This window comes from Triticum urartu, chromosome 4A (assembly GCF_056163025.1).
Source record: "Triticum urartu cultivar PI428250 chromosome 4A, HENAU_Tu73, whole genome shotgun sequence".
Classification (NCBI taxonomy): domain Eukaryota; kingdom Viridiplantae; phylum Streptophyta; class Magnoliopsida; order Poales; family Poaceae; genus Triticum; species Triticum urartu.
The window spans coordinates 2335734-2476773 of NC_141876.1; the positions used below are offsets into that span (position 1 = coordinate 2335734).

Here is a 141040-nt window from a genome sequence, read left to right on the forward strand (position 1 = left end):
TGGTGGGGAGGAGGCCCGGGCGCGTCCTTCACGTCGGACCCGGCCCACCTGATCCCACATATAGTCGTCCTCGTCCGCTCCTTGGATCAAACCCTAGCCACTCCACTTTGTCCCCTCCACTACACTCCGCTCTGCCCAGCGATCTCTGGCATGGCAGGCAGCGAATTCGAGTCCTACACCTTCAGATTCATCGGCCCCGAGCTCATCCAATGTGGTCCCGAGGAGGACATGACGGTCCGGCTTACGCTCCGCCATTTCCGTGAGGAGGCCGCCCGACGATAGCGCTCAGACTCCTTTCACGGGGATCCATTGCGTCCATCCAAATGACGCATGGATCCGCCGCAAGGTGTGGCATCACGGCCTCATCCGGGCGCGTCCGCGAAAAGTGACCAGGCCTCAAATAATTCATTCCAGATGCCGCGGACGTTTGAGGGTTCAAATTTACCAAGTTCGGCTGTAGATGCTCATAAGATGTACAGTTCTATGTTTGAGTGATGTCAGTTTTAAGTTGATAACTAAGGTTATTAATAATAGGGTTATTACTTCAGCTGATAAAACTATAACCCCTGTACAAACAACATTTACCAAAGGAAGATATATACTTTAGTAGTTATCTTACATAAAGCTTGAAATGATATTCATGGGAACAAAAATGATGTTTAAAATAGATTTTGAAAAATCCCATGACAATTGTGTTCAAACTTCCTTTTTATGTTCTAGGGAGATGAAGGTTTTCCTAGTTTCTTCTAAAAGAAGGGCTATTGCCCATTTTATAAATAAATCCAAACGTGACAGAGGGACCCCATGATGACAATGGGTAGGGTATGTGTGGGTACAACCTTCTTATTGTTTGCTATTGCCTGACTTTATTTTATCAAAAAAGGCTCGCGCTCCGCTTTATAGATAAAACAACTACCATGCAACTCGACATCACACCACACACACACACACACACACACACACAAGGCAAGATACAACGATGATAGAATCTAAAGCTAAGGATGCTATGATGCCCCACCGTTGACAAGGAAACAAGCACACTCTACTCCTATGAGACGTGCTATGAGCAGCGATGACACATGCTGCGACCAGTGGGATAACATGCTGCAAGCGGGCGATAACGGGATGCTTTGACTTGCTAGGATGACATGATGCAAATGGTTGGACGATGTGTTGCGACCTTTGGGACGACATGTTGCAGGCGGCTATGGCGGACGCTACAACCAAAGGGAAGATGTGCTTCGAGGGCATGTTGACGGATATTGCAAGCGGCGACGGATATTGCAAGCGGTGGGACGACATGTTGCGAGTCCGAGCGCTCGGTCTTGTAGAAATCTCCGCACAAAAGATCCATCGGCTACGGAGTCGACTCGGACTTAACTACCTTTGGGCGCACTAATTGTAATGAGGATCACAAACCCTAGAATCCTCGATCACTTTACTTGAGAAATGTCCTCTTCCATTAATTCAATGGTCACTCCACATGGATGCAATTTTTTCCATGACTTATCTGATTCGCCGTAGCTCCATCGAAGGCTTTCCACATGGATGCAATTTTCCGTGGATCGGGTGGGGGGGCTTCAATCTGAATGATGCAGTGATCTGATTCAGCTATCTAGCTTCAACTGCCATCATTCTCAATTCAGGTGAGCATGTATAAGGTAAGGTGTGTAACCATGTTGAAGATCTGCAAATTAAGTGATCATTCCTGAATCAAGGTACTTCCGTTAGTTCAGGTTCAGCCAATGGGCATCTACTAGCTAGTATTCGACAGCACCAGCAGCAGATCATGATCTTACTCTCCATGCTCAAGATGAAGCTCCTGCAGAATCGCCATCTCTCCACCGCCGTGGTGGTCTACCATCCCGTCGTCCGCCTCGGCATCGGCGGCGGTGGCAACGTGCAGGTAGGTTATGTAGACGGCGAGACAGTAGCCGAAAAGAGCAGCCAATGCCATGAGCAGCAGCAGCTGGAAGACCGCCGCGCAGACGGCGCCTGCCACGGTGCGGGTCGCCGGAGAAACCAACGTGCCCCCACACGATGAGGAAAAACGTCGCCGTCTCCATCCCCGCCGGGAACAGCACGCCATGCAGGAGCACTAGGCCCACGGTCACCACCCAGAGCATGGACCTGGTCGAAAAATCAAATGTGGGAGATTATGACTTGCTGTGTCATCTTACACAACATGATCATCGAGAGCGAGCAAGAAGACCCAGTGTTTGACACTAAACCATACTACAGGCAGGGTCCTCTAGCCTAAGTTGATCACCAGCTACCGGCAACCTGGACTGCCTATCTCAGTATGCGTCAGGAGATCCGAGACCCGCAGGTGCATCATCAACTACAGCAAGATCTGATAGAGCACCTATGGAGGCTCAAGGGCGACGCTGGGCGCAACTTGTGATGAAATATGAGTTTTTAATTGTTGAACTATATAATTTGTATTGAACTATTTGTTGTTGTACTATTTTGTTGAAGTATTTAATATTTCTGTGATGAAATATGTGATAAAACATTATTATGTTGATAATTGAACGCCGAACAATGGTGAACCACGCCGAATATGGGCCTATTGTCGCCCATATGGGCCCTTTATTCGTCGAAATGAGGCTGAAAAGTGGGCCAATATCGGCACTTGGGGCGAGCTGGGGGCGACGACTGGGTGCAAAACCGCCCCCAGCGCCGATTGTATCGCCGGCTCGCCCTCAAGGGGCAATTTTTATGCGTCCTGGGGGGGCGAACGGCTGGAGATGCTCTAATAGACGGTCATGAGCTCCTGGACGCCGACCGTGTCCATCACCAACACCCTCATCAGCCCCATGCAGAGCACCGTGAAGAAGATCATCGCGAGGGCCCGCACGCGTTCTTGGTCCTCCAAGTCCAAGGAGGAGGGGCGAGGAGGGACGGCCGGCGCGGCCCCAGTGCGGAGGCGGTGCAGGGCCAGCGCGTAACCGAGGTGCGCGGCCGCGTAGACTGTGGCCAGGTGGAGGGCAATGACGGCAGCCCGCGGGCTGACGTAGGCTACAGTCACGGCGGCGGCGAGGAGGCCGTAGGAGAGGCAGACCAGGTCGACATAGAACGGCCTACTGCGCAAGATGCAGAGGAGCAGGAGGAAGATGTATGCGCAGACGGTGACGGACATGATCCACAACTGGGACATGGGGTGTACGCGGAGATTTCTGCAAGAATGAGCACTCGGCTAACGGCCTCGCGACATGTCGTCCCACCACTGACAGGGTCTGTCATTGCCGCTTGCAGCATGTCATCCCACCGGTCACAACATCTGCCCTCACCACTCGAAGCACATCTCCCCACCAGTTGTAATTGTATTGCCTGTCGTTGCTGCTGACAACATGTCGTCCCAGAGGTCACAACACATCATCCCACCATTTGCAACATGTCATCCTAGCAAGTCAAAGCGCCCGTTATCACCGCGTGCAACATGTTGTCCCACTCACCGTAGCATGTGTCATCCCTGCTCACAACACGTCTCACATGAGTGGAGTCTGGTTGTTTCCTTGTCAAAAGTGGGGCATCATGGCAGCCTCTTGACCCCCGACCATATGGCAGAAACAACCGAGGCCGTGAAGCTTTACTTGGAAGGGGAGGAGCCGACACGGTGGGACACCAGGGTGAGTTCCAGGATGCCGTGGCAAATAAGCAGTCGAGCACGAGTTGCCTTTGTCCGGTTATCTCTCCATGTGTAGACGAAAGCCGGGCGGTAGAGGAGAGCTGGCGAGTCGGTATTTCTACATAGTGGGATGGGTAGGCTGCTGTTTTTAGCAGGAGGAGAACTCATGGCATTGGCTGCTCTTTTTGGGTACATGTGTAGGATATTATTTGCGTATTAAGTATGTGATTATCATTGGCGTTAATATTTGGAATGATATTAACTGCACACTAAACATGTTGAGCACTCACCATTGGAGCAGCCTTAGTCGTTGGATTGACCTGATTTGACGGCCGGGATTTATTGGATCTGCCCCTTTGGGTCTTTTTATATTGATATAGAAGATATAGATAATCTCATGTCACGTCTGGTTCTCACCATTCTAAAAACATAGAAATGGAAAAAAAAAAGTTGAGCATTCAAATGCCACGGCATTTTGAATCCTATGGAGGAACCAAAAACACAGAAATATATGGGACAACAAAACTTTCCTACAGTATTAGGCACTTATGACTGTTGCCATGAAAATAAAGAAAACTTTCAATCAAGGACCATATATAACATGGAAACCTTCGGGAATTTCCAGTCGCATATTGCGGTTGTCACAGAAAAAAAGGAAACTTCCTTTTGGTCCTTGACGGCAAATTTCCTTCGAAATTGCAAGCAAAGTAAAACATAGAAAATCTCCATATGATTTTTCCAGTTTTGCAAAGAAAACAAGTTGACATATCCGCCTATGAAATTGATCGGCTCAGAGAAAAAAAGGTGGGATTGCAATGGCACCTTCCCCCGGGAGGGCAAACTTAAGCAATAAACAAATAAATACTCGTGTTGGCTTTGCAAATACTGGCTGACAAGGAGGAATAGGTGGGTGTGGAATCACTAAACGAGGCCTAGCATAACGAACTTCATGTTCCTCGTCATCAACTCTATGTTGTTCTTCACCTTGCTCTCGTGAGTCAGGGATTGCTGCCGCAGGTGTTCCTTTCATACTCCAAGAGAGAGTACCATGACCTTGCGAGTGTATGACCGGATAAGACGGTCTAGGTTTTCACGGAAAGCGCTATCAAGAAGTTTAGAAACACTCCTTCTGCAGAATTATTGAACAATGTATATATCAGCACTAATTTAGACTACATACATATACTGAATCTGAAGCGGAACACATCTCTAGTTACTACTATTGTATTTATTAGTACAGTAAAATATTATGGAGGTACATAACACTTAAGATTGCAAGATTTCACTTCAGATAAAGAAAAATGACACACTTCATTCAGAATATATCTTTAGGTAACCATGTCACCATGAAACAGGACAAAAATAAGTGTGTGAGTGTGAGTTTAGTCAGTAAACACTGCTAAACATCACTGATTGTTTTGTTAATGGAACCTTATCATTAATTCAGGCATCATATAAGCATCGTTACCCCAACCATCATGCATACGTTGATTGAGACCAATATCAGCAAAATGTGGTGCAAATGAGCAAATTGTAACAATATTAGCATCAGTAGCACTAAATACTAAGAATCATGGGCTCTATAAGATGGACCTCCTCCAACCAAAGCAATAAGATGTTCTGACAATGGCCCATTAGTCCAATGGCACAGGGAGGCTGAGCAGCAGCAGCTCGAAGCAGGAGCAGCTAGCGGGAGCAGTAGGGAAGCGGGATGGCGGGTGGTTGCAGGCACGGCGAGCACGTTCCAGGGGCGAGGCAGGGCATGGCCCAGGCGGGCGCGCACGCGGGGGTTCCGCAGGGGCACGGCCGGATGCCCAGGGCTCACGGGAGCGCGGCCAGGAGCCTGGAGAGCGAAGCTCCGGCCGCGGCGGCTAAGCTCGGGGGTGGGCACCTACGGTGACCGAATAGACAGGGAAGAAGGGGGAATCGAAGGCGCAGCTCACTGTGGTTCTTTCGGCGAGCTCGAGGTGGTCGGGGATGAACCGGAGATGCGCGAATCGACGACGGGGTCGACGACCGTGGCGGAGAAGACCGCGCGATGGCGAGGCAGCAGGCCGTCCGAGCTCCAACCGAAAGGGAAGGGCGATGGAGACGATGATGGCGGAGCTCCTTGACGTCTTGGCGCGACGAATGGAGACCGGTGGCCGCGGGATCGATGACGATGACGACGACCGCGAGTTCGGCCTCGTCCAGGTCGTCGGATATGAGCGAGGGAGAGGGGATTTGGGGACTAGGGTTACCAGGGAGAGAGAGGGGAGCTCGGGGCATCAAGTAGGCGCCGGGGTAAGCCGCAGGATGTCCAACACGCATCCACAGCCGCGGCTATGGTGGTCGGATGCGTGCCACGACCTCCTGTTGTGAACAGGGAGGAGGATGGCTCTTGGTGGGCTGGGCCTTGTGTGCTATGGCCACTTATGGCCCAGTGGCACAATAGGCTTTATTCATTTTCTATTCTTTTATTGTTTTACATTCCCGCTACTGTTTTCTATTTATTCTAGCTACCAAATAAGCTTTGTTACTTGTAAAACTTTGCACTTAAATAAAGCACAACAATATTAGATGGCACAAAAAGTTTGGGGCCAAAAGGAGTTGTCTAGACATTTTTAAAAATTGGAAAGGCCAATTTTAGATGCTACTGGACCACTAAATAAATTTCCGGGGGCACCTGGGAATACAAAAGAGGTTGGTTCCAACATGACAAATAACTAGTGATTATTTTCCACACTTTGAACATTTTAGATTTTGTGTTTGAAAACTTTTATTTTTGACTTTAATTTAAATTTGAAATTTGGACCGGATTCGAAACAACGCGAGTTTAACAACAGTAATCATGATGACGTAGCACCATTAGCAGGGAATTACTGTGGCTTAATTATCCGGGCGTCACAGTATCCCCCCAAGTCAGCCACCGCGTCCCAGCAAGGCCTGCGTCGGGGATCATACTTGAGAACAAATATTTCATCCTCCTCTATACGGCGATGACCGCCTCCCGCCAGATGCAAAGTGACCGTACAACTAGCAATCCGAAACAGGTTCTTGGCACTCGTCAAATCCGAAACAGCGATGTACACTGGGGTGAAACTGCTCGCCGAAGACAAGAGCAGTGGTTGCACGCTAGCCGGCGCGTTCATGTCCGATCCGACATTGTGCATTTGAATGATGCGCCTGTTACGCGTTACAAGATCCTCTGCTAATGTCTGGTCCTTGATGATGACGGGTTCGCGGCGGCGGCGTTCCGGTAGGTGGAGCACATAAACATTCCCAAACCGAGTGATGCAGTAAACCATACCATTTTGATGGTAGACGACATTGATGAGCTGGTCTCCGGTGGCAAGACGGACGCGGTCAAGGATGGCCCACCTCCTGGCCCCCGCGGTGACGTAGGCGAGCCTGTCGATGTCGCAGATGGTGGCGGCGGTGAAGTCGTCCCTAGTGGGGTCAGGCACGAAGACGATCTTGGAGAGCAAGCGGGTGTTGTAGATGAGCGGCGGTAGCAGAATCTCGGCGGCGGTGACTGGGTGGAAGAGGGTGAGCAGGCTTTGGCCGTCGTAGAGGCAGACGGAAAGGGCAAGCCACCCGCCTCCGCAACCGAGGCAGCTCCTAATCGGGTAGGTGGACGTGAACTCGAAGGAGCCGCGCATCGGGTGCAAGGCGTTGGGGCAGGACGGGCCTGAGGGGATTGCCTTGAGGCCGAAGGAGCGGTGCGCAGGGAGCGAGACGATGGCGGCGGGCCGATGTCTGGTGGCGCCGTCGCGGTGGAGGACGAGCAGCGATGGCGGCGGGCCGATGTCTGGTGGCGCCGTCGCGGTGGAGGACGAGCAGCGATGGCGTAGGTGGCGCGAGCGCGCGACGCCATGCCGTGCAGGTGCCCCGCACGCTGGTGTAGGACCTGAGGTCGTCGAGGCCATCGGCGACGCGAGAAAGGAGCTCCGGCGGCAGATCTATCCAGCCTTGGAACGACGACATGGCTGGCTGCGGAGGGGAGGATTCCTGCCTCTTTTTCTGTGAGGAATGGAGGGATTGTGTGTGGGCCTAGGGTTTCACGATGGGCTTGGCCTGACTTCCTTCTTTATAGCTGATCGATACTTTTCCAAAATCACCTCATGGATTAACTTAATAAAATCAAATCAAAAATTTCACAACACAATCAAAACTTATCCCTCCGGATACGGAAATCAAATCAAATCTTACCATATTCGCTCCTTTTTTAAAAAATCTTACCAAAACCAAGACTAAATTAAAACTTTCCTCCGTCGTTGCGTAGCAAAAGAGAAAGGGAAGAGACTGCCCGCCGGCCGGCCGCCCGCCCCCTCCATCCTTCCTTGCTTGCATCTATCTTCCGTTCCGCCGGCCGCCGCCTCCGCCTCTGCGTGATTTGACTAGAAGAGAAGAAAAGATGCTGCCTTGGATCTTCAGCCGCAAGGGCGCCTCGGGCTTCTCCTGGGCATCCACCGCCGACCAGGTCACCGCCGGCGTCTCCGCAGCCGGCCTCACCGCAATAGTCACCGGTACCTACCTACCCCTCCTTTGCCCCTCCCTCCCTCGTTCCATCTGATTCGAGTCGCTGAATCGGTTCCCTGCCATGCCGCTGGCAGGTGCGTCGAGCGGGATCGGCGCGGAGACGGCGCGGGTGCTGGCGGCGCGCGGGGCCCACGTCGTCATGGCCGTCAGGAACCTCGCCGCCGCAGAGGACGTGCGGCAGGCCGTCCTCGCCGAGACCCCCGCGGCGAGCATGGAGGTGATGGAGCTGGACCTCTCCTCCCTGGCCTCCGTCCGCAAGTTCGCCGACGACTTCGCCGCCAGGGGACTCCCGCTCAACATCCTCATGTAAGGCAGCCCCACTTCTCGATAGTTCAGGTTCAGGTTCAGGTTCAGTTGTCAAGACCATTCAGGTTCAGGTTCAGTTAGACAGGGGCTGACGGCCATTAAATTCAGAGAGCAACATCTGCATCATGACTTCATGAGTAGGTTTCTGTCAGTTTGGCTGCAACTTGATAGTTTCAGCAGGTTTCTGTCAACACCGAGCCGATTTAATTTCTGGGTCTCTTTTGTACCGGCTCCACTTGAACCATAACATGTTAGTCCGAGTAAATGCTGCGACTAGTACATCAGTGTAGGGTGGAAGAAAGATATTCTGGTGATGCCTTCAGTCCTGAATTCAGGAACAATCTTCCAGATTTCCAAATTTTAAGGAGGCTATGGGCATGGGAAATTTCATTTCATGCAACGGTAATCGGTTTGTAGCACTTCACTCTAGACTAGAGTTGGTATGACATTGCTAGTGACCTGGATACAAGATCATAGTATTGGTCAAGTATCTGCTTACGATGCTTCTTGCACCACAACAATTGACCCTGAATACTTACTGGTTGTACCTTTCTTCAATAATCATCTCGTGTATTGGGACCTAGTGTCTTTCATGCTTGCTCAAGCGTACTCTAATAGCTCATCGTGTTCCCTGATTACATGCATGATGCTTTCTCTGGCTGGCAGCAACAACGCAGGGGTAATGGCGACCCCTTTCTCCCTCTCAAAGGATGGCATCGAGATGCAGTTTGCAACTAACCATGTCGGTATGAATCGATTACCAACTCAACTCCCATCTACTACTTGACTAGCTGATGAACCCAGTTAACATACCCTGATATGATAAAAAAAACACTTCATTTCAGAAATAGTGTTGTCAATTTTATTCCAGTGGCATTCCCCTGGCAGCGAGGTTGACTTTTTATGCCTTAATATAAGTTTGAATGGCCCCTTGATGTATCGACATTGCTGTAGTACTGCTGCTCCTGAACTCTGAACCTATATAATTAAAAAGAAAATTGCTGCCAATTCTAGAGCAGTGCAAAACCTGCAAATTGTATCAGCAGACAGTTACAAGCTTGTAATTTCTATTTCTCCTAACCCTACTAGTTCGTTTCTACGTCACCTAACTGTCATGATCCTCCTTTTCTAAAAAAAAACTAACTGTCATGTCATAATATTCAGGGCATTTTCTGTTGACACATCTTCTGCTGGAGACCATGAAGAAGACCTCTCGTGAATCAAACGTGGAAGGAAGAATTGTTAATGTTTCGTCAGAGGGGCACAGGTTTGCATACAAGGAAGGCATCCGTTTCGCCAAGCTAAATGACGAGGAAGAGTATGTAATTTCCGTGCCGTCATTCTTATGTTTTCCCCTACCATTTACTTTATGTCAAGGCAAACGAGAATCACTTGCTGTTTCAACCTTGCGTTGTGCAGGTATAGCACCATTGCAGCATACGGGCAGTCAAAGCTTGCCAACATTCTACACGCTAATGAACTTGCCAGGAGATTTAAGGTATGTCTCGTTCCTTTTAGATTGTGTGCTTGTGGCACTGCGCCATGTCTTGGGTTCGTATTATTTCGAGCTTGTTAGGTCCAGCATGAGTACTTATGCTAGCAAACATCGTCAGTTGGATTTTTTTTTCTCAGAGTCTGCGGTTAGAAATCACACCACTTTCTGGAATAAAAGAAAGCTGAGCGGTTGTTCCACACGATCTTAATGACACATTTCATTTGTTTCTCTGGGTCTGAAATTGTGGGAGAACAATCTGCTTATCTGCATCCAAACCCATTGTCTGAAAGCTGAATTGTTTGCTCTTATTTTCAGTTCTTTATCAATATGATATATAGATTTGTGTTGAGCCCAAGCACGTCAAATCATGATTCAGTATTTTGTTGATAACAGGAAGAGGGTGTTAACATCACTGCGAACTCTCTGCATCCTGGATCTATCATCACGAACCTTCTTCGCCACCACAGCATCATAGATGGTAAACAAAGAAAGAAATATACTCTACTCAGCAGAAATGGAGTGCTTCTTTTGAAACCCTAACTAACGACTGATTTCATGGGGGGGTTTTCCTTCCCGTATCTGCAGTCATGAGCCGGACGCTTGGTAGACTGGTGCTGAAGAACGTCCAGCAGGTGCGCTTCTTTTGCAGCAGTACGCTCAATCTTGACAGCAGGGCCTTGTGTCCATTTTAGATTATATAACAACAGGGGCTCCATGGCTGGTGTTGAGAAACTATCAAACGATAGGTGTAGCATTCCGCGTTATAATAACGTGGCCATGTGATGGGATGTCGTCACATTGCGTCGATGACGAATTGAGCTTGATCTGGGAAATGGCATAGGACGGCAGGATCTGCAGTTGTGGAGTATTACTAGTCTTTTTGTCCTAGGTTTGGCGATGTACTCCTTACTAGGGACCTCACCGGCACTGCACTGCACTTGGTCTGCTGCCTCGGGCAGGCCCCTAATATATACTTGAAGATGTACAGTACTAGTTTATTCAGAATGTACAAGTTGATTAGAGAAGTAGAAGAGATCCAGATCTCACTGGGTCATCATCATTTGTTAACACGCGGCTATAGATGTTGAAACTCTGTGGCCAGAAATCAATCAATCATCATCATTATTTCTGTCATTATCCTAGCTCCAAGTCTACTAGCTAGCTCTGACAGTACAAAACACTAGTCTCTTGCTCTTGGGCGATTTGATTTGATTTGGGATTTGGATTTGCAATAGGGGGCTGCGACGCAGTGCTACGTGGCGCTGCACCCGGGCGCGAAGGGGGTGTCGGGGAAGTACTGGAGCGACAGCAACCTGTACGAGCCGAGCGACAAGGCCAAGGACGTGGAGCTGGGGAAGAAGCTGTGGGACTGCACCCTCGACCTCGTCGTGGCCTGAAGAATGCCTGACCTGGTTTGGTTTGGTTTGGTTGATTGGGAGAGATGAGATGAAAGATATGGGAGGAACAGGGAGTGTCGTCGATACGGTATAATGGACAGTAATGTAATACTGTATATACAACAAACAGCTGAGTCTGCGTGTCTGGTAAAAGTAAAACAGACAAATAGGGAGAGAATTTGATCCATGTGTCTGAATTCCGTCATGTGCAGATGCAACAAGAGAATTTTTGTTGGTGCAGTATGAATATGCTCTCCCCTCCCCTCTCCAATGAGAGGGACAGGGAGCGTCCTCCATACGGTATCTGGGCTGTGAGATACTGCCTCCTTGCTTCTATTCTTTTTCTTGACAAGGATGGCTCCCTCCGTTCCAAAATAAGAGTGTTCTTATGACACTCTTATTTTGGGACGGAGGTTGTACTATTTAGAACATTTTCAACTAGCTCCTCACTCTCCCACATTTATCCCGGCGCACAGTCCAGACCATGCCTGGGCCGAAAAACTGTGCCCGACCAGACCCCACATAACGAGGTCAAATGTCCACGCGGTCCGGCACCCCTCAAACCCAGCCATATGTGGAGCGATTATGAGGTGGTCCACGCTGGACTGGCCTATGCCAGCCCCACACCACCTCAAACCAAACCCTAGGCCTCACTCTCGACTGCTCTGCTCCACTCCCTTTCCATATTGTCCTCTCCCTTCTCCTCCGCTCCACCATGGCCGGCTCAGGCAGCAGATTGGGAGTCCAAAACCGACCCAATTGATTGTGATGTGGTTGCTGCGGAGTCTTCGATCTGTGTTGTCCGACAAGGGGCTCGCCCTCCATCGCTCGCGGTTGGACAAGGGCGGCTCTTCGAGCTTCACGTCATGCCCGGCGGGTGTCCAGGGTGAATGCAACCGCGGGCCGAGGCGCTCCGAGCCATCACCGAGTGGACCAACGTCGCTCATGCAACTTCGGTGTGTCGTCTTCGGCATGTACTCCCATGCACCGTTGGTTGCTCTTGTCGCGTCCTCTGAGCGTGCGGCGGCTCCCGGAGTCCGAGGCATGGCGACTCGGCTCACCGGGCAGAAGGGCCGGCGCGGTGGTGCCCCATTTGTTTGCCTGCCATCTGACGATGACGATGACCCACCGCATGGGTTCCACAACCAGCTCTAGAACGTCCGTGGCGGAGCGCCTATACCGCGAGCCGTCTTGCCCAGGCTCCTTGAGCCGCCCGCACCACTTGCTCGGATGCAACGGATTAATTCCCGCCGGGACAACTTGGATGGCTGAGCTCGGGCGGATTCCCTCATGGGACCGGCAAAGAGACATGCGGACGGCAAACTCCTCCTCGTCCCCCGCACGAGATGAGGTCCTAGACGGCGGATCCAGAGTTGTTGGACTCGAATCCATTGCCCGCCATGTTGGAGATGGCCGGAGATCATCGAAGATGAGATATGGTTAGATCAGAGCGGATTGAAATTGGAGTAGATTGACAAGTGGCTAGGGTTTTGTCCGGATGCCTAAAGGGAGGGGATATTTGCGGGGTCGGGGTGAGCCAGCTTGGGTTGGATCCGACGCGTCCTGACGTGCCTGGGCCTCCCTATATTCGCCCCAGACATGAACTGATAGTCTGAACGTATAGGGACGGTACGAGGGATGCAGTTGGGTCAGTCGGACGGACGTGTAGGGGGTGAAGGGAAGCTTTTGTCCGGTGGTTGTGCCCGAGCGAGCCGAGACAGACGCTAGTTGCCAGAAGATCCACAGTGGGCCCACTGGTCTGCGTCTTGTTGTTCATGAATACGAGGAGGGAGCGGAGCGGAGCCCCGTGATGCAGAAGGGGACACGACACGCCAGCTCCAGCTCCAGCTTTGGAGGCGGAGCAGATCGGACGGACGCGAGAGCACGCCGACGTGGAGGAAGCCTCGCCGTCCGTGGCGGTGGCGGTGGCGGAGGGAGATTTTACCAGCCAGATGCCCATGTGTTTTCGCTGGCGCTTTTGATTGAGGAGAGGTGAGAGAGAGTCCACTTATCCGCACGTCCACCTCTCGTCCCCTCCCCTCACTCGCTCGCTCCATGGCTTCCTCCCTTTCCTTCTTCACCGGAGACAGATGCTGCCCCTGAGCTGAGCTGCGATTCCTCCCTCCTCTGCTTCCTTCCGGCAGCTTCCCTGACCTGAGCTTGCTGCTACCTGGAGTGGAGTGGAGTGGAGTGGACGCAGGCAGGCCATGGCGATGGGGGCGGTGCTCTCCTCCAGCAGAGCAGCCTTCCTCGCCTCCTCCTCCTCCTCCTCCTCTTCTTCACCAGCAGCAGGTGCGTACTCGACAGATTCTTCATTCCCATCCTTCCTTCACTCTCTTGGTTTGGTTAGGGGGGAATGAGACGAATCCACCAGCTGGTGTAGTAGATTAGTAAGTACTTCCTCCGTTCCTAAATATTTGTCTTTCTAGACATTTCAAATAACTACTACATACAGATATATGTAGACATATTTTAAAGTGTAGATTCACTCATTTTACTTTGTATGTAGTCACTTATTGAAATGCCTAGAAAGACAAGTATTTAGGAACGGAGGGAGTATTACACAAGAACCAACACACTAGATACGGAATTGACAGTTTCCCAGATTAAAAGCGTGCATGCATTCGGTTTGTACCAAACAGAGTATAGGAATCTCTTTCTTTTCTTTCCTAGGACTAGGAATACTACTCATTTCCTTCCTATGTTATGTCTTGGGAGGAAATTGCACGCCCACTCACTTTTCGAGTGCCATCCTCTCACATTCCTATACTAGTTGTAATTCCTCCGTTTTAATTAGTTTCCTCCAAACTGAATGAGCCCTACAGCATTCCATCGCTCAACACTCCACAACCATAAATACTACTCCCTCCGTAAACTAATATAAAAGCTGGCGTTTAGATCACTATCACAGAGGGAGTACATGATAAATCAATGCACCGAATCTAGAAATGCACCTATCACAGAGGGAATACAGAGAGTGTAGTGACACTGAGTTAGTTGTGTCTTGTTTTCCCTTGAGATGCCTTCTGCACTTCTGTTGCAGGCCTAACCTTTATGCTCAACTGACTGCTGCTCTTACATACATACATACATACATACATACATACAGGAAAGCAGCAGCAAGATCACACCATGATGATGATCAAGTATTCCTCTACGTCGTCGCCACACACCAGGTGGCCGGTGTGCTCCCAGCTGGTTGCCGGAGACAGAAATGGAGGAACCGGCCGGCATGTCTCCAGGAGCACCGGGAACCAATTCTCTGCCCACATTCAGATTCAGCAGCCTCAGCTCAACTCTACTCCCATGAGGCTCTGCAACAATAATGCAGGCCTGGTGAAGAGGAGGGTCCTGTCAAGGGTCGAGTGCTTCCTATCCTCGGACCCGGTCACCAGCGGATGGCACAAACCCAAGAACCTCACCGGCCTCGACACCGCCGGGGTGCTGCAGCCCGAGTACAGAGCGCCCGTCAGAAAGCAGCGCGGAGACTGCAGGGCCGAGCAGTACGAGATGACCGGGGCGCCGCTGGGCGACGTCCCCGCAGAGGCCGCCGTCCTGGTCGGAGATGCTGCTAGCCCAGAGGCTGCTTCTTCTCCCGCCTGGTGGCAGCAGTTCCCCAAGCGCATGACCATCGTCGTCCTCTGCTTCTTCTCATTCCTGCTCTGCAACATGGACCGTGTGAGTTCATTAGTGCTTTGTGTAACTGAACCTTTTTTCTGTTGTGACTGTTATTTCAGTACTGAGAATTAATTGACTGAACCCTGCCAGGTCAATATGAGTATCGCCATCCTCCCGATGTCAGCGGAGTTCGGCTGGAGCCCGGCGACCGTTGGCCTCATCCAGTCTTCTTTCTTTTGGGGCTACCTTCTCACTCAGGTACATTGCTATATTCGTACCTAGAGCATTTTTCTCTGCATTTGTTTCTTATTGTTCAGTGTTCACCTTCGCTTGCAGTCGCAGATTCTTGATTTTAGTTTCAGTTTCAATTGAATGTACATGGGCACCGTCCTTGATTTCGTGAACTTGTGTTGCAGATTCTTGGAGGCATTTGGGCTGACCGTTTTGGCGGCAAGGTGGTCCTTGGGTTCGGGGTTGTATGGTGGTCTATTGCAACAATTCTTACACCATTTGCTGCCAAGCTTGGCCTTCCGTTCCTACTCGTCGTGCGTGCTTTCATGGGAATAGGCGAGGTAGATGTCTTCTACTGCCCCCTCTAAATTACTTTATGCTATTCATCAGATGTATAGACAACATATGCCTTAAAATGTTATGGATCATCAAGTATTTGGATATATATATCAGCTTCTTAGAATTATTAGTAGCACAGACACCGTTAATAAATCAATCTCTTGTTGCAAAAAATGCCTTTTTGGCTTATTTTTCTTATATCTATTTTTCCAACAGGGTGTTGCCATGCCGGCCATGAACAACATCCTTTCCAAATGGATCCCGGTTTCAGAGAGGAGCAGATCTCTTGCATTGGTATACAGTGGAATGTACCTTGGTTCAGTTACCGGCCTGGCCTTCTCACCTTTCCTGATAAGCAAATTCGGCTGGCCTTCTGTTTTCTATGGATTTGGGTCCCTGGGAAGCATCTGGTTTACACTGTGGCAACTCAAAGTAAGACATACCAATTTTTTGCACTCCTTTCTCACCTTCTGCCATGCGGTGCTATTTCTCAGTGCACTTGCATATGTCATAAGTACTTGCTGTGCACAGAATTTAATTTAACATGAACAGCTCTCGAAATGAGAATGCTAAACTTTTACTTGGTGACGTTTTTTCGGCTTTTAGATTCTCATCCTTGCTATTCAGCTCATTGCTGGTCTCTGTTCTAATTAGGCGCGCAGCTCTCCGAGTGAAGATCCAGAAGTAACCGAAGATGAAAAGAGGCACATACTAGGTGGTAGTACCTTAAAGGAGCCTGTTACCTCCATACCATGGAAGTTAATCCTATCAAAGCCTGCAGTATGGGCCCTCATAGTATCACATTTCTGCCATAACTGGGGAACATTCATTCTCCTTACATGGATGCCCACATACTACAATCAGGTAATTTATTAGTGCAAAATGTTGGGCATTCATCATTGCTCGTCCGGTTTTATACAGGTTCATGTCATGCATGCTGTACCCACCGAACGGTTTTATACAGGTTCTGAAGTTCAATCTCACCGAGTCCGGGCTTCTGTGTGTCCTGCCGTGGCTGACAATGGCCGTGTTTGCAAATGTTGGTGGCTGGATAGCTGACACACTTGTTGCGAGAGGGGTTTCGATAACAAATGTTCGCAAGGTAAGTTCATTTTCAGTACCTTGTTAATTATTTCCTGTGTTTTTTTTTGTGTGTCTGGGCAAAAGTTCGTTCTGCGCATAGTTGCCAATCTTGACATGCTTTGCAACCTGTCTCCGTGCAGATCATGCAATCTATCGGTTTTCTTGGACCAGCCTTGTTCTTGACACTGCTGAGCAAAGTCCGCACACCAGCCATGGCCGTGCTGTGTATGGCATGCAGTCAGGTTTGCACTTCTGAAACACAAATAAATCTTGTGCTATGATTGGTTTCTGATATTTCTGTTCATTTTTTGGTAGGGGAGTGATGCTTTTTCACAGTCTGGGCTGTACTCGAACCACCAGGATATAGGACCGCGTTACGCGGTAATGTCCTCGTCTGAATTGTCACTGTTCTTGTGTTCACTAGTTCTTCAGATAAGACATTGGCTACTGGTTGCTTGATTTGGCTTGCGATCCGATGAATGTGTCTGACTAGACAGTGTCCTGCAAAATTGCAGGGGGTGCTTCTTGGGCTGTCGAACACCGCCGGCGTGCTTGCAGGAGTTTTTGGTACTGCTGCCACTGGCTACATCCTTCAGAAAGGTGAAACCCTGTTTTCACACAGAATATGCAACTCTTTCATATGCTAACTTCCTACTGTATTTATCGCTCGCAGGCTCTTGGGACAGCGTGTTTCAGGTGGCTGTTCTGCTGTACATAGTAGGGACAGTGGTGTGGAACGTCTTTTCGACCGGAGAGAGGATCCTCGAATAAGCCATGGGACGGACGCTCCTATGCGCCGCTATACGAAAATAAGCTGATTTTTGCTGATGTCTGTCTTTTTGGTGTACACAAGAAGTAAACCAGAGCGAGAGATACCCTATGAAAAAACTCGCGTTTTTTAGCAAGAGATACAGTAGCTGCATTTGATGTTTCGGCCTGCGGAAAGAGTGAAGATCACACTGAGGCGCTGCACTTGATGTTTACACTGGGTTAAATTTTTGCTGTGAAAGTCAAGATGCTAGGCTTGGAACCAAAGAATTCTCTGAATCTGAAAGCGGCTGGTGCACGAAGGGAATTAATGCCACACCTTGCACCAAATCCTAGCTTAGCACCTTGCATCTGTTTGTTCCTGGAGGAAGTCCCAAGACTCCAAGCTACTTTCCCCCTGTTTCAGCTTTTGCACCAACTAAAGAATTCCACATGGTTGTTCTATTTTCCTGATGAAACCGATGTTTTAACCATGTTTGCAGCAGCTGCCAAATTCATGTGGTAGTATTACACAAGCATTTTTGGGAGAACAATGTTCTTTTTTATGTTGCGATATTTGCTGTTATTATTACTGTTTCGCGTGTCATGTATGACTACTATATCACATGACAATGACTTTATTTTTGCAATGTGTAAAACAAATATATTGGCGCATCTAGACGCTGACTTGGCGAATTATCGTATGGTAATCCTTTACTTAAAACTGTTTTATTTTTCTCCTTAGAGGTTTGTCTCAGAGTAGTGTCTGGTGCCGATTCCGGAAATGTTGATAATTCTGCCTGCCTATGCCGCCACCATCTGCGAAAATAATTGAACATGCAAAGTTCTGAAAATAATAGGTCAAATCCTTGGTGTACTTTCCTTGAACATGCCGTATATTGTCGTTTTACTTTCCCTTTTCATATTTTTCCACCGTGACAAGACTTCTTGCGGTGAATATCGACAGCGCGAATGTGATTTGCAATGAAAATGGTATGATAATCTTCTGCCGTGCCGTTATACTACATTGAATGATGAATGTTTGTTTCTTTGCACATGGATGCTTTGAACTCTGTTGCTCCGTTATTGGAGGGAGTGGGGTCCGGCCTAGCTAGAGGTTTATGAACATGTTGTATTTTCTTCTTCTGTGATATATGTATTTCTTCCTTGCAATCTTATTTATGAAGATGTCAACACTGGACAAGTGGAGACACAACACAAAGTGTTTTAAATATTTAAGTTTCCCTCAAGATTTCAATTTTTCTTGAATGGTTATTCCATATACTACGAAGAAAAGAAAAGGTGAAGGGGGGAAGAAAAGATAAACCCTGCTTGCATCCAACCTCTCCAACCAATCATATGATAAAACTACTCGCTTTTTCGTTAGAGGTCAGCCTCAAACTAGCGACTGCTTGCCTACACCACCACCATCTCTGGCTGAAAATAGTTGATTAAGCAAAGTTGTTATTAAAGTATGCCAAATCCTTGGTGTACACGAGGAGAAATAGTATTGCAACTGCTGCATATAGTCCTTTCACTATATACACTTTTCCCTTTTCATGCGAGAACGACATAGATGCAATTTGCAACGGAAGTGGTTTAGAATTGGTATAATATTAGTAGTGTAGGAGAAATCTTTTATACCGTTATACATCGAATGACCAGACGTTCTTTTGCACGTGGTGCTTTGAACTCAGCTGGGATCCGGTTGTGAGATCTATGAAACACGTCATTTTTTTTTTCATCCAGGATAGTGGGACCCAACGTGAGTACATTTTTTTCAATAGTTTTATTCTAAGGAGCCATTTTGTAGGGAGTAATAAACTCATGTTGAATCATATACTAATGGTTGGGGCGTCACCCTGTGACGTCACTTGAGAGGAAGCTGCACGTACATTTTTATTTAAAAATATACATAGTCTTCACCTCCATTTAAAAAAACATCCAAAAAATCCTCACCTCCATCTAAAAATAAACAAAAAAAAATATCACCATAGCCTTATCAGCGAGCGCCGCTTTGCATAGCCCTCCATTTAAAAAAATACATGGGGTCCTCACCTCCATCTACAAAAAAATTTCAAAAAAAATCCTCACCTCCATAAAAATATTCCAAAAGCTTTCTCACCGCGGCCAACCACTTGCGCCACGTGGCATAGCTGGTTGGCCGCTCTTCTTCTGACGCTTAATGGGTTTAATTTCCAGCAACTGCTTGGCTAAGTATGAACTAATCGCGTGTTGGTTTCTATTCAAAAAAAAAGAGAGTAATTGGTTTCTCCCTTGCAATCTTGGCTATGAAGATGCCAATGTGAACAACCGGAGGAAATGATAATGCATTTTCAGAAGATATAAAGGAAAACAATACTCCCTCCAATCCACAAAGTTGTATTAAACCTCCGACAAGTAATATGGATCGAAGAGAGTAATTCACTTTGCAACATTTAAGTTTCCCTCCATAATTCTATCTTTTGAATAATAATTCCATATACAAAGAGAAAAAGAGGGAAAAGGAAGACTGTGTGTTAAAACTATTGTCTTTTTTCTTGCCATTCTCAAACTAATGACCGGTGGCCCACATCACCACCATCTATGTATAAAAGTAGTTGAATGAGCAACTGTTGTATATGGTCCTTTCACTATACTTTTCCTTTTTGGTCAGAATAGTTCTTGCTCACCGATGACGTAAATGCAATTTGAAACAACAACAACAACAATAACAACAACAACAACAACAACGGAGAAAACTTATATGTTGTTATACACCAGATAATCATCATTTGATTGCACATGAATGCTTTGAACTCTGTTGTTCCGTTACGCGAGACGGTGGGATGAGGCCATGAGGTCTACAAACACATCATCTTTTCATCTTCTGGTGTGCCGGGACCCGGCCATGGGTAGAAATTTTTGTAGTTTTTGCTATAGTTTTTTTTTAATAAATGTAGTTTCTGTTATAGTGGGAGGCATTTTGTAGCCGCGGGACCTACCAGGTAGCTAATCGTGTAATCGGTCCCTTCCTCGCAATCTTGTCTCAGAATATGTCAATGCGGATAACGAGAGAAAACAGTAATGGATTTTGTTTTTGCGGACATAAATGGAAACCAATAATGGATTTTGCAATATTTTAGATTTCCCACCACATTGTCATTTTTTTGAGCATCAGTACAGACACAAGCGCTCGTATACACGCGCATACACTCATCCCTATGAATCATTGCCATTTCTTTTGAATGAATCATTATTGCATATACGAAAGGGAAGGAAAGGAAATGAAAAGGAGAGGGAAGAAAAATCGTGTCTTTAGCTAATCTCTCCGGCCAACCAAATTCGTCTCCACCTTGACTTGCTTCGACTCCACCTCCGTTGGTTGCCTCCGTCCCCTCCGACCAAACCCCAATGCCTCGCCGCGGCCGCCGATGGCCGACGCCCCGCCGCCCGCGCCCGTGACCGCGCCGCGCCGACGCCCCCGCAGAGAGCCGTCGGAGCCCCGGAGCGAGAGCGACTGGGAGGAGGGATCCAGCAGCAGGGAGGGCTCCCCGGGCGCCGACAGCGCCGACGGAGACGCCGTGCGCCGCGCCGCGCGCCGCTGGAGCGACGACCGGGCCGCGCGGATCTCGGGCACCGCCGCCGACGCCGGCTGGTGGCTCGGCGAGATCGAGCGCGACCGCGTGCGCCTCGTCCGGGACTGGGTCCAGGTCCAGATGGAGGCCGCGCGCGACCGCGACCGCGACCAGGGCGGCGCCGACGGCGGCGACCCGCCGCACCCGCCCCCGTCGCCCGCCGCCGGCCCCCGGATCCGCGGCCGCCAGGCCAGGCTCGAGCTCGTCATGCGCCTCGCCGCCGACCGCCACGCCGAGCTCCAGCGCCTCTCCCTCCGCCGCGCCGTCTCCGCCTTCCCCCACCGCAACCGAATCCACGTGCGTGCGTCGTCCTCCACCTACAAGCCGCCGGCCACTGTTCCATTAGCTGTAGCACGATTGCTCATTTCTTACTAGAGATTTTTCTAACCACAGGCGCTGCTCCGGGGAAGGTTTCTGCGGAACGGCGGCCTGCCGGAGGAGGAGAGGAGGCAGCCGTCGGTGGCCGCCAGGGAGCTCGGGCAGCTCCGGCAGCGCCACCCCGTCTCCGGCCTCAGGTCAGCAAGCTCGCATCTTTATCCTTGCTGCTGCTGCTGCTGCCCATGCTTAGTGGATAATAGCAATAGCATTCCATTTATTTTCCTGGAAAGGATTTATGCAAGCGAAATTATTGATTTTGGGACTACTAATTGATGGGTCATTGTCGGGACATTCTGCTTCTGTTGCTTTGGTTGGAGGAGGTCCATCTTATATGTATGGAGTGCCCATGCATGCATGATTCTTAGTGGTTAGTTGTACTGATGCTGATATCGCTACAGTTTGATCATTTTGTTTGCGCCCCATTTTGCTGATATTTGTCCTAATCAAACGTATGCATGATGTTTGGAGCAATGATGGTTATACGATGCCCACGGATTTAATCATAAGATTCCAATAACGGATCAATCGATGATGTTAAGCTTAAGCAAGCATTTACTCACTAAACTCACAAAATGTATTTTTGTCCTGGTTCATGTTGAAATGTGTGATTTATTCTTTATCTGAAGTGAAATGCTGTAATCTCATATGCGAGTTCGGGACCAATTTAGCTGTTGCACTTATAATGTACTTGCATGAACGTTTTACTGTGAACTAAATAATAACTAGAGGAGGATTTCCGTTTCAGATTGGAGAATCTTGTACGAGGTCAAGCAGCTAGCCGGTCGGATTCATCTTCAGCTCAGACTGTCGAGCTCTCAACCATTGACCATTCTGAATCAAGCCGTGCTGCTTCTGAAGATACTCAGGACATGCATCGACAGGCAAACGATAATGTTGATCTTCAGCGAATTGGAGAGACAGCAACAGGGTCAGATTATGGAAGCAATGCTCCTAGTATTGCTGAAGGATTGTCCGAGCCTCATAGTCAGGAGGAGGGTTGGCAGGAAGATTTGGAGGTGGTGGATAGAAGAAGAGACTGGGATCAGTTTTCCCATGCTATTACTACGACTGGAGAGGGATCTGGCAGAAACTGGATTGAAAGTGCGGACAGCAGTTCATCATCGTCTGATGAGAGGACAACAGAGGCTGGAGATCGTCAAGGTGCCTCGTATCTTCTGGAAACAAGTGATGAGTCAACAATTAGTGATAATAATCTTCCTGAAGCACATGAAGAGCAGCTTGACAGTAACCATCTCCCCGAAGCGCTTGAAGGCAATAATCATCTCCAAGAAGCGCGTGGAGAGTGGAACAGGGAGGGTAATGATCCCGCACAAGTGCGTGATGAGTGGCCCAGTGACGATCATTTTCCAGAAATGAATGAAGTGTGGCACGACGACGATGAGTCCAATGGGAGTGCGCATAACTGGCATGACGATCATTCAGAGCAACCCGTTGACCAGGAGTCTACGCTCATCAGAAGAGTTAATACATTTACCCCTGGCGATGACGATAATGTCTACAGCACAGAACTAAGGGAGCTTCTAAGCAGGTTTTTCTTTCTTTCTTTCTTGCACTAAGACTAAGAGAAGCTCAGCACCAAACGTGACTTATTATTAACGCTGATATATACATTGTTCAATAATTCTGCAGAAGGAGCGTTTCTAATCTTCTTGATAGCGCTTTCCGTGAAAACCTAGACCGCCTTATCCGGTCATACGTTGAACGGCAAGGTCGTGGTCCTCTCTCTTTGAATCTGCAAGGAACACCTGCGGTAGCAGCAGCAACCCCTGACCAGCAGGAGCAAGATCAAGAAGAGCAGCGGCATGGAGATGACGACGAGGAACAGCAACTTCTTCGTGATGCTGCAAATGTTAGGCCTCGCTTAGTGATCCCACCTCCACCTATGCCTCCTCGTCAACCACTTTGGCATTCGGAGCTGCATCATAACAACTGGATGAGACAGAACATCAACCGCTCCGATATCGTGAGCTATTCTCTTTGACATTCTTATTACTGCACACACTTTTATTCACTTTTTAATTTGTTTTGCTGCATTAAAAAATGTGGTAAAAGGGGGAAGTTTCTGTTAGATATTCCTAACCCAAGACCCTTTATGTCCGATAGCATGTTAGATATTCCTATCAACCAACTATCCCAAAAGACCGATCTGTTAGAAGAGGAGACATAATATATCTAACAGTTCCCTCCCTTAACGGTATGTCGTTTAGGTAGAAGTGAGGCACCTGCGGAGGCTGTGCCTCACAGGCGTGTGCTCTTGCCAGCCGAGCCCTGCTCGGTTCTCGTTTGCATTAATTTGGACTATTTTATTTGTTGGCATTTCAAAAACGTGGTTAAAAGGGGGAAGTTCCCTCCCTTGACTGCACATTTTGTTTAGGTAGAAATGAGGTACCTGCAGAGGCTGCGCCTTGGACGCGGGTGGGCGAGCTTACAGGCATGCGCTCTAGCCAGTCGAGCACCGCTTGGTCTTGTTTGCTTTAATTTGGACTATTTTGTTATAGATAATCGGATTTGCAATAACTTCCCTTCTTTGTAAGATTGATGGGAGGACATTTTAAGTTTTTTTAGGGAAGTTTTGCAGGCTATATATCAAAAGCTAAAGGCATATAATGTTTCTTCTGGTTTGCTTCTGCAGGAATGGGAGGCTATTAATGATTTGAGGGCTGATATGGCTAGACTTCAGCAAGGTATGGGTCATATGCAAAGGATGTTGGAAGCTTGCATGGATATGCAGCTTGAGTTACAACGTTCTGTGAGGCAGGAAGTTTCCGCGGCCTTGAATCGCTTCATCGGGGAGCAAGGTTAGTAACTCCTGTTTTCGACATAAACTCTTATGGTGGATCCTGGGCTAATTTAGAAAGGAAGACATAGCTTGGCATGCTCGGTCTCACCTTCAAAAAATGCTGGTAGTTATCCATTAACAGCACCTTTTATTGCTAAATTTAGTCTTGGTGTAGAGCTTTGCCTTTTATCTTTTTTCTTGTGCTTATACGATTGTACCCTGAATGCCGATGTACATGGTGTCTCAGGGGAACCCAAGGAGACCATCGACGATGGATCGAAATGGATGAATGTGAGGAAAGGCACTTGCTGTGTATGCTGTGATACTCCGATCGACTCTCTTCTGTACAGGTTGGTTTTTTATCCATTATTATTAGGGTGCAAGCTGTTGAAACATATGATTGCCTATTATTATCCAGTAGTGTTCTGAGCATGATTTTTCGTGGGTGGCGCAGATGTGGGCACATGTGCACATGCTCGAAATGCGCGAACGAGTTGGTTCGAAGTGGAGGGAAGTGTCCGCTGTGCCGCGCACCCATTATTGAGGTGATCCGAGCTTACTTCATCATGTAACTAGATGGTACGTAGAATATACAAGGAGGAGAGGAAGAAGGCGATGGAAGCTTTCTCTTGCAGCAAAGGATAATATAACCTGGACTATGATATGATGATGATGATGATTGTTCGATTTTTTTGGACACATTGGTTGGTTGGTGTGTGGGTGTGTGTATAATCCTTGGCCTCACCAATGTGTTGGTTTCCCCCCTCCTCTGATGTAGTGTAAGTATATGTGTTTCTTGGGTGGTCTTCACTGATTTATTCATGGGTTTTTTTCTTCTTCTTACAAACAAAGTTGACCTGGTGAGATTGCTCAGCCCTCTCTAAAACAATGATGTCTCACATAACATCGTCCTAATAATCGTGCTGAAATGAAATGAAATTCGTATTTGGATGGAGAAGAGCATCGTCCTATAAAAGTGCGTTGTCAGGATGAATAATTCTTGGTTGTCTGACATTTTTCATACAACCAATTTGCATAAGAGGGCCCGAGGATCCGTTTACCTGTTTGTTTATTAAATTGGAAACCATTTGGATCTATTTACACAGGAGGATCTATTTACTTGTTTGTTTATAAAATTGGAAACCATTTGGATTTTTTTTTCTACTTTGCAAGTGATTTAGAAGGGAAATTTCTGCTGAGGACCAACATAACATTTTCCTTTTTCTGTCACAACTGACAACCACAATATGCACCTAATCTTCCGGATGGCGTTATATATGGTCCTTAATTGAAATTTTCCTTTGTGTGTTTGTGGCAACTGTAATATGCGCCTATTATTCAAGGAAAGTCTTGGTGTAATGTACACATTTCCACGATTTGAGTTCTCTGTATGATTCAAAATGTCGTGGCGTCTGAATGCTCCATTTCTATTTCTGTGTTTTTCAAATCGTGTGAGCCAAAGATGCAGTTGGATTCTAAATTAAGAGGAGGCTGTTTTGAGATGATTTAAAATGATTTGCAGTTGTGTAGTAGTACAAGAGCAAGTTCAAGCGGCAGGCGTCCTCTCCCACTCTTCAAATTTTAAACCCAATCCCATTGCAATCGCTATCCGATACCGGTTTGCAAAAAAGACGAACTCGCCAGATCTCCTCCGCCGCTCGGCTTTTATCTAGACCTCAAGAGAATCTTTGGAAAAACTACGCCCCTCTGGATGCCTCCTCTTCGTGGCCGCCCGAAACTCACCCCCGACTCTCTTACATAGGCAAAGATGAATGACCCCTGCTTTTTCCTGGCCAGAGTCTATAGAACGCCGTATGCAAAATTAGTCTTTTCACGCATATATAGACGAGACAAAATATGGCCGTTGCAAAATATGGCAGCAGTTTGAAAATAGCAACTACAGTTTCAAGTTTGGCAGCAGTAGTACAAGAATTTGAGAAGTCAAATTTGAAGAGTTTGTTGGGCTCCTCACGGCTATAATAACTCCTCTTCGACCTCTGCCAAGCGGGCCCCACCCCTCGGTGACCGACGGGCGGTAAAAAAAGAAAAGAAAAGAAAAAGGAAGGCCCCAGCTTTCACTTCCAGGCAGCACACGAGTGGAGTGGCGAGCCATGGCGACTCCTGCCGCCGCTCCGCCGCCATTCTCCGACGCGACCTCCTACTCCGACTCCGGCTCCGATGGGTTCGTATTCCTGCACCCTCCTTCCTCCGGCGGGTCCTCGGACGAGGACGATTCCTCCCCCTTCTACGCCCCTAGATTGATTAGATTACAGATTAGAAAAGATAGATCTCTGATGCGTCTGCGGCTGCAGGTCCGGCGACAGCGAGGAGGAGGCATCTCCGATGGTGTGGGATTCACAAGGTACCTACTTTTTCCCTCCCCCCCTGCCACTATCTTCTGCACCATTCAGTTTCACTTCATGTATGGGCCTAAAATTCAGTTTCACTTCATGGAGTATCATTCATTCTTTAGAGGAAATTCAGTTTAACTTCATGGAGTATCATTTTTTTAGAGGAAATCATGGAGTATCATTCATCTTTTAGATAAGATTTCTCTGCATTTTACTTCATAACAGCACATTCTTTGTCCCCCCCCACCCATTCTCATGTGAGATTGATTCTCTCCCTGTATCTGACTTTTGACTTTGGGCATGGAGCTTCAAAGGTCTTGCGATATTCCTATGGTTTTGCTCCCGCGTCGTCGTCGTTGCCAACGTTTCTGTCTGTCCCTGCGCAGATTTACGCGCCCAGGCGGAGCGTAACGACGAGCAGCTGCTGGCCGCGATGTCGGTCGATCCTGGCCGTCTTCCAGCTCTCAACGATCTGCTCCTCGAGGTGTATGCCGTGCTGCGCCCCAAGCCCGCCGACTACCAGCAGCGGAACGCCTTGGTTGATGTCTTCAACAAGATGGCAACCAGAATCTTTGGTAAGAGATGATATAGCTTACCTTTCTTACTGATAATGTAGTCACTGAATAGCATGATGAACTTGGCTCGCTGAAAAGGAAAATATATACCATGAGGAACTTGGATCCGAGATTTTTTCAAATACTCTCTTTACTCATTGCTATATCACCAAGTCACTGTTAGAAAGGTGTATCAGCACAGCTTGTATGATGCTGTCTACAATAGGCAATGTCCCAGGCTTGCATTTTATATATTCTAGGACGAGAACATCACATGCCAACACGGATATTGCGGAATATATTTCACTGTATACTTTTTAACAAGTGATGTTCTGATTATTGTGTGAGCATTTGTCTCAATTTGACCTCCCCTCTTAACAAACTGTTGCAGGTAACGACAACGGGTTTCCAGTCGTGGAAGCATTTGGGTCATTCACAATGGATTTATTTACTCCTAAAAGTGACCTGGATCTCTCTGTCAACTTCAGTGCAGACATCGAGGATCAGTGCCCTCGCAAGAAAAAGATGAAAGTTGTCAGGAAATTCGCCAAAGTTCTATACTCCCTTCAAAGTAACTACTTCCTTGAGCTGAACATTTTCACATTAGTCTCCTGTGCGTCCATTCATCGGTTATAAACTTTCAAGCTCTTCACTCTGCATTCTTATGTGGTTTTATCTTCATCAACATAAGTATCACCCGCTCTTATTGAGAAACAAACTTGATACTGAAAACTCTGTAGAACGCTTATATCGCAACAGTAATTACAGTTTGGGGCTTGACAACATTGCTTGTTTTTGGTCCTACCATGTTACCATAGTTTGTTCAGAGTTTTGTCGAGTACAGATGAAGGAAACAACCTTATATTCTCAATTTCAGGGGACGGAATTTACTGTGGGGTTTTACCTGTTGTAAGTGCTAAGGTGCCTATTGTGAATGTTATTGATCGGGGAACTGGCATCGAGTGTGATATTACGGTTGAAAACAAAGATGGCATGACAAGATCGATGATCGTCAAATTGATTTCTTCACTTGATGAAAGGTTTCAGATACTAAGTTACTTGGTAATGTATCTTCATTTGATCATTTTCCTAGCTGTAACATACCAATGGCTGCGGGTTATTCTGAAGCTATGTGACAACAGTAACTCTTGGTTTTTCTGTTTATGCTGCAGGTCAAGACCTGGGCTAAGATACATGATGTGAATAGCCCGACAGCGCAGACAATGAGCTCGATGTCAATCATTTCCTTGGTTGCTTTCCATCTGCAGGTACCAAGAATGTATTCATTTTATTTAGGCTCTATTATTACATCACAAGTAATTATACCCCCAGTCTCTCGTTTGTTTTGACTAGTGACTAGTGACAAGTCACTGCATATCTAGTACTCCCTCTGTAAACAAATATAAGAGTGTTTAGATCACTATTTTAGTGATCTAAACGCTCTTATATTTCTTTACGGAGGGAGTACCTAACATCTTAGCTCAGCAGTCTTGGCATTTAATACTACTTTGATTTGTTTATCTGATTAGAAGTTGAATATTCTTACTGCTTTTACAATGGGCAGCGCAGACCCGCCATCCTCCAATATTGCCCGCGTTCTCTGCCTTGTTAAAAGGTTTGTGTTCTTACCTTTTCTTCTGCTGCTGTATCTTTTTTACCCAGAAAGGATGATGAGATAACTATCTTGTTTTGGCCCCTTGCAGATGGTTCAGATTTCGCAAGTGTTGAGAAGAACATCTCGCTCTTTAAGGGGTTTGGGAGCGCAAATAAAGAATCGGTAGCTGAACTTTTTGTAACACTAATGAGTAAGGTGAGTAATTTTTATGTTCATTTTCTATTCTATTCATTTTTGCTGTGTAAGTTATGTTCATCATACTTAAAGAATAGCTGACCTTGACCTTGTGCCCTGCAGCTACTATCAGTGGAGAGTTTATGGGAGCACGGGCTCTGCGCTAGCAATTTCGAAGCATCGTGGATCTCCAAGACCTGGAAGAAAGGAGTTGGTAATCTAAGTGTAGGTGTTCTGCACATTGACTAGTACTACTAATAATAGGTAACAGAATGCCAGCCAGACTCATTGTGCCCATTATTATTATTATTTCTCTGGTCCTTCTCATCATATAGGTTGAAGACTTCTTGGACCGGTCGCAGAACTTTGCGAGGGCTGTAGGGAAGGCGCAGATGCAGAAGATCTGCACATGCCTTGTAATTTGCACTTCGAACCTGACAGATTTCATGAAGGGCCACATCGACGCGTCGAAGCTCAAGACCCGCCTGTTTGGGCGCCTGAACCCCGACGATCTGGTCAGCAGGCCTCGTCCGAGACGCGGCAAGAGGGACCTTAGCCCGGAGGGCAGACGCGGGATCCAACAAGAGAGGACAAAGCGTGCTGCACGCCACGAGGAACCGGCACACCAAGTTAATGCTACGCCCGGCACTGCTCGTGTTGCCACGGTTCTGCCTCCCTTTCGACATTGTCGATTCCCGGGCATCCAGTCTGGTGGCGCGCAGTATGTGCATAAGCCATGGTGGCCCTTTAGGATCGTCCCTTCAGGATTCGGCTATGGGATATCCGTTCGGTTGCCCCCGAGAGCCCCCCATCCTGGGCCGGGAATATTGGGGCGAGCCCCGGGTGATCTGATACGACCGAATAGTGGAATTCAGCTGCCGAAGCAAGGCTCGCTTCTCCCGACGCCATTGCGGGAAAGGTCTGCCAGCACGCGTCGTCCGGGCAGCGGTGAAGACGAGCAGCTCCATACAGCACCGTGAGCGGAGGGACGGTGGAGTTCTTCATATTAGCTTGCTGGTCTAGGAATGCAGTTTTAGCTTGCATATGCTTTTAGAGCTGTGCTGACTGCCAAGACTGTATTGATGTATCCTTGGGCCTCATTGTAAATGCCTTTCGGTTGAAGAAAAACTGAAGAAGCTCCTCAACTAATCGTATTATTAGCTACTAGTACAACACTTGTTTTTTATGGTTTTTTCTTGAGGGGTAGCTACAACAAACGCTCTTTTTATTGCACAGCCAGAGAAGAGTTGCAACTTTGACATATAATAACTATCATCACCTGCCGTTTCAGTTTTGCAACTTTGACATACAAAAGTTTACAACTTTAACATATAAGGGTTGCAACTTTGAAATACAAAAGATTGCAACTTTGGCAAATAACTATCATCAAGCACACGCGCAACAATTTGCTTCCAAAATTGAAGATCGCAAATGACATGGCGGGAAAAAAAAAGAGAGACGATGGCAAAATAGGCACCCAAGAGTTTGAATCTGTAAGCTAGAATTCTGAAATCGAATGCTTCTCCCACTGCCCACAAAGCCACTGCTATCTAATCCACATACATAATCCCTCACCAAAAAGGGCATATTCAAATTGATTGCGAGCAGAACAAACCACTGAAATTGGATTCATGCAATTGCTTCGTGCTTAGTCTTCCTTATTACATGGCGATTTTGATTTCGTCACATGCGCGCAAAGACCAGACCTCCTGGGACTGGGAGGGACTTGCGCTTACAAATTTGCTTGCCCGGGGAGGGCTACTTTGCGTTTCCTACGGTAACAAATATTGATCCGCTGCTGCTCGCGAAGACCCCTCTTTTGTTCAAGCTTGGTTTGCGACTCACATGTCGCTGAAGCCTCCTTCTGCTCTTCCTCCTCGTTGCACAACTGCTCCTGCTCAGCACACAACATCCCGCCATTTTGATTTCGAAGCATCTGACCAAGAGCACAAAGACTCATGGCAGCATCATTTTCCTCTGTAGAAAATGGTGGTGCATCCTCTTTGGCAGCAACATCATTTTCATCAGCACAAGAATCACCCCCATAACCACTTTGGTCCAGCGGCGCCCTCTTCTCTTCATTCTCGTATCCATCTTGGTCCATCTCATCATCAGAATCCAGAGCCGACGCCTCATCATCCGCCATAGAGGCCAACGACAGCTGACCGAGGCATTTTGGTGCTACTGTGGCATCCCGAAAATTTCTCCATCTCGACAACGCCCACATGGATCGCGGTGTAGAAAATGGGTGGCTAGATAAGAGGTGTGCTCCTCCTCCTCCCCATGGCTTTGGCTCCGGATGGAAACCTCAGATCCGCTGGATCGGGCGATGGAGGCGTCCTCGCGTCTTTCTCCTCCTTGGGGGCATCGTCTCGGAGCCGGCTATGACCGGGAGACCGGTGGATGGTGGCATCTTTGCCGTGTGGTTTGCTGAGGCAGGGCGCTGCTTGTTTCTGTTTTGGCAACGATGATGACGTCGAGAGGAGCTCGGGTCGCTGCATGGACTTCGGTAGTCGGTCCTTTCCGGCGTGTCCGAGGTGCTCTTCCGTAGGTTGCTTGGTTACTTTGAAGTCGGAGCTGTGGTGGAGTGGATCCAGGTGGTGACGATGGCAGACACTCGGTGGTCGTTTGCGGAGGGCATGATCGACGCAAGTCCTGCATATTTCCCTTGCGAAGAAAGGACCGACAAAGTCATTTCGTCTCTGGTAGCAGTGGCGTGCCATCAGTTCGTCCTGGGATAGAAGACGATCAACTTCCAAGGAGAATACAGTTTTTTATGGGTGGTTTGTGATGCTGGACTTTGGTAATTGATCTAGTCTCTTTTTTTATTGAAGAAGAAAACTGCTAAACCTCTTGGTGAGAATTCGCCTTGGCTACTGTTAATTCATGCTTACCTAATAGCGCTTGCTCACATACATATTACAACCGCAGTATAATTGGATAATACTGGGGTCATGAGGTGAAGTAGGTACCACATGCCCTGCTCAAGGGATGAGATCAAAACGTCTAAGTTACTGATCATAACTTTCTTGGTAAGGTGTAGTTAGGCCAGACAAGCGACAAGTTTTCTAAATTAACTTTGTACGCTTAACTGATGTACATAATCTTTGAAGAACCCCATCGCGAGGGCAGGTGATTCCTGCAGTTGATTTAAAAGAAAAAAAGATGGTCCAGTCTATAAGGAAAATGCAGAACATAAAACCACACATTCCCGGATAATTAGGAAGGAAAACCGAGTGAAAACCCAAAAAAAACACTAGTATTTTGGCTCGCGACATCACATCAAGGAACGCCTTCTAAGCCAGACATAAGAGTGCCATGGTCCAAAGCTACAAGGCATGGCTCAAATGCAACTGAACTGGCCACTAGCCGCTCACAAATCTAAGCCATATCAAGCCTCGTCACCGCCTCTAAATTGAAGCACCATCGGCTAACATTATCGTGTTCGAAACATCCTGTAGGGTTCAACTTCGACTTCCCCCAATAGGATTTGGACGGCGGACAGATTGGAGAAGTGCGGATGGCCAAATTGTGGCCTTTGTACACTTTGCAAGCGGGAGCAAGAGTCTGTTGATCACCTTTTCTACAAATGCGGCTTCTCTATCCGCCTATAGGGATTAGTCAAGGACTGGCTGCAACTGCTGAGCATCGATACATCCTCATGGCACCTCTCGGACAACATCGAAGAGTGGTGGGTCGGCCTCTCCGACACATCTACCCCCAACAGGAAGGCGATGGCCTCGCTCACCATGCTCGTCGCCTGGACCATTTGGAATGAGAGGAATGCGCGAGTGTTCCGTCACAAGAGTGCCCCACCAACGGTCCTACTCGCCAACATCAAGAAGGAGGCCATGCTTTGGGTAATTGCGGGTGCTAGAAAGTTGGGATACTTGATGAGCGAGAGTAGTTGGTCACATTCACTTGTGTTGTTGCGGCGCTGTCTGTGTTGTAATACAACCATAAACTCTATTCCTCTTATTAAATGAATGAGGTAAATCTTTTGCCTCTCTTCAAAAAAAAAAACTTCGACTTCCCAGCCATGCCTGCCAAGGTGCTCAACGCCTCTATCACTTGCAGCGCGCGAGACTATTTTTCCTGTACTTGTCGAGGTAGGTTTTCATCTTTTACTCAACAACCTCCACTTTGCTCATCTCTGACAAGTCGCCAAAAAACCTCCCAACAACATATGCTCCATGTGCTTGGCCATCGGGACGTGTTGCATGCCCTGTTCTTCTTTTCTACACTCGTGCTACGTCGCTGAGAGTGAGAGGCACCATGCATCCTTCTCCCGGTGCAAAGGCGTTGGGATCCCAGGCAGAGGGCATGGGAGACCACACTACAAACCCCGTGGTGAAATTCCTTCACAGGTAACAGTGGTGCATCAACCTGTGTCACCTCAGCAAAGGCTTGCCGAAGATCCCTATCATGGTCGAGCTGCGTACGTCGTGCATACAACTAGGTACGTACTCGTGGCCTTGACTTGGACTTGGAACTGCGTGCATGCATGCTGCTACCAGTGTACTACTACTACTTAATCGATTGGTCAATTCCTCTAGAATATTGACCTAACCACGTGATGAAATGTTGACTTGACATGCATCCCTAAATGTCTTTTAGCGCCGGATGTAAGAGCATCTCCAGCCACGCCCACAGGGAGACCTCACCAGACGATTTTTTTGCATCGACACCGAAAAAAGGGCCCAGTCGCGTCCCAGGAGTCCGATTTTCGCCGGCCTGGGCCGAAATCAGCACCGGCGGATCCAGGCCGAACCCGGCGCGCTGAGGGGCGCCCGGGGGCGCCGGGGCGAGTGGTTTTGGCGCGAAAAAGCCGCGGGCCAGCCGCGTCAGCGACACCGCGCCTCGTCCTCCCCCAACGCCTCGGTTTCCCTCGCGGGGAATCAATGGCAAGGCTGCCGCCGGTCAGCCTTGCCATTGATTCCTCACGGGCGGCGCGTCACGGGACGGCGCGCCGACGCCTCCCCTCCCTCGCATGCGTACACACGGGCGCGACGCGGCTATATAAGCTGGTGGCCTCGCTCGCCTGTGGCCACACTAGCCCCACCCTCGCCGTCGAGTTTTACCTCTCCCGAGCGCCGCCGCCGAGCCCTCCCTCTCCCTCTCCCTCTCCCGTGAGCCGCCGCCCAGCCCCTCCCTCTTCCTCCCCCTCTCCCGATGGCCGAGCGTTTCCCCAGAGACAAGGCGGCGGCCAACGGCTTCGGCCGCCGCACTCTCCGCGAACGGGAGTCGTGGCTCCTGTTCCAGGCGAACATCCCGGCGCCGCCGGACATGCGCGCCGGGCCGACGGGCTGGAAGCTCAGCAACGGGGGAGTGCCCATTTCCCCGTTGCCCGACGCCGTGGCTAAACCCTACTACTTCGCCGATGAGGTCGAGGTCGTGCGCGCCTCCCTCACCGACGCCCAACTCTCCCTCCCCCAGTATGCCGCCGACAACCACGCGGCTTGGGCAGCGTACTCCCAACGCCGTCAGCAGCAGCGGCTGGCGTCCACCAACGGCGCGACGGTGGTCGGCGGCCTGAAGAACAGTGAGGGGCGCCACATGTGGTGGGGCGTCCCCGGCCGCACACTCGAGGGCGTGCTGACGCACCTCGAGGGCGGTAACAACCCGCCGTTAGCGTACCCCCCGGCGAGGGCGGACGCCGCGGCACACCGCCGACGCGACGTGCCATGGGCGCCAAGGAGGTTCGGCTCCTCCTCCTCTTCCTCCTCGCGCTCTTCCTCGCACTCCTCCGGCACTCCGGTGCTGCTCGGCGTCAAGGCCGAGCCTGCGGTGGAGACGCCGCTCGGCCGGCGCACTCGCAGGGCCGGCATTGTCATCAACGAGGGCGGCCGGCGCGCCTCCTCGTCGGCTCCTCCTCCATGCTTCGTCAAGCCAAAGACGGAGCCGGGGCTCGCGCCGATGAAGGCGGAGCCGGGTCTCCCTGCCGTGAAGACGGAGCACGGCGAGGTCGAGCTCGACGACGACGCGGCCCTTGAATGGGCACGCCAGGACTCCCTGAAGATGGCGAGGGAGCGCTAGTGTGTCGCCCTGCGGCGCTTCGTGGAGCGCCGCCGGGCCGCGACGAAGGAGGAGTCGTCGTCATCGACGACAGCGACGTGCCACCGCCGCCACCAGTCCGTCATGGCGACGCCGGGTCCAGCAGGGGCGCCCGCGTCAAGGAGGAGAAGGCCGACGATGACAACGGCGGTGACGACGACGGCGACTACTCGGCGTTCAGCCAGTTTCTTTTTTAGATTAGTTTATATATTTTCTATGTAATGAAAATCCATAAACTTTGTCGAAATATATGCCCAAGTTGAACGAAATTTGTCGTGTTTAGTCGAAATTTGCTATATACTTTTATTTTTTGAACGCGCCTGGGGGCGGCCCTGGGGCGGGCGGCTGGGGACCAACTCGCCCCCAGGCTGATTTTTTGCGCCGGCTCACCCCCAAGCGGCGATTTTAGGCGCCCCCTGGGGGGCAAACGGCTGGAGATGCTATAATACTTAAACTTTTTAACTAATAAAACGCCCTTTATCAGAAAATAAATATTTTTAGGGGTTAAAATTGAACCAAAAATTGCATCCATATATTGCATCGCGCCTAACTCTGATGTACTTAGGCATGCATGCGTGCAGCATGCGTACGTACGTTGTTTAGGTCCATGGCAGGTATGGTCTACGTGGATCTATCGATCTGAACGCATGTATTGATGGTCATAAGTAGCTGCCTCCTGCTCATGCATGCTACTCGCGACTTTGACTCTCTATATAGGAAGTGCATGTTCATTGGTCCATACATTCCTTCCTTCCTCTAGAATGTTGACTTGACCACAAGAAAGAATCGGAAGAAATGTTGACTTGACATCCATCCATGCATGCAACTGCAAGCATGGATGGACTAGCAGAAATGACCAGCTCGACCATGCATGCGCGCATGCGTTTCCACTAACTAACTGTTGCTCGAACATTCCTCGCCGACCAGTGGTATGCATGGTACCTCCTTCCTGTATTCTCGAATGCACAAGAGCATGTATACTAGCTGGTGTATTTCGTTCCTATAATTCAGACCAGAAAAGTATATATGCATGCGCATTTGACCTTTGAAAACTCTCCTCTCTCCAAAAGAAGATTCATTGTTTACAAGACAAGGGCTATGCAATATCATACCATGACAAGTTAGTAACTGACTTAATACTCAACTACCAAAACATTTCATATTTAGGAACGGAGGGAGTAGATGACATGTTGTTTAGCACACGGAATTGCCCACTAGAGATCGTCAAGCACACTGTGTGTATCACATATATAGTATGTGTGATAAGCAACTTCACATTTGAAATTGAGCTACGATTCTTTAGGTCGTTACACAAAAAAACACAATCCAAAAGAACAAAAGCACACCGTGTGTCTCATTAAAGTCAGGTGATGAACTTAGGGCATCTCCAGCCGTTCGGCCCTCCAGGACGCCTAAATAGAGTGGCCTGGGGGCGTGCCGGCGCTAGTTCGGTCCCTGGGGGCGACCTAGCGCCCAGTCACGCCCCCACGCGCCGGCCCCAGGATGCAGGAAATTTAAACTTGGTCGTTCCCGCTCACAAAAGACGCCGGAAATCCGGCGATCGGACGTAGTTCGCATGCGCAATGATTCACTCGGCGGGGTCGGCTCCAGGCATTGGCGGAGTCGGCGTGCGCGGGCTCGGCGGTGTCGGAGCTGCTTCGGTGCTGGGCTGTGTCGGCGCGGCTTCGGCACTGCTGGGCGGCGACGTAGAGGCGTCGTTTGGGATTGGCGTCCGGGTGGTCGTGGGCGTCGTGGGCGTCGTCGGCGTCGTCGGCGTTGCCGTCGGCAGCTCGTTCAGGATGAGGCCGCGCTGCACCAGGTACCACGCCTTGAGCTTCTCGTCGTTGCTCTGGAGCATGTCCGCCCCGCTCATCAGAAAAGCCATGTCGGTGTTCCTCTTCTTCGCAGCGACGTTCGTCCGGAGCAGGTCGAGTTTGATGGCGTTGTTCTTCATTAGCGACGACCACCGCGCCTCGGTCTTCTCTTCGCGCAGGACGGCCCGGGCCTGCGCGTCGGCGAGGCAATGCTCGATGGACTCCTGCACTCGCGCGGTTGCCGCGTCGGCGTTTTTCCCCTTCTTCGCCAACTTGTGGCCGTCCGGCCGCCCCTCTGACGCGCCCGGAGTCGGCGCGTCCGGCTTGTATGTCTCCTTGGCCTTGTCGAGGGCATGCCGGACTTCCGCCCACTTCTCGCACTTGTCAATGCGCTTGTAGACGTGGAGGTGCTTGAAGTCGGCGTCTTGGTTGTCGCCCCGATACATGGCGAACATACGCAGCAGCTGATCCTCAACGCTGGCGCCGCTCTCCGGGCGAGCCGCGACCTCCTCGACGATTCCATGCCATTTGTTGCACGCCAACTGGACACGGCCCCAATGGTTCGCCATCGCTTTGGAGCCGCGCTGCATGTAGACGCCTTTGAAGTAGGGGTCGACGAGCTTCCGTTCGTCGAACTCGGCCTTGATGCGGTCCCAGTACGTCTCCAAGCTCTGGTTCGCGCCGGTGGTCGGGTCGAGGCAGACGACTTTCCATGCTTCGGCGAGGCATTCCTCCTCCTTGGACGTCCACTTGATGCGCGGTTCGCCTGACCTGGCCGCCCGCTTCTTCTTCTTCTGGCGCCCCTTCGTCGGAACAGGAGCCGGCTCCTCCTCCTCCTCCTCGGGTTCCTGCGCGTCCTTGCCGTAGACGTAGCCAAGCTCGGCCTCCATGTCGCCTCTGAGATCCACTACCTCGTCCTGGGTGGCGAACCCGGGAGAGGCGGCGGCCGCGGTCGATCCTGTCGCGATGATGTCGTCCATGTCGGCTCCCGTGTCGTCGGCGTCGCCGAGGTGCGAGAAGGGCAGAGGTCCACGGTAGAGATGGGGTGTCGGCGTGGACGCGTAGGAGGCGGGCGGCGAGTAGTTGTATGGAGGGTACTGCACGCCGACGAAGGCGGGCGAGGGCGTGCGCGTAGCGGGGTGACCATGAGGGAAGGTCACGTTCGAGTTGAACCCACCGTGCGCGTCGCCGCCGGGCGACGATGAACCCCATGGAGATCCGGCGCCTTGCTGTCCCCAGGGCATGTACTGGGCGTGGCTGACGACGGGTGGATTCATCCCCGCATGGTCGACCGATGAGGAAGACGCCGCCAAGCGCGCCGCGTTGTCGCGGGCCCTCTTGGCGATGGCCCTGTTCTGCCTGTCGGCGGTGACTGCTTCGCGCCGCTGAACTTCCACCCTCCACTCGGCGTTCGACATGCCCGGCGGCTTCGATGGCGGCGCCCTCGGCTTCCTCTGCTTCGGCTGGACCACGGCGCCAGTCGCGTTTGCCGCCGCGCGCGGCATGGTGTACTTCTTCGGCGGCATGGCGGCGACTGGAAGGCGAGCGGGAGGGGGTTTGGCGGGAGAAAGGGGGAGAATGGCGGGAGGAAGGCGAGCGAGCGGGAGAGATGCGAGGGAAAAGCGTCAACAAACGGCGGGAAAAGGCCCTCGGGTCGCCTCCAGGGCGGGCCAACGCGCCTTTTTCGCTTGCGCCGGCTCCCCAAGCGCCCCCCAGGGCGCCGGGTTCGGCCTGGGTCCGCCGGCACCAGTTTTGGCCCGAGTCGGCGAAAAACGGCCTTCTGGGGACGCGACTGGGGCCTTTTTCTGGCGCCGGCGCGACAAAATTGCCTGGGGAGGCCCTGTTGGGGGCGCGGCTGGAGATGCCCTTAGCAAGAGACGATCTATATTTCGGGTCAACAGCGAGAGGCCTATGATGTGATGACCTCATCAACCTCAAACCTACGGTAGTGCGAGTGAGTGCATGACAGTGTGAGTCTACGTCATTAGCTCTACCCGGCATTCGAAAACTATGGCTAACAGATGCCTTGCGCACACAAAGTAATAATTCAATGCCCATTCAGAGCACTCGACCGAGCGTCATTGAAAATAGCAATATCTTTAGGCATCCTGCTTGCAGATTAAGCTAGGGTTTCGGATACCGTCCGTTGCATGAGAGCCTTTCAACCACTCTGCTTAGTTAACTTGTTCACCTTAGTCAAACCTAATCAGTATAATTTAGTTAATTACCACTAGATAGGGTTTCAGATGCCATTCATTGCATTTGCATACGCTCAATCGAAGCCTTGTTAATTAACTAGCAGTCTAGTTACGTTAGTTTTTCAGCCTCTCCGCAATAAATAAATAAATAAATACCTTTTTAGTTTAGTCAAATCTAAGCTAGAAAGGCTCGACGGAGAGAGCCTTTCATGTTTGTGTCCGGACGTATATGTTTACATGAGCAAAAACAGAAAAGAAAGAAGAAGAATGAGATTATAGTTTTGCCGGCCGGGGCCTTTTGCATGCCCTTTCTTTCTTGTCATGCGTGCCAGCTGAATTCAGTTGGCATCTCTATTTCCTTTTCAATATGTGCATGCATATTGGATCAATGCCCTAGCTAGAGCTAGATCATAGCTAAGCATAAGCAACGTATATCATGTGATCACATGTTAGCGGCTATCAATGATTCAGAGCACGTTATAGGTCGCCGATCTCTTTGTCATGTCATGCAGGATTTTGTGGACATGGATGAGAGCGATGTCTCGCCCATGCCGACTCAGAAAAAGATCGAGACCAGCATTTAAGTGGAATTGTGTGTGTGGAAAATTGAAGTACTATAGTGGCATACTAGTTTTGTTTTTCATACACGTTTTTACTTAATTTTTTAAGAGGGGTCATGAATAAGTGATAGGCAAATTTCATTTCAAAAAGGAAGTTACAAAACATTGACACCCTTGTTTCCTAAATAGACGATGTTTTGGACACCGACATGATCTCCATTCTCCAATATGCTTATTTGGCTTTTCATATATAGTTGCATGCCTTGAAGCCTTGAAGGACGACGCCTGGATCTCTAAAATCAACACCTCGACCAAATTCTCTATTGCACACATCCGGGAGTTTGTTGAGCTCTGGGCTACCATTCATGATTTCCAGCTCCAAGATGGCATTGATGATGACATCTCCTGGAAACACACTGCTAGCAGCCTCTACTCGGCGGCCTCCGCATACAAGGCCCAATTCCTTGGCCTGACTCACTCCCCTATGTTGGATATGGTTTGGAAGGTTTGGGCGCCGCCTAAAGTCAGTTTTTTTTGCTTGTTTGGCCATGCAGAACAGGGTTTGGACCGTGGACCGGCTGTCCAAGCGGGATTGGCCAAACTGTGTCCCTTGCCCTCTTTGCAAGCAGGTCCAGGAGTCCGTCGACCACCTTCTCTTCAACTGTAGGTTCACGGTCAGAGTTTGGGGCATGCTCAAGGCATGGTTGCAGCTTGATCACCTTGACACCTGTTCCCGGCACCTCTTTCGGTCCACTAGGGAATGGTGGATTGGGCTCTCAGACAATTCGGTGCCAAATAGGAAGGCCATGGCCTCCCTTGTCATGCTAGCCTCCTGGACCATCTGGAATGAGCGAAATGCTCGCGTCTTCCATCAAAAACGCGCCGCCAATGGTTCTCCTAGATAATCTCAAGAAGGATGTGGCACTTTGGGTGGCGGTAGGAGCAAAAAAATTGGGGTCAATGATGCCGCGAGAATAGTTGTTTTTGTTCCCTAGGGATGTTGCAATTCATTCAAACTCTTTCTCCTTTTGCCTCTGTTTCAAAAAAACAAAGTTGCATGCCAGCAAGAAGATTATGATATTTCGCATCATGAAAACACTTTCCAGGGTGAACGCAATGGTGCAATTTTCAGTATTTTAAAAAAAATTAATAACAATTACCGCACATTCTGTACGACCTCATCTATCTTATCTATTTACGATTGGAGAGGGAAAAATATATTAACCGGCGAATCACATAATGCTTGGAAATGTCGACACAAACGTGTGGCACATATAAATATACCTCCCTAGGATAGGAAGATATACATAACAAAGTGACGGAACAAAGAAAAGCAGCTAGGTAGCTGTAAAAAAGAAAAGAAAAATGCCAAGAAAGATCTTGCATGGATCCTGTCGATGGAAGAAGCAAAGTGATGAGGGCGTACGTGTGTGGCGGTGCGCGGGCACACGCAGCAGCCGGAATCTGGAAAATAATCCGACGGTCGACCGGGACCAATCTCCTTTCCTTTCCTTTGCTAGGGCATCAATCATTGCCGCATCTGATGCATTTTTTTCCCGCGCATGCAGCAGCAGCAGATGCATTGCATTGCATGCGTAGAGCTATTGCTATATGCTACCTTTGGAGAACACAACTCGTGCTAGGCACTACGTCTACGTATGTCTGAATAAAAATCTCATCTCAGCTCCCCGGATGTGTGGCTGATTTAGTTAGTTAGCCAACACACTCCCCGGCGCTTGTATTCTCTGATTACCAGCTGGCAGGCCCAGACCTCCTGGACTGCTTCTGGTGTTGTACTGCTCTTCTTCTTCTAATAAAGATCGGCTTTTGGCCCTTCGGAAAAATCTCAGCTCAGCTCAACTCAACTCAAGATTTGTGGTGGAGGTGAGATCATGGGTGGGTATATATATATATATCGCACCATCACTATCTATATATCACATGCTAGACTAGTCTCAGTGGTCGTTTCCTATTCGTGATTCGTCGTATGTGTAAGCTTGACATGTCACTTTGATATTCATCACTGTGTATATATATAATACCTCTTAGCTCTCTTGGGTGCATATGCACATGATATATATATATAGGGAAAAATAGTAATTACAAAACAAAAGTTCAAACCTTTTGGGAACAAACTTGATGTTATTTTGTACCCATATAAAAACGTTTTGACCAAAAAAAAACTCTCGTTGACTTCAGCGCAAAAATAAAAAACTTCCAAGGACAAAAGGCGTAAATAGTACTCTCTCCGTCCCACAATATAAGAGCATTTTTAGCACTACACTAGTGTAAAAAACGCTCTTATATTATGGGACGGAGGGAGTAACTTGTATATTGTGTTGTTGTGGTGGTTTTCGTCCACAATACCCTGACAGGTATTCCTTGGCAAAACTTATTATAAGAGTATACGACTTGATAAGGGCATGTACAATGGTTGATAAGATAGTCTTATCTTAAGTTTTGCATGTAATTTAGAGATAACAAAAAAGAGAGTCTACAATGGGTCATCTCTTAGTCTTATCTTCAATAACTAGCAATTCCTAAAAACGTGATGAGACATATTGTGCTAAGAGATCATCTCTTGTCTTCTCTTAAATAAGAGAAGACAAGCCTTTTCTTATGAGTTCTCTCTCCTCCAACTCATCATTGATCCTACGTGGCACTACTAAGATAGCACCATTGTACATGCCCTAATGCATATGCACCGGAGAGCCAAACGCCCGCCTCCAGCCTCAGTGGTCGTTTCTTATTCGCCGAATGTAAGCATGACATGTCGTGTTGCCTAGATATACTATTATGTGTGTGTAGCATATGCTAGGATGCAATATCATACTATTTAGCATAAAAAATCTTTTATTCCCACTTGTTAACTACACACCACAGATCGTACGGTGGGGGTTAAGAGCTGATGCCACCTTCAATCACCGAGTTTATAAAAAAGAAAAAAGGTACCAAATTCATATGTATGTGTAAGTTATGGGGGCACATTGTTTTGTCCTTTAAAAACCGACCATTATATATATATATATATATATATATATATATATATATATATATATATAAATCATACATGTAGATAGTGGGGTTGGGTATGTACATACATGTGAAATTCGGTTGCAAAGTATAACCGTTCACGACAAGGGAATAAAAAGCAATGTAGTCAATTCATATGTATGAATGTATGTGTGGATGTACTTGTGCTAAATTAATCGATGACGCAAATCTTTTGCCTCTCCTTTCGGAAAAACTCTTGAAGAATTATTTCGGAAAACTGTGGGCGTGATTTGGAAAACAAGCGGCAGAGAAAGCGGTCAGAGATGAGATACGGTGGTTTTTGTACAGGAAGGAAAATAGACCCTTTTTTGCAAGAAAGTGATGGGATGAGCCTCCATCTCCATGTGTTTTCTTTCAACTGTAGCAAATTCCTATCAACATTCAACAGTCAGGTCAGGTCATGTACTAGTGTAGTGTCGTGTAGGTAGGAGGAGGTGCACGTGGCAGCTCCTGGGGCGTCTGGTCCTCCGGCGTGGACAGACAGATCAGCTACACGTGTCGTCCCTCCGATGTGGGTGGGTCAACGCAGCCAGCAATGGAAAGCAGAGCGCCTTCTCTGCTTCTTCTTCCTCCTCCGGCCTATAAATAGATACCCTCCTCTGCTCTCCCTCCAACTCATCCGCAGGCTCTACTCTTCCCCACACACCCCACCTTCTGCGTGCTTATCAATGGCCGAGAGCACCAGCAGCCATGCTCACCATCCTCAGCAGCAGCCCACCGTCGCCACCTGCAAGGCATCGGAGGAGCCGAACAAGGGCGTGCGGCACCTGTGCGAGCGCGGGGTGACGGCCCTCCCGCCGCGCTACGTGCTCCCGCCCTCCGACCGCCCGGCCCCGGCTGCACCGCGCGGCATCCCGGTCATCGACATGGCGCGCCTCCGCTCCACGGCCCCCTCCGAGCGCGCCGCGGAGCTGGCGCGGCTCGACGCGGCGTGCCGCGACCTGGGCTTCTTCCAGGCGGTGAACCACGGCGCGGGCGACAAGGCAAAGGCGATGCTGGACGTGGCGGCGCGCTTCTTCGCGCTGCCGTTCGAGGAGCGGGCGCGGCACATGTCCCCCGACATCCGGGCGCCGGTGCGGTACGGCACCAGCTTCAACCAGCTCAACGACGGCGTGCTCTGCTGGCGCGACTTCCTCAAGCTGCTCTGCAACCCGGCCAGGCTCGACGACGTCGTGCCATCGTGGCCCAACAACCCATCCGACCTCAGGTACGTACGATGGCAATGCCACTTACTTCTACTAAGCTCTGACTAATCACCAACTTAATCAACACATTACTTGATGATGTGATGTGTATCAACATACATATGATTTGTCGCTCTATGTGTGGTGTCTTGGAGTATTTAGCAATTTGGTATTCCCTCTCACTAAGCTAGCTGATAATGATAATATTACTATCTAAGGTAGCTGGTAATAGGGTCGCGCTCATGAACTTCTCTATTATAACATCACTGCAGCATATTTTTACATCATATAAATTTTATCTTACGTTACAAGTCAAACGAGAACATAAGAAAACCTTCCTTCGAAAATTCCAAACGGAAGAAGTATATATTAGCTGCAAAAGAGTATTTTATATTACATAAAATTACAAACGTAAAAACATACTTCCTTCATCCCGTAATATAAGACGTTATTACATCCAATATACACATATATTGAATGTAATAACGTCTTATATTATGGAACGGAGGGAGTAGTATACATCTAAATTTCTCATAGTGAATCCATGTGAACAATACAACATACATAAAAAAATGCAATTTTTGTGGTCTTATGAATTACATTTTGAATTTTTCGTGTTGAATTTCTCATAGTGAATCAATATGAATATAACTATTTGTATGCCAAAAGCAATTTTTAATGAAATGTTGGTAAGAATACCCCGGGTTAAAAGTAGCTTATTACGACCCTCGGTGATGAATAGCATTACTAGCTGTAGCTGGTAATATTATTCTGTTGTCATTCTCAATTTTTTATATTCTGCTGGTATAGCAATTTGTGCGGTTGTGGAACTCACTTGCTTTAGTTATTATATTTTGTAGTAGTAATTAATTGTGTGGTTGTGGAAGTCACTTGCTTTGGTATAGTAGCAATAGTATTCTTCTTGTATAGGAGTAGTATTTTTGCACATAGGAGGGGATATAAAAGAGATTCTCCTGATAACAACAAAAGCTAACCAAGGCAGTAAACTAGAGCAGTGGAAGCATCACACTGCTTTTATTCATCTTTTAGGATTTATTTTTTAAAAAGGCCAATCTCAATCTTGAGCAATCTCACAATGGCAGTGAAAGTATACATGTGCTGTCTGCTGATGCAACCAAATCCAAATCCAAATCCAAACACAGAGGGTATCTAGTCTAGCAAGAAATAATTGAGAGAGAAACAAGCAAGAGAGAGTGAGAGAGAGCGCAGCCTTTTGCATCGTAGGTGTCAGTCTCGGTCAGCAGGAGCCACGCCACAAAACAAACTACTTTCCGGCTGGACGGCCGGCGGCAGCATAGGAATGGGATAGATAGATAGATAAAAACGAATCAAATCCCCAGGAAGATCCGCCACTACATATATTCACTTTGTCGCCTGCCAATCATGGATGGATGTTACTGTTATTTTCTCTCCATTCACTTTCTACCGGCACCCTCGGCGCTGACCTGTGGGCCCCTCTGTTGTTGCAGGGAGGTGATGTCGGCGTACGCCCGCGCGAACCAGGGTTTGTTCCGGGAGCTGATGGAGGCGGCGCTCGAGGCGATGGGGATCACCGGCGAGGGCGTGCTGGAGGAGCTCGGCTGCGGGACGCAGATGATGATGGTCAACTGCTTCCCGGCGTGCCCGGAGCCGGAGCTCACGCTAGGGATGCCGCCGCACTCCGACTACGGCTTCCTCACCCTCCTCCTCCAGGACCAGGTCAATGGCCTAGAGGTCTGTCAGGGCGATGACGATTGGCTCCTCGTCGACCCCCTCCCCGGAGCCCTCATCATAAATGTCGGCGATCACCTCGAGGTTCGTACATACACACATCTCTCGAGGCATACAAAATTTAAAGACTATACTATATATCCGTATATATGTGTGTGTCTAGAGAGCTGGTTGTAATTTGTTTTTATTAGCTAAACACATCTTCCCGTCGTGGAGATCTTGATGCAACCTGCAAAAATGTTTAGCCCCGAGACCTCTGCATATTTGGAATGCACATGACTAGTAGCTCTAGCAAAATAGAGTAGAGTTGCCGGAATTGCAAAACTGTTTAGCCCCGACCTCTGTATATTTGAAATGCACACGACTAGTAGCTCTAGCAAAATAGAGTAGAGTTGCCGGAATGGCGTCTGTTTTTGCCGATTATAAATAAAGATACTTAGTTGAGCAATCAAATCAAGGCAAATCAGACCGGCCTATGTTTGTGCTAATTAACAAATGTGTAGCCTAGATTGCTTGCTAGATAGCCCGACGATTCATGATGGGCAGACAAATATATGGTACAGTAGTATGGAAGAAACTAGCTCGAAAAGTCAATCAGTTTGCCGACGCGTCTTGTTGACAAAAGTTTCAGTTCCAAGAAGCTAGCTACGCTAGCTAAGCATGCATGCATAGACTATAGTCTTTGATCACACTCTAGTAGTTCAACTCACATGGAAAGATAAGATAATTTAAGATTAGCAATATATGTATAGCAAGTCTTTTGACTTTGCTCCATCATATCACTTCATAATTAAATGTGTGAACTCCACAATATACGTATGCATATATGCTCAACTTTTGCTCTCTGTAAGCAAACCAACATGACGATGCTTCTTCTTTTGCGCATTAAGCAAAGGTGCATCTCCTCCTAATTAATTTTTTAATTAAGATGAAAATATTCTTACACGATCTAGCCTAGCCTATCCACCAGAGAATGTATTCTTATTCGACACAATGAATCCAGCATATTTTTATATTTGCACCATGTCACTCACATCTTACGGCTCACACCACTCGTCACTCCACAAGCATATACTTTGGGGCCTTTTAGCTTGTATGATTCTTCATAAAAATAGAAGGCTTGGGATGCCATGTGCTCTTAAATCCTACGGAATCAGAAAACTACATGAATTAATAGCAGACAGTGTGTGGTACCCTGGCAAAACAATGAGAGTGAATCAAAACCCTCTAAAGTTTTTCCTAAACAAAAATAAAACGTCTAAAAGTTTATAAGAAATACCTTTGAAGTAAACAACCCCCATGAACTTCCTTACCTGACGGTATGTTCCATAAATATATGTGTGTGCAGATATTCAGCAACGGGCGGTACAAGAGCGTGTTGCACCGGGTGCGAGTGAACTCAACGCAATTGCGGATCTCGGTTGCGTCGCTGCACAGCCTTCCACCAGAACGGGTAATCGGCCCTGCACCGGAGCTTCTCGCCGATGGCACCCCACGGCGGTACATGGACACCGACCTGACCACCTTCCTTGACTACCTCGCCTCCGCCGAGGGGAAGCACAAGACCTTCCTCCAGTCCAGGAGGATCACTACGTAATCATCTCGTTGACCGAACCAACTAATTGATGTTGTTCAAACAGACCATCGAGGAGGATCATAAAGGATTGCGATTGCCGAAAAGTGCCCTTAATTAATTAGCTAGGTTCATTCTTGATTTTTAGTTATTTAATTATTATGAAGAGCGTCCATCAATTGATGAACGTTCTTATATAGTATGTATGTATGGTACTCCCTACGGAGTTAGCTAGTGTTGTGACGCATTGAAGATGTATGTATTGTTTTTGGTATCTATATATCTTTTTGTTAGAAAGCAGTACCTATGTATGTGCCAATATAATGAGTCTATTCCACTTTGGTCATGAGTTTGTTGCGGCAAATTAACTAGGAAGGTTGAACATAGTTGGTTTTTCTAAGAAACATGCTGTTGCGCCAAGACCGAAGGGTTTTAAACTAGCACGGATAAAAATGTGTTCAATGGTCTACGATTTGGGTTTCACTTTTTGACGTGTGTCGTTGACTCGTGTGTGGCAGATTCAATCTTGTGCGATTTCTTGGCTCTAGGAATGGAGAAATAAATTTCGACATGTGAAATGTGTAGATAGAGACGGCTCTTCTAATGATCTTGGTACATAGTATCGTTTGGTTCTCTCGCTCGAAAGCCATTGTGCCATCCGGTTGTTTTTTCACAGTGTTTCACGATCAATAATAAAAATAATACATGGTCGTGTGCGAAAAAAGATAGCTTCTAGCATCGGACTCCAACTGGGCCGACCTTTTTAACTAAACAGGCCACTATTGGGCTTGTGTAGCCGTTTCATTGGCGCATATCGTTCATTGTATGGGCGATACCTAACACAACATAGAGCTGACACATGGTTCCGTTGGCAAATAAGAATTTGTCAGAACCCTTTCACAACAAGTCTAGCTTTATAGATAGTAAGACCTGGAGCCATAGTATGATATATGTAGCTTGGTCATGCGTGTGTGGTCAAATAATGCTCGAATGGATGTGTGAGTATCATATATCACTAGTGGCCGGGCGCGCCTCTACCTCTTCTGCATGCCTGTGCATACCAACCTAGCTATCGTAGGTGAGAACGTGTTTGTAGAGTATTAATCAGGCGCAACAGTTAAAAAAAAGAATGCTTGGAGGAGCACTGTAGCAAGAGATATTTTAGCCATAAAGCATAGGTCTATATTAACAGACAAGTCTTATAAGCCGGATAAGTGATTTGAAATATACATCCGGCAACTGAAATCAAAGCCGAACATCTAGCAAAAGGCGGGCAATCTCTACAAGGGCGACACAGTTCATTGCATTAGCAGAAGCAGGCATAATACAGAGTGTTAACTAAACACGATAATGGTTGCTATATATAGGCGGTAGGTACTGCCATCGGTATTGCGCCTAGAGACGATGGACGGTGAGCGAGAGGCGGCGCCCTACCTTGCGCTTGAAATGGAAGGTGCAAACGTCACCTTTCTGGATGTTGGCATGGTGGTGAAACCATGAGCAGTTCATCATGACGGTGTCCCTCTTGTCGGTTCCACGGCAAGGAAAGGAGGTTGCATCCGATGTGAGTCTTTGGGGAAGAAAGAAGGAGCGCGACTTGAGTGGATTTTCTCTTCTTCTCTCTCTTCTGAACAAAGATATTTGGTCTTTCCTAGCAACTGCAGAGTACCTCGGGCTCCCTCCCGCCCACATGGACAGCGCCATCGAACGCCCATAGTTTCCCTCGTGAAGAGTGTAGAATTATGAATGACTAGTTGTTACACTAGGTGAAGAGTGGGGGCCGTAGCCCCCTCCCCCTTCCTGACGACTCATTATATTTTTTTCAAGATTTGTGTATCTCGGAATTCATTATGTGTCCAACAAGATATTACCTGATTTTACTGAGGCAAATCGATGTTGTCCATCTACATCGAGCAGCTTGGTGGCCTTAAAAGAGTAATAGGGGGATATCACTCACGGTTCTCGTTCCAGTTCCAGTCCTGCCATACGGAGAGATATCTACCTACATATTATTATATACAACTTGCATAATATACATCGTTGATCCTAGACGAAGGATAGAGAGTCGTTTTTCGGAAGCACAACTGCGTTTTTTTTCCTTTTCGGGAAACAAAAATATGCTTCCAGCAGAAGCAAATGTTTGTGTTTCTCACCGAAAAACACCTTTTCCCAAATAATATTACTCCTTCTGATCTAAAATAAGTGTCACAATTTTGAAATATGTTTAGTTCGATCCTAGTTCAAACCCACGACACTTATTATCAAAATATTTCATCATTTTTCTAATACATGGTCAACATTTTTTCTATAGAAATTTAGCATTTTTCAAATGCTTGATCAACATTTTTCAAATACGGTTTCAATTGTTTTTCAAATGCTTGGTTAACATTTTTATATGCATGATAAAAAAATCATAAGTTTGAAATACATGGTCAATATTTTTTCTACATACATTAACATTTTTAAAATACTTGATCAACATTTTTCAAATGCTTAACTAATATTTTTATATACATGATAAATAAGATCATCATATTTTTAATCCATGGTCAAAAATAATTCTATACACATTAAAAAAATTCAAATGCTTGATTAATATTTTTAAAATACTTGTTCGTAAAAAATTCAAACACTTGATTAACATTTTTTAAATACATGATCAAACAATTTATACACAGTTTTTTTATACATTTTTAGTATCCGTGATAAACATTTACCATTTTTCAAATGATTCATCAACACTTTTCTCAAATGTTTTAAAATTGTGTTTTTGTAACATATATATTTAGAATATTTTAATGTACAGACAAAAATTTAAAAATAAAGGAATAAACGAAACAGAAAACCTAAAAGAAAACAGAAAAAGGAGGCTGTGGCCTCACTCTGCTGGGCCGGCCCATCTCGCTCCCATTCCGAAAGGGTTTATCCCCTGTCGCTGAATGCAAGACATAGGGCGCCCGCGCGCGCGCACACACACACATTAAATATTGTCTGTGAAATTTCAAAAATGTTGGTATCATTAAATATTGGCTGTGACATTTCAAAAATGTTTGACCTGTTTAAAAAATGTTAATGACATGTAAAAAAATGTTTATGTAATGTAAACAATATTATTGGTATTGAAAAATGTTTATCCCTTTTAGAAGTTATGAATTGTATACTGGGTGAAGACGGAAGCTGAGATTACGCAGATTAATTCCTTGTGTTTTCCGTCCCTTATCAGGGTGCGCACAAGTGTCAAGATAGCCAAGAACACCAGCCTTTCTCTTCACAGTTTGATCCTTAGACAAATAATCCGGACATGAACTTCATGTAGATGTGTATGCGTACAAGTTAATCCTTGCTGCCATCCTTGCAAGCTGCTTTGCAGACTCGACGGAGAGGCAATACTCACGTACGCGAATTAAATCTGACTTGTTCCATGAATTAGCAATCAATCTATATCTATATATATACCTACTAATCTATATCTATATCTATACCTATCTATTAATAAAGTAAGGTGCGTTTCGTCAATTTTTCATCCGTTCACCGCCGAAAACATTTTTTTCTATCCGAGGTGGTATTAAATTCATATGCGTTTGTCTGCTAGAAAAAAGGTTTTTCCAGAGGAATTTCGTACGTGGGCCGCGCGCGGTGGCCCAGCGAAGCTAGCCCACTTATTTTTCTGCCCACACAGCTGCGAAAATTATATTTTCCGCACAGGGCGACCAATAGTCGGAGCGTCGCACAGGACAACCTATAATGGGCTGGCCCGTTTTTCCTTGTTTCTGTGTTATATATATATATTTTTATTCTCCTTCCCCTATTGCTTTTTTACTTCCAAGTTTCTTTTTCTTATAATTTATTTCATAAATTCAATATTCTGAAAAAACGTTTAGAATTTCAGAAAAAATCAAATTATAGAAAATGTTTAGAATTCCAAAATTTGTTTCTATTTTCAAAAATATTCCGGACTTGAATTGTTTTTCCATTTTTTTGTATTTTATTGTTTTTTCAAAAAATTCAATATTTCTAAAAAGAAAACGGAATCAAAATAATGTTAAAAGATACACATTTTCGAAAAATGTTATGAATTTTCAATGCTTGTTCACATTCTAAAAAATTGTTCACAAATTCAAATAATGTTCATATTTTCACAAGAATATTGGTGTTTTCAGAAATTGTTTGTGATTTTTAAAAGATATTGCTATGTCAAATTTTGTTCACGATTTTCTTAAAGTGTAGATAGTTTTCAGAAAACTATTCAAGATTTAAAAAATGCATCATATTTCCTACAATATTCAGAAACTTCATACCTTAAAATATTGTCGATTGAAAAGAAAAGTAGATTAAATAACTCATGGGCCTTCTCTAGCGTACGATGATGACGTAATAAAACTCTTTACTGCACCGGGTCAATGAATGAAACAATAGTGGATTTATTATTTCACACCCGGCAAAACGGAGAAGCTAAATGTTCATTTTTGTGTGTGCATAGGGTTTTGCTTGCACATATAATTCTCACTGACTTTAAATGCATACTAATTTCTCTCCCGTCGCAACGCACGGACATATGTGCTAGTCATAACTTATATCAATTGCCATCCGTGGTTTCCTTGGCCTTTCCGGTTTGTTTCCTCTGTAGAAGTAAAGAAAATGATTTGTCTTTTCCAAACCATAAAAAATGTGTTGGGACCAACCACTTCTGCGGTGAAAAATTGAAGAAGATCCACGGGCAAGATCGACTAGTATCCCAATTCCTCATGCAAGTAATACTACCCTCTCCTTTCTGGTTTATAGGGCTTATCTCAAAATTTTAGTTTTTCCATTTTATAAGGCTCAATTTGGTTGTTCCCCATCACATGTTCAGACTTCAAGGTGCATAAATCATTGCATGCAAGTATTAAGAGAAAACTGACCAATGCATGCACTTTATGCATGCATTTATTGCAATTAATGCATTCGTAAACATAATTTTTTGAGAAAAACAAGAGCATTAATTGGGTGCTTTTGCAAACTACAAAAAATATTCCACCACTCATCATCTATCTTGGTTGGTGAGATTTTTGAATTGAGCCTTATAAACCGGAAAGGAGGGAGTAGTAGGAGGAGCTAGCTGACTCGATTTGGCAATTGGCGTGAACATCCAAGTAGCACTGTGTGTACAAAGAACAACAATAAACAAGCTTCCTGCTTATTCCGCAGCGGCGAGATATTTCCTGTACTCTTTCCTCAATCTAAGCGATAGATCGCATGAACATGCTTTTTTCTTTCCTCAATCCACGTGCAATACAAATAAAAGAAACATGGGGAGAGTTGGCCTTAGCATGCACGAAATATGAGCCTGATCAAAATTGGCCTTCCCGTAGCAATAGCAATTGGTCTGATGGCCTCGTGAACATGACTTCCCCGGGACTGGGACCTTGGATGCTTTCTCAGATGAATTTTACACGGCCACTCCGTTCCATTGGATTTCCTTGCATGTCGGACGTCCACCGACGCGCAAGCCTCAAGGGAAGGACGTCCACCGATGGCTATGCTGGAATAATTAGGCAGAAACTAAAAATCTCTAGTGATCTGAAGTGTCACAACAAGAAAACATATTGAAGGAAAGTATCACCATATATATATATATATATATATATATATATATATATATATATATTTGTGGGTTTTCAACCTAGTGTTAATATGATTGTTCATCCCTTGACTAAGCCTCCTAGTCAGGAGGTATTTGGCAAGCATGTTAAGGCTATGGGTTTACGAATATTTGAATGATCGTTTGGGACAAGTGGAAGATGTTGGAATTATGTGTCCTGCAACTATATTCAAATTACTAGAAATTACTAATATTCGGAATACCTCATTATGGAATTTTTATATACATGTACTTATGCATGGAATTATTACTTGCTGGAACGTACTTAAGTTTTACATACTTAAGGAAGCTGGTCGACTATCAATGGAATACAATATACTATTCATATTGGAAAGACTACCTGGGTACACTGATGATTGGAAGGAGCTAAATCGTATAATTAGATTACAACCCTAATATTGATCTACGTAATTAAAAGAATTTACACTCTATTATGACGCGTTGCTCACAAGCGCGTGCTCCGGGGACAAAATGGGTAGAATCCGTTAAACAGACAAATATGATTGTGGTTGGTAATTTAATCTGGACTCTATCCCCGAAACTAGCTAGTGGAAAAGACTAGGAATCTTATATCTGTATAAGAGGTGAACTCTTTGAAAAGACAATATAAAAAGGTCCCTACCCCCTAGCCTTAGATATGCGAATTGTGAGCGGCACCACGAATAAGCGCAGAGGAATAGGGATAGACCGAAAACCCTAAATTCTAACAGCCATGTGCATAACTGATCCGATCCATCAGGCCAAAAACTGAAGTTGCCACCTCCCTCCCTTAAATCCATAGCAGAAAGTAAGTAAATTTGCAAGTTCATATGCGAAAAGAGGCCATTTTCTTGCCATCCCTTTTTAGATGCCAAATCCAAAAAAAAAAAAGCAAAACTTGTCATGCTATTTATGCTAAAAAGTAGCCGATCATGATGGACGCATGGCAAAATTTGTAAAAACTTGCCACCTGAAAAAAAACGACCTAGTAAAAAGAGTACAAACACACTGCTCAGTAGAATGATCACGCGGAACCTGCGTGCAACCTGAAGCTACCTCATTGGCTTCCCTACGAGGCTACGAGCATAACTCAACACAAAGCGGGCAAAAGCTTCTCACAATTAAGCCTGCAGGGAGAGGCCCGACTTACCCAGATGTTGGTGCCGAATTTGTAGTCTTTTTAGCAGAAATAAAAAAAAATTACATTCATACCTGTAGATCACCTATCGTGTAGGAGTATTTTCTTTCTTGCTAGGGATATCTGCGCTGCGTGAGTGCTTTGCTTCTGGAATTGGTTCGTGGGCCGGCGGGAATCCTAGGGCGGGGAACCGACCGGTAGGATCGAAACAGGTCACGTGCATGCATGCATGGTTCGACCGATCGACCACCGTTGGACGTATACGTACGTCCGTCCGGATCGATGCTTCCACCCGTCCCCAGGACTCAGTCATGCCATGCACTCGCACCACTCCAAACAACATGCATGCAACGTACACAAAGGGTACGTCGAAGCATCCAAGGTCAATCATGAACGCATGCATGCACGGTCAGCTCAGCTCTCAAACGGCTCGCTAGCTACATGCATGCATATGGGTATGGGTATCCGATGAAACGCTTCTTTGGTATGCATTCCTGCACGGTGCACCGACACCTGCGTTCGTAGCTAGCTTAAATTCAGCTGGAGTACGTAGCTAGTTTGCTTGCACTAGTTGTAGGTAGCACTCCACCGAGCTAGCTAGCAAAGCCATGGCGGCGTTACCACCGCCACTCCTCACGATCCCTGTCGACAAGCCCGCAGCCCCGGCCACGCAGCACAAGACCGACGACGGCTACCACACGCCCACCTCGCCGCCGTCTCAAGCCAAGATGATCTGCCCGCCGGCGCCGAGGAAGATGAAGCCACGCAAGAGGAGGAGGAGGAGGCAGCTGCTTGAGATGCCGCCGGAGGCCATCTCCTTCTCCGAGGAGGAGCTGGACGCGGTGTTCAGGGAGAGGACCACACCAGCGGCAGCAGTAGATCCTGCTCCTCCTCCTCCTCCTTCTTTCTCTTATTCTGGCAGTGCTGAAAGCGAAACGTCGACCACCAACGGCGGCAGCTGCAGCAAGAAGAGGAAGCGATAGATCAACTACGTACCGGTATATTATATATTGTAGCTAATGGAGTATATTTCTACCCCAGCTCCACTGATCTCTAGATAAAATACAGACCTTGAGTACCACCGTCCCGTCACAGGAGTTCAGGCCAGCTAGTGTTTTGTCTTGCTCTTAAATGAGTCAATTTGTACGAGTACAAAATTACATATATATCCCACACTAATTTGTACTCCCTGTGTCCCAAAATACAACTTTGTACTAAATCACCGACACTTATTTTGAGACCTAGGGAGTTCTACATATCATTGGGTTCTCCGGAAAGGCATTGGTTTTGCCACACACATTGTTTGTTTACATGTTTAGACGTTTAAGGTGGCTGTTGTGATGGTGCCAGAGGCATGTGACGGGCGTTGCTGTCAAGCTCAGAGATGTTCTGCTATCTTTTCAGTTTTGTCATGTCGGTTCTTACGTGACTTATATTTTGTTTTTTATGATATGAATGAGACGCGTATTACCATGCAAAAAAAATTCAAGACGGTCTGAAAAGAACAAGACATGTGATATATAAGGCCTCTTCCAATGCAAAGTTGTTTAGATGAGGTGCTAAATGCATTGAATAGCTTAGCAACTCAACTCCCTAATGCATAGGTGCTTAACTTGTTGTTGTTAAGCTCACTTTATTTAATAAGTTAGCACCTAAAGTCTTTCATGCATTGGTCAAGTTGTTTCATTTAAGTGGTTTGCCTAAATTCACGTGCTTCCCATTGATTCTTCATGGGATCACCAAAGTGCTCTCTCTCCTCCTTAATTGTTGTGCCATGTCATTTTTTCACCACACACGACCTATGATCGAAAGAGAAAATTTGTTCACCTCGACGAGGCGAAGAAAACTGATGTTGAACATTTTTTCATCTGAGATAATCTTTAGGGTCGAATCACTAGTGCCAAAATAGTGATAACTCGCACCATGTATCAGGCATGGGTGTATATGGGTGTGTGGTGTTGGGTGCCATATCTTTGTCATGGTCGGGCCGCATTGTGTTGGCTATAACTTTTTCATACGGCCTCAGATTGACATGATTCAAAAAGAAAATTCGTTTGCCTTGACGAGATGAATAATTTTCATGTAGAGCACCTTTTCATGTGAGGTCGTTATGGTTGCATAATTGGATGAACAGTACACCGACTTTCAGCACTCAGAGCACAATTCTGGCCCCCGAGACGAGCTCGGATGGAGATGACCCAAATATCAACATTGTTCATTTCGACGAAACGAAAACTTTTCATGTTGGGTACTTTAATTTTGAGGCGATCTCAATTGTGGTTTTTGCCATGCCAAAATCTGGTGTCAACACTCAGCAAAGTACAATTTGTTGGTACTGTCTTAGCAACATAGTGAGTAACTACAATACATATGAAAGAATAGTTTATCGGACCCAAGCAAGGGTTTGTGTTGAACATGCATAAGGCATGGAACATTGGTCCGTCGTCAGTACATCTTTACGATATAGTGAGCACCACCCAAAGAAAATGTGGCAGTGATGTTTTTCATGTGTGAGCAAGATATCGAGCAAAGTGTTATTTCTTGGTGTGGCCAACCCTAGTGGTCGAGCAAGGAGGACGAAGCCATAATACATTTGGATTCAATGGTGCAACAATAGTTCAAGCTTGATTAGCATCGATATAGAGGAGAAAATATCCAGAGAAGTTTGAGAGGAATATAAGATTTATGTATTTGTGTTTGAGATGGCAGGTGAATATTTTGATGTCTTGAGAAGAACATAAGACGAGTTAAGAAGTAGCAACAAGAACAGTATATTGTATAGGTTACGTTTTGTTTTGGTTCAGTTTCCATGCTTTGATGATGTCTCATGTTTAGTGAAATAATTTCCTCCGTAAACTCCTTCTGGTTTGAACAATCCAGTAGTTGATTAGGTAGGAGAGTTTTGTCTAATATACTTGTTCTGTAACACTGTTTATTTGACCACTGGCCTGAGTCAAACATTCTTCATTTGTCATCGCACGCACACTCTAGAGCATATTCCATTGAATCTAGCCTCATGGAAAATACATTTGTTTATGTTACGACGTTGGCATGCACTAATCCTATAGAAAATTCCTCCATTTTTTCCATGGTGCAACTAAAGAACTCGTTTTTTGATTCTTGTAGGATTCATTATGATACGTCATCTCAATCCTATGTTTTCTTCTTTACCGTCCCAGGACCAAATAGACCAGCTATTGAACCACATGATCAAACAATAAAGGCCTTTTCTATGAAAACCAAATAAAAGAGCAATGGCAATTACTTGAGGGCCCTAATAGATATTTTATGCACTCTATGCTTCCTATTTATTTACGGTCAAGATAAAAAAATCACAATTAACATATGTATATAGAGGCATATATATCAAGATTTTTTTAGACACATACGCTCTAGAGCTCTCTATTAATATGGCTCACTATTAATATATTTAAAGATGCCAAAACAATTGCAAATGTATAAAAACGCAATTAACATATGTATATATATAATGGTACGTACTAATTCACTAAGAAAGATTTAGTGCAACCAATATTTTCTTACCAAGCTTATAAATACAATTTTATGAAACAAAAACATATTTTTTTGCTGAAAAAACACAATTTTAATTTAGGGAAGTATACTTCTTTTAATGTTTCGAAGATAGTAACCACGGACGCCTAATAGGGAAGTAAAACAGATGTCGAAATTGTGACCTATGTCATTGTCTTTAAAATTCTAATAGCACGATCATATGGTAAATTGTGCTGAATATAATATAATTTTTAAGAATAAAAATTTTATGTTCATAAATAAATCAAAATAATTAAAAAAGCTTAGTATAAATAGCCAACAAAAACTAGAGAGTTCTCTCACAAAGAAAAGATAATAGAGAGATATCATATAGCGAAAGATAAAGAACTGTTTGATTAATAAGTAACATAAATTATGAGGTACCAAAAGATATGTCAATGATTATCACTGAGTGTAATTTCATTCATGATACATTTTATGCCAGGCTTGATGTGGTCCGGCAAGTCCAGTCCTTAACTAAGCCTCGCTTTGGACCAGTCGGACCTAACTATCCAGTGGGTCCTTTTTTGAGGATCGGTCTGACAGCACCCCAGCTCGGTGAGGACCAAGAGGACCAAAATGATCGCTGTTGTTTTGGATTTTAAGCATAAGTGGAAGATAGTTAAAGAACGAGAGGAACAAACAACTTGATTGATTTCTTGGGAGCAGAACATGCATGTTAGCCGAAAGGTCATGTATGAACCCTGGTTGAGCTGTTTGCTCGATCCTTTTCATACAACCTGGTTATTTTTAAAGGGCAGCTGCTATATGAAGCAGTGGAAGGACATCTCCAATGCTAGGCGCCAGTGGTTGATGCTAGGATTTATTTCATGATACCAGTTACGTTAGTTATTCCGAGCGCCCGGTGACGCATCGATGTCAATAGATGCATCGAGCGCTTGCTCGTTTCCTGGGCACACGAGTAAAGAAATGGGGAGCCGGGACTACTTATTTAGAGCCCATGATTAGTGCCGAGCATTGGAGGAAAATGCGCTTAGTTATCTTTATAATTTCTGATGTTTTTTTACTATAAGCAGCTGCATAAGAGTCTAGCATTGTAAATGCTTGATTTTTTTTGTAAATACGAGAGCATCGGCATTTCTACAGCGGATGGACGAGAAGTTGCATGGGTGGGCAAGAAGTTTATCCAGAGGGGCTTTTTCAATCCAATGCAATTGGAGAGATGTCTTCTGCTAAGCGGCTGAGCAGGGAGGGGCACTTGTTATCAGATGTGGAGATATGGCTACAACGGACACTCAAGAAGAAAACCTTGGCCTAGCCTCTTTGCACAAGACGATCTTGCGCCAAAACTCTCGTCTGCTATGGCTACGGGATGACGATGCGAGCACTTCCTTCTTCCACTTGCATGCTCCTCGAAACAGGCTCCTGCCCCGCTTTATAAATAAAGCAAAAAACACCAAGAATACATGGTGGAATGATACAATGTGGTGAGGAGGTCCTCTGAGACAGCAGATCCTAGATAACATGCCAACATAACCCCACGCGACTAAGCTGCCGACACACTAGCACAAGACTAACAGATTATTACGCCATGACACGGCCTAGGTCCCCTAGCTAGCCTCCATGACAGCGCCCTCAAGACGGGAACGCGAGCACCGCCGCTGCCGAGCCCGAGGTGGATAAAGCTTTTCACCTGGAAACTGTGACACGAAGAGAAGAACACGGCGACGTCTTCCACTTGCATGCTAGCGACGATGGAATCACGTGCTCAAGCTGCACGACGGCACGGTAAAGGCCTCCTCTCAAGAGGCCATGGATGAGTTGGCGGTCTCCTATTTTGCGGGCATGTTGGGGGTTCCGGTCCAAAGCACACACTCCATTAACATTGACCACATCGAATTTTCGGCAATCTATCCCATGCCATTGGAGTTCCCTTTCTCTGACAAGGGTATTTGGGAGGTGGTTCATGGGTTGCTGCCCGATAAGGCACCGGGGATTGACTGCTTCTCGGCTAGGTTCTATCAGGTTTGGTGGTCCACGATTAAAGTGGTGGTAATGCATGTTGTGCGCGCCTTCAACAATGCAGACGGCATGGGTTTTGAATGCCTGAATGAGGCTTTCAACACTCGCGTCCCCAAGTGCGACGGAGCTACGTACGGATATCCAGGATTATCACCCTATGAGTTTGATCCACAGCTTTGCCAAAATTCTTGCCAAGGCGAGGGCCTCATACATAGCTTTCCCCTTTTTCGCTGCCAAATTTGATTGCGCGCGCCTAATTGAAGTGCCTTCGTTGGGGGACGATCGATCATGGACAACTTCATGCTTGTGCAAGCATCTACCAGATCATTGCACTACCGCCGGGTAAAAGCGGCGACGCTCAAGGTGGACACGGCAAAGATCGACTTTCTGACTTAGTCTCTTGGCCATTCCTCCTTGAAGTTCTTCAAAGGCACTATCAGATCATTGCACTGCTCGCTCTACGTCCTCATCAACGAGACGACGGTGCCAATGAGGCTTTCCGGCACGGGCACGGACTACGGCTTCCCACATGCCCTTCATCCTTGTCATGGGTGTTGTGTCAGTTTTGTTCTGAACGGCGTCCCAGTGCCGCTTTTATATTTCTTTACAGAGGGATTATATTAGGACAAGATTCCATCACAAGATAACAAAAATTTCATTTCTTTCTTGGTGCAGCAGCAGCATACCCTTCCATTCCCTCCCATCCCACCACACTTCAATTCAGAGACCTCAATTCCTTCCTCTCTACAGGAGTAGTATTTTGCTACAACTACCGTCGACTAGTCTCTCAAAGTCTCTTGTGTACATTACATTACAATTACACGAGTAGAGCAGAGTATATCAGGCTACGACGAGGTCGAGGGTGTAGTCCCACAGCTTCTTCCCCAGCTCTGCGTCCTTGGCCTTGTCGCTCGGCTCGTACAGGTTGCTGTCGCTCCAGTACTTCCCCGACACCCCCTTCGCGTCCGGGTGCAGCGCCACGTAGCACTGCGTCGCAGCCCCCTGTCGTTCCAATTCCCAAATCCAAACCAAATCAAAATCACCCCAAGAGATCCTAGTTACTAGTATATCAAACAAAAAGGTCCAGCCAAGCCAGATTTCTTCTGCACACTGACTTTCAACAGACTCCCGTTAACAAATGATGATCTCTACATCTTACATTATGGGACAGAGGGAGTACATCGCTAAACATAGGAGGAGAAGACCGACAAAATCATACTCCTATATCAAACTACTGTAAAATGGACCCCTGTGAAGACGACTGAACATAGTGCAAAAGTGTACCTGTTTAGCGTTCTTCAGCACCAGTTTACCAAGCGTCCGATGGAGAACTGCACACGACAAAAACAAGTCATCATGATATCGCTCACTCCAGTTTCAAAAGCCCCGCTGGACTCGACCATAGAGATATGATTTCAACCAACAAAGCAAATGTATCATTTTATTAGTTTAATATAGCAGATTGCGGTTATTTGCATCGGTTTGATTGCTGTCTGCCATTTCTGACACGCTGTTACATTTACTGCGTTTCCATTTTTGGTGCTGCAGCCCACAGGTGCCATGAGTTATGTAAAGCAAGAAGAAACGTGAAACAAGGAGATTTCTTGGATGAAAACAGGAGCACTGCATGATATTACCATCTATGATGCTGTGGTGGCGAAGAAGGTTCGTGATGATAGATCCAGGATGCAGAGAGTTTGCAGTGATGTTAACACCCTCTTCCTGTTATCGACAAAATGTTTCTTGCATCATGAATCATAATTTGACGCTCAATCAAAGCTACATATCATACTGATACAACTCTGAAAACAGACAAAACCCGTTATTAAGAGCAGACAGTTCAGCTTTCAGACAATGGGTTTGGATGCATATTGTTTGCCGACAATTTCAGACCCAGATAAACAATGAAAGAAATGAAATCATGCAACGAAGATCGCGTTGTGTGGAACAACAGCTCAGGTCTCTTTTGTTTCAGCAAATGCTGTGATTTTAGAGTATAGCTGCAAATTGATGATTCTTGCTAGCACAAGTACTACTATTGGAACAAACATGCATGAACACAGATCTAACAAACACGAAATAATACAAAGCAAGGCAGGATGCAACGTCAGAACCACAAAATCTAACAAATGGACAAACCTTAAACCTCCTGGCAAGTTCATTGGCGTGTAAGATGTTGGCAAGCTTTGACTGCCCATATGCTGCGATGGTGCTATACCTGCACGACGCAAGGTTGAAACAGCAAGTGACTCTCGTTTGTCTTGAAATAACGTAAATGGTACGGGGAAACATAATGACTGCACGGAAATTACATACTCTTCCTCATCATTCAGTTTGGCAAAACGGATGCCTTCCTTGTATGCAAACCTGTGCCCCTCTGACGAAACATTAACAATTCTTCCTTCCACGTTTGATTCACGAGAGGTCTTCTTCATGGTCTCCAGCAGAAGATGTGTCAAAAGAAAATGCCCTGAATATTATGACACGAGAGTTAGGTGAAACAGAAATGAACTAGAAGGGTCAGGTGAAGTAGAAACTGCAAGCTCGCAACTGTCTGCAAACTTGTTTAAATGAAGTGTTTCTGTATCAGGGTATGTTAACTGGGTTCATCAGCTAGTCAAGTCGATGGGATGGGAGTTTGTTTGTAATCATACCGACATGGTTGGTTGCAAACTGCATCTCGATGCCATCCTTTGAGAGGGTGAAAGGAGTCGCCATTACCCCTGCGTTGTTGCTGCCAGCAAGAGAAAGCATCATGTATGTAATCAGGGAACGCCGTGAGCTATCAATTATACAAGTAGTACATGTGAACAAATGTGCAATGATGAAAAGTACTAGACTTAAATACACGAGTCGTTTGCTTATCCAGGATTAAGCGTCGCGGTGCAGGAAGTGGCATAGCTATATATGTAAGTACGTCGCCAGCCTGACTAACTCATGTTGGGACCCCTCCTGCTAGTTCCATTTCATGTTACAGGACCGCCATAATTCCTTACAGATCAATCAACCCATCCATGAAATGAAACTGACCGTTCCTATAACATGGTTCAAACTAGGGGTCCTGGAACCTGGATTAAATCAGTACAGTCGCACCATTGTCGCAGTAGTTGTAGTAGCAGGCAGATATCTGAGGTTGAATATAGGTGAAATCGCATTAAATCTAGCAGCACAACCTCTAACTGATAGTATGACCAAGCTAGCTCGTCTGTACTGTATGATTGAAGGTACTCCCTCCGTTCCGAATTTACTTGTCGCAGGTATGGATGTATCTAGATGTATTTTAGTTCTAGATACATCCATTTCTGCGACGAGTAATTTGGAACGGAGGGAGTAGTAAGTAGTAGTGTCTGGTGGTGAAATTCTAAACCAATTACCCCTCCATGAAATTCCCCAGCCTTTAGCCTCCTTAGAATCTGGAAATCTGCAAGGCTGTCCATGAGTTGAGGATAATGACCACAATGCCTTTTTTTTCTCCCACCCTGTGAAACTTTGATACACTGATCTATCCATGAGTTGCAGCATTTATATTCCAACTAACAGCATGTTACAGTCCAAGTTGGAGTACCCCAGGAATTAATCAAACCTGCTCAATGTTGCTGTTGTGCTACCTACTCAAGTACCTGAACCTGAACCCCTGTCTGAACCTTAACTATCAAGTTAAGTGCTTTTCGCATGATTGGAAGTAGAGTAGAATCGAGGCTTACATGAGGATGTTGAGGGGGAGGCCCCTGGCGGCGAAGTCGACGGCGAACTTGCGGACGGATGCCAGGGAGGAGAGGTCCAGCTCCATCAGGTCAAGGCTGGCGGCGGGGGTCTCCGCCAGGACGGCCTGCCGCACGGCCTCTGCGGCGGAGAGGTTGCGGACGGCCATGACGACGTGCGCCCCGCGCGCCGCCAGCACCCGAGCCGTCTCCGCGCCGATCCCGCTCGACGCACCTGCCAGCGGCATGGCAGGGAACCGATTCAGCGACTCGAATCAGATGGAACGAGGGAGGGAGGGGCAAAGGAGGGGTAGGTAGGTACCGGTGACTATTGCGGTGAGGCCGGCTGCGGAGACGCCGGCGGTGACCTGGTCGGCGGTGGATGCCCAGGAGAAGCCCGAGGCGCCCTTGCGGCTGAAGATCCAAGGCAGCATCTTTTCTTCTTCTTCTTCTTCTTCTTCTTCTTGTCCGACGAACGGAATGGAATGGAATGGGTGAATCAAATCAAGCAGAGACGGCGGGCGGCCGGCCGGCGGAGAAGAAGAAGAATAAGAAGAGCAAGGAAGGAAGGAAGGAGTCCACCCCTGCAGTCTTCTTCTTCTATGCAACGACGGACACAATGCCCTGGTCAGGCATTTTTTTCCATACAAATTTTCCATCCTATTTCTACCCCATGAAAAAGACTGCTCATTCATTTCTCCCTATATAAAAGTGAACTAGACACATCTAGTAGTATATTATTCACCTAATGAATCAAGTGTGCATGCCAACGGGCACATACATGCCAACGGGCACGATTGAGAGTGATATTGCCCTGAAAGTTGTAAAATATTACCCATCGATGCCACTTAAAAACGTTACACACAGGGGAATCGCCGACCTGGGCCGGCCCATTCAGTAGGGACCTCCTATACTGGATTTGCTATAAAAAAGGAAGTCAGGCCAAGCCTACCGTGAAACCCTAGGCCCACACACAATCCCTCCATTCCTCACAGAAAAAGAGGCAAGAATCCCCCCTCCGCCGCCAGCCATGCCGTCGTTCCAAGGCTGGATAGATCTGCCGCCGGAGCTCCTCTGTCGCGTCGCCGATGGCCTCGACGACCTCAGGTTCTACACCAGCGTGCGTGGCACCTGCACGGCGTGGCGTGGCGTGCTCGCGCCGCCCGCGCCATCGCTGCTCGTCCTCCTCCGCGACGACGCCACCAGACGTCGGCACGCCGCCATCGTCTCGCTCCCCGCGCACCACTCCTTCGGCCTCAAGGCAATCCCCTCAAGCTCGTCCTGCCCCAACGCCTCGCCCCCGATGCGCGGCTCCTTCGAGTTCACGGCCACCTACCCGATTAGGAGCTGCCTCGGTTGCGGAGGTGGGTGGCTTGCCCTCTCCGTCTACCTCTACGACGGCCAAAGCCTGCTCACCCTCTTCCACCCAGTCACCGCCGCCGAGATCCTCCTACCGCCGCTCATCTACGACACCCGCTTGCTCTCCAAGATCGTCTTCGCGCCTGACCCTGCTAGGGACGACTTCGTCGCGGCCACCATCTGCGACATCGATAGGCTCGCCTACGTCACCGCGGGGGCCAGGAGGTGGGCCGTCCCTGACCGCGTCCGTCTTGCCACCGGAGACCAGCTCGTCGATGTCGCCTACCATCAAAATGGTCAAAATGGTATGGTTTACTGCCTCACTCGATTGGGAATGTTTATGTGCTCCGCCTACCGGAACGCCACCGCCGCGAACCCGTCACCATCGAGGACCGGACATCAGCAGAGGATCTTGTAACGCATAACAGGCGCATCATTCAAATGCACAATGTCGGATCGGATCTGAACGCGCCGGCTAGCGTGCAACCACTACTCTTTTCTTCGGTGAGCAGTTTCAACCCACTGTACGTAGCTGTTTCGGATTTCACGAGTGCCAAGAACCTGGTGTTCTGCAATGGCAACCTGTACCAGATCTGGAGGAATGCTAGTTGTACCGTCACTTTGCATCCGGCGGGAGGCAGTCATCGCCGTATAGAGGAGGATGAAATATTTGTTCTCAAGTATAATCCCCGACGCAGGCCTTGCTGGGACGCGGTGGCTGACTTGGGGGGATACTCGGTGTTTGTTGGGAGGAGCAATGCGGTGTCAATGCATGCCGAAGGTGTTCCAGGGCTCAAGGGTAACTGTGTCTACTGGATAGGTGGGAGAGGTAGGGATCAAGGCATGGTCTTTGACATGGGGACCGGGAAATCTACACCTTGCCTTTCCTCTACGGCCGGTGTCGTTCCGGGGCCTCTACAGTGCACATTCTGCTGGTACTTTCCGAGGGAGGTAGTGAATAACTGCAATACAAATGAATTAGGTGTTTATGGGACCCGAGCAAGGGTTCGGGCTCAACGTTCACAAGACATGTCACAATGATGTGTCGCCAAGATAGCTTGGTGACATAGTGAGCACCACCGGCCTGGAAGTGATGTTTATCATGCATGACAAGAAATCTTGCAGAGTGTAATAGCTTGTTGTGTCCAAGCCTGGTAATAAGTGAGGAGGACAAAGACAACCCACTTTTCAACCCAATAGAACTGATGGAAGGATTACATTTGCAGCCAATGGTACAAACAATTTTTGAAGCTTCATTAGCAGCCAATGAAAGGGAAAAGGATGGTGAGAAGTTTGAGAAGAACAAAAGATTTGTGTGTATTTGTGTCTGAGATGATCAATGTCTTGAGAAGAATACATAATAATGGTATGTTGTGTTGGTTTAGTTCCCATGCTTAGATTATGTCTCATGTTCAGTGAAATAATTTGTTCTATAAATTCCTTGTTGTTCCAATAATTCAATAGCTAGTTAGGTAGTAGAGTTTGGTATAATCTTCCAGCTCGATCAGCGCCAAACCTTGGCACAAGTCTTGGGCGCTGCTGAAGTAGAAAAAAGCATAAATGAGTTCTTCCACATAATATTTCCAGGAAACAATGGTTTATCATGGTGATCCTGAGTACTACCTCTGTGTTAAACCACTCCTATTTTTTATGGCACGAGTTTATACTATAGAAAGCTTCTTATAGATGTTATGGTTATTATGGAAACCAAGACTTATTCAACATTGTTGCAGGGAAGCATAGGTAGCTGACAATATCTTTTGTGTGGTGAGTCGTTTCACTAAAGGAAAGCCAGGTCCTTAATTATATCACCCCTTGAGCCCATATTCGACAATATGCAGCACTATTCTTGGAAATAAAATATAATTCATAGTTTACATTGGAATAATTGTGTCCGAAAAGTGTGCCCCTTGTTCAACAGTCTTCTATGCAACAACACAACGCAGTATGCAGGTGGGGCCCACCCACCAGCCCAGCCCTAGTCATGCATTTTTTTCCATACAAATTTCCATCCTATTTCTACCCCATGAAAAATACTGCTCATTCATTTCTCCCTATATAAAAGTGAACTAGACACATCTAGTATATTATTCACCTAATGAATCAAGTGTGCATGCCAACGGGCACATACATGTCGGTCGGGAAACACGTTGTCATCGCCCGTGGTGGTGGTGGAGATGACTTGGTGATGCGCCGAAAAGGAAGTAGCCGGCCCGTTGCAGCCCGTCTGTTGTGGGCGTCCGTGTCTAAGTCACAAGATCCTCAAGAACCTTACCACCCCCTTCTTCAGTGCAGGTTCTTAATGTACGCTCTTACATACATACGCGATGTTAATGAGGCGGGGTTGGTAGGCAAAGTGGGGCTTGCGGCAATCGGTGAGGATCACAAGTGAGACGAAGTCATGCGGGCCTTGTACAAGGCTTTCGAGAAGGAGTTTTGGTCACAACGAGACATAGGTACCATCATAAACCGGTTTTCTCTTTGTTTGCCATTGATATCAGGCGATACTACAAAGAGGAGTCCTGATGAGTTCATAAGGGATGGACCTAGCAGTTCTCACCTCTTTTGGTTGGGCTTGAGAAAGCTTCTAAGGCATGTCGTGTCATCTGGAGCGATTTCCAATTACTATGTCCTTCATGGAGGGGTAGTGCCTTGCCAGGCGGGTATCCCCCTCTGAGTAGAACTATTGTTCGTCACCAACCCAAGAGTAACATCCCCTGGTTTTGTGGAATTCCTTATACTTTAGGTGTAGTCCACATATCCCTCGAGTCCCTTCCATATTAGTTGGGTAGAACGTTCCATTTATAATTCACTTTTTGAGAAAATGATATGCATCTATTATAAAGATTCATCAGAAAATACAAAAACACCTCAATAAAAAAATACATATGGGTCCCTGTACCACCAACCACTACCGCCGCCAGAATGATCTGTCGATGAGCCGCTATCGCTTCTCCCTAGTGGAGTTGGTATGACCTTATCGATGACAACTAGGAAGTCTGGGCTGAAAAAAGACACGGCGCGCCTGTTTGGGCAGGTCCATGCCCGGACGGACAGTTTTTAAATTTTGCTTCTTATTTTTCGTTTTTTCCGTCTTTATATTTTTCTACTTCAAATAATTTGGGAATTCAAAATAGTTTCAATTTTTTTAAAAAATGACAATTTTGAAAGCAAATGTTTGTGGATTGAGAAAATGTTTGCATTTTTTAAAAAATGTTCGCATATTCAAAAATTGTTCGCAATTCTAAAAACAAATGTTCGGGAAAATAATGTTCATGATTTTTAGAAAAATGTTTGTATATTTACTTTTTATAATGAAATTGAACAAAATTTTACCAATTCAAAAACTGCTCATGACTTACAGAATAGTTTACTAATTCACAAATTGTTCGTTGTTCAAAAAACAATCATACATTTCAAAAAAAATTCGTTAAATAAAAAAAATGTTCTGAATTAAAAAAATTGTTCCACCAATTTCCAAAAAAATGTTTGTCAATTTGAGAAATTTCGCCTATTCAAGAAAAATGTTTGCAAATCATATAAAATGTTCATGAATTCAAAAAATGTTTATGATTTAAGGAAATGTTCAAAAAACTATTAAATTGTTCATAATTTCAGGCATGTTCACGAGTTTATATTCATGATTTCGCAAAAATGAGACTGATAGTGTATCTCAGTGATGCTGCAAAATATGGGCAGGACCATTGGAGATTTTGATTTTTTTCTCAAGTTGGAACCTACAGGCTGTTTTTCTAGTCTATACCTAATAATAACAAAGCTATTGCTTCTGGCGGTACATCGTGGATATTTCCCTCAAAGTTGCAAAATATTACCCACCAATGCCACTTAAAAACGTTACACACAGGGGAATCGCCCGCCTGGGCTGGCCCATGCAGTAGGGACCTCCTATACTGCGCTCTGTGAGCTGCGAGAAGACACAGGGCGCCCATTCGGGCCAGCCATTGTCCGGGTGGCCTGTTTTCTAAATTTCGTTTTTATTTTTTATTTTTCTCTTCCGTTTTCCTTTTTTCTACTTTAAATAATTTAGTACTCCAAAAAATTCTGAAAATTTAAAAAAATGAGAATTTTGAAATAAAATGTTCAATACATCATAAAATTGTTTGTGTATTCAAAATATGTCCGTGATGTTGTAAAAAATGTTTGCTTATTCAAAAAATGTTTGAATTTGGAAAATAATAAAAAAAATGATTTTCTTAAAAGTTCGTGCATAAATTTTTTGATAAAATTGGACAAAATTTGGTCAATTCAATAAATTTTCATGAATGGAAAAATTTCTAGAATTAAAAAATTGCTTGTTAGTTAAAAAATAGTTTACTCATTCATAAAATGTTCGCTGATTCAAAAAATGATCATGCATTTAAAAAAATGCTTGTCAAATAAAAAATGTTCGTTAATTTCCAAAATTGTTCCACCAATTTTCAAAAAAATGTTCGTTGATTCAAGGAAGCTGTTTAAAAAATGTTCACAATTTACTAAAATTGGAAATAGTATAATATGTTGAAGAATTCAATTTTTTTCTTGATTTTGGAAAATTAAAAAAATTTGTAAAAGTGTTCACGATTTCAAATATGTGCACGAGTTTAAAAAAATGTTTGTGATTTCACGATATTGTGAGTGATATTGTATCTCGGGGGTGCAACAAAATGTGGTCATAGCCATTGAAGATTATGATTTTTTTCTTCTTCCGTTGCAAAGCACAGGCCCTTTTGCTAGTAATAATAATTATAAGAAAGAGGTTATTGCTTCTGTCCGTTCGTCCAAAAAAATACCCCTAAAGTTGCTATAAATTACCCACTATGCCACCCATAAGTGAATAAAACAATTCAAATTTTCTTTTCAAAGTCGTCGCCACGCTGTTTTATAGATGTGATACCAATATAAATCACAGACGCACAAGCACCATAGTGGCTAACGCCTAGCTTTTCTAGCCAGGAGACCGGTGTTTGATCCCTAGGTTCCACACTTTCCCCTCCATTTTTCATGCATGTCCTCACATATGCGTTCATGCACCGGCCCATGTGAAGGGCTTGACTCCCTTGTTCTTTTTAATTTAGTTTTTTTGTCTTTTCTTCCTTCTATAAACTAATTCGGGATTTCAAATTTTCAAAGTTGCGAGTTTCCAAAAAATGTTTGAGAAATCATAAAATCTATGTGAATTCAAAAAATGTTCAGGAAATCATAAAAGTTTTGTATATTCAAAAAATGTTGTAGTTTTGTAAAACTGTTCGCAAATTATAAAAAAAAATCATGATTTGGAAAAAAATGGTCAAGAAATAAAATCATGTTCATCATTTTGGAAAAATGATCATGTATTCAAAACATAGTTGGGAATCTGAAAAAAAAATGTCCATGAAATTTTAGAAAATGTTCACAAAAAATAAAAAAACACAAAATTTAATTTTTGTTCCTTATTTTTTTATCATCGTTTCAAAAAAATTTGTCAAGAATTTTTTTTTCATGGATGTCAAAAAATGTTCGTGATTTTTTTGAGTAAATCCAATTTTTTTAAAAAAATTGGTTGTCGATTCGATAAAATGTTCACCAATTCAAAAGTCTTTCGGGGTCTTTATATGTCTAGGCACTAGGAGTAGTTCGTGGTCGATGAGATTTGTTTTAATGTTTTAAATATTTCCTTACGCAACATAATGACAAGTGTGGCGTGTAGTGGCAAGCTCATAGCCTTGGGATTTACCACGTCGAATGCATTTTGATCACGTGGACATCGCGGCCATCATTACCGAGGGTAGGAAGAAAAATAAGTGGCAACATGATAAGCCACCATGTTAAAATAGAGGACACTCGATCATATGTCAGGATATCGAGTCATACTTATTTTGCTAGCGCATAATTTTTTTTGTCTCCCATTGCAAAACACGGACGTACCATGTATGAAAAAGAAAAGAAAATAGACATGTCGGAAAGATTATGAGCACACACGTTGGTCGAAAAGTTGGTGCTAAGGGCCTATTTGGTTTCAAATAAGTCACCAACTTATAAGTCGAAAAGTGAAAAAAATGACTTATTTTGCCAAACAGACCCAACTTAGTGGTACGCCGAAAAGGAAGTAGTCAACCGGTCCCAGCCATTCTGTTGTGGGGGACGACCTCAAGAACCTTATTGGCCCTTGCACGGTGCAGGCTTTGGGAGGCACTAAGACGGGGTTTGTACTTTGGGAGGCATTTGTCTTGTGCGAGTGCGGGTGTAAGGCTTTCAAGGAGCACTGGTGGCCATGATGAGATTAGCCATACACATCATCATAAAATGATTCATTCCATGTGTTTAGCACTGCACTGATATTGGGCAATACTACAAGAGGATTGCCGTAGCTTTTGTTAGGCTCTAGGATAGCCTGTGTTGTCCTTCTTCATGACAGGGTGGTGCCTTGCTATACACGAATACATCTCCGAGTAGAACTATTGTTCCCCACCAATCTAAGGGTAACATCCCCATGTTTTCTTTTTTTTTCAGAACGAACGCTCAAGCAGAGCCCGGCTTTGAATTAACAAAGCCATCAACTGGCCAGGAATTACAGTTGCCCATACAACGAGAAAGAAAAAACAAAGAAACATCCCCTTGTTTTCTGGGTTTCCTGATACCAATGTATGCCTTCCACAGTGATTGGATAGACCGTTTGAAATGACCTGTAGTTCAGAAGAGAGCGGGGATTGTTTTTCGATTATGCGTTGCATTCCTGCATACAAAATTGGAGCGAACTTAAAACTTTTAACTAAACTTAAATGAATTTGATCAAATTACAAATCTGGGCATGACCTTTGTTCAATACTAGAGTTGTGATTCACAGTTTAAGAATGGGCTGAGCATTGTGAAGCTTACAGAGATCAGCTTCCCTGGTAGGGTATTGGAGATTGTCGATCCCGAGCTGCTACAGGAGTTGGAGCCTTGCCAAGAAACTCCAGTGGCCATGAAGGAAAATGGTATGCACACTTTGCTATCTATGCTAAACGTTGGCCTTTGCTGCACCAAGCAAACTCCGGGTGAACGAATCAACATGCAGGAGGTTGCTGCCAAGTTACGTCGAATCAGGGATGATTATCTCAGAAGCTGTTCTGTTGCTTCAGTAGTACGTATTAGCTCCTTTGATTAAAAGGAATTTTATAGGATTTTTGGAGGATTGAAATCCTTAGGATTTTTTCCTATGATGGTCCTTTGATTCATAGGATTGAATCCCATAGGAATTTTTCCTGTGGAATCTTTCGTACTACATTTCATAGGAAATCTAACATCCACTCCAACCTCTTTTTACAATTCCTTTGTTTTTCCTATGCCATCAAACACTCATTGCTAATCCTATAGGATTCAAGTCGGCATGCCACTTCAATCCTATATTTTTCCTATTCCTATGTTTTCAAAATCCAACGAATCAAAGAGGCCCTAATATAGATTAGTACTTTTGGAGAAAGTCAAGCGGTGAACGCTATGTTTTCGTCTTACATTGAAAAAGAAAACACTTCGACAGAACGTGGCATACCTTAAATGTCCTGGCAAGTTCATTCGCATGTAAAATGTTTGCAAGCTTCGGCTGCCCATATGCTGCAATGGTGTTATACCTGCACGACGCAAGTTTGAAACAGCAAGTGACTCTCATTTGTCTTGAAATTATGTAAAAAAAATCAGAAAGGAGGATAACCCCCGGCCTCTCCATCAAGCGATGCATACAGCCATCGTCTAGTAAATAGCAGGGGAAAACATAATTACTGCACGAAAATAACATACTCTTCCTCATCATTTAGCTTAGCGAAACAAATGCCTTGTATGCAAACCAGTGCCCCTCTGACGAAACATTAGCAATTCTTCCTTCGATGTCTGTCAAAAGAAAATGCCCTGAATATTATGACATGAAGAGTTAGGTGAAGCAGAAATGATCTAGGAGGGTTAATTAGGTGAAGTAGAAATCTCAAGTTTGCAACTTGTTGAAATGAAGTGTTTCTCTATAAGGGTATGTTAACTGGCTCCATCAGCTGGTCAAGTAGCACATGGAAGTTGGTAATCATACCGGCATGTTCAGTTGCAAACTGCATCTCGATGCCATCCTTTGTGAGGGAGAAAGGAGTGGCCATTACCCCTGCATTGTTGCTGCGAGGAAAAACAATAGTTAATCAGGGGACACGATGTAGCTATTATTGTTCTTGAAACAGAAATACACTAGTTCAGATTACTAAAGAAAGGTACAATACACGATGTAACATACTCTTGTATCCAGGATCAAGTGATGTCTGCGCAAATACTTGACTAATACTATGATCTTGCATCCGGAACACCAGCACTGTCATACCGACTCTAGAGGGAACTGTTCCAAACCCTTCCATGAAATTTCCCATGCCTATAGCCTCCTCAAAATTGGGAAATCTGGACGATTGTCCCTCAATTCAGGACTGAAGGTATCGCCACAATATATTTTCTCTACCCTGTGGAGCCTTCCTACACATAGTCCAACCAACATGTTATATATGGTCCAAGTTGAGGTACAAAAGAAACCCTGAAATTAAATTGGTTCGATGTTGAGTTGTTGACAGAAACCTGCAGAAACTGTCAAGTTGCAGCCAAACTGATGTGCCATCTCGCTGAACCTGAACCTGAACCAAAGTGCATACCTGAACCTGAATTTGTGCTGGCGGCGGGGGTCTCGGCGAGGACGGCCTGGCGCACGGCCTCTGCGGCAGCGAGGTTCCTCTAATGAATGGATTTGGGCAGGGAATCCGATGAGATATGGACATACCAGGCAGGGAATGGGAATTATTTGCGAAAATGTTCCTCTAATCTCAGCACAAATTCACCTGCATGAACAGTAAATTCTGAAAAACTATTAACCAAACTCAAAAAAATATGTTTTTTTAAGAACATCAACAAGTTTTAGAGCCTCACAAGGGGATTGGAGAGGTTTGGAGGGGAGTTCAAATCCCAAGGAACCGAACAAGCTTAGGAAGAGGAAGTATCTCACAGCCCAGATACCGCACCAACAAAAATCTCTTCTTGCATCTGCATCCGACGAAATTCAGACAAATGAATCAATCAAATTCTCTCCCTCTCTGTCTGTTTTACCACAGATAGTATGATGACTAGTCTCGCACACTCAGACTCAGCTGTTTGTTGTACATTGCATTACACCACTGGCTTGAGTTTTTTTTTTTTTTTTTTTTTGAGAAACGGCAATGGCTTGAGTTCCTCCCATCCTTCATCTCATCTCCTCAGCATCTATCGACCATCAGGCGACGAGGTCGAGGGTGTAGTCCCACAGCTTCTTGCCCAGCTCCGCGTCCTTGGCCTTTTCGCTCGGCTCGTACATGTTGCTGTCGCTCCAGTACCTCCCCGACACCCCCTTCGCGTCCGGGTGCAGTGCCACGTAGCACTGCGTCGCAGCCCCCTGTCATTCCAACACGATGGACTCTGTAATTACTGTAACATGATGGACACACCACCCTGTGAAGAAGAACGAACATAGTGCCAACATGTACCTGTTTAGCGTTCTTCAGCACCAGTTTACCAAGCGTCCGATGTACAACTGCATCCGACAAAAAATATTATGATGATATCAGTGAAGCTACAATTTCGAAAGCAGAACTTGGCATTTTATTAGTTTCACAGCTAAAGCCTAAAGGTTATTTGCATTGTTTTGACTGATGCCTGCCGTTTCTGTCTCTCACCCTTGCCATCTAGTGTGTGTGTTTCCTTTTCTTTTACGGTGCCATGAGTTATTCAAACCTCAATCAAAGCAAGACGAAGAGTGAATCAAGATGACTTCTTGTATGAAAGGAGGAGCACTGCATGATATCTCCATGCTGCCAATATATGTTTACCATCTAAGATGCTGTGGTGGCGAAGAAGGTTCGTGATGATAACTCCAGGATGGAGAGAATTCGCAGTCATGTTCACACCCTCTTCCTGTTCGACAAAATATTGAATCATGATTTGAGATACTTGGGCTGAAACAAAGCTATATATCATACTGATAAAGAACTGAAAACAGACAAATCCAGTTATTAAGAACAAACAGTTCAGCTTTTAGACAATGGGTTTGGATGCCGATTGTTCCCCGACAATTTCAGACCCAGATAAACAGTGAATGAAATGAAATCCTGTCATGAAGATCGTGTGGAACAACCGGTAAACGTTCTCTTAGTTCGGCAAATGGTGTGATTTTAGAGTCCAACTGCAGACTCTTAGAAAAAATGCAACTGACAGTGCTTGGTAGCATAAGTACTCATGTTGGAACAAACACCGACATAGAACCGGCTGGACCTAAAAAACTCAAAATAAAATAAACCCAAGGCATGGCCATAATGCCATAATGACATACCTTAAATCTCCTGGCAAGTTCATTGGCGTGTAAGATGTTGGCAAGCTTTGACTGCCCATATGCTGCAATGGTGCTATACCTGCACAACAGCAAGGTTCAAACAGCAAGTGACTCTCGTTTGTCTTGAAATTAAGTAAATGGTAGCGGAAAACATAAGAATGACTGCGCGGGAATTACATACTCTTCCTCATCATTTAGCTTGGCGAAACGGATGCCTTCCTTGTATGCAAACCTGTGCGCCTCTGACGAAACATTGACAATTCTTCCTTCCACGCTTGATTCACGAGAGGTCTTTTTCATGGTCTCCAGCAAAAGATTTGTCAGAAGAAAATGCCCTGAATAATATGAGATGAAGAGTTAGGTGAAGCGGAAATGAGCTAGAAGGGTTAGAAGAAGTAGATTTTAAAAGCTTGCAACTGTCCGCTGAGATAATTAAATGCTATAGGATTGGCAGCAATTTTGTTTTAATCATAGGTTCAGAGTTCAGGAGCAGCAGTAGTACAGCAATGATACATCAAGGGGCTTATATTAAGGCACAGCAATGATACACTATTCTGAAATGAAGTGTTCTATACCAGGGTATGTAGCTGGGTTCACCAGCTAGTCAAGTTGTAGTAGTACATGGGAGTTGAGTTGGTAATCGAATCATACCGACATGGTTGGTTGCAAACTGCATCTCGATGCCATCCTTTGAGAGGGAGAAAGGGGTCGCCATTACCCCTGCGTTGTTGCTGCCAGCCAGAGAAAGCAATATTTAGTCAGGGAACACCATGTAAGTAGCTATTATGGTACGCTTTAGCAAATGTGCAGGCGAGGAAGCATGAAAGATACTTTCTCTGGACGGAGGGAGTACTAAACTGAAGGGTTTTTTTTTTAAAAAAAAGAAGGATGTACCCCCGGACTCTGCATCTAGATGATGCATCAATAAGCCTGAAGCCACCAGAATATCTTTTTCCTACCCTGTGGAGACTTGCTACACTGATCTACTCCAACCAACATGTTATATATGGTTTAAGAAACCCAGAAATTGAATCGGCTCGATGTTGAGTTGTTGAGTGACACCCGGAGAAACTATGTCGCTGTTGTGCTACCTACTCTACTCGTGAATCGTGATGCACTTGAACCTGAATCTCACTGAACCTGAACCTGAACCTGAACCTGAATGGTTTTGACAACCCCTGACTGAACCTCAACTATCGTAAGAGGGGCTTTCCTTACATGAGGATGTTGAGCGGGAGTCCCCTGGCGGCGAAGTCGGCGGCGAACTTGCGGACGGAGTCCAACGAGGAGAGGTCCAGCTCCATCACCTCCACGCTGCCGGCGGGGGACTCGGCGAGGACGTCCTGGCGCACGGCCTCTGCGGCGGCGAGGTTGCGGACGGCCATGACGACGTGCGCCCCGCGCGCCGCCAGCACCCGCGCCGTCTCCGCGCCGATCCCGCTCGACGCACCTGCCAAGCAACCGAATCAGATCAAATCGAATGGAACCGGGGAGAGAGCGGCAAGGCGTGCGGCAAAGGAGGGGTAGGTGGTTACCGGTGACTATTGCGGTGAGGCCGGCTGCGGAGACGCCGGCGGTGACCTGGTCGGCGGTGGAGGCCCAGGAGAAGCCCGACGCGCCCTTGCGGCTCAAGATCCGGGCCAGCATCTTCTCTTGATCTCTTCTCTTCTCCCACGAATGGAATGGATGGCGGTCTGGATTCGAATTTCGAAATCTAATATAACAAGATTTAAAAAGAAGCATACGCATGCACCCACGTACAAGCCCATCATGCACGTTGCCCAAAAACAGGGCCAAATACAAACGTGGTCATTAGTTTCCAATTTTTTTTCCTCCATCAATGATCATTAGTTTCCTTTTTTATATCAATCAATATATATAATTAGGGATGCGTTTGGTTACTCGCATGGTCGGCATGGACTTTTCTGCATGTTTGCATTTGCGGCCGACTTGCGACAGGCTGAGCTGATGCAGGGTAAAAAAAAAATCATGTTATGCACATCGTTTGGCACCACGGAGCACTTTCATGCCTGGCGTTTGGTTGCCATGCAGTTCGGGTTTAACACTGTGAACGTGCAAAACATGATGTTTGGTTGTACACGTCCTGCTGTGATGTGCTCACCTTTTCTCACTCCACACTCCACTATTTGATGACCTTACCACACACTACGCATCGCAAATATAGAACATCACACTATGAATTAAACAGTCTTGCAATGAAATACCAATATCCTTGACGTTGAAGCCAACATTGTCACCAGGAAGTGCCTTGACGATTTCTTCTTCGATGAAACTGGAAATTAGACAGTAGTATTGATCATACAAGGTGAGCATAAACATGAGGAGTAGAACAATCAACTAGTTAAACGAGAACTGCAGAGATGATAATGATAAAAAAGGACACACAATTATTATTATTATTAGACTTTCTATCTTTACTATACTCCCTCCATTTTTGTATACAAGGCCACTATCAAAATTAGAATTTGCAGCTATACAAGGCCACTAATATCAATCGAGATAAAATTTATGAGGTTTGCCTCGTACTAGCAATCGAGGACATTAATACCCCATGCATGCATGTGGGGGTGAGAAGGTTGATTTTAGTGCACCGCATTAATCAACCAACGAGGAGTGAGAGAGTTGTCTTGTTGTGTGTTGTAGAGAAAAATACACATTAATTAACACGTCAAGCGAGGAGAAAAGACTAGTTTTCAACATTGACTAAAGTAGTCATTAGTTTCTATCTTGGTACCTGTAATATGAGTTTGTGGCCTTGTATACAAAAATGGAGGGAGTATATGTTTATGTGCACCTCTTTTTTTTTTGCGTTGGTCATGCACTAGGTTTGTGATTTGCATTTAACTCGATACGAGGATTTGAAGTTGAATTTCATGTGTTGTTGATTTCTTTGTGTGGTGATCTTGCATAGTTGTGTTGCAAAAATTCATGTGTTAAATTTAGCCAAATTCATATGTAAATAAATTGTGGTGTGGCTGCCCATTGTTTATCAATGTTTTATGCAGATGCCGCAAAACATGATTCTATGAAGGCTTTCGGCCTCTTTTCCTTCCTTCTTGGCGCCTTTGCAGAGAAAGATGATGAAGCAAAACCCAGACAAGGAAGACTGTATCATGACACTGAAACAAAACCCTTCAGCGTTCTGTTCTTGAAGTTCTTTACTAACGGGCTGATCCTGTATCAGGAAATCATGACCCTCGGAGAATGATAATGTCTTTGATCAACCAACTAGTACATCCCATCAGGAAAAGAAAAGAAAAAAGAGTAGCGAATGATGTATATCTTGATTGGGATAAACTGAAAGAGTACCAACTTACCAACGTTTTCTTGTTGGTCAGAAGAGCATCTCTGTAGCCCCCAAAACCTAAACAGAAACACAAGGAAGAAATTCTACTGGCCAATCTTCTCATCACCTGATTACTTCCCCTCTTGGTTTATCATGCACGGTAACTCTGCCCACACAACACGTCAACTCTTCTGCTAGTTAACCATCAAGCAATATAGTACCTGAATTCAACTGCGCCATGCAAGCATTTTACTCATTTACCATCTAAAAACCAACCAACCAAGTCTAGTACCCAAAGTCTAGTACTCAAATGAACTGCCCCATGGAATGGATGCTTTGCAACTCCACAATACTTTGCTCCATGGGTCGGCTCGGCTCGGCCAATATAGTAGGCAGGTGCCTTCCTTGTATACATCAGATCAGTCCTCCGGTGGGTGCTGTGCAGCTCCTCAGGACCTCAGCACAGAACAAGCTTCACATGATCCCCAGCCACCGCTTCCTTCCATCCTGCGCGCCCAAATACAAGACGAGAGTCATCATAATATGCACACATACCAGGTTAACTCGACACTAGCACTACTCAAGAGTAAGTAGTGGTGTGTCACTCAGCATACATAAACACTCCAAGCAACTACTAGCTAGGTCAGGTTATTTTGGATCGGAGGGAGTACTAATTACTAAAAGGCAGTTGCGTGCACGGGCTTGCAAACGGAACAACCAATAAGATAATTGCTTACTTTGAGAAAGGAATGCCGCCGCTTCTTGACCGGAAGACATCATGGTGCCTCGTTCTAGGCCTACGCTTTCTGCCGACTCCACGTTGCCACAGACTGAGCCGCTCTCATCTGTCATGATGCTGGAGGGAGAATGGTCCTCTGCTGCCGGTGTAATGGTACCACCATTAGCGTCTTCACATCCGTTCTCATCATGGCTGGTTGGCTGCATCACCTCGGCCACTGGATCGTTCAGAGTGTTCGAATCAGATTCAGGAGGAGCTGGGTGGTTATCCTTGGAGTCCTGCGAGCATCCACCACCGTCTTCGATCGCGACGCTTATGGATCCTATTAGCACTTGCGAGTTCTTGTCCGTGTTGAGAGGAGCCGTCTCTTGGTTAGCATCTACATCTGGCTCACCTTTTGGGCACCGTTCTTCAACACCAGTTCGCACCTTCCATGCCCAGGTCTTGCTTTTGTTTGTCGCTGCACCGACATTTGGCTCCCTGTGACGTGAGTGCCTTACTGAAGATGAAGATGGATGCTTCGACGCAGTCGCAGAAGAACCCGAGACAGAGCTATTTGGGGGAAGGTTTTCTGCCCTGTCGAGATTGCTTGTTGCCATGGCTTGTTCCCTGAAAACAGCAGCAGTATCGATTTCTTGTCCCGAACCACAATTGGCATCTTCTCCATTGCAACCATTGTCGTCTGAAGGCACTGGTGTTGACAATTGAAGATGCTGTGGGTCTTCTTGCTCGTGGAGGCCAGGGCCTGAAACAGCCTCGAGACTCTGAATCCCAGGAGAGCTCGTCGCACCATCGACCACTTCAGGTAACTGGACCATGGTGCCCTCGTCCTTGAGGTCTTTCAGTCTCTGTTCTTTCTGTCTCAGTTTCTTCATCCTTTTCCTTTCCATGATTTCAGCTTGCCTTCAAGTTATACAACAAGGATAGTTTAGATATAGATCTCATCACAAAGTAGAATCAAATGACGCTGCATTTATTTATAGCAATAAGCAGATAAACAATATTGGCTTTGCAGCTTTGTGTACCAAACTAATTAAGTAATTATATAACACGCCAATGACATTAAACATTAACCTTTTCTGAGCAGCGTCCTCTTCCTCCACAAGCAACTTCTGGCATCTTAATGCTTCGGCAGCCTTATCAGCAGACCATGCTTCAACCTGTTGTTTTATTTACGGTCCTTCGTTAGAATCATAGAAACTTGTAGCTGGAGGTTAAATGCACTAACTCTGTTTTGCGTAATGGAAAGACATCGTACCAGCTTCTGTTCAAGGATGTAACTCGTGCACGCAACAACGTTTTTCAACTCTGTTGCGACCTTCTCAACCTCCCCATCAAACAAAAACTTCTGAACGAAAGCAGCGTCGGCTGCGTTGGTACAGAGAAATGTGTTCTCGCTTGCTTCGTCGAGCATGATAAACAGTTCATTTGATGAGATAGGTAGTCTTGAGGCTGCTGTCTGAATAAGGTCCTGCAGTTATGGGGAGAAAAGAAGCTTATTACATACTACACGACACCAAATGCATACAGTAATGCAGTTACAAGTTGGGTCAAAATCCTTACCAGGAGTTCATTGCCAGCTCTGGCATACGGCAGCGGCAACGAAGCGTACCCTGGCTTGCACATCCATGACGACAATGATGTCAAGATGAATAAAGCGCTGGTCTCCTGAAGATGTATTTCTTGTGTATAACATTAGATGTTCCGAAACACAAACCGATACACAAAGACAAAGCCGTATACTCTGAAGATGCCGATCTACGGTCATTACCTCTATAGCCATGCCCTCCAAGGACAGTATCGCTTGGGCCTGATCCACCGTGAGCTGAAGAGCAGGACAAGTTATTAATCACATGAACACACTACTAGCAAGGAGAGGGAAACAACATGTTGCTTCGTTTAAATAGGTTATATAAGGCCAGTAATCCACAATCTGTCAGCAAATCACTCTTTCTGCTAAATTATTTATATTACAGCAGAGAATAAAGAAGTGGCGGCAGAGCAGAGCATATCTTCTTACTTTGTCCCAGAATGCGGCAAGGTGGTCTCTGTTCTTGGGGAAATCCTGCAAAACCATCAGGAAACAAATATGTCATGCCAATGCAGGGCAGCAAGGGGGTGGGCACTGGGTATAAGAAAACCGAAGGCGTGGACGAATGGAGTTGCGTATCGCGCGTAACATTAGCTGAACACAGGTTAATGCAGACCATCCATTCGTTTAAGTAGGTTATAGGTCACTAATCCACAATCTGTGAGCAAATTACTCTTTGCTAAATTATATTACAACTATTATCGGACACCCGTATTCGTCGAACCCCCATGTTGACGGGCGCTCGATTACGTACATACATCATAATGTATTGAACAGTCAGGTGAAAATGCAGGTACAAAGTGATTTTTGACACCCAACTGAACTGAACTGAACTGACAGAGGAGATGAAAAAAAATGAGGACAGAATGGGGGCAACCTTGTCGATCTTGAGGGCGCGGCGGTGGACGCGGGTGTGGCGGCGGAGGGCGACGGAGGAGCAGAACTCCCGGGGGCACTTGGCGCACTTGGTCAGCTGCATCTTGGGCGGCGAGAAGAGCGGCCACCCGGGGAGATCTGCGCCCAAACAAACAAACGAACAGACGAATCAGGATCCAAGAATGAGATCTCGCCGGCGGCGAAGGCCACTGACGGACACGACAGCCGGAACCGGTGCTGGCTGCTCCGTGAATGAGATACGTACATTTGTCGGTGGCGTCGGCGGCGGCGGCGCTGTTGCTGCTGTTGTTGGCCTTGGCGGCGGCCTGCGCGAGCGCGACGACGGCGTCGGGGATCTTGAGCGGCTGGATCTGGCCGGAACCGGACCCGGACCCCGACGCGGCCATCTTCCCGGCGGGCCGGCGGCGAGGCGGACGCGCGTGAGGGATTGGGGATGGGGAAGACGGAGATCTTCGGGACAGGGGAGACCAAAAGGAGGAGTCTTTTTTACTGGTCTCAAAACACAAAGGACAAAGGAGGAGTTTTTATTCTTTTTATTACTACTACTACTACTGACTGATGAATGAATGTCTGGTTCATGTTACCATATCAAATACAACGATATAATTACGAATGTATGCTTTAAATTCTTGCCGAAGCCGCAATCTAATTTTAATTACATATGCGAGCGAATTGGTTGGACCCATTACATATCGATTTAATAGAGGATAATGCATAGTGCAAAGCATGACACCAATTAAAAAAGTGTTTGTCTGTTTCAGGTTAACTCTGTTCACGGATATACAAAGGTATAGCATGTTTGGCGACGATGAAAGTACGGAGCTACTCTCACTTGTCCAGGAGGAGACATCTTGATGGTTCTTTGCTCTATGGCGAACAATAGACGACAAGTACCCGTTGGCCACCAAGTCCGGCCACTATCTTCTCCGGTAGTTCTTGATTTGGGCTGTGATGTGGTCCGGGGTAGAGGGGGTCGATGATTCTTGATTGGGACGGTGATGTGGGGCGGAGAAGGGAGAAGCTGCAATGCAGGGGAGTACGAGAGGGGTTGAGTGCGAGGTGAAGAGGTGGATATGTGGCGGCAGAGTAGTGTGTCCATCGGCGATGATGGTGGGAGTGTGTTTGTTGCGCCGCGATGCCTTCTCTGTTCCTTTGTCGTCAAGAGAGAGAAAATGGTTGGTTGGTTAAGTGGGTTCCTATAATGGGCTAATAGAGCTAGCCCATTTTAAAAAGTTATGTCCAATGAGAGCCCATGAAAGCAGTCTAAGTGGGATGAATTGGTTAGTCCCCCTTAAACCCGCGTCTACCTGCAGCGTGATAAACCGACGATCTTGCTCGTGGAGGCTCGAAATAAGGGGCCATTGTAGAAAACGATATTGCTGCCAACAATGTATATGGAGCCATGCCGGCAGACAACACAAATAACCGCCCGTCATCCGCGGATAAAAGCGGGGTGGAAACTCACATGCTCTTCAGCAATGCGGCGACAAGCGTCCTCGAGGTGGGATTGAAGTCGAAGATTTTTTTATTTGAGATGACACCGTCGGAGGAGGAAGAAGCGTCATCGAGATGGTAATCACCTTCTATCCGCTTGCGCGTCGATGTGACAGTTGGAGATTGATCATGTGAGAGGTTTTTGTTTTGTTTTTTGCATGGGGGCAAGGCACAAACTCAGTTGATAGCAACATTGCATGGGTCAAGGAGGAGTGAGTAGTTACCAATAGGAACATAAAACGAATGGAAGGATGTATGAGTTTGTTGGTCGACCGTTGGATTGAGTTTGGGTTGATCCAACGGCGGGAGCGCACGCGAGGCGGCGAATGGATCGGTGGCCACGGAGGGATTGGAAGAAGAAGATAGGGAAGAGCGGAGCAGAGGAGAGGAGTCCGAGCGCGCGCGCAGCCATGGCCACCGCAACCTCCTTATCCCTCCACGGCCATGGCCTCGGCCTCCCTTCCCCGACCGCCAAGACGCCGGCGCGGAGGCTGCTCCCCGTCACCGTCAGGGCCATGGCGCCGGCCAGCCCCAGCAAAGGTCCGTCCGTGCTTCCTCCTGCTCGCCATTTACCTGTATTCGAGCCACCAGGCCGGGCGCCATGGTTTTGGGTTTGTGTGCGTGCTCTGGCAGCTGCCGCTTCTTTTCATATCCTCTCCGTGTCGTGTCGTGTCGTGCCAGGTGAAGCTGCTGCGGTGGAGTGCTCCCCTTCCCCGCGGCGGCAGGTGCTGGTGGCGGGGGCTGCCGTGGCCGCCGCGGCGCTCGTCTCCCGGCCCGCTCCGGCGGCATGTATGTTCTCCCTCCTTCTTCTCCCAATCCATCCATCCATCGCCCTAGGTAGTAGAATGATCAAAACTAATCCTGATTGATGTGGTATATCTAAATAATGGGATTGTAGTCGCGGCGGCGGACGGCAAGTTCATGCCGGTCATCGACCGGAAGGCCGGCTACTCCTTCGTCTACCCATTCGGATGGCAGGTACGTACTCCTCCATGAATCCTCTGCTCCATACGCATACTGCATACACTTGGTGATGCTGAATGAATAAATGAATGCAGGAGGTGTCTGTGCAAGGGCAGGACAAGGTGTACAAGGACGTGATCGAGCCGCTGGAGAGCGTCAGCATCAACATGATCCCCACCACCAAGGAAGACATCCGCGACCTCGGCCCGCCCGACCAGGTCCACCCCACTCCACTCCGTCATACGCCTTCTCATTAAAGAAAAGATAGATGGATAGATTGTTTATATCTCATCTCTTCTCTTGTATATCATGTGTGTGTTCTTCAGGTTGCCGAGGCCTTGGTGCGGAAAGTTCTATCACCACCCACGCAGAAAACCAAGTTGATCGAGGCCAAAGAGGTGTGGGTGTACCTTTTCTTTCTTTCTCTCACTTTAACCCGTTGATTCAATCCTCACAAAAGTGGCGCGCACCAGTTTTGATTAGATATTTCACTACCTTTTGTGTTTTGATTAAATTGGATAGATGTGCGTGCTTGTCTGATTATTCATTGATTGATCCAAAAATTAAAACTGTAACATATATATGGTATGCCATAGGTCGCTTTAGAAATAAACATCCCACAAAATATATCCGTTTGCATTACAATGGAGATAATGGAGGTGCACAAACCCACATGACTCCAGTAAAGTCGAGCCCTTCTGTAAAAAATGTGAGAGATAGAAGCGGAATGTTGCAGCCAGAGACAAATAAAATACTACTTCCAGCCACAAACTAGACATGAATCTGCATGATGATTCTACTCTAAATGTCGCAAACTGTTGCCTAAAAATTAAAGTGTTTTCTTTTGTCTTGCGTGTACGTATGTATGTATGTGTGTGTGTATGCATTATGCATCTTTTGTTCTTTGTTGTACTTCTTATTGTTTATGAAAAACCCTACATATCGTCCTGGCATATTTACCCAGCGAAGGATGATCATTGCCGTAACATCAAATTTATCAATCCTTGGCAGTACAAACTATCTAATGCTTCTCGGTTACGTTAGTAGATTTTTTTGTTGTCAAATGCTCTTTTGTTGTCAACTTTATATGTTATTGTTTTGTGCATTTTTTAGGTATTCGCTTGTTGTTAAACTCACAAGATGCATTTCATTGTCCAGACCGATATCGATGGAAGAGCTTACTATACTTTCGAGTTCACAGCTCAGGCTCCAAATTTCACAAGACATGCACTTGGCACAATTACCATAGCAAATGGTATTAACTCCTATCTGGCATCATCGTTTTCTCTCTCAATAAGATGCCATGTTAGTTGTAAACTCCAATCAACTTCTCTTGCACGATTCCTGCTCTCTCACTTGTATTTGAAATGCTTGATTGATGATGTCATTGGTCGGTGGTCACTACTATATATCTACCATCTTCTCACTGTGTAGGGGTTGTTGCAGGCAAGTTCTACACGTTGGCGACGGGCGCAAACGAGAGGAGATGGGACAAGATGAAGGATAGGCTACATACAATCGTCGACTCATTCAAAATCGAAACAAAAGTGTGAGGGGTATTTGATGCATTGTGCTGATTTTCTATTTTTGGTTTGTTCGTTTTCGGAGCTACAGCTGGCGTGAGGTTCAATGGCAAATGTCGGGAATACAGATTCTACTGATCTTTTTTCTTTTCTTTTCTTTTCTTATGAAATATGTGATTTCAAATACTATTGTCTATATGTATATCATTTCACCCTCTATAATGCGATCCTTGGAGTACGGAGATCGAGCCTTGTGTAAATGTCTCAACATAAGCAATGTTAAATAGAAGCATCATTTGCGTATTACTAATCAAATTCGGTGCCGAAATTTGTCCACAGGTAGAATGAAATTCGCAGGTACTGTGTAAGTCTATCTCCAACTAGGCAAATACAAAGAAGCTATAATTTCCTTTTCACAAATATAACACGCTTATGGCCAGTGGCGTAAATTTCCCCATAGCTTGTATATAATGTACTAGAATAAACATTTCTTTGAAAAATAAATAATATTTCTATTAATGGACCACCCTGATGTATTGGGCTGGCTACGCCACTGCTTATGGCCCATGCCACCGAAATGTGGCTTCCACAATAGCTTAAATCGACCAATCCTCTTGCAAAAAATGCCACCAAGAAACATGAATCCAAACACCATGCCCCCTCCCTCGCCAAGGGGTGGCTCGCCGCCGGCGCCCCCAGATCAGCCGACTCAAGCTCGGGTCAACTTCCTCCAGCCCCTCGTCGGTGGCCCCCTGTTGCCCCCTAATCGATCTAAACCTAACTAACCGAAAAAGAAAAACCGACGGTTTATACCGGTTAACCGGACTTGGCCGGCGGCGGTCAACAACGACGAGCGTCGGCGAAGAGGCGACGACAAGGCGGGGCGGCGGTGCGGGGTGGCGACGGCGAGGCGGGGCAGCGGTGCGGGGTGGCGACGGCGAGCGGCGGCTGGCAACTGCGGCGGCGGCGGCTTGTGGCATGCGGGGAGGCGGCGGCGACTGGCGATGAGGAGGAGGGGGGCCGAGAGGGCTGCTTGGGCGAGGGGGCGTGGCCTCGGGAGGCGTGTCCGCCTTGGACACAGCCGGCGGCGGGACTCCTCCGCCCGGGAGGAAGGCGGCACAGGCGAGCGGGCCGGCTCGACTGGGCCAAAGGCCCAGTCGGTCGAGAATTTTTTTTTAAAAAAATTTTGCCCGAAAGGAAAAAATCCTAATAAAATATAAAAATTTCTAAAAATAGCAGAAATAATTTTCATCGTCCAAACCTAATATTTAGGACAAAGTGCACATTTTTCTGGCCTAAAAATGCAATTTTCAAAAATGCATATTTTTCCAATTCAAATAAAATAGCGAATAAAATGCAATTAAAATATTTATTTGATTTTAAAATTTCCTCTCCAATATTCCTCTCTTTTGAAGAAGTCATTTTACTTTCTCTCATTTATTTTTATTATTGGAAATAATTGGAGAGAAAAATATTTAAAATCAAATTGATCCTCTTTTCAAATTTGAGAAAATTCAAATATGAAAATTTGTGAAACCTCCAACTCTCTCCTTGGGTCCTTGAGTTGCTTAAGATTTTTAGGATCTCAACCAAAATGCAAATAAAATATGATATGCATATGAGGACCTATGTATAACATCCAAATTGAAAATTGGGATGTTACAGCCACGGCCGAAGCGCGGCCGGTAGGGGCGCGGCCAGGGAGCGACGCGTTCAACGAGCGGCAGTGGGCGCTGGTGAGTGGCGGCAGCAGGGCGGTGGCGCGAGCGCAGGTAGCGGGGCGCGCGCGGGGTGTGCAGGGGGGTTGTGGTGAGCTCGTGTGGGAGTGGAGTCGGGTCGTGGCAGGAGGCTCGGGCACGACAGACTACGACGGCTAACAAGGGGAAAAATAGGGGGTCGACGGAGGAAGCTCACAGTGAGTGCGGGGCGAGCTTGAGGAGGTCCGGGAGGCGTCGGAGCAGCGGGGCGATGACGAGGCAGTGGCGACGGTGGTTTGGCTCCTCATGGGAAAGAAGACGACGACGACGATCGAGTGTGCCTCGACTCAAACCGGTGGATTCATCCGACGAAGACGAGCGCGACGGAGCTTTTAGACATCTCCGCGTGGATCGGGAGACACGGCGGTCGCGGGATTGACGAGCGCGCGTCGACGTTGAGCTTGGGTGAGCTCCAGATCGAAAAAAAGGAGGGAGTGAGAGTATGAGGGGCTAGGGTTTCAACAAGGAGGGTCGAGGGGGGGTCACCTTGTAGGCGCCCACGAGGTGGCGGATGGCTGCCACGCCGACAGCCATGGCCAGGGCACCCCGGATGGCTGCCACGCCCCTGTTACGTGAACAGGGGTAGGGGAAGACCACCACGTGGGCTTGGGCTGCAACATTTTGTTTAATGGGCCGAAGTGCCCAGTAGTTTAGGTCCCTCATTTTGTTTGTTTAATTTTTTCTTTACAGTTTTACAAATAGTTGGACCACCAAATGACTTTTGTTACCAATGAAACTTGGCACATAAATCATGCACATTATTGTGGTATTGCACCAAAAATTTTGAAGTCAATTGAAGCAATTCCAATTTATATTTGAATTTAAACGTGTTTATTTAATCTCGCCGATCCATTAAAACATTTCTAGGGGCAAATTAAAGGGACCATTTAATGTTGGTTGCTACATGTTAAATACTTGGTGAATATTTGCAACCCACCGAACATTTTTATTTGATAGTTCCAAGAAATAAGAATTTGACTTGTTATTTGAATTTTGAATTTAACTCTGATTTTCATCAATTGGCAAATTGGGTTAATCAACATGGTGACATGGCATGTCAGGGTGAGGTTACCGTAACTTGATTATCGGGGTGTTACAAATATGCTATTTTATATGACTTTTGAGACTAACCTATTAACCTAGAGGCTAGTGCCAGATTCTATTTTTTCCTTGTTTTAGAGTTTCGCAGAAAAGGAAATACCAAACGGAGTCCAAACGAAATGAAACTTTCCCAATGATTTTTCTTAGACCAGGAGACATCTAAAGGGCTTGGAGTGCACGTCAGGAAAGCCATGAGGCGGCCACAAGCACGGAGGGCACGCCCGGGGGGGGGGGGGGTAGGGAGCGCCCCCACCCTTGTGGGCCCCTCGTGACTCCACCGACCTATTTCTTCCGCCTATTGATATGTCTCTGATACGTCTCCAACGTATATACTTTTCCAAACACGTTTGCCCTTGTTTTGGACTCTAACTTGCATGATTTGAATAGAACTAACCCGGACTGACGCTGTTTTCAACAGAATTGCCATGGTGTTATTTTTGTGCAGAAATAAAAGTTTTTAGAATGACGTGAAAATCAACAGAGAATATTTTTGAAATATATAAAAAATACTAGCGAAAGAATCGAGGCTAGGGGGCCCACACCCTGTCCATGAGGATGGGGGGCGCACCTACCCCCTGGGCGCGCCCCCTGCCTCGTGGCCCCCCGGTGCTCCACCGACCTCAACTCCAACTATATATATTCACGTTCAGGGAGAAAAAAAATCAGAGAGGAGAATTCATCACGTTTTACGATACGGAGCCGCCGCCAAGCCCTAATCTCTCTCGGGAGGGCTGATATGGAGTCCGTTCGGGGCTCCGGAGAAGGGAATCCATCGCCATCGTCATCATCAACCTTCCTCCATCACCAATTTCATGATGCTCACCGCCGCGCATGAGTAATTCCATCGTAGGCTTGCTGGACGGTGATGGGTTGGATGCGATTTATCATGTAATTGAGTTAGTTTTGTTAGGGTTTGATCCCTAGTATCCATTATGTTCTGAGGTTGATGTTGCTGTGACTTTGCTATGCTTAATGCTTGTCACTAGGGCCCGAGTGCCATGATTTCAGATCTGAACCTATTATGTTTTCATGAATATATGTGAGTTCTTGATCCTATTTTGCAAGTCAATAGTCACCTATTATGTGTTATGATCCGTTAACCCCAAAGTGACAATAATCGGGATACTTACCGGTGATGACCTTAGTTTGAGGAGTTCGTGTATTCACTAAGTATTAATGCTTTGGTCCGGTACTCTATTAAAATAAGGCCTTAATATCCCTTAGTTTCCAATAGGACCCCGCTGCCACGGTAGGGTAGGACAAAAGATGTAATGCAAGTTCTTTTCCATAAGCACGTATGATTATATTCGGAATACATGCCTACATTACATTGATGAGTTGGAGCTAGTTCTGTGTCACCCTATGTTATAACTGTTGCATGAGAAATCACATCCGACATAATTATCCAGCACTGATCCATTGCCTATGAGCTTTTCACATATTGATCTCTGCTTAGTTACTTTTTCGTTGCCACTGTTACAATCACTACAAAACCAATATTGTTACTTTTGCCACAGTTGCCATTACTTCCATATTACTTTGCTATTAAATACTTTGCTGCAGATATTAAGTCTTTCAGGTGCGGTTGAATTGACAACTCAACTGCTAATACTTGAGAATATTCTTTGACTCTCCTTGTGTCGAATCAATAAATTTGGGTTGAATACTCTACCCTCGAAAAACTATTGCGATCCCCTATACTTGTGGGTTATCAAGACTATTTTCTGGCGCCGTTGCCGGGGAGCATTGTGACGCCCGGATATTCAAGCTACAGTAACCCTTCGCTAATGATGCCACGTCACCACAGTTACTGTAGTTAATCTTGCGATGATTTAAATCCCGTCAAATTTCAAATTTAAAATCAAGTCAAATAATTAAATTTTTCAAAAGTCAAAACTAAAGTGTTTGAAACGTGGCAAATAAATCGGAAGTAATATTGGTGGACAAATCATCTATTTATAAAATGTTCCAATGCACTAAATTAATTATAACAACGATAAAACAATTATTTAAAATGCATTTAAAATAATAATAAATGAAATATACTTTATTTAAGGTGCCAAAATGTTTGGGGTCATAGCATATTTATTAACACTAGTTTAGGGGCTACTTTTATAATTTGTAAAACTAAAGTAAGAGAGAAACTAAAATAAAACAATAAAAGAAAACAGAAAAGAGGAAATAAAAAAAACAAACAAAAAGGAAACGTAGCCCCCCCACTGCGCCAGACGGCCCAGCCGGCCAGGCCACCAACCGGCTCACCCCCCTCCATAACCCCCCACCAGGGAGGGAAACCCTACCCCTCTCGGTCCAATCCTCCCCCCACGTTCGCCTCCCCCTTCTCCCCAATCCAGATCGGATCGGGGAAACGACCGCGCCTCGGCACTTGATGCTGCCGCCGCACAGATCGACGCCCTCGCCGGGCCGCCCCTGTTCGTCCCCAACTCCCGCACGCCTGCGGCCGATGCAAGCCGCCAGCCGGCTCCCGGACTCCCCCTCGCGCAACGCCCGCCTGAGGCCGCGGCCTTGCGTCGTCGTCGATCTGACGCCGTCGTCCGTCGTCACCGTCCCCGTCCTCCTCCCCAATGGCTACAACGAGCCTCGCCGCCCCCTGTTCCCCTGCAACGAAAGTGAGCGCACCCCCCTCCTCGATGTCTCCCATGCACGCTCGCGCCGCCGCCGTCCGCGTCACGCTCCGGCCACGCCCCCCTGAGCCCTGCCCGTGCCGCCCGTGCCTTGGTCGTGTCCGCGCCCCCTGCCCTTCGCTGCTTGCGGCCGATGCCTCCTCTGCGTCCTAGCCCAGCGTGGTGGCTCTCGGCCGCCGCCAGCCCCGCAACCCGCACGCCTCGCTCCCCGCGACCTCGCCCGCGCCCGCGGCCGCTGCCGCTGCAGCGCCGCACTCAGCGCGCTGGCCACCCCTTCCATCTGCTCCGCTCGACCCCTGGCCTCCCGCATCCCTCCCCGCTCTAGCTTGCCGTTGCTCCACCACGCCATCGCCTCTAGAGCCCGACCGCGCGCATCGAGCGCTTCGGCATCCGACGCCCAGCGCCCGAACCCCAGTGCCCATTCGCCCATAACCGCATGCCCACTGGCCCCTGTGCCGCTGACCGTGGGGCCCCACGCCCACTGTTAAAAAGAATAAACAATAAATAAATAAATAAATAAAAGATATAATAATTAAAATAATTAGTTGATTAATTAACTAAATGAATTAATTATTCTAATTAATCCTGTTAATTAACCTGTTAACTACCTAATTAGTCTAACTAAAACTGTTAGTTAACTAGGCAATCAATGACAGGTGGGTCCGTCACCTTTGTCTCAATGACAGGTGGGTCCCATTGGACCCACTGGTCAGGTTTGACTCTGGTCGGCTGGGTTTGACCTGCTGACGTCATGGTGATGTCATGCTGACATCACCTTTCACTGTTCTGGATAATGTTCGATTTAATTAATTAAATAAATTTCAGAAATACATAAAACTTTGATAAATCATAGAAAATAAACCGTAACTCGGATAAAAAAACTTTGTATATGAAAGTTGCTCAAAACGACGAGACGAATCCGGATACGCAGCCCGTTAGTCTGCCACACATCCCTAGCACAGCAGACACACAACTTTCCCCCTCCGGTTCACTGGTCCGAAAACGCGAAACACCGGGAATACTTTCCCGGATGTTTCCCTCCTTTGCCGGTATCGCCTATCCCTACGTTAGGTCACCCCTAGCACAACGTATTGCCGCGACTTGCTTTGCGTTACATTTGATTGCTCTATTATTTATTGTGTTCCCTCTCTGTTACTCCTTTCCTGTAGACTCCGAGACTGCTGCCGATGTCCGCGTGTTCGACTACATCGGAGATGACCCCTCCTTGCCAGAGCAACCAGGCAAGCCCCCCCTCCTTGATCACCAGATATCGCCTATTCTTCTCTATACTGCTTGCATTAGAGTAGTGTAGCATGATACTGCTTTCAGTTAATCCTACACTGCTACATAGCCTATCCTTGCTACTACTGTTGTTACCTTTACCTACTATCCTACTGCTTAGTATAGGATGCTAGTGTTCCATCAGTGGCCCTACACTCTTGTCCGTCTGCCATGCTATACTACCGGGCCGTGATCACTTCGGGAGGTGATCACGGGCATATGTTATACACTTTATACTGTTACATTACTTATGATACTATTCGGAGATGGGGGCTGAAGGGGCAGGTGGCTCCATCCCGATAGAGGTGGTCCTGGGTTCCCGACGGCCCCCGACTGTTACTTTGTGGCGGAGTGACAGGGAAGGTTGAGACCACCTAGGAGAGAGGTGGGCCTGGCCCTAGTCGGCGTTTGCGGATACTTAACACATTTAACGAGATCTTGGTATTTGATCTGAGTTTGGCCACTGGCCTATACGCACTAACCATCTACGCGGGGACAGTTATGGGCACTCGACGTCGTGGTATCAGCCGAAGCCTTCGTGACGTTAGCGACTGAGCGGCGCGCGCCGGATTGGACTGGAACGCCTGCTAGGCTAGGTCTGCTTCCGGCCGCCCTCGCAACGTGCAGGTGCGCAATGGGCGATGGGCCCAGACCCCCGCGCCATAGGATTTAGACCGGCGTGCTGACCTCTCTGTTGTGCCTAGGTAGGGCTGCGACGTGTTGATCTTCCGAGGCCGGGCATGACCCAGGAAAGTGTGTTCGGCCAAATGGGATCGAGCGTGTTGGGAAATGTGGTGCACCCCTGCAGGGAAGTTAATATATTCGAATAGCCGTGATCTTCAGTAACAGGACAACTTGGAGTTGTACCTTGAGCTTATGACAACTTGAACCGAATACTTAATAAAACACACCCTTCCAAATGCCAGATACAACCGGTGGTCGCTCTCTCACAGGGCAACGAGGGAAGGATCATTGGTTAGGATTATGCTATGCGATGCTACTTGGAGGACTTCAGTCTACTCTCTTCTACATGCCGCAGGACGGAGGCTACCAGAAGCGTAGTCTTCGACAGGATTAATTATCCCCCTCTTATCCTGGCATTCAGCAGTTCAGTCCACCGATATGGCCCTTTACACTTATACGCATGCATATGTAGTGTAGCTCCTTGCTTGTGAGTACTTTGGATGAGTACTCACGGTTGCTTTGCTCCCTCTTTTCCCCCTTTCTGTACCCGATTGCTGCGACCAGACGTTGGTGCCTAGGAGCAAGACGCCATCGTCGACGACGACTCCTTCTACACTGGAGGTGCCTACTACTACGTGCAGGCCGCTGGCGACGACCAGGAGTAGTTTAGGAGGATCCCAAGCAGGAGGCCTGCGCCTCTTTCAATCTGTATCCCAGTTTGTGCTAGCCTTCTTAAGGCAAACTTGTTGGAAATATGCCCTAGAGGCAATAATAAATTGGTTATTATTATATTTCTTTGTTCATGACAATCGTTTATTATCCATGCTAGAATTGTATTGATAGGAAACTCAGATACATGTGTTGATACATAGACAACACCATGTCCCTAGTAAGCCTCTAGTTGACTAGCCCGTTGATCAATAGATGGTTACGGTTTCCTGACCATGGACATTGGATGTCATTGATAACGGGATCACATCATTAGGAGAATGATGTGATGGACAAGACCCAATCCTAAGCCTAGCACAAAGATCATGTAGTTCGTATGCTAAAGCTTTTCTAATGTCAAGTATCATTTCCTTAGACCATGAGATTGTGCAACTCCCGGATACCGTAGGAGTGCTTTGGGTGTGCCAAACGTCACAACGTAACTGGGTGGCTATAAAGGTACACTACAGGTATCTTCGAAAGTGTCTGTTGGGTTGGCACGAATCGAGACTGGGATTTGTCACTCCGTGTAAACGGAGAGGTATCTCTGGGCCCACTCAGTAGGACATCATCATAATGTGCACAATGTGATCAAGGAGTTGATCACGGGATGATGTGTTACGGAACGAGTAAAGAGACTTGCCGGTAACGAGATTGAACAAGGTATCGGGATACCGACGATCGAATCTCGGGCAAGTATCGTACCGCTAGACAAAGGGAATTGTATACGGGATTGATTAAGTCCTTGACATCGTGGTTCATCCGATGAGATCATCGTGGAGCATGTGGGAGCCAACATGGGTATCCAGATCCCGTTGTTGGTTATTGACCGGAGAACGTCTCGGTCATGTCTGCATGGTTCCCGAACCCGTAGGGTCTACACACTTAAGGTTCGATGACGCTAGGGTTATAAAGTAAGTTTGTATGTGGTTACCGAATGTTGTTCGGAGTCCCGGATGAGACCCCTGACGTCACGAGGAGTTCCGGAATGGTCCGAAGGTAAAGATTTATATATAGGAAGTCTTGTTTTGGTCACCGGAAAAGTTTCGAGTTTTATCGGTAACGTACCGGGACCACCGGGAGGGTCCCGGGGGTCCACCAAGTGGGGCCACAAGCCCCGGAGGGCTGCATGGGCCAAGTGTGGGAGGGGACCAGCCCCAGGTGGGCTGGTGCGCCCCCCACCAAGGCCCAGGGCGCAAGGGAGTGGGAAGGGGGGGCAAACCCTAGGGCAGATGGGCCCTAAGGCCCACCCTGGTGCGCCTCCCCCTCTCCCCTCCCCTTGGCCGCCCCTAGATGGGATCTAGGGGGCTGCCGCCACCCCTAGGGAGGTAACCCTAGGTGGGTGCGCAGCCCCTCCCCTTCCCCTATATATAGTTGAGGTTTGGGCTGCCCAATACACATGAGTTGCTCTCCTTCTTGGCGCAGTCTTACCCCTCTCCTTCCTCGTCTCTTGCGGTGCTTGGCGAAGCCCTGCTGGAGTACCACGCTCCTCCACCACCACCACGCCGTTGTGCTGCTGCTGGATGGAGTCTTCCTCAACCTCTCCTTCTCTCCTTGCTGGATCAAGGCATGGGAGACGTCACCGGGCTGTACGTGTGTTGAACATGGAGGTGCTGTCCGTTCGGCGCTGGGATCATCGGTGATTTGAATCACGACGAGTACGACTCCATCAACCCCGTTCACTTGAACGCTTCCGCGTAGCGATCTACAAGGGTATGTAGATGCACTCTCCTTCCCCTCGTTGCTGGTTTCTCCATAGATGGATCTTGGTGACACGTAGGAAAATTTTGAATTTCTGCTACGTTCCCCAACAGTGGTATCAGAGCTAGGTCTATTGCGTAGATTCTTTGCATGAGTAGAACAGAAAGTAGTTGTGGGCGTTGATTTTGTTCAATATGCTTACCGTTACTAGTCTAATCTTGATTCAGCGGCATTGTGGGATGAAGCGGCTCGGACCAATCTTACACGTATGCTTACGTGAGACCAGTTCCACCGACTGACATGCACTAGTTGCATAAGGTGGCTGGCGGGTGTCTGTCTCTCCCACTTTAGTCGGATCGGATTCGATGAAAAGGGTCCTTATGAAGGGTAAATAGCAATTGGCATATCACGTTGTGGTTTTGCGTAGGTAAGAAACGTTCTTGCTAGAAACCCAAAGCAGCCACGTAAAACATGCAAACAACAATTAGAGGACGTCTAACTTATTTTTGCAGGGTATGCTATGTGATGTGATATGGCCAAGAAGAATGTGATGAATGATATGTGATGTATGAGATTGATCATGTTCTTGTAATAGGAATCACGACTTGCATGTCGATGAGTATGACAACCGGCAGGAGCCATAGGAGTTGTCTTTATTTATTTTATGACCTGTGTGTCATTGAACAACGCCATGTAATTACTTTACTTTATTGCTAACCGGTAGCCATAGTAGTAGAAGTAATAGTTGGCGAGCAACTTCATGGAGACACGATGATGGAGATCATGATGATGGAGACCATGGTGTCATGCCGGTGACGATGATGATCATGGAGCCCCGAAGATGGAGATCAAAAGCAATATGATATTGGCCATATCATGTCACTATTTGATTGCATGTGATGTTTATCATGTTTTTGCATCTTATTTGCTTAGAACGACGGTAGTAAATAAGATGATCCCTCATTAAAATTTCAAGAAAGTGTTCCCCCTAACTGTGCACCGTTGCGAAAGTTCGTCGTTTCGAAGCACCACGTGATGATCGGGTGTGATAGATTCTTACGTTCGAATACAACGGGTGTTGACGAGCCTAGCATGTACAGACATGGCCTCGGAACACATGCAAAACACTTAGGTTGACTTGACGAGCCTAGCATGTACAGACATGGCCTCGGAACACAAGAGACCGAAAGGTCGAGCATGAGTCGTATGGTAGATACGATCAACATGAAGATGTTCACCGATGTTGACTAGTCCGTCTCACGTGATGATCGGACACGGCCTAATTGACTCGGATCATGTAATCACTTAGATGACTAGAGGGATGTCTATCTAAGTGGGAGTTCATAAGATGAACTTAATTATCCTGAACATAGTCAAAAGGTCTTCGCAAATTATGTAGTAGCACACGCTTCAGTTCTACTGTTTAGATATGTTCCTAGAGAAAATTTAGTTGAAAGTTGATAGTAGCAATTATGCGAACTAGGTCCGTAAACTGAGGATTGTCCTCATTGCTTCATAGAAGGCTTATGTCCTTAATGCACCGCTCAGTGTGCTGAACCTCGAACGTCGTCTGTGGATGCCGCGAACATCTGACATACACATTTTTGATAACTACGTGATAGTTCAGTTAAACGGTTTAGAGTTGAGGCACCGAAGACGTTTTGGAATGTCGTGAAACATATGAGATGATTCGAGGGCTGAAATTGGGATTTCAGGCTCGTGCCCACGTCAAGAGGTATAAGACCTCCGACGATTTTCTTAGCCTGCAAACTAAGGGAGAAAAGCTCAATTGTTGAGCTTGTGCTCAGATTGTCTGAGTACAACAATCATTTGAATCAAGTGGGAGTTGATCCTCCAGATGAGATAGTGATGTTTCTCCGAAGTCATTACCACCAAGCTTCTAGAGCTTCGTGATGAACTATAATATATCAGGGACATATATGATGATCCTTGAGATATTCGCGATGTTTGACACCACAAAAGTAGAAATCAAGAAGGAGCATCAATTGTTGATGGTTGGTGAAACCACTAGTTTCAAGAAGGGTAAGGGCAAGAAGGGATACTTCATGAAACGGCAAATCAGCTGCTGTTCTAGTGAAGAAACCCAAGGTTGAACCCAAACCCGAGACTAAGTGCTTCTGTAATAAGGGGAATAGCCACTGGAGCAGAATTACCCTAGATACTTGGTAGATGAGAAGGCTGGCAAGGTCGATAGAAGTATATTGGATATGCATTACAATGTGTACTTTACTAGTACTCCTGGTAGCACCAGGGTATTAAATATCGGTTTGGTTGCTAAGTGTTAGTAACTCGAAACAAACGGAGACTAGCTAAAAGGTGAGATGACGATATGTGTTGGAAGTATTTCCAAGGTTGATCAAATATCGTACGCTCCCTCTACCATCGAGATTGGTATTAAAACCTAAATAATTGTTATTTGGTGTTTGCGTTGAGCATAGACATGATTGGATTACGTCTATCGCAATACGGTTATTCATTTAAGGAGAATAATGGTTACTCTATTTATTTGAATAATACCTTCAATGGTCTTACGCCTAAAATGAATGGTTTATTGAATCTCGATCGTAGTGATACACATGTTCATGCCAAAAGATATAGGATAGTAATGATAGTACCACCTACTTGTGACACTGCCACTTAAGTCATATCGGTATAAAACGCATGAAGAAGCTCCATGTTGATGGATCTTTGGACTCACTCATTTTTGAAAGGATTGAGACATGCGAACCATGTTTGTTGGTAGATATGCATGAAGAAACTCTATACAGATGGATCGTTTGGACTCACTTGATTTTGAATCACTTGAGACATGCAAATCATACCACATGGGCAAGATGACTGAAAGCCTCATTTTCAGTAAAATGGAACTAGAAAGCAACTTGTTGGAAGGAATACATTTTGATGTGTGCTGTCCAATGAGTGCTGAGGCGTGTAGTGGATATCGTTATGTTCTTACTTCACAAATGATTTGATTAGATGTTGAGTACATTTACTTGATGAATCACGAGTCTGAATTATTGAAAGGTTCAAGTAATTTCAGTGTGAAGTTGAAAGATCGTCGTGACAAAAGGATAAAATATCTATGATATGATCATAGAGATAAATATCTGAATTACGAGTTTGGCACAGAATTAAGACATTGTGGAAATTGTTTCACAACTAATACAGCCTGGAACACCATAGTGTGATGGTGTGTCCGAACATCATAACTGCACCCTATTGGATATGATGCATACCATGATGTCTCTTATCGAATTACCACGATAGTTTATGGGTTAGGCATTAGAGACAACCACATTCACTTTAAATAGGGCACCACATAATTCCGATGAGATGACACCGTATGAACTATGGTTTAGAGAAACCTAAGCTGTCATTTCTTAAAAGTTTGGGGCTGCGACGCTTATGTGAAAAAGTTTCAGGCTGATAAGCTCGAACCCAAAGCAGATAAAGGCATCTTCATAGGACACCCAAAACAGTTGGGTATACCTCCTGTCTCAGATCCGAAAGCGATAAGGGATTGTTTCTAGAATCGGGTCCTTTCCCGAGAAAAAGTTTCTCTCGAAAGAATTGAGTGGGAGGATGGTGGAGACTTGATGAGGTTATTGAACCGTCTCTTCAACTAGTGTGTGGCAGGGCACAGGAAGTTGTTCCTATGGCACCTACACCAATTAAAGTGGAAGCTTATGATAGTGATCATGAAACTTCAGATCAAGTCACTACTAAACCTCGTAGGATGACAAGGATGTGTACTACTTCAGAGTGGTACGTAATCCTATCTTGGAAGTCATGTTGCTAGACAACAATGAACCTATGAGCTATGGAGAAGCGATGGCGGGCCTGGATTCCAAAATGGCTCGAGGCCATATAATCCGAGAGAGGATCCATATATGAAAACAAAGTGTAGACTTTGGAAGAACTACTTGATGGTCGTAAGGCTGTTAGGTACATATGGATCTTAAAAGGAAGACGGACAATGATGGCAAGTATCACCATTAAGAAAGCTCGACTTGTCATTAAGATGTTTTCCGACAAGTTCAAGGAGTTGACTGCGATGAGACTTTCTCACTCGTAGCGATGCTAAGAGTCTGTTGGAATTATATTAGCAACTACTGCATTATTTATGAAATCTTGCAGATAGGATGTCAAAACATTGTTTCCTCGACGTTTTTTGAGGAAAGGTTGTATGTGATACAACTGGAAGGTTTTGTCAATCCTGAAAGATGCTAACAAGTGTGCAAAGCTCCAGCTATCCTTCTAAGGACTGGAGTAAGCATCTCGGAGTTGGAATGTATGCTTTGATGAGATGATCAAAGTTTTGGGTGTATACATAGTTTATGAGAAACTTGTATTTCCAAAGAAGTGATTGGGAGCACTATAGAATTTCTGATGAGTATATGTTGTTAACATACTGTTGATCGGAAATGATGTAGAATTTCTGGAAAGCATATAGGATTATTTGGAAAGTGTTTTTCAATGGAAAGCCTGGATTAAGCTACTTGAACATTGAGCATCAAGATCTATAAGGATAGATCAAAATGCTTAATGGTACTTTCAAATGAGCACATACCTTGACATGATCTTGAAAGTGTTCAAGATGGATCAGTCAAAGAAGGAGTTCTTGCCTGAGTTGTAAGGTATGAAGTTAAGACTTAAAGCTCGACCACGGCAGAATAGAGAGAAAGGACGAAGGTCGTCCCCTATGCTTAAGACATAGGCTCTACAGTATGCTATGCTGTGTACTGCGCCTGAAGTGTGCCTTGCCATGAGTCAGTCAAGGGGTACAAGAGTGATCCAAGATCACAGGACAGCGGTCAAAGTTATCCTTAGTAACTAGTGGACTAAGGAATTTTCTCGATTATGGAGGTGGTAAAAGAGTTCGTCGTAAAGGGTTACGCCGATGCAAACTTTGACACTAATCCAGATTATTCTGAGTAGTAAACTGGATTCGTATAGTAGAACAGTTATTTGGAATAGCTCCAAATAGAACGTGGTAGCTGCATCTAGGAGATGACATAGAGATTTGTAAAGCACACACGGATCTGAAAGGTTCAGACCCGTTGACTATAACCTCTCTCACAAGCATAACATGATCAAACCCAGAACTTTTTGGGTGTTAGTCACATGGGGATGTGACCTTGAGTGTTAATCACATATCAATGTGAACTGGATTATTGACTCTAGTGCAAGTGGGAGACTGTTGGAAATATGCCCTAGAGGCAATAATAAATTGGTTATTATTATATTTCCTTGTTCATGATAATCGTTTATTATCCATGCTAGAATTGTATTGATAGGAAACTCAGATACATGTGTGGATACATAGACAACACCATGTCCCTAGTAAGCCTCTAGTTGACTAGCCCGTTGATCAATAGATGGTTACGGTTTCCTGACGATGGACATTGGATGTCATTGATAACGGGATTACATCATTAGGAGAATGATGTGATGGACAAGACCCAATCCTAAGCCTAGCACAAAGATCATGTAGTTCGTATGCTAAAGCTTTTCTAATGTCAAGTATCATTTCCTTAGACCATGAGATTGTGCAACTCCCGGATACCGTAGGAGTGCTTTGGGTGTGCCAAACGTCACAACGTAACTGGGTGGCTATAAAGGTACACTACAGGTATCTCCGAAAGTGTCTGTTGGGTTGGCACGAATCGAGACTGGGATTTGTCACTCCGTGTAAACGGAGAGGTATCTCTGGGCCCACTCAGTAGGACATCATCGTAATGTGCACAATGTGATCAAGGAGTTGATCACGGGATGATGTGTTACGGAACGAGTAAAGAGACTTGCCGGTAACGAGATTGAACAAGGTATCGGGATACCGACGATCGAATCTCGGGCAAGTATCGTACCGCTAGACAAAGGGAATTGTATACGGGATTGATTAAGTCCTTGACATCGTGGTTCATCCGATGATATCATCGTGGAGCATGTGGGAGCCAACATGGGTATCTAGATCCCGCTGTTGGTTATTGACCGGAGAACGTCTCGGTCATGTCTGCATGGTTCCCGAACCCGTAGGGTCTACACACTTAAGGTTCGATGACGCTAGGGTTATAAAGGAAGTTTGTATGTGGTTACCGAATGTTGTTCGGAGTCTCGGATGAGATCCCGGACGTCACGAGGAGTTCCGGAATGGTCTGGAGGTAAAGATTTATATATAGGAAGTCCTGTTTTGGTCACCGGAAAAGTTTCGGGTTTTATCGATAACGTACCGGAACCACCGGGAGGGTCCCGGGGGTCCACCAAGTGGGGCCACAAGCCCCGGAGGGCTGCATGGGCCAAGTGTGGGAGGGGACCAGCCCCAGGTGGGCTGGTGCACCCCCCACAAAGGCCCAAGGCGCAAGGGAGTGGGAAGGGGGGGGCAAACCCTAGGGCAGATGGGCCCTAAGGCCCACCCTGGTGTGCCTCCCCCTCTCCCCTCCCCTTGGCCGCCCCTAGATGGGATCTAGGGGGCTGCTGCCACCCCTAGGGAGGGAACCCTAGGTGGGGGCGCAGCCCCTCCCCTTCCCCTATATATAGTTGAGGTTTGGGCTGCCCAATACACATGAGTTGCTCTCCTTCTTGGCGCAGCCTTACCCCTCTCCTTCCTCGTCTCTTGCGGTGCTTGGCGAAGCCCTGCTGGAGTACCACGCTCCTCCACCACTACCACGCCGTTGTGCTACTGCTGGATGGAGTCTTCCTCAACCTCTCCTTCTCTCCTTGCTGGATCAAGGCATGGGAGACGTCACCGGGCTGTACGTGTGTTGAACACGGAGGTGCCGTCCGTTCGGCGCTGGGATCATCGGTGATTTGAATCACGACGAGTACGACTCCATCAACCCCGTTCACTTGAATGCTTCCGCGTAGCGATCTACAAGGGTATGTAGATGCACTCTCCTTCCCCTCGTTGCTGGTTTCTCCATAGATGGATCTTGGTGACACGTAGGAAAATTTTGAATTTCTGCTACGTTCCCCAACAAAACTTGTTTAACTTATGTCTGTACTCAGATTTTGGTGCTTCCGCTGACTCGTCTATGATCGAGCTCTTGTATTCGAGCCCTCGAGGCCCCTGGCTTGTAATCTGATGCTTGTATGACTTATTTTATTTGTAGAGTTGTGTTGTGATATCTTCCCGTGAGTCCCTGATCTTGATCGTACACGTTTGCGTGTATGATTAGTGTACGGTCAAATTGGGGGCGTCACAAGTTGGTATCAGAGCCAACTGCCTGTAGGAACCCCCCTTTCCAACTCCTTGGCCGAAGTCGAGTCTAGTCATTGAATTTTTTTACCAACATGGTTGTGTGGCTTACGGGCCCACGTCGCCATTGGGTGGTACTAGGATCTTTTACTCCTTCTCTATACTCTAGGACTCTGATTTCTCTTCTATTCAGGTTAAATGATTGTGCTAACTCTAACTCTAGGTTCTCGTAAATACTTTGTCCCGAAGAGCCCCTTCATTCCAGATGATGGCCTGCTTCACCAGAAGATTCCGAAGATACTCTCTGTTATTTTTTTGAGAATCCTTTGTGCCCACCGCTTTGCAGCTCTTTGCCGCAGAAATAACCTTACGGATAATTTCTCGCACTTATCGAGTATCCGCTCATCCCGAGTTGATTCATGTATTTCACAAAAGTCTTCGAAATACCATTCGTTCCCCGAAAATCCTCAACCGCCTATTGCTCTTGTAATTCTTGCTTGCTTGCATTATGATTAACCTCATAAGTCCGGTAATCTTATTGGCATCCTTAGTCATTATCAGTTTGAGTCTGTTGAATCAATATGTTGCGAATGCTCGCATTCCTTAATCAGATCCTTCATTTCATCCTTCTGGCTCAGACGCATTTTAAACATGAGCTGGATATCGACCACTCAAATTGCCATCGATTGTACCTCTATGGCTATTCAACTTATCCATCCTTAATCAGAGCGTTTACTTATGATCCCTTGATTTGGAAATCATAATTCCTTTGCATTTGAGCTTTGAGTCAGTCAGTTGTTTCTATAATCTGATCTCCAGGCATTCTTTCTACCTTTGGTTGAGTATCGATACTCACATCAGATCCCTTATGGACCACCATATCCTTTGTTGGATTTTGTCCGGCACCGTCCTTCATATTCATTAAACTCTTGAGCCTTTCATCGGATACATAATGCCTTACGTAATTTGTATCCCTTGCTTTTGTCAACCATGCTCTGCTCTCGAGCTTGAGTTATTCGCTCCTGAAGTTGGTGGTATGTGTTCATAAGATGCCCCGATGGGTTAAACCTATGCCTTCCTTACTCTGTGTGAAACCGAAAGATTCCACTGTTCATACTTATCTGGTATTGCACCAGGTACAACTTTCAACAACTAATGTCATTTTTGAAAAGCGAGAGGTGAATGGAAGGTTGTACCTTGAAGAAGTGGGAGTCGACCTTGAACTTTGTGTTCATGCCCATGGACACGATGTATTTCCTATCATGGAAGCTTCTCTTAAAATAATTATCCCCTTGTTATAAGTTCATCTTGTATCTGTGGACGTGGTTCCGACCATGTTTCTCCTTGATTCCATTTCTCGTGCAAGTTTGAGCACTTGTCTTCTGCAGAGCATTACCCTAGTCCAACCTCTACTTTGATCTGTCGTCGAGTATTACCCCCTGGTATCTCGAGATTATTACGGAACTGCGTAGCCTCTTATGAGTTCTTCATCAAGTACTACATGCTCACTGATCCCAATTTTCACGGGCTCCGAGATTTTAAACATTCAAGGACATCGATGACTGAACCGAGACCGCATTACGGTTCAACAACTCTAAGTAATCTTCTTTACTTACGAGTTTGTACCCGATCATGTCATTCCTAGCCTGCTTGACTATATCTTTATCATGATGATTTTAACTGTGCTACTTGGTCCTCCTTTCCGGAGCACAATTTTCGACGATGAGCTAACCTTCGTCGATCTCCATCCTCATATAATTTCGCCATAAAAACAGTAAGCTTGATTTCGAGTTTGTATCGTATCCGTGGCTCCAATAATCTTTTGTTGCATCAGTCCTTTTGCTTGATGCAGCCACTATTCAATTGCTTCTTCATAGATACTCTCGACAACAAATTGTCATGATCATCATCAACATTTTGACTCCTTCCGGGACATCAATTGAATTCATGATGAGAAATACCATCCTTGCCCTCGATGATTTGTGTTATCATCGACCACTTTATTGCCTTCTGTTCAACACAAACTAGTTCGTGTTTCATGTTATACCTTGAGATCCTTGCTATCCAGCATTTGTTCCTTACCTTGAAGTATTACTGTCTTTTATGTCAAGGATGTTGCAAGGATTGCTCCACCTCTTAAGAATTCTTGGCATAGTGATACTTCTCACCGTCACCATTCTTTCTTGGACCCCGTGTTGACTCTAACCGGTATACCATCTAACAAGCGATGCTGCTTGGATTCTATACTTCTGGCAACCCTATCGCTTTGAATGTTAACGATCGACAGTTCGTTCTTAGCCTGTTGATTATTGAATCGTCACTCTAACATTGATCTTGCTGCCTAAGGTCGTATTTCGGTCACACTTTTCAACTAATGATTAATGGTGTATGTTTTCCTCGGGCATACAACATTATATCATTTGAATTGTCAAATGTCATCTCCTTGTGCACATAATTGTGGAAATCCATCCGTGTGGAATTCTCGATGAATTGTCGCTCAGTCCATCAGCCACCTCCTCATCCTCTGCTTGGATTAATGATGAACTATTGTTTCGGGAACCCGCTCCTATAGTTCATTTACCGAGAATCTTACGATGTCATCTCGAAAATTTGTGTTGCACCTTTTCTTCTCGGACATCCTGAGGTATCATGTCACCAATCAGATCTGAATCTCGATCAGACATGATGGTTGGAACATAATTCCAGGAGTTATAACATTAGTCTTTGACCCGATAAGGTGATGTCATGCCTAGCACACCTGGCGGGAGGACCTATTGTTATAGTTTTCATTTTAGTAAGGTTATTCATTCTTCCATGAGGAAATTGTAAGACTTATTCTATAAGTTGTTCCTGATGGATCCTTTGTGTATCCAAAGTATGATCTTTACCCAATGACAATGTCAATGCTATCTCGAAGCATGTCTTTGGTACTCCGATTTTTCAATAAGAACATTTGAAGCACAATGCTAAACTTCTTTATCAAATCATCCAAACACCGTTGTATGGGTAATGTCATGAAAATTCTTCCCCGTACCTAAAGAGTTTTCTACATATTATCATGTCATGGATATTATGCTCTGCTTGTCCTTGGGAAGGATATACCCTTGAAATATGTGTGTATACACATTTTCCTTTCCATTGTTCTGTTTAAACCTGATAATTACTTTTCCTTTCCATTGGTTTGTTTAAACCTCCTTGTGATCTATATTATATAAGCAGTAATATTTCCCTGCTTATGTAAACACCTCGTTGTACCACTCTGTCAATAAGACCTTGTTGCAATTGTTGATGACATTTCGGTAACCACCGAGAACTTTGCCTATTGGTCCGCCTCGTTTCAACGAGCAGGAAAATGGTTCTCTTCGTCCCTCGCCCTTGGTACCAATGATGTTGCCAACATAACTGACCGGTTATTCTCTGACATGCCTTGCTATCACGACCGTGCAAGATGTCAATGACCTTCCTTCTTTTAACCCACATGGTGGGCCCATAACCCACAGTTCCACAGGATCGAAACCTGACTCTCCGGTACACCCATATCTCCGAAGTTATTCCTCACGATTGGCTTCGTATGAAGATCACCAACCACCTTCCTAGAGACGATCTAATCTGGTATCAGACGCAATACTTATTCTCGTTGCTCTGGACCCCTTTCACACTTTGTTTCAGGCATCGAACAATTGCCTACCCGCTCAAAACTTCTCATGGTACCTACTTACTTTGCTCTCGATATTATCTTAAGTTTCCAGTCGAGAGTTACTTTTGGCCACCATCCCGATGTTATCACCCAGATAGTAAACCCTTCAGAAATCCGTTCTTCCGAAGTTACCCCTTGTCCTTGATACATACAATGAAGACTCCGAAGAAAGGAGGACGACTTCATCATGATGACCTGGAGCAGAGGAATGAAAACATCAACGTATTGGATTGACCTCTTCGAGAAGAGCAACCAACACCGAGAAGACCCGTTAGAATTTCGTAACCAAATCCCTTCCCCCTTGCCCCCCTCTTAAATCTCAGGACGAGATTTCTTGTAGTGGAGGAGAATAGTGACGCCCGGATATTCGAGCTACAGTAACCCTTCGCTAATGATGCCACGTCACCACGGTTACTGTTGTTAATCTTGCGATGATTCAAATCCCGTCAAATTTCAAATTTAAAATCAAGTCAAACAATTAAAGTTTTCAAAAGTCAAAACTAAAGTGTTCGAAACGTGGCAAATAAATCGGAAGTAATATTGGTGGAGAAATCATCTATTTATAAAATGTTCCAATGCACTAAATTAATTATAACAATGATAAAACAATTATTTAAAATGCATTTAAAATAATAATAAATGAAATATACTTTATTTAAGGTGCCAAAATGTTTGGGGTCATAGCATATTTATTAACACTAGTTTAGGGGCTACTTTTATAATTTGTAAAACTAAAGTAAGAGAGAAACTAAAATAAAACAATAAAAGAAAACAGAAAAGAGGAAATAAATAAAAAACAAACAAAAAGGAAACGCAGCCCCCCACTGCACCAGACGGCCCAGCCGGCCAGGCCACCAACCGGCCCACCCCCCCCTCCATAACCCCCCACCAGGGAGGGAAACCCTACCCCTCTCGGTCCACTCCTCCCCCACGTTCGCCCCCTCCTCCCCGATCCAGATCAGGGAAACGACTGCGCCTCGGCGCTCGATGCTGCCGCCGCACGGATCGACGCCCTCGCCGGGGCGCCCCTGTTCGTCCCCAACTCCCGCACGCCCGCGGCCGATGCAAGCCGCCAGCCGGCTCCCGGACTCCCCCTCACCCATCCTCTCCCTCGCGCAACGCCCGCCTGAGGCCGCGGCCTCGCGTCGTCGTCGATCTGACACCGTCGTCCGTCGTCACCGCCACCGCGTCGCCGTCCCCGTCCTCCTCCCCAATGGCTACAACGAGCCTCGCCGCCCCCTGTTCCCCTGCAACGAAAGTGAGCTTACCCCCTCCTCGATGTCTCCCATGCATGCTCGCGCCGCCGCCGTCCGCGTCGCGCTCCGGCCACGCCCCCCTGAGCCCTGCCCGTGCCGCCCGTGCCTTGGTCGTGTCCGCGTCCCTGCCCTTCGCTACTTGTGGCCGATGCCTCCTCTGCGTCCTAGCCCACCGTGGTGGCTCTCGGCCGCCGCCAGCCCCGCAGCCCGCACGCCTCGCTCCCCGTGACCTCGCCCATGCCCGCGGCCGCTGCCGCTGCAGCGCCGTGCTCAGCGCGCCGGCCACCCCTTCCCTCTGCTCCGCTCGACCCCTAGCCACCCGCGTCCCTCCCCGCTCTGGCTTGCCGTTGCTCCACCATGCCATCGCCTCCAGCGCCCGACCGCGCGCATCGAGCGCTCCGGCATCCGACGCCCAGCGCCTGAACCCCAGTGCCCATTCGCCCGTAACCGCATGCCCACTGGCCCCTGTGCCACTGACCGTGGGGCCCCACGCCCACTGTTAAAAAGAATAAACAATAAATAAATAAATAAATAAAAGATATAATAATTAAAATAATTAGTTGATTAATTAACTAAATGAATTAATTATTCTAATTAATCCTGTTAATTAACCTGTTAACTACCGAATTAGTCTAACTAAAACTGTTAGTTAACTAGGCAGTCAATGACAGGTGGGTCCGTCACCTTTGTCTCAATGACAGGTGGGTCCCACTGGACCCACTGGTCAGGTTTGACTCTGGTCAGCTGGGTTTGACCTGCTGACGTCATGGTGATGTCATGCTGACGTCACCTTTCACTGTTCTGGATAATGTTCGATTTAATTAATTAAATAAATTTCAGAAATACATAAAACTTTAATAAATCATAGAAAATAAACCGTAACTCGGATAAAAAAACTTTGTATATGAAAGTTGCTCAAAACGACGAGACGAATCCGGATACGCAACCCGTTAGTCCGCCACACATCCCTAGCATAGCAGACACGCAACTTTCCCCCTCCGGTTCACCGGTCCGAAAACGCGAAACACCGGGAATACTTTCCCGGATGTTTCCCCCCTTCGCCGATATCGCCTATCCCTAAGTTAGGTCACCCCTAGCACAATGTATTGCCGCGACTTGCTTTGTGTTACATTTGATTGCTCTATTATTTATTGTTTTCCCTCTCCGTTACTCCTTTCCGGTACTCTCCGAGACTGCTGCCGATGTCCGTGTGTTCGACTACATCGGAGATGACCCCTCCTTGCCAGAGCAACCAGGCAAGCCCCCCCTTGATCACCAGATATCGCCTACTCTTCTCTATACTGCTTGCATTAGAGTAGTGTAGCATGATACTGCTTTCAGTTAATCCTATACTGCTGCATAGCCTGTCCTTCCTACTACTGTTATTACCTTTACCTACTATCCTACTGCTTAGTATAGGATGCTAGTGTTCCATCAGTGGCCCTACACTCTTGTCCGTCTGCCATGCTATACTACCGGGCCGTGATCACTTCGGGAGGTGATCACGGGCATATGTTATACACTTTATACTGTTACATTACTTATGATACTATTCGGAGATGGGGGCTGAAGGGCCAGGTGGCTGCTGGGGAACGTAGTAATTTCAAAAAATTTCCTACGCACACGCAAGATCATGGTGATGCATAGAAACGAGGGGAGAGTATGATCTACGTACCCTTGTAGATCGCAACGGAAGCGTTGACACAACGTAGAGGAAGTAGTCGTACGTCTTCTTCCCGATCCGACCGATCCAGGCACCGTTACTCCGGCACCTCCGAGTTCTTAGCACACGTATAACTCGATGACGATCCCCGGGCTCCGATCCAGCAAAGCTTCGGGGAGGAGTTCCGTCAGCACGACGGCGTGGTGACGATCTTGATGTTCTACCGACGCAGGGCTTCGCCTAAGCACTACAACGATATGATCGAGGTGGAATATGGTGGCAGGGGGCACCGCACACGGCTAAGGAACGATCTCAATGATCAACTTGTGTGTTTAGAGGTGCCCCCTGCCTCCGTATATAAAGGAGCCAAGGGGGAGGGGTGCGGCCAGCCCTATGGAGGCGCAGGAGGAGTCCTACTCCTACCGGGAGTAGGACTCCCCCCCAATCCTATTCCAAATAGGATTCCCAAGGGGGAAAGAGAGAGAGAGGTGGCCGGCCACCTCTCCTAGTCCTAATAGGACTAGGGGAGGGGGGGAGGCGTGCAGCCCACCATGGGCAGCCCCTTTCACCTTTCCACTAAAGCCCAATAAGGCCCATATGGCTCCCGGGGGGTTCCGGTAACCTCCCGGTAATCCGGTAAAATCCCGATTTCACCCGGAACACTTCCGATATCCAAACATAGGCTTCCAATATATCAATCTTTATGTCTCGACCATTTCGAGACTCCTCGTCATGTCCGTGATCACATCCGGGACTCCGAACTGACTTCGGTACATCAAAATGCATAAACTCATAATAACTGTCATCGCAACGTTAAGCGTGCGGACCCTACGGTTCGAGAACAATGTAGACATGACCGAGACATATCTCCGGTCAATAACCAATAGCGGGACCTGGATGCCCATATTGGCTCCCACATATTCTACGAAGATCTTTATCGGTCAGACCGCATAACAACATACGTTGTTCCCTTTGTCATCGGTATGTTACTTGCCCGAGATTCGATCGTCGGTATCCAATACCTAGTTCAATCTCGTTACTGGCAAGTCTCTTTACTCGTTCTGTAATACATCATCCCGCAACTAACTCATTAGTTGCAATGCTTGCAAGGCTTATGTGATGTGTATTACCGAGAGGGCCCAGAGATACCTCTCCGACAATCGGAGTGACAAATCCTAATCTCGAAATACGCCAACCCAACATCTACCTTTGGAGACACCTGTAATGCTCCTTTATAATCACCCAGTTACGTTGTGACGTTTGGTAGCACCCAAAGTGTTCCTCCGGCAAACGGGAGTTGCATAATCTCATAGTTATAGGAACATGTATAAGTCATGAAGAAAGCAATAGCAACATACTAAACGATCGGGTGCTAAGCGAATGGAATGGGTCATGTCAATCAGATCATTCAACTAATGATGTGACCTTGTTAATCAAATAACAACTCTTTGTTCATGGTTGGGAAACATAACCATCTTTGATTAATGAGCTAGTCATGTAGAGGCATACTAGTGACACTCTGTTTCTCTATGTATTCACACATGTATTATGTTTCCGGTTAATACAATTCTAGCATGAATAATAAACATTTATCATGATATAAGGAAATAAATAATAACTTTATTATTGCCTCTAGGGCATATTTCCTTCAGTCTCCCACTTGCACTAGAGTCAATAATCTAGATTATACAGTAATGATTCTAACACCCATGGAGACTTGGTGCTGATCATGTTTTGCTCGTGGAAGAGGCTTAGTCAACGGGTCTGCAACATTCAGATCCGTATGTATCTTGCAAATCTCTATGTCTCCCACCTGGACTAGATCCTGGATGGAATTGAAGCGTCTCTTGATGTGCTTGGTTCTTTTGTGAAATCTGGATTCCTTTGCCAAGGCAATTGCACCAGTATTGTCACAAAAGATTTTCATTGGACCCGATGCACTAGGTATGACACCTAGATCGGATATGAACTCCTTCATCCAGACTCCTTCATTTGCTGCTTCCGAAGCAGCTATGTACTCCGCTTCACATGTAGATCCCGCTACGACGCTTTGTTTAGAACTGCACCAACTGACAGCTCCACCGTTTAATGTAAACACGTATCCGGTTTGCGATTTAGAATCGTCCGGATCAGTGTCAAAGCTTGCATCAACGTAACCGTTTACGATGAGCTCTTTGTCACCTCCATATACGAGAAACATATCTTTGGTCCTTTTCAGGTACTTCAGGATGTTCTTGACCGCTGTCCAGTGATCCACTCCTGGATTACTTTGGTACCTCCCTGCTAAACTTATAGCAAGGCACACATCAGGTCTGGTACACAGCATTGCATACATGATAGAGCCTATGGCTGAAGCATAGGGAACATCTTTCATTTTCTCTCTATCTTCTGCAGTGGTCGGGCTTTGAGTCTTACTCAATCTCACACCTTGTAACATAGGCAAGAACCCTTTCTTTGCTTGATCCATTTTGAACTTTTTCAAAACTTTGTCAAGGTATGTGCTTTGTGAAAGTCCAATTAAGCGTCTCAATCTATCTCTATAGATCTTAATGCCCAATATGTAAGCAGCTTCACCGAGGTCTTTCATCGAAAAACTCTTATTCAAGTATCCCTTTATGCTATCCAGAAATTCTATATTATTTCCAATCAGTAATATGTCATCCACATATAATATCAGAAATGCTACAGAGCTCCCACTCACTTTCTTGTAAATACAGGCTTCTCCGAAAGTCTGTATAAAACCAAATGCTTTGATCACACTATCAAAGCGTTTATTCCAACTCCAAGAGGCTTGCACCAGTCCATAAATGGATCGCTGGAGCTTGCACACTTTGTTAGCTCCCTTTGGATCGACAAAACCTTCTGGTTGCATCATATACAACTCTTCTTCCAGAAATCCATTCAGGAATGCAGTTTTGACATCCATCTGCCAAATTTCATAATCATAAAATGCGGCAATTGCTAACATGATTCGGACAGACTTAAGCATCGCTACGGGTGAGAAGGTCTCATCGTAGTCAACCCCTTGAACTTGTCGAAAACCTTTTGCGACAAGTCGAGCTTTGTAGACAGTAATATTACCATCAGCGTCAGTCTTCTTCTTGAAGATCCATTTATTCTCAATTGCTTGCCGATCATCGGGCAAGTCAACCAAAGTCCATACTTTGTTCTCATACATGGATCCCATCTCAGATTTCATGGCTTCAAGCCATTTTGCGGAATCTGGGCTCACCATCGCTTCTTCATAGTTCGTAGGTTCATCATGATCTAGTAGCATGACTTCCAGAATAGGATTACCGTACCACTCTGGTGCGGATCTCACTCTGGTTGATCTACGAGGTTCAGTAGTATCTTGATCTAAAGTTTCATGATCATCATCATTAGCTTCCTCACTAATTGGTGTAGGCGTTGCAGAAACAGTTTTCTGCGATGTACTACTTTCCAATAAGGGAGCAGGTACAGATACCTCGTCAAGTTCTACTTTCCTCCCACTCACTTCTTTCGAGAGAAACTCCTTCTCCAGAAAGTTTCCGAATTTAGCAACAAAAGTCTTGCCTTCGGATTTGTGATAGAAGGTGTATCCAATAGTTTCCTTTGGATATCCTATGAAGACACATTTCTCCGATTTGGGTTCGAGCTTATCAGGTTGAAGCTTTTTCACATAAGCATCGCAGCCCCAAACTTTCAGAAACGACAACTTTGGTTTCTTGCCAAACCACAGTTCATAAGGCGTCGTCTCAACGGATTTTGATGGTGCCCTATTTAACGTGAATGCGGCCGTCTCTAGAGCGTATCCCCAAAACGATAGCGGTAAATCAGTAAGAGACATCATAGATCGCACCATATCTAGTAAAGTACGATTACGACGTTCGGACACACCATTATGCTATGGTGTTCCGGGTGGCGTGAGTTTGGAACTATTCCACAATTTTTCAAATGTACACCAAACTCGTAACTCAAATATTCTCCTCCACGATCAGATCGTAGAAACTTTATTTTCTTGTTACGATGATTTTCCACTTCACTCTGAAATTCTTTGAACTTTTCAAATGTTTCAGACTTATGTTTCATTAAGTAGATATACCCATATCTGCTTAAATCATCTGTGAAGGTGAGAAAATAACGATATCCGCCACGAGCCTCAATATTCATCGGACCACATACATCTGTATGTATGATTTCCAACAAATCTATTGCTCTCTCCATAGTACCGGAGAACGGTGTTTTAGTCATCTTGCCCATGAGGCACGGTTCGCAAGTACCAAGTGATTCATAATCAAGTGGTTCCAAAAGTCCATCAGTATGGAGTTTCTTCATGCGCTTTACACCGATATGACCTAAATGGCAGTGCCACAAATAAGTTGCACTATCATTATCAACTCTGCATCTTTTGGCTTCAACATTATGAATATGTGTATCACTACTATCGAGATTCAATAAGAATAGACCACTCTTTCAAAGGTGCGTGACCATAAAAGATATTACTCATATAAATAGAACAACCATTATTCTCTGATTTAAATGAATAACCGTCTCGCATTAAACAAGATCCAGATAAAATGTTCATGCTCAACGCTGGCACCAAATAACAATTATTTAGGTCTAATATTAATCCCGAAGGTAGATGTATAGGTAGCGTGCCGACCGCGATCACATCGACTTTGGAACCGTTTCCCACGCGCATCGTCACCTCGTCCTTAGCCAATCTTCGCTTAATCCGTAGCCCCTGTTTCGAGTTGCAAATATTAGCAACAGAACCAGTATCAAATACCCAGGTGCTACTGCGAGCATTAGTAAGGTACACATCAATAACATGTATATCACATATACCTTTGTTCACCTTGCCATCCTTCTTATCCGCCAAATACTTGGGGCAGTTCCGCTTCCAGTGACCAGTCTGCTTGCAGTAGAAGCACTCAGTTTCAGGCTTAGGTCCAGACTTGGGTTTCTTCTCTTGAGCAGCAACTTGCTTGCCGTTCTTCTTGAAGTTCCCCTTTTTCTTCCCTTTGCCCTTTTTCTTGAAACTAGTGGTCTTGTTGACCATCAACACTTGATGCTCCTTCTTGATTTCTACCTCCGCAGCTTTCAGCATTGCGAAGAGCTCGGGAATAGTCTTATTCATCCCTTGCATATTATAGTTCATCACGAAGCTCTTGTAGCTTGGTGGCAGTGATTGGAGAATTCTGTCAATGACGCAATCATCTGGAAGATTAACTCCCAATTGAATCAAGTGATTATTATACCCAGACATTTTGAGTATATGCTCACTGACAGAACTGTTCTCCTCCATCTTGCAGCTATAGAACTTATTGGAGACTTCATATCTCTCAATCCGGGCATTTGCTTGAAATATTAACTTCAACTCCTGGAACATCTCATATGCTCCATGACGTTCAAAACGTCGTTGAAGTCCCGATTCTGAGACGTAAAGCATGGCACACTGAAATATCGAGTAGTCATCAGCTTTGCTTTGCCAGACATTCATAACATCTGGTGTTGCTCCAGCAGCAGGCCTGGCACCCAGCAGTGCTTCCAGGACGTAATTCTTCTGAGCAGCAATGAGGATAATCCTCAAGTTACGGACCCAGTCCGTGTAATTGCTACCATCATCTTTCAACTTTGCTTTCTCAAGGAACGCATTAAAATTCAATGGAACAACAGCACGAGCCATCTATCTACAATCAACATAAACAAGCAAGATACTATCAGGTACTAAGTTCATGATAAATTTAAGTTCAATTAATCATATTACTTAAGAACTCCCACTTAGATAGACATCCCTCTAATCCTCTAAGTGATTACGTGATCCAAATCAACTAAACCATGTCCGATCATCACGTGAGATGGAGTAGTTTCATCGGTGAACATCATTATGTTGATCATATCTACTATATGATTCACGCTCAACCTTTCGGTCTCCGTGTTCCGAGGCCATATCTTTATATGCTTGGCTCGTCAAGTATAACCTGAGTATTCCGCATGTGCAACTGTTGTGCACCCGTTGTATTTGAACGTAGAGCCTATCACACCCGATCATCACGCGGTGTCTCAGCACGAAGAACTTTCGCAACGGTGCATACTCAGGGAGAACACTTCTTGATAATTTAGTGAGAGATCATCTTATAATGCTACCGTCAATCAAAGCAAGATAAGATGCATAAAAGGATAAGCATCACATGCAATCAATATAAGTGATATGATATGGCCATCATCATCTTGTGCTTGTGATCTCCATCTCCGAAGCACCGTCATGATCACCATCGTCACCGGCGCGACACCTTGATCTCCATCGTAGCATCGTTGTCGTCTCGCCAATCTTATGCTTCCACGACTATCACTACCGCTTAGTAATAAAGTAAAGCATTACATCGCGTTTGCATTGCATACAATAAAGCGACAACCATATGGCTCCTGCCAGTTGCCGATAACTCGGTTACAAAACATGATCATCTCATACAATAAAATTTAGCATCATGCCTTGACCATATCACATCACAACATGCCTTGCAAAAACAAGTTAGACGTCCTCTACTTTGTTGTTGCAAGTTTTACGTGGCTGCTACGGGCTTAAGCAAGAACCAATCTCACCTACGCATCAAAACCACAACGATAGTTTGTCAAATAGACTCCGTTTTAACCTTCGCAAGGATCGGGCATAGCCACACTTGGTTCAAATAAAGTTGGAGAGACAGTCGCCCGCAAGCCACCTGTGTGCAAAGCACGTCGGGAGAACCGGTCTCGCGTAAGCGTACGCGTAATGTTGGTCCGGGTCGTCTCGTCCAACAATACCGCCGAACCAAAGTATGACATGCTGGTAGGCAGTATGACTTATATCGCCCACAAATCACTTGTGTTCTACTCGTGCAAATAACATCAAACCATAAAACCTAGGCTCAGATGCCACTGTTGGGGAACGTAGTAATTTCAAAAAATTTCCTACGCACACGCAAGATCATGGTGATGCATAGCAACGAGGGGAGAGTATGATCTACGTACCCTTGTAGATCGCAACGGAAGCGTTGACACAACGTAGAGGAAGTAGTCGTACGTCTTCTTCCCGATCCGACCGATCCAGGCACCGTTACTCCGGCACCTCCGAGTTCTTAGCACACGTACAGCTCGATGACGATCCCCGGGCTCCGATCCAGCAAAGCTTCGGGGAGGAGTTCCGTCAGCACGACGGCGTGGTGACGATCTTGATGTTCTACCGACGCAGGGCTTCGCCTAAGCACTACAACGATATGATCGAGGTGGAATATGGTGGCAGGGGGCACCGCACACGGCTAAGGAATGATCTCAATGATCAACTTGTGTGTTTAGAGGTGCCCCCCGCCTTCGTATATAAAGGAGCCAAGGGGGAGGGGTGCGGCCAGCCCTATGGAGGCGCAGGAGGAGTCCTACTCCTACCGGGAGTAGGACTCCCCCCCAATCCTATTCCAAATAGGATTCCCAAGGGGGAAAGAGAGAGAGAGGTGGCCGGCCACCTCTCCTAGTCCTAATAGGACTAGGGGAGGAGGCGCGCAGCCCACCATGGGCAGCCCCTTTCACCTTTCCACTAAAGCCCAATAAGGCCCATATGGCTCCCGAGGGGTTCCGGTAACCTCCCGGTAATCCGGTAAAATCCCGATTTCACCCGGAACACTTCCGATATCCAAACATAGGCTTCCAATATATCAATCTTTATGTCTCGACCATTTCGAGACTCCTCGTCATGTCCGTGATCACATTCGGGACTCCGAACTGACTTCGGTACATCAAAATGCATAAACTCATAATAACTGTCATCGCAACGTTAAGCGTGCGGACCCTATGGTTCGAGAACAATGTAGACATGACCGAGACATATCTCCGGTCAATAACCAATAGCGGGACCTGGATGCCCATATTGGCTCCCACATATTCTACGAAGATCTTTATCGGTCAGACCGCATAACTACATACGTTGTTCCCTTTGTCATCGGTATGTTACTTGCCCGAGATTCGATCGTCGGTATCCAATACCTAGTTCAATCTCGTTACTGGCAAGTCTCTTTACTCGTTCTGTAATACATCATCCCGCAACTAACTCATTAGTTGCAATGCTTGCAAGGCTTATGTGATGTGTATTACCGAGAGGGCCCCGAGATACCTCTCCGACAATCGGAGTGACAAATCCTAATCTCGAAATACGCCAACCCAACATCTACCTTTGGAGACACCTGTAATGCTCCTTTATAATCACCCAGTTATGTTGTGACGTTTGGTAGCACCCAAAGTGTTCCTCCGGCAAACGGGAGTTGCATAATCTCATAGTTATAGGAACATGTATAAGTCATGAAGAAAGCAATAGCAACATACTAAACGATCGGGTGCTAAGCTAATGGAATGGGTCATGTCAATCAGATCATTCAACTAATGATGTGACCTCGTTAATCAAATAACAACTCTTTGTTCATGGTTGGGAAACATAACCATCTTTGATTAACGAGCTAGTCAAGTAGAGGCATACTAGTGACACTCTGTTTCTCTATGTATTCACACATGTATTATGTTTCCGGTTAATACAATTCTAGCATGAATAATAAACATTTATCATGATATAAGGAAATAAATAATAACTTTATTATTGCCTCTAGGGCATATTTCCTTCAGTCTCCCACTTGCACTAGAGTCAATAATCTAGATTATACAGTAATGATTCTAACACCCATGGAGACTTGGTGCTGATCATGTTTTGCTCGTGGAAGAGGCTTAGTCAACGGGTCTGCAACATTCAGATCCGTATGTATCTTGCAAATCTCTATGTCTCCCACCTGGACTAGATCCCGGATGGAATTGAAGCGTCTCTTGATGTGCTTGGTTCTTTTGTGAAATCTGGATTCCTTTGCCAAGGCAATTGCACCAGTATTGTCACAAAAGATTTTCATTGGACCCGATGCAGTAGGTATGACACCTAGATCGGATATGAACTCCTTCATCCAGACTCCTTCATTTGCTGCTTCCGAAGCAGCTATGTACTCCGCTTCACATGTAGATCCCGCTACGACGCTTTGTTTAGAACTGCACCAACTGACAGCTCCACCGTTTAATGTAAACACGTATCCGGTTTGCGATTTAGAATCGTCCGGATCAGTGTCAAAGCTTGCATCAATGTAACCGTTTACGATGAGCTCTTTGTCACCTCCATATACGAGAAACATATCTTTGGTCCTTTTCAGGTACTTCAGGATGTTCTTGACCGCTGTCCAGTGATCCACTCCTGGATTACTTTGGTACCTCCCTGCTAAACTTATAGCAAGGCACACATCAGGTCTGGTACACAACATTGCATACATGATAGAGACTATGGCTGAAGCATAGAGAACATCTTTCATTTTCTCTCTATCTTCTGCAGTGGTCGGGCTTTGAGTCTTACTCAATCTCACACCTTGTAACACAGGCAAGAACCCTTTCTTCGCTTGATCCATTTTGAACTTTTTCAAAACTTTGTCAAGGTATGTGCTTTGTGAAAGTCCAATTAAGCGTCTCGATCTATCTCTATAGATCTTAATGCCCAATATGTAAGCAGCTTCCCCGAGGTCTTTCATCGAAAAACTCTTATTCAAGTATCCCTTTATGCTATCCAGAAATTCTATATTATTTCCAATCAGTAATATGTCATCCACATATAATATCAGAAATGCTACAGAGCTCCCACTCACTTTCTTGTAAATACAGGCTTCTCCGAAAGTCTGTATAAAACCAAATGCTTTGATCACACTATCAAAGCGTTTATTCCAACTCCGAGAGGCTTGCACCAGTCCATAAATGGATCGCCGGAGCTTGCACACTTTGTTAGCTCCCTTTGGATCGACAAAACCTTCTGGTTGCATCATATACAACTCTTCTTCCAGAAATCCATTCAGGAATGCAGTTTTGACATCCATCTGCCAAATTTCATAATCATAAAATGCGGCAATTGCTAACATGATTCGGACAGACTTAAGCATCGCTACGGGTGAGAAGGTCTCATCGTAGTCAACCCCTTGAACTTGTCGAAAACCTTTTGCGACAAGTCGAGCTTTGTAGACAGTAATATTACCATCAGCGTCAATCTTCTTCTTGAAGATCCATTTATTCTCAATTGCTTGCCGATCATCGGGCAAGTCAACCAAAGTCCATACTTTGTTCTCATACATGGATCCCATCTTAGATTTCATGGCTTCAAGCCATTTTGCGGAATCTGGGCTCACCATCGCTTCTTCATAGTTCGTAGGTTCATCATGATCTAGTAGCATGACTTCCAGAACAGGATTACCGTGCCACTCTGGTGCGGATCTCACTCTGGTTGATCTACGAGGTTCAGTAGTATCTTGATCTAAAGTTTCATGATCATCATCATTAGCTTCCTCACTAATTGGTGTAGGCGTTGCAGAAACAGTTTTCTGCGATGTACTACTTTCCAATAAGGGAGCAGGTACAGATACCTCGTCAAGTTCTACTTTCCTCCCACTCACTTCTTTCGAGAGAAACTCCTTCTCCAGAAAGTTTCCGAATTTAGCAACAAAAGTCTTGCCTTCGGATTTGTGATAGAAGGTGTATCCAATAGTTTCCTTTGGATATCCTATGAAGACACATTTCTCCGATTTGGGTTCGAGCTTATCAGGTTGAAGCTTTTTCACATAAGCATCGCAGCCCCAAACTTTCAGAAACGACAACTTTGGTTTCTTGCCAAACCACAGTTCATAAGGCGTCGTCTCAACGGATTTTGATGGTGCCCTATTTAACGTGAATGCGGCCGTCTCTAGAGCGTATCCCCAAAACGATAGCGGTAAATCAGTAAGAGACATCATAGATCGCACCATATCTAGTAAAGTACGATTACGACGTTCGGACACACCATTATGCTATGGTGTTCCGGGTGGCGTGAGTTTGGAACTATTCCACAATTTTTCAAATGTACACCAAACTCGTAACTCAAATATTCTCCTCCACGATCAGATCATAGAAACTTTATTTTCTTGTTACGATGATTTTCCACTTCACTCTGAAATTCTTTGAACTTTTCAAATGTTTCAGACTTATGTTTCATTAAGTAGATATACCCATATCTGCTTAAATCATCTGTGAAGGTGAGAAAATAACGATATCCGCCACGAGCCTCAATATTCATCGGACCACATACATCTGTATGTATGATTTCCAACAAATCTGTTGCTCTCTCCATAGTACCGGAGAACGGTGTTTTAGTCATCTTGCCCATGAGGCACGGTTCGCAAGTACCAAGTGATTCATAATCAAGTGGTTCCAAAAGTCCATCAGTATGGAGTTTCTTCATGCGCTTTACACCGATATGACCTAAATGGCAGTGCCACAAATAAGTTGCACTATCATTATCAACTCTGCATCTTTTGGCTTCAACATTATGAATATGTGTATCACTACTATCGAGATTCAATAAGAATAGACCACTCTTTCAAAGGTGCGTGACCATAAAAGATATCACTCATATAAATAGAACAACCATTATTCTCTGATTTAAATGAATAACCGTCTCGCATTAAACAAGATCCAGATATAATGTTCATGCTCAACGCTGGCACCAAATAACAATTATTTAGGTCTAATATTAATCCCGAAGGTAGATGTATAGGTAGCGTGCCGACCGCGATCACATCGACTTTGGAACCGTTTCCCACACGCATCGTCACCTCGTCCTTAGCCAATCTTCGCTTAATCCGTAGCCCCTGTTTCGAGTTGCAAATATTAGCAACAGAACCAGTATCAAATACCCAGGTGCTACTGCGAGCATTAGTAAGGTACACATCAATAACATGTATATCACATATACCTTTGTTCACCTTGCCATCCTTCTTATCCGCCAAATACTTGGGGCAGTTCCGCTTCCAGTGACCAGTCTGCTTGCAGTAGAAGCACTCAGTTTCAGGCTTAGGTCCAGACTTGGGTTTCTTCTCTTGAGCAGCAACTTGCTTGCCGTTCTTCTTGAAGTTCCCCTTTTTCTTCCCTTTGCCCTTTTTCTTGAAACTAGTGGTCTTGTTGACCATCAACACTTGATGCTCCTTCTTGATTTCTACCTCGCAGCTTTCAGCATTGCGAAGAGCTCGGGAATAGTCTTATTCATCCCTTGCATATTATAGTTCATCACGAAGCTCTTGTAGCTTGGTGGCAGTGATTGGAGAATTCTGTCAATGACGCAATCATCTGGAAGATTAACTCCCAATTGAATTAAGTGATTATTATACCCAGACATTTTGAGTATATGCTCACTGACAGAACTGTTCTCCTCCATCTTGCAGCTATAGAACTTATTGGAGACTTCATATCTCTCAATCCGGGCATTTGCTTGAAATATTAACTTCAACTCCTGGAACATCTCATATGCTCCATGACGTTCAAAACGTCGTTGAAGTCCCGATTCTAAGACGTAAAGCATGGCACACTGAAATATCGAGTAGTCATCAGCTTTGCTCTGCCAGACATTCATAACATCTGGTGTTGCTCCAGCAGCAGGCCTGGCACCCAGCAGTGCTTCCAGGACGTAATTCTTCTGAGCAGCAATGAGGATAATCCTCAAGTTACGGACCCAGTCCGTGTAATTGCTACCATCATCTTTCAACTTTGCTTTCTCAAGGAACGCATTAAAATTCAACGGAAGAACAGCACGAGCCATCTATCTACAATCAACATAAACAAGCAAGATACTATCAGGTACTAAGTTCATGATAAATTTAAGTTCAATTAATCATATTACTTAAGAACTCCCACTTAGATAGACATCCCTCTAATCCTCTAAGTGATTACGTGATCCAAATCAACTAAACCATGTCCGATCATCACGTGAGATGGAGTAGTTTCATCGGTGAACATCATTATGTTGATCATATCTACTATATGATTCACGCTCGACCTTTCGGTCTCCGTGTTCCGAGGCCATATCTGTATATGCTTGGCTCGTCAAGTATAACCTGAGTATTCCGCGTGTGCAACTGTTTTGCACCCGTTGTATTTGAACGTAGAGCCTATCACACCCGATCATCACGCGGTGTCTCAGCACGAAGAACTTTCGCAACGGTGCATACTCAGGGAGAACACTTCTTGATAATTTAGTGAGAGATCATCTTATAATGCTACCGTCAATCAAAGCAAGATAAGATGCATAAAAGGATAAACATCACATGCAATCAATATAAGTGATATGATATGGCCATCATCATCTTGTGCTTGTGATCTCCATCTCCGAAGCACCGTCATGATCACCATCGTCACCGGCGCGGCACCTTGATCTCCATCGTAGCATCGTTGTCGTCTCGCCAATCTTATGCTTCCACGACTATCACTACCGCTTAGTAATAAAGTAAAGCATTACATCGCGTTTGCATTGCATACAATAAAGCGACAACCATATGGCTCCTGCCAGTTGCCGATAACTCGGTTACAAAACATGATCATCTCATACTATAAAATTTAGCATCATGCCTTGACCATATCACATCACAACATGCCCTGCAAAAACAAGTTAGACGTCCTCTACTTTGTTGTTGCAAGTTTTACGTGGCTGCTACGGGCTTAAGCAAGAACCAATCTCACCTACGCATCAAAACCACAACGATAGTTTGTCAAATAGACTCCATTTTAACCTTTGCAAGGACCGGGCGTAGCCACACTTGGTTCAACTAAAGTTGGAGAGACAGTCGCCCGCAAGCCACCTGTGTGCAAAGCACGTCGGGAGAACCGGTCTCGCGTAAGCGTACGCGTAATGTTGGTCCGGGTCGTCTCGTCCAACAATACCGCCGAACCAAAGTATGACATGCTGGTAGGCAGTATGACTTATATCGCCCACAAATCACTTGTGTTCTACTCGTGCAAATAACATCAAACCATAAAACCTAGGCTCGGATGCCACTGTTGGGGAACGTAGTAATTTCAAAAAATTTCCTACGCACACGCAAGATCATGGTGATGCATAGCAACGAGGGGAGAGTATGATCTACGTACCCTTGTAGATCACAACGGAAGCGTTGACACAACGTAGAGGAAGTAGTCGTACGTCTTCTTCCCGATCCGACCGATCCAGGCACCGTTACTCCGGCACCTCCGAGTTCTTAGCACACGTACAGCTTGATGACGATCCCCGGGCTCCGATCCAGCAAAGCTTCGAGGAGGAGTTCCGTCAGCACGACGGCGTGGTGACGATCTTGATATTCTACCGACGCAGGGCTTCGCCTAAGCACTACAACGATATGATCGAGGTGGAATATGATGGCAGGGGGCACCGCACACGGCTAAGGAACGATCTCAATGATCAACTTGTGTGTTTAGAGGTGCCCCCTGCCTCCGTATATAAAGGAGCCAAGGGGGAGGGGTGCGGCCAGCCCTATGGAGGCGCAGGAGGAGTCCTACTCCTACCGGGAGTAGGACTCCCCCCCAATCCTATTCCAAATAGGATTCCCAAGGGGGAAAGAGAGAGAGAGGTGGCCGGCCACCTCTCCTAGTCCTAATAGGACTAGGGGAGGGGGGGAGGCGCGCAGCCCACCATGGGCAGCCCCTTTCACCTTTCCACTAAAGCCCAATAAGGCCCATATGGCTCCCGGGGGGTTCCGGTAACCTCCCGGCAATCCGGTAAAATTCCGATTTCACTAGGAACACTTCCGATATCCAAACATAGGCTTCCAATATATCAATCTTTATGTCTCGACCATTTCGAGACTCCTCGTCATGTCCGTGATCACATCCGGGACTCCGAACTGACTTCGGTACATCAAAATGCATAAACTCATAATAACTGTCATCACAACGTTAAGCGTGCGGACCCTACGGTTCGAGAACAATGTAGACATGACCGAGACATATCTCCGGTCAATAACCAATAGCGGGACCTGGATGCCCATATTGGCTCCCACATATTCCACGAAGATCTTTATCGGTCAGACCGCATAACAACATACGTTGTTCCCTTTGTCATCGGTATGTTACTTGCCCGAGATTCGATCGTCGGTATCCAATACCTAGTTCAATCTCGTTACTGGCAAGTCTCTTTACTCGTTCTGTAATACATCATCCCGCAACTAACTCATTAGTTGCAATGCTTGCAAGGCTTATGTGATGTGTATTACCGAGAGGGCCCAGAGATACCTCTCCGACAATCGGAGTGACAAATCCTAATCTCGAAATACGCCAACCCAACATCTACCTTTGGAGACACCTGTAATGCTCCTTTATAATCACCAAGTTACGTTGTGACGTTTGGTAGCACCCAAAGTGTTCCTTCGGCAAACGGGAGTTGCATAATCTCATAGTTATAGGAACATGTATAAGTCATGAAGAAAGCAATAGCAACATACTAAACGATCGGGTGCTAAGCTAATGGAATGGGTCATGTCAATCAGATCATTCAACTAATGATGTGACCTCGTTAATCAAATAACAACTCTTTGTTCATGGTTGGGAAACATAACCATCTTTGATTAACGAGCTAGTCAAGTAGAGGCATACTAGTGACACTCTGTTTGTCTATGTATTCACACATGTATTATGTTTCCGGTTAATATAATTGTAGCATGAATAATAAACATTTATCATGATATAAGGAAATAAATAATAACTTTATTATTGCGTCTAGGGCATATTTCCTTCAGTGGCTCCATCCCGGCAGAAGTGGGCCTGGGTTCCCGACGGCCCCCGACTGTTACTTTGTGGCGGAGAGACAGGGCAGGTTGAGACCACCTAGGAGAGAGGTGGGCCTGGCCCTGGTCGACGTTCGCGGATACTTAACACATTTAATGAGATCTTGGTATTTGATCTGAGTCTGGCCACTGGCCTATACGCACTAACCATCTACGCGGGGACAATTATGGACACTCGACGTCGTGGTATCAGCCGAAGCCTTCGTGACGTCAGCGACTGAGTGGCGCGCGCCGGATTGGACCGGAACGTCTGCTAGGCTAGGTCTGCTTCCGGCCGCCCTCGCAACGTGCAGGTGTGCAATGGGCGATGGGCCAATGACCGATCCACGCCGCTTGGACTAGCTCACATGTTCATGCAGCTGTGTGTTCATGTGCAGGTGTTGGCCCGGACAACCTGTTCGTACACGTCTTGGCTTGGCCATGGTGATCGCGTTCCTGTATAACGTGTGTTCTGTTCGGTTGCCTGCTTTTGTCATGACCGGCCACCTCATCTGATCCAGTAGACACTTCGATCTCGCGAGCGATCGGATTGATTACTCGTCCGCCCATGATTCGCTTTATCTACATCGTGTGACCGACCTGGCCAGTTGCTTGCGCGCGTCTCCGCAGATCCCGTGAAGATCGTCCCTGAGTTCAGCGCACCCCTCCACCGATCGAGCAACAGGCTGCCGCCGCGTCGCCCCCGTCGTGCCGCAGCGCCGCCGCCATGTGATTCTCCTGACGACTGCAACGACTCGTGCGTCGCCCCTTCGGGCCGTAGTGCCGCGATACACGGTCCCCGTCGCCCCGAGGCCGTCCCCACGGTTGCACCGACCCGCTCTTCGCCGCTGCGCCGCCTCTTCAGGCTGTAGCGCCGCGGCCCGCGGTCCCCACCGCCACCCCGAGGTCTTCCCACCGTCGCGCCGACCTACCCGCCGCCATTGCGTCGCCCCTTCGGGTCGTAGTGTCGCGGCCCACGGTCCACCGCCGTACCCGCGCGTCGACTTCCCGTGGCATGCGCCGCTCCGCCTCCTTTGGTGCAGGAACGCAACCGTCCGCGCTGGTCTTCGTCACGCTGTTAGGGTTCTTCGCCTATTTCGAGCACCGTCGCCGCGCTCCTAACCTAGCCGCTGCCACCGTCAGGCCGCCGCCGCCGCTCTACTTTGGGCGATGCCGCCGCTATCCCCATAGCCGCCGCTGCCTGTCCACCTCCTTCGTCTTCGTCCAGCATCAGCTTGTCGCCAGCGTCGCCATCATCTACCCCGACCACTTCGTCTACTCCGACAACAGCGGGCGACCTTGGCCCCGCGCTGATTGGCGCGGCAACCGTCGTTGAGTCATTCTCTGCTGTCCTCTCCGGCTTCTTCGACATGGCGTACGGCTCGTGCAGGTCCATCGTCTACTCATGCCCGGTGCTGGCAACACCGATGCGTGCCTTCGTCCACGACATGTCCCCGGGTCTGGCAAGCCTGGTGCGGCGCTTTGTCAACTTCGTCTTCGTCTGTCTACGCATGCCCGGTGCTGGCAACACCGATGTGTGCCTTCGTCCACGACGTGTCCCTGGGCTTGGCAAACCCGGCGCGATGCCTCATCAACACCGTCCTCTACTCGGTGCATCACTACTTCGACACTACTGCGCCCATGACTAACACAACGCCTCCTTGCGCCCGTGGCTCCACGGCGACTTCCTCGACACCGGTCACCCCCGACTCGACATCCCCCAGCATTCTTTGCACGGCTACCTCGACCACGGCTACACCATCCTAAGCTCTCGGCTACCTCGCCATCGGCACAAAGGGCTATTATCCACTTGAGCAACTCGCCGGCTTCCTCTACAGTCAACGCGTCCGCGACGCGACACCGTCCACGTTGCTCCCGCTACGACAGGCGGGGGATGTCAGCCCGTCGGCCGTTATTCTCTCCAGTCCGACCGTCTGGCAATATATACTCACCCTCCAAGTCTTGTACTCAATATATACCAAAGTTTAAGATCGCCGGCGAAAATTGCGCGATAGCGCCGCTATCGCGGGCTGGGAGCCTCCCCGCGACGCAATCGATCAATTTCCGCGATCTGCCGCTAACCGGGCGATCGCGCGCGAAACGGCGCGATTTGGGGTCGCGGTCGCCGCAGTTTCGCAGGATGGGCCAAAAGTCTGAACCAAAAGGGCCCAAACAGACCAGAAACGGCCCAAATATCTCCAGATACATATAGCAGCTCCTCCAGTAAACATAGAAGCGTGTCCCAGTCCCCATTCCCTTCTCCGCCTCCCATCTGAAAAGGTTGCGGCGGCTGCTGTTCTTGCTAGCTACGGCGGCCGGCAGGCTTCTTCTTTGCCGCAAGCCGGATTCAGTTATGGGGAGGAGGCAAAGGCAGCGACCATGGGCACGCCGCCGGCCACGACCATGACATCTCAGTCTCACACGGCTCCAACACTCGCTCTGTCGACATCGCCAGGAGGTACAGGAGCCCTCTGATTCTATCCATCTTTTATTTGTTTGTTGATTCAACAGATGCACATGACAGGCTCTGGAGATTGCATTGCAGACGTCTAGGTTCGGGTAATGGACGTGCTGTGATGTTATTCTGTAACTGAACTTAACTGCTGAACTGGTGATGTTATGCCTGCTGCAGACTTTGATTTATATTGATATGTATGTGTTGAACTGGTGCAGAACTCTATTATACTTGTTATGTTTGAATTTACCCTGAAAATCCTCTGTTTTCTGTAAAAAAATCCCCTGTTTTCTGAGAAAAATGTGCACATGTACTAGTTTGAACGTGGGATATGCGTGCACATGCACTGTAGCCGCGAAATGGGTTAGCGGCCGCTATCTCCAGCTATAGCGCCTGTAGCGTTTGAATGAGCTTGCCGCGAAATGGTTTAGCCCGCGATTTAAAACTTTGATATATACTCACCCTCGAGGCTCAATAACACATCCATTATATTCCGCAACAATCCCTCTCTCTCCGTTCTAACACTGTCTGTACACACTTCAGAATCGTTTGGTTCACACCATAAACGTGGCATCATACAAATTAAATGGAAGGTTAAAAAATCATTGTTGCTGTCGCTTTTGCCATTCTTGAATTGCAAAGCGAAGGGCATTGTTCGGTGTCAACTCATGGTGTGCCAAACTGAGGTAGGCCATGGGGGACATTTTGTTCCCCATTGCAAGCCAGTCCTTGATGGCCTCACGTTCATATGTAAATCCATCAGCAGCGATGCATGGATCCCTCATGATCTCCTGAAAATATTAGTATAAGAAATGATGCAAGCTTAATATCAAACTACTCCCTCCGTTCCAAAATATTCGTCGCAGAAATGGATGTATCTAGAACTAAAATACATCTAGATACATCCATACTTGCGACAAGTAATTCGGAACGGAGGGAGTAGCTAGTAGACATTGACAAAAGTGTTGACTGAATTGTAAAGACTGTAGGCAAACATAAGATAATTGTTGATGAGACTCAAGGCATCACACGATCCAAGCTAGCTAGTGCTTCATCGTTTCTTTGATTGGTTAACGAACCTGTGTCATTGGACAGATGAAAAATGTTGGTGGCTTGCATTTATCCTCTGGATAGTTCAACATAGCTTGAATCACATCCCAGACCTCATTTTCAAGATCAGGTCGCTCTTTTCTCTCATACCGACAACATCTGAGTGCTAGTCTTGCCAACTCTTCAGTAGGCTCAGATGGCCATTCCCCTGCAGAAGTATCAACTATATCTGGCAACTTGTTAGTTCTTAGGGCTGCCTCCACGGCATGAGGAAGGCCTAGGGGGCTCTTATTAGTTATCAGCCGCATAAGCACCACCCCAAAGGAGTAGACGTCATACTGTGCTGTGAGCTCCCCTGAGGCAATGTATGCCGGGTCCATGTATCCCATTGTGCCTTTGAGTAGGTTTGTTCGGTGGTAAGGGGTGATTGTTGTGTTTGTCACATTCAAGGGACGGGAGATCCCAAAGTCTGCCAGTTTGCAGCCAAAGCTGGCGTCGAGAAGGACATTGTCGGGCTTGAGATCACCATGGGCAATGCCTTTTGGTCTGTTGGAGTGGAGAAAGATAAGTCCCGTGCAGATCTCGGCAGCAATTCTCACGCGCATTCGCCATGAGAGCGCCTCTCTTTGGTGGTCGTGCTGCAGGCAGTCCTCTAGGCTTCCATTTGACAAGAACTCGAAGACCAGCACGTTGGCCTCCCTGCACACTCCTATCAGGGTGACAAGGTTCGGATGCCTCATCTTACAAAGTGTTTCTACCTGTAACATGTATCGATCAGAGGAAAATCACATAGTTAGTTAGATGCACCGTTTACTAGTTTTCCTCATCTCGCAGCATGTGTTGCTCTCAATATATACGATGATGAAAATTAAATTACATACCTCGTCATTGAACTCTTTATCTCCTGTTGTGCCTTCACGGTTCAATCTCTTTACGGCTACGGTAGTATGACGGAGAAATCCCTTGTAGACGGTTCCACACCCACCTTGCCCGATCTTTTTGGAGTCATCAAAGTTGGCTGTCGCTTCTTTTATCTCCATGTGGCTGAACTCTGTTAATGGAATGGCACTAGTAGTAGTGGTAGAGGCAGAGCCAAATACAAAGACGCTGCTACTGTTTGCTTGGCACATCTGCTCAACTTGCTTTGTGACATGGTCTTTCTCGCGTTGCAGCTCTCCTTGCGACTGCTCGAGCTCTGCCACTAGGTAATTTTTCTGGAGAAGCATCTCCTCCAGCTCCGCTCTTTTCTCATTTGCCTTGTGCAGTTCGTTGCATATTTGGAGGTGCTCCTTCCGGAGTCCAGTATTTTCTCTGCCCAGTCTCTCCTCTACCTCCGTTTTTTCTTTGCGGAGTGCATTCTCCCGTGCCATGAACTGCAAGGAAACAGTTCACTTAGCTGAGACTGAGAGACAGATGCACCATGGAATATAAATGCTACTCTTTCCGTCCGAAATAGCTTGTCCCCCAAATGAATGTATCTAGCACCAGAGAGATAAGCTTGGGACAAGTTTTTTTAGACGGAGGGAGTATGTGTTTAGACAAGAGAAAATTCGGGAAAAAAATATAGTGCATTAGGCATCAATAATGGATACATAAAGGCATGTGGCAATTACAAATAACATATATACCATCATAGAAGCTTCAAACATATTCCTCTCGCCTTTCTGCTGGCCCTCGGATGCTTCTTTTTTTGAGCGCTCCAGCTCATTGTGGACTCGGCGCAGTTGCTCAATCACATCATGTTGCACATCAGTTTCTACCTATAAAACATTGTGTTTGCTTTGAATTCTAGGTATGCATGACAACATTATCCAAATAAGTATTATTAAAAGTACGAAGCAAATGGTACATCTCTGATGTTCATATCTTATTATTAGCCTATAATGCATATTTATATTTAAAAGCATACTTGATTTCCGCATAACAGTTTTTGGTTTCAGATAATGGAAGAATAGTTCTCCTGGCGTCTGTACACACAGACACAGACATACATAAAATTATCCTAGCTGCAGCTTCTGCACACAGCCATAAAATTAATATGATTCAAACGAAAACGGTGTGGCTATGCTTAGATAACTCTGCTGAGTCCAATTAATGTGGCTTACCATAGAGTGTCGTTGTTCTTTAGAGCTTGCATGTACGGGAGGAGCATTCATACCGTTCAAATCCTTCAGAGAGAAACATGAACTGGATCCTGCAGTGCTTTGCTGCCCGGAAATCAGTGAGCAACTTGTTTGTGTCATATCAACTGACTGCCGCCTTGCACCCGATATGTTTTCCACTACGCCTGTTGTCGATCCAGGCGAGGGATAAGTATAACTAACTGGCATGGTCGGTCGTTGATGGGCTTGTCGATCGGTGGAGCCGAAGAAACTTGGATGCCCTGGTGATAGTGACTGGGGTCTTGCAGGGAACTCAGATTGATAGGAATCAGTGCTGCTGCTGCTGCTTCGAGGTGACTCTACTTTTGAAGTAAGCTGAGTGGTCTCCCTAACAAAAATGATGAACCATGACACCATTTTTTTGTCAGCTGGAAATAACTTACGGTAGTCGCTCGAGCTGAAATAACGTAAGGTGTTTTCTTTATGTTAGCTTGAGGGCTGCATGTCAGTCGTCATACCTGGAGCAAGCAAGAGTCTCGTTGCAAACATAGAAGATCCGGCAATATGGTTTGGCCTGTAGATGCACGATGGCTGCGACTTTTGATTTCGGCACTTTCCTCTTTCTGTACGTGAAAGATTCAGAATCAACATAAATAACTCAGATTGTTAACTAGAGTACTCGACTTAAGACTTTAGACAGAGTGGGAGATAATAGTTAGTAAAGGAAGCCATGCTAGCTAGTACTCCCTCCGTTCCACAATGTAGTGCATCTAGATTTTTGAAAAATCAAATTTTACAAACTTTGACCAAATTTGGAGAGAAAAAAAAAATATACATCTATAACACCAAATACGTAGAAAACATTGGATACATTACAAGACATAATCTCATATTATATATATTTGGTATTGTAGATGAGAACTTTTACGGTACCCTGGTACTCCCTAAGCAGAGGCAGAAGTACCACTTAAATCTAGCCCTTTATTTAAAAGGGCAGTTTAGTCATTTTTGTTTGACCTCATCTAATCGCTGATCTATCTCGAAAAAAAATCCCAATCTGATCATAAATCTCGGCTCCCAGAAGCGAAACTCCAGGGTATCGCTCATGGCCACCTGTTTGTTCTTTTGCGCCACCATGGCCACACGGGCCGGTGCCACTTGCACGCGTGTCTGCATCGTCCTCCCTAATCCCAAACCTATGGCGACCACCCCGCAGCCGCCAAATCTCCTTCGTGCACGCCATTGTTGGATCACAATCAAGTGATATACCCTTCTGCCTGCCATTGCTGGATCTCAATCATGCGATATACCCAGCAGTCTGCCACTACTAGATAATTGTGTGCAGTTTAATAATCACATCATTTGCTCCGTAGACAAAATTGATGAGTGGATATTAACATGTACATGGGAAATTGAAACAGAAATTCACAATCTGCAGCGAAGAACAGAGGAAAATAGTGAACTCGTTTGCGCTGCTCATCAGTTCTCTAGTCAATGTGTTCAGAAATTGTCTTCGCGGTCCAATTAAATTTAGGTAGAGTCTGGTGTGTGCGTCTATACGTGGAAGCTACAACAATTCAACTCCCGCAGATGCCCACGCGACAGAGCCCCAGCCATGCGACCTCATGTCGTTGTGTCCATCACCGTTTAGCGCGGCCCTATTCTGGTGGCGACGGTACGGTTGACGCCAATCTTTTGCCCAGCCGGTAGTCGTCGCTCAAGCAAGCACGCCGACGGCCAACCATGGTTGGCGCAGATTCTACGGTTCCAGTGCGCGTAGAACAGGCTGATCGCTGGCGTCTCTCCCGCTTCGTAAAGAGTTCAGAAATAACCAACAGCGATTGACTGAGTCTAGGTGATGTGCATCAGCCGTAACGCACTCAGATTTAATGTGGATAAAAAGATCAGGCATAACTGCCTAAATGATTACGTTTTTACCCCTAAGCTCAAGGTACTCCCAAGTGTCTTCTGGTAGTACTCCTTAGTAGTTAGGTTGGAGTATCAGATAAGATCAGCCATTGGATTAGGCGAAATGGAGGGCTTATATTGATTCCAGGGTACAGTAAAAGAACTCATTCTAGATATAAATAATTTTCTTTATAGACTTGGTCAAAGTTTGTAAAGTTTGACTTTTCATAAAATCTATATGCACTACATTATGGAACGGAGGAAGTAGTGTTTGTTTATTCGGTGTTTAATGTCAATTCATGATTGCCCTTTGCTAACTAATTATTGGGAGTTAATCCGCCTATTTTATCGTCACTTCTTGTAGCTTGTTAGAATAGCAGAGAATTCATAAGAAATAAGAAATTTACATATACATATAACTAACACAGTGATTTGCTCTAGTGTATATATAGAAACTGCAGCGCTACCCGCTGACAATTTCGATGTGCGTGTTTATCGATGAAACCTCGTTATGAAGCTGTATTTGGTCTGGACATACGGTGAGAAGGAAGATGTTCCCATGACAAAGTTTGTGATGTGATTCTGATCGATGAGCTTGACGATGCCATTCGTGGGGCTGTTACTCTCGATCACCATCGCTTCAGCTTGCATCTGTAAATTTGTTTGTTGAGAGAACAGTCATGCGCGAGATGAGATGAACTAGAAGAGCAATCACCAAGTCTATGCTCTATGCTTTCAGAATGAGTTAGCTTACTGACCTGGAGAGAAGAAATGCAGAAATCGAGGTACTGGTCTAAAAGTGTGTTCATCTTCTCCTTCTCAGACAACCTGTATGCCCTGAGTTCTTTCTCCTGGAGCTGGCTTGCATCGATCTTGCGGAATCCTGCGACACAAGAATTTTATCAGCATAGATAGATAGATAGATAGATAGATAGATAGACAGACGGATAGAAAACATTTAATTATGCGGATTGTCAAAGTTTGGAGCTTTTACCGATCATGATTCTGTCGGCGGGCTGGTGAACGTGTAGCAGGACCAGCTTGTCGCCGCCGGTGAGGAGGTTCCGAGCCGCCCACAGGAGGTTGGACTGACCGTCCTCTTCATCCTTCCCGACGGCCACATATAGCTTCCCTAGGCTGCTGGACGACGACCTCCGGGAGTGCCTGATCTTGGCCAGGTAGGATTCTTTCCTCGCACCGTAGCTGTACATCACGCTGCCAGATGATGATGAAGCAGGCTTAGGCTTACAAACTCTTGCAAATTCGCAGGACCAAGATCGTCAAATAGATGGATAAATTTCTCTCAATAGAGCCCTCCCAGCTGGATCACAAGATCAAGCACCCGACCGATTTGTGGTTGCAGGATGCTCTTCTGGCACTTTGACACGGCGGCTAATAAAGCTCGTGAGGCTTCGTCGCAAAAAGAAAAAGAATAGCCATTATTGTCTCAATTAAAAAGATTGCCGCTTCGACGATGAAGAAGAAACTGATTTGCCTAGAGTGGGTGTGCCGTTGAATTGGTTGCAGAAAACTGTCTTAACAAACCCCTCCATCTCCATTGTTGGGTTGGCGTGAGTATGCAGCTCAGTGGCTGCACACGCCACCCTTGCCGTTTCTCAGTTTGGCCAGCCCACATTTAATTTCACGTGTTTTTCTCTTCTCAAGTGCAATTTTTATACTCATAATTATAGGACGCCTCCAAAACAGAAGCTGGGTTCCACCATAAGCATAATGAAACAAACTAATCTATTATTAATATATTAAAAGAAAATACGGATAAAAAATAGAGAAATTAGCTAGAAATTCCCACAATAATCAGAAAGATCTGATCATTGATTGTTAGACTTCGAAATTCGTAGCCGTTAGATTTTTTTAATTTTTTTTAACGCGTATCCATAAAAAATTGAGCAGTAGCATGGTTATGTGGTTAAATTGACACCTACCGTGCAGGAGGCCCATCCGGTCATAGCAGCAGAACTTGAGCAAGAAGAGCTGTGGCGCGCTGGGCATGTGGTTGTCAAGGAGGCCGGCAGCAGCAAGGTAGGAGCTGTCGATGCCCAAGGGCACGGGCACAGGGCAAAGCTCGGCCAGCCTCTCCTTGAGGAGGCCCCAGGTGTCACACCTAACCTATGGTTGGTGTGCACTAGAGCTGACTGGTGGGCCCAGCCAGCTGGCCGGCCAAGTGGCGAGTGTGGGTGACGTTAAAGGAGGCCGTGAGTGGCATGCGTGTGTTGACACTTCTCTGTATCTAACTTCCCTCTGCAATCGAATCCTCCTTCCTCTTCAAGCCTTCTCCTGCTCCTCTCGTCCTGTTGCTCGATCTAGATCCTCTCCCTCTCCCTGGGGTATTATAGCTGGTAATCAAAGCCAAATTCTGCCGAATTTTTTTCTTCCTGGTGTTCGATTGAGGATGGGTAACATCCACCGCGCCGGCGCGAAATGCCTCGGCGAGCCGCACAAAATCTCGTCGTGGGGTTCGATCCCCTTCAGCATAGGACCACGGCTCCTTCCAAGGCCTCGGTGGCGACGCGGCAAGTTCTCATCGCCATGGGCGGAGGGAACACCAACATTACCAAGATGCTCGAGGCTTTGCTCGCCAAGGTCGACGACCAGAAGGTGGCGCACGAGAAGCAGATCGAGCTCCAGGCCGCCTTCAACGCCCAGATCTCGCAGGAGGTGCGCGGTCTATCGCGGCAACTCGATCTGACCCAAGCGGACCTCGATCTCACGCGCAAGACGGTGGAAGGGTCGGCCTCTCCGACGGGCTCGGTCACCACGCACCTTCACTAGCCCGCCCACCCGCAGCAGCAACCTCCTCCGCCTCCTCCTCCTCCACCGTCCCCGCGCCCGGTGCCGGATCCAGCGCCCCCGTGTTCGTCGGACACGTGCCTGGGCGACCACCGGCCGCCGCTCTTACCTTTGCCGCCACAGGGCGGATTCGTCGCTGCGGGGACCGCGTCTCCGACGGTCTACCACACCAACGAGTACCACAAGCCTCCGAAGCACGATTTTCCCAAGTTCGACGGCACGGCGTCATATTTGTGGCTGAACCGCTGCCTCGCCTACACTTCGAGCTCTACAAGGTGGCCGCCCACCACTGGGTCGCCACCGCGGCGCTCTACATCAACGGCCAGGCTGCACACTGGCTCCAGGCGTTCCAACAAACGCATCGCGACATCACATGAGATCTCTTCACTGCGGCGACCCTGGAGGAGTTTGGCATCGACGAGTTTGAAGTGGTGATGCACAAGTTGCTGCAACTACGCTAAACAGGCACCGTCACCGAGTAGCGCGCCGCGTTTGACGAACAGATGTAGCACCTGCTCGCGCTCGATCGGTCGATCAACACCAAATTCTTCGTGACGCAGTTCCTCCTCGGCCTGAAGGACGAGCCGCGCGCCCCGGTGCGCCTCCAGGCACCCTCCAGCATCACGTGCGCCTCGGTGCTCGCACGCATCCAAGAGGAAGAACTGGGCACGACCCGTGCACGCCCTCGCATCACGCCGGCGGGTTGACCACCTCCAGCAGCCATAGTGGCACCACCACAGCGCGCCGCGGCCACGCCGATCCGTGCACAAGGAGACGACTACGCGCGGGAGCGGCAGCTGCACGATTTCCGTCGTGCGAACAACCTCTATTTCAAGTGCGGGGATCGTTACTCCAGAGAGCATCGCTGCGCCAAACGCGTGCAGTTGCTCACCATCAACGTGGGCGACCAAGGCGAGGTGCTCTCGGACGACACCATCCACGCCCTGCAGTTGCTCGACGACCCGAGCCCAGTGGCGCAACCCCCTGCTCAGGCCATGGACGCGCCAGAGTGCTGCCTCCTCTCGTCGCAGGCGCTCGACGACACGGATTCGGCGACCACGATCAGGTTGCGCGCGCTCGTGGGAAATCAGGTCATGCTGCTGCTGCTCGACTCGGGTAGTACCCACAACTTCGTCAACAAGGCGTTCGTCGATCGCCTCGGCCTCGCCACCGAAGAGATGCCGCCGACGGAGGTGCGCATGGCCAATGGCGACAAACTCACCTGCAATCTCATGGTGCCCGGCCTCAAGTGGTGGATGCAGGGCCACACCTTCACGACACCCATGCGCGAGCTGGAGATAGGAGCGTACGACGGCATTCTGGGGATGGATTGGCTCGCCCAACATCGTCCAATGACGTGCCACTGGCAGGATAAGTGGGTGAAATCACTACAAGAAATATGTCAACTTGTGACCTTGACTATTGGTCACTGAAAGGTCATTGTTTTTCATTTGTGACCATTTTGTGACCAAAAATAGAAGGTCAAAAGCTGCTGTCGTAAACTGAAATTAACGACCTTCTCTGTGAGAAGGTCGTAGACATTTACGACCAAAACAGAAAGTCGTTGAACCCATGACCTTTTGTTTTGGTCACTGACTGTCTGCCCAGGCCATGTCGGATCCGACGTGGCAATCTGACGTGGCAAAATTGCAACCAATTGAAAAGATCACTGACAATATTCAGCCCGGTCCAGTTCAACCGTCTTTGTGGGCCAAGCCCATTTATTATATATTTTTTCAAGCAATTTGTGTCAACTACATGGGCCGAGCCCAAGAATTCAGCCTTTTTATTTTATAGGACGCGGCCTTATATGATTCATTTATTTTTTGGGCCTCAAACTTTTTGTAGTCCATTTCAATTTTGGGCTCCATAGCAAACATTCACAAACTTGACGAGCGTTGTTCCAGCGACAGTGAGATACAAGGATTTCAAACAAGCATGTATCAAGACCATTTTATTTCTTTCAACGCGAAAGTATTCCTTAAACAGCCACGGGTACAACAGTAAGTACATTCAACAACCCATCATCAATCGGTGAACAGACTATAGCTACCAGCATCAGCCTCCTGAAAGACTAGGAGGTACTACTAAGGAGCTAAACTAACAGCAACCATCCATAATCAATCGGTGACACTAGCAATGAGCGAAAGCGGCGACATTTTAGAGACCCCCTCCCCCAGCTGCTGCTTTGCGTGCCGCATCACAAGTCCCCCTAACCACAACAAGTTTTCAGATATTCAGAACATGTTGAGCAGTTAGGGGATCATGGGGAAAAAGTTGGCAGATGGATCATGATGGTCTCACATTGCTTTCGTTGTCCTCGTCGCTCACCTCAGACTGGGACTTGTCAGAGTCGTCGGACGCCTCTCCTGCTTGAAACGAAAACAGGGATGGGCACGAAAGAGCATGGATCAATACCACAATGTTGTAAGATACTTCCTCTGTCCCAAAATAAGTGTCTTAACTTTGTACTAACTTTAGTACTAGAGTTGAGACACTTATTTTGGGACGGAGGGAGTATTATGTAATGGGACGGAGGGAGTGTTATACTACATCATTGTGCAATAGTTCACTACTAGGAAAACAGTCTTCAACGACGGTAAATGTGGTCGCTGAAAGTCCGATTGTGGTCGTTAAAGGTCAATAACGACCACAATCTGCTGGTCATAGTAGGCCCCGTCGTTAAAAGTATAATGACCACATACCTTTTGCAGTCGTTATTCTTATAACGACGAGAGGGTGTGTCGTCGTCAATCCCAAGGCAATAACAACCACAATTATGGTATTAACAACAAGTTTTGCCATCGCTAATAATATTATCATGGTGACCAAAGGATGCTAATAATATTATCATGGGGACCAAAGTATCATTGCCGACCACTCTCTTCACCACTTTGATATACTTGAAAACCATTTATATTTAGTATAACTTTCCGTTCAACGATCGCTTTACACAACATCCAACATTTGAATTTTAACATCCATAATAATATAGAAACACAATAATCTGAACTGAAAGGATCATAGCCTCTTTATTAATAGAAATACAAAAATTCTGACATACAATTCTTCAATTAAAATGTCATTTAAGACATTTGAGTCAAAAGCACTCCTTATATGACCAATATACTTGCTCATATCTATTTGGAAAACAAGACAACTAGAAAATATAATATTAATCAATCTTCAATCATGGGACACCATCATTGTTTGAATGGATATCATTCTTCATCGGTGAATACAACACCGTCTGATGCTTCTATATCTTGCCGTGGACCATCAATCCTACAAAATGTTGAGTAGTTTATGAAAGTCAGTCCTTGTAAATAAATTGGCACGAATTATAAATGCATAGAAAATCAATGTACAAGAACAACTTGATCATGTTGCCTTTCATGAGAACTCAGACATAAGACGCTTAGTTTCTGACACTTCTTGCACCATGCCATTGTACTTTTCTACAAGTACTTGTTTGTCTTGCTCGGAAGCTTTTAGTTTAGAAGAACAAAATAGCGTTACTTAATGCTGGTCCTCACAAATATCTTGCTCTAATTCCAGATTTTCGTAAACAGATCCAGTTCCATTGTTGTGCTTACTAGTCTTGGTGGTAGCTGCAAGGCCATGGTTAGCCTGGGATTATTCACATTCAATATTTTCATCAACTATTAACTCATCTACACCATTTGCAGTGTCTGGAAGCATACAACCAATCTGTAGTAGGGTGGATGAAGGAATAAAATATAAAAAATGACATTTTTCATACCATAAAATTCATCCATATCATCTCCCATGTCACTATCATTGCTGGCATCAACTTCATCATTCATACCTGTAATATATTATGAGTAACTTGAAGACAATAAAGCATAGAAATAATTCTAGGGACAATACATGCTACCTAGAAACTCACTTTCAGAATCATCTGCATCCCAATTTGTACTAAACAAGCCTTGTCTATTTGTCGGTGCATCAATCACATCTATGAAAACAAGCAACCACATTATATCATCCAGTAGAAGATAGCTTGAATAATATTTTTATGTTTGACTAGTACCTTTTGTAGCCAACTCGTACTTCTTCTGACCACTTCCTCTTCTTGCATATGAGCCTGTGTGTAACCCTTTTTCTACTGAAATCTGCTACTCACTTGATTTCTTTGCTAACTCAGTCGGATAACCTATACATAAAGCGTTATTCTAAAGTGTGCACAAAGGTTGTACAAAGTATAGTTAAATTAAATAGTGAATATTTATGTACTGAAAATGAATTACTGAATGCTAAATCAAATAAAGTAAGTACAGAACTACTTGTGTCACTATTTATTAATAAGGTGAAAGAAAAAATATGAAGCAAATTGATTACTACAGATTAAGACTTGCATAAATTCGTGGCATCATGTTGTTCTCTTTCTATGCGATGTTGTTGTCGAATTTTGAAGCAAGTCATCTTCGTCGCCATTTTCGTCAGGCTCGGGTTCAGAGGCTTCATCATTGGACTATCCATGTGGTACATTATAAGAATGGCATGATGGATGTTTCATTACCGCATGCCATACGTTTATTTTTTTTGGAACTTTGTGACAGTGGGAGTGGCTCCCACTGACCTTTAAAATAAAGCAACAATGTATAGAGAGTCACATATTTACAAGAGACTAGTGAGGGAGTTATCGGGGGGGGGGGGGGTATAAGTACAAGTTAGCGGCAAAAAACAAGCAAACTAGCAAGGCTATGAACACCCTAAGCAGTAAGCTAAAGGAAAGTAACCAGAGAATTAATAAGATTGTCCTTGACAAAAAAAAGGAAACTTGGCTAGCCAGACTAAAAGGCTCATCTGTTCGAAGCAAACACTGCAGGTTAAGACTAAGGATTCCATGTTTGTTGTCTTTCTTCATCCCATGCTCTTTGTTAAATACGTGAATCCAGTCGAAGTGTCAATATGCCAGAATATTCTACTGTATTACCGTTATCCCCTTCTTCTAAAACTACAACCACCCCATTGTTCTGTGTGCAGAGGAGTCTATCTCGAATCTAAACACGATATCTAAATCTATTCATGCCATAGCCAGTAAAATATGTTATCATGTTCGTGCAAGCTAGCTACCTATGGAGTAATAGATAGCTATGCTACCATCTTCATACGGAGATATAGAAATGTACTTGCATATGTGCGTAAATACACACATTATTCTGGAACATTTTGTCTTACCTTCTCTTTGAACCACTGATTGAACTTCTGGTTCCACATGGTGGTAAATTGTTGCAGTGAATATCCATCATGACTACTGGAGTACTCACTACAATAATACAAAGCTTAATTAATATGGTAATGCAAAAATTAGTTGACTATGTAGAAAAATAAGTTAACCGACCAATCAATACAGTACATGAAGACCCCGTGCAACAAAAAAACAAAGGACGAATACTGGAATACCAACAAACCTGCAACGGAATCGCGTTGGTGGATGTGCAGACGGCAGCACGGGCACACTGGGGTCGAGGGCAACGTACAGATGGCAGCGCGGACGTGCCTGACCAGGCTAGGGTTGAGGCGACCGGCGAGGTACAGGCAGCAGCGCGGGCGCTACGGGGTCAAGGCTACCAACAACGTTCAGACGGCAGCGCGGACGCTCCTGGGCCAGGGTCGAGGCGACCGGCGAGGTGCAGGATGCAGCACGGATAGGTGTAGAACAGAAGGAAGATGCGATCCATGGATTGTAGAGGTGTCGTGGATTGAGCACGGTAGGGGAGGCGAGGAGAAAGAGATGCAGAGGGATGGGATCCTAACAGATTATAAATATTTGTTGGCTGTTATAGAGGGTTATCTGATGGAAATTGCCAGCACTTTGCGCTAAAAATATTCAACTGTCCCGCTCTCTTTTAGATGGGAGGAGAGATAAAGGAGAGGTGAATATTTTTTAACACACTGAGAGGTGAGTTTGTTAGAGCATTGTACGCGCAAAACAATATCACAACAATAACAACCGCTTACTTAGCAACGGGCAATCTGGTGGTTGTTGAAGGTATTACGTAGACTGATCCAATCATGCGGGAACTCAACTCGGGTGTTTAACGACCAACAGTTTTTTGGGCACTGTCGTTAATGCATGTTTCTGTAGTAGTGGTTGTTGATCTTCTAATAT

The 141040-nt window shown here is 46.2% G+C and overlaps 11 protein-coding genes, 2 long non-coding RNA genes and 1 pseudogene across 13 annotated transcripts in view; 7 read left to right on the plus strand and 7 right to left on the minus strand.

Annotated features, from left to right (window-relative positions):
- Positions 1–4339: 4339 nt before the first annotated feature.
- LOC125553333 (uncharacterized) lies at positions 4340–5978 on the minus strand. The gene is made up of 2 exons (XR_007304030.2): positions 5575–5978; positions 4340–4760 (listed from the first exon to the last, which is right to left on the minus strand). It is a non-coding gene; the product is annotated as an uncharacterized LOC125553333 (long non-coding RNA).
- Positions 5979–6435: 457 nt separating this feature from the next.
- Positions 6436–7807, minus strand: LOC125553296 (uncharacterized). Its single transcript, XM_087517361.1, has one exon. It carries the CDS (start codon positions 7537–7539, stop codon positions 6490–6492), a length of 1050 nt encoding a protein of 349 aa, XP_087373487.1. The 5' UTR covers positions 7540–7807; the 3' UTR covers positions 6436–6489.
- A 70-nt stretch (positions 7808–7877) lies between these two features.
- Positions 7878–11593, plus strand: LOC125550132 (short-chain dehydrogenase TIC 32, chloroplastic-like). Its single transcript, XM_048713048.2, has 8 exons — positions 7878–8139; positions 8227–8458; positions 9125–9204; positions 9623–9776; positions 9878–9956; positions 10347–10431; positions 10539–10585; positions 11189–11593. Exons 1-8 carry the CDS (start codon positions 8028–8030, stop codon positions 11348–11350), a joined length of 951 nt encoding a protein of 316 aa, XP_048569005.1. The 5' UTR covers positions 7878–8027; the 3' UTR covers positions 11351–11593.
- Positions 11594–13320: 1727 nt separating this feature from the next.
- Positions 13321–18067, plus strand: LOC125550131 (putative anion transporter 4, chloroplastic). The gene is made up of 11 exons (XM_048713047.2): positions 13321–13642; positions 14460–15028; positions 15119–15226; positions 15385–15540; positions 15755–15970; positions 16193–16402; positions 16503–16640; positions 16762–16863; positions 16937–17002; positions 17137–17221; positions 17295–18067. The coding sequence occupies exons 1-11, from the start codon at positions 13558–13560 to the stop codon at positions 17390–17392; spliced, it is 1833 nt and encodes a 610-aa protein (XP_048569004.1). The 5' UTR covers positions 13321–13557; the 3' UTR covers positions 17393–18067.
- A 2586-nt stretch (positions 18068–20653) lies between these two features.
- LOC147974226 (uncharacterized) lies at positions 20654–25114 on the plus strand. The gene is made up of 7 exons (XM_087517362.1): positions 20654–21282; positions 21379–21500; positions 22109–22912; positions 23014–23347; positions 24017–24182; positions 24411–24513; positions 24618–25114. Exons 1-7 carry the CDS (start codon positions 20782–20784, stop codon positions 24733–24735), a joined length of 2148 nt encoding a protein of 715 aa, XP_087373488.1. The 5' UTR covers positions 20654–20781; the 3' UTR covers positions 24736–25114.
- Positions 25115–26201: 1087 nt separating this feature from the next.
- On the plus strand, positions 26202–30049 carry LOC125550130 (protein HESO1). The gene is made up of 10 exons (XM_087517363.1): positions 26202–26345; positions 26476–26525; positions 26901–27089; positions 27460–27639; positions 27946–28130; positions 28241–28336; positions 28638–28683; positions 28772–28878; positions 28981–29082; positions 29193–30049. Exons 1-10 carry the CDS (start codon positions 26275–26277, stop codon positions 29835–29837), a joined length of 1671 nt encoding a protein of 556 aa, XP_087373489.1. The 5' UTR covers positions 26202–26274; the 3' UTR covers positions 29838–30049.
- A 12997-nt stretch (positions 30050–43046) lies between these two features.
- LOC125550129 (putative 2-oxoglutarate-dependent dioxygenase SLC1) lies at positions 43047–47371 on the plus strand. The gene is made up of 3 exons (XM_048713045.2): positions 43047–43744; positions 45212–45536; positions 46801–47371. The coding sequence occupies exons 1-3, from the start codon at positions 43047–43049 to the stop codon at positions 47047–47049; spliced, it is 1272 nt and encodes a 423-aa protein (XP_048569002.2). The 3' UTR covers positions 47050–47371.
- Positions 47372–59954: 12583 nt separating this feature from the next.
- On the minus strand, positions 59955–63674 carry LOC125550128 (short-chain dehydrogenase TIC 32, chloroplastic). Its single transcript, XM_048713042.2, has 8 exons — positions 63342–63674; positions 63023–63254; positions 61973–62052; positions 61635–61788; positions 61458–61536; positions 60956–61040; positions 60603–60649; positions 59955–60320 (listed from the first exon to the last, which is right to left on the minus strand). Exons 1-8 carry the CDS (start codon positions 63451–63453, stop codon positions 60159–60161), a joined length of 951 nt encoding a protein of 316 aa, XP_048568999.2. The 5' UTR covers positions 63454–63674; the 3' UTR covers positions 59955–60158.
- A 290-nt stretch (positions 63675–63964) lies between these two features.
- On the plus strand, positions 63965–66055 carry LOC147974227 (uncharacterized; annotated as a pseudogene).
- A 4640-nt stretch (positions 66056–70695) lies between these two features.
- On the minus strand, positions 70696–72931 carry LOC147974228 (uncharacterized). The gene is made up of 6 exons (XR_015600075.1): positions 72609–72931; positions 72414–72493; positions 72134–72223; positions 71889–71967; positions 71234–71421; positions 70696–71090 (listed from the first exon to the last, which is right to left on the minus strand). It is a non-coding gene; the product is annotated as an uncharacterized LOC147974228 (long non-coding RNA).
- Positions 72932–73285: 354 nt separating this feature from the next.
- Positions 73286–77023, minus strand: LOC125550127 (short-chain dehydrogenase TIC 32, chloroplastic-like). Its single transcript, XM_048713041.2, has 8 exons — positions 76250–77023; positions 75933–76164; positions 75366–75445; positions 74896–75049; positions 74715–74793; positions 74215–74299; positions 73873–73919; positions 73286–73781 (listed from the first exon to the last, which is right to left on the minus strand). Exons 1-8 carry the CDS (start codon positions 76461–76463, stop codon positions 73623–73625), a joined length of 1050 nt encoding a protein of 349 aa, XP_048568998.2. The 5' UTR covers positions 76464–77023; the 3' UTR covers positions 73286–73622.
- An 832-nt stretch (positions 77024–77855) lies between these two features.
- LOC125550124 (uncharacterized) lies at positions 77856–81757 on the minus strand. Its single transcript, XM_048713040.2, has 9 exons — positions 81493–81757; positions 81229–81365; positions 80781–80825; positions 80532–80585; positions 80324–80428; positions 80019–80231; positions 79835–79920; positions 78759–79663; positions 77856–78528 (listed from the first exon to the last, which is right to left on the minus strand). Exons 1-9 carry the CDS (start codon positions 81632–81634, stop codon positions 78479–78481), a joined length of 1737 nt encoding a protein of 578 aa, XP_048568997.1. The 5' UTR covers positions 81635–81757; the 3' UTR covers positions 77856–78478.
- Positions 81758–83053: 1296 nt separating this feature from the next.
- On the plus strand, positions 83054–85470 carry PPL1 (PsbP-like protein 1). Its single transcript, XM_048713039.2, has 7 exons — positions 83054–83282; positions 83424–83531; positions 83641–83720; positions 83801–83923; positions 84032–84103; positions 84864–84960; positions 85152–85470. The coding sequence occupies exons 1-7, from the start codon at positions 83069–83071 to the stop codon at positions 85256–85258; spliced, it is 801 nt and encodes a 266-aa protein (XP_048568996.2). The 5' UTR covers positions 83054–83068; the 3' UTR covers positions 85259–85470.
- A 42048-nt stretch (positions 85471–127518) lies between these two features.
- LOC147974229 (U-box domain-containing protein 33-like) overlaps positions 127519–141040 on the minus strand; it is a 20000-nt gene continuing 6478 nt past the window's right edge. The window contains exons 6-9 of the mRNA XM_087519421.1: positions 129712–129843; positions 128965–129456; positions 128113–128841; positions 127519–127824 (exon numbers count right to left, since the gene is read on the minus strand). Coding sequence (XP_087375547.1) covers positions 127636–127824; positions 128113–128841; positions 128965–129456; positions 129712–129843 — 1542 coding nt within the window. The 3' untranslated portion in view covers positions 127519–127635. The remainder of the gene's footprint in view (positions 127825–128112; positions 128842–128964; positions 129457–129711; positions 129844–141040) is intronic.

What these genes read in the sequence shown, in the direction of transcription:
- LOC125550132 (XM_048713048.2), top strand. Translation starts at nt 8,028, where the DNA reads ATGCTGCCTTGGATCTTCAGCCGCAAGGGCGCCTCGGGCTTCTCCTGG. An exon ending in AAGCTAAATGACGAGGAAGA is followed by an intron (nt 9,777 to 9,877) that starts GTATGTAATTTC and finishes TGCGTTGTGCAG; the next exon opens with GTATAGCACCATTGCAGCAT. An exon ending in CCACCACAGCATCATAGATG is followed by an intron (nt 10,432 to 10,538) that starts GTAAACAAAGAA and finishes CCGTATCTGCAG; the next exon opens with TCATGAGCCGGACGCTTGGT.
- LOC125550128 (XM_048713042.2), bottom strand. Translation starts at nt 63,453, where the DNA reads ATGCTGCCTTGGATCTTCAGCCGCAAGGGCGCCTCGGGCTTCTCCTGG. An exon ending in CTCCCCCTCAACATCCTCAT is followed by an intron (nt 62,053 to 63,022) that starts GTAAGCCTCGAT and finishes TCTTGCTGGCAG; the next exon opens with CAACAACGCAGGGGTAATGG. An exon ending in GTTTGCAACCAACCATGTCG is followed by an intron (nt 61,789 to 61,972) that starts GTATGATTACAA and finishes CATAATATTCAG; the next exon opens with GGCATTTTCTTTTGACACAT.
- LOC147974226 (XM_087517362.1), top strand. Translation starts at nt 20,782, where the DNA reads ATGGCCGACGCCCCGCCGCCCGCGCCCGTGACCGCGCCGCGCCGACGC. An exon ending in CTAAGGGAGCTTCTAAGCAG is followed by an intron (nt 22,913 to 23,013) that starts GTTTTTCTTTCT and finishes ATAATTCTGCAG; the next exon opens with AAGGAGCGTTTCTAATCTTC. An exon ending in ACATCAACCGCTCCGATATC is followed by an intron (nt 23,348 to 24,016) that starts GTGAGCTATTCT and finishes TTGCTTCTGCAG; the next exon opens with GAATGGGAGGCTATTAATGA.
- LOC125550127 (XM_048713041.2), bottom strand. Translation starts at nt 76,463, where the DNA reads ATGCGTATGCTTCTTTTTAAATCTTGTTATATTAGATTTCGAAATTCG. An exon ending in GTTTGCAACCAACCATGTCG is followed by an intron (nt 75,050 to 75,365) that starts GTATGATTCGAT and finishes CATATTATTCAG; the next exon opens with GGCATTTTCTTCTGACAAAT. An exon ending in AAGCTAAATGATGAGGAAGA is followed by an intron (nt 74,794 to 74,895) that starts GTATGTAATTCC and finishes GCTGTTGTGCAG; the next exon opens with GTATAGCACCATTGCAGCAT.
- LOC125550130 (XM_087517363.1), top strand. Translation starts at nt 26,275, where the DNA reads ATGGCGACTCCTGCCGCCGCTCCGCCGCCATTCTCCGACGCGACCTCC. An exon ending in GTTCTCTGCCTTGTTAAAAG is followed by an intron (nt 28,684 to 28,771) that starts GTTTGTGTTCTT and finishes GGCCCCTTGCAG; the next exon opens with ATGGTTCAGATTTCGCAAGT. An exon ending in AAGGAGTTGGTAATCTAAGT is followed by an intron (nt 29,083 to 29,192) that starts GTAGGTGTTCTG and finishes CTCATCATATAG; the next exon opens with GTTGAAGACTTCTTGGACCG.
- LOC125550129 (XM_048713045.2), top strand. Translation starts at nt 43,047, where the DNA reads ATGTGGGTGGGTCAACGCAGCCAGCAATGGAAAGCAGAGCGCCTTCTC. An exon ending in AACAACCCATCCGACCTCAG is followed by an intron (nt 43,745 to 45,211) that starts GTACGTACGATG and finishes CTGTTGTTGCAG; the next exon opens with GGAGGTGATGTCGGCGTACG. An exon ending in ATGTCGGCGATCACCTCGAG is followed by an intron (nt 45,537 to 46,800) that starts GTTCGTACATAC and finishes ATGTGTGTGCAG; the next exon opens with ATATTCAGCAACGGGCGGTA.
- LOC125550124 (XM_048713040.2), bottom strand. Translation starts at nt 81,634, where the DNA reads ATGGCCGCGTCGGGGTCCGGGTCCGGTTCCGGCCAGATCCAGCCGCTC. An exon ending in GCGCCCTCAAGATCGACAAG is followed by an intron (nt 80,826 to 81,228) that starts GTTGCCCCCATT and finishes ATGGTTTTGCAG; the next exon opens with GATTTCCCCAAGAACAGAGA. An exon ending in GAGCTGGCAATGAACTCCTG is followed by an intron (nt 80,232 to 80,323) that starts GTAAGGATTTTG and finishes CCATAACTGCAG; the next exon opens with GACCTTATTCAGACAGCAGC.
- PPL1 (XM_048713039.2), top strand. Translation starts at nt 83,069, where the DNA reads ATGGATCGGTGGCCACGGAGGGATTGGAAGAAGAAGATAGGGAAGAGC. An exon ending in CCGGCCCGCTCCGGCGGCAT is followed by an intron (nt 83,532 to 83,640) that starts GTATGTTCTCCC and finishes ATGGGATTGTAG; the next exon opens with TCGCGGCGGCGGACGGCAAG. An exon ending in ACCTCGGCCCGCCCGACCAG is followed by an intron (nt 83,924 to 84,031) that starts GTCCACCCCACT and finishes TGTGTTCTTCAG; the next exon opens with GTTGCCGAGGCCTTGGTGCG.
- LOC125553296 (XM_087517361.1), bottom strand. Translation starts at nt 7,539, where the DNA reads ATGGCCTCGACGACCTCAGGTCCTACACCAGCGTGCGGGGCACCTGCA.
- LOC125550131 (XM_048713047.2), top strand. Translation starts at nt 13,558, where the DNA reads ATGGCGATGGGGGCGGTGCTCTCCTCCAGCAGAGCAGCCTTCCTCGCC. An exon ending in TTACACTGTGGCAACTCAAA is followed by an intron (nt 15,971 to 16,192) that starts GTAAGACATACC and finishes TGTTCTAATTAG; the next exon opens with GCGCGCAGCTCTCCGAGTGA. An exon ending in ATATAGGACCGCGTTACGCG is followed by an intron (nt 17,003 to 17,136) that starts GTAATGTCCTCG and finishes GCAAAATTGCAG; the next exon opens with GGGGTGCTTCTTGGGCTGTC.